Source organism: Cyprinodon tularosa, unplaced genomic scaffold, assembly GCF_016077235.1.
Source record: "Cyprinodon tularosa strain WSP-4 unplaced genomic scaffold, ASM1607723v1 ctg26, whole genome shotgun sequence".
In the NCBI taxonomy this organism is placed as follows: domain Eukaryota; kingdom Metazoa; phylum Chordata; class Actinopteri; order Cyprinodontiformes; family Cyprinodontidae; genus Cyprinodon; species Cyprinodon tularosa.
Window position 1 is genome coordinate 672,217 of NW_024038961.1, and position 144,179 is coordinate 816,395.

The window sequence follows — 144,179 nt, forward strand, 5'->3', positions numbered from 1 at the left end:
CATGTGATTCAAAGTCCCAATGAGTCAGGTGAACATGCAAAAGATACCATTCCAGGAGCGTGTACTTTCTGTATTCTGTACTCTGAGGTAACATATCTACAAAATTTCCCCACTTTCCTAGATGGGCCCTTGACTGGTCCCCTACAATTCCTTTCTAAACATCAGTACTTGTACTAAAATATTCTTTCTGTCATGATTTGTGGATATTAAGACCTAAAGAGAATGGTCATCTCCTGGTCAGACCCTGTGATTCAGTGAAAGGGTGGAGTCAGAGTAAAAAAATATGCAATAGGGTCAATCCAGTGGCTGGAAATTAGAGGGGTTTTGGCTGGGAGTTGGAGGGAAGTAGGCTGCCGTTCAGCTGGGGTTTGACTGGGAAGGGCCATTTTGAATGGCTGCTACTGTACCTTAACTGGTTCAGCTTTATTATCTTTTTCTTTATCTTATTCTCTCTTGTCAACGCTAAACAGCTATTGGTCTGGTCTATTTTGTAGTTTTTTCAACTTATTCCTAGCAAGAAACTCCAAGTCTCATTCTCCATTGGATTAAAACCAGTACTATGGCTGCACCATTCAAAAACATCTTTGTTACATCTAATATATTAATAATCAAAACTTAAATAAACATGTTACTGGCAAACCAAATCTGCCACGTTAATATTTTGTTTAACTAAAGCAGTACTGTAAAAATAATCCCTTAATCAACCGATTTAGGCTACACATAGATGGTCAGAAATCAGGAGGAAAACGTTTCCACTATATTTGTGAAAACACACATAGACACCAGCGGATGACAGTGATCCTAAAACATCACTGACCCTAGATCTAAATACTGAACCTCAGGCAGCATGGGTGTTATTGTTCTCTGCTCTCCCTTCTCACGAACAAACCAAAATTTCTCTTTAATTTGCAAAAAAGATGACTTTGTGCCATTTAACATCTCTCCCGCGGTGTTGTCCCTTAACTTAGGCAGCATCTTTATTAAAAAAAATCTCTCTAACATTTCTCGGTTAGTACTGTCTTAACACAGGGAACACTGGAAAAAAATCGAAATCTAGGTAAGTCATTATTTCTTAAGATAAGTGCATTTGTTCTTGGATTGAGGAGGTAAAAGAAACATTTTGCCAATGGATCAAGACAATTTACACTTTAAATAAGACAATGCAATTGTGTTTTCTTATTGTAAGTGCATACTATCGAATTATATTATTTTAAGAGTAAAAATACTAATTGCATTGGCAAACTATCTCATTTACCTACTCAAACTAAGAGTAGATCGTTGTGAACCTGACAGCTTCAGACTATGTTCTGGTACAGTACCGCCTCATATGCAGCGGTGTCAAAAGTACACATATTTGTTACTTAAGTGGAAGTATAGATACTGCAGTTTAAAAACACGCTGGTAAAGTGGAAGTATCAACTTGACCTCTTTACTCAAGTAAAAGTGAAAAAGTATGTGCTGCAAAAACTACTGAAAGTATGAAAGTATAAAGTAGCCTTTAAAAAAACAGCCAGATGCCTCTGTATGAATTGAAAGCTAAATTTTTTGACTATTTCAAAAAATTCTTGGAGATAGGGCCAAGGATGATCGAGGTCTTGTTGGTCTCCATCTCCAGATACCCTTTCGCCTGTTTCCGACCTTTCAGACATTTTAACATCTTTTTCTGATTCCAACATTATAGCATGGCATCGACAATTTTGCATGTTTGCAGTTTGAAGAACACCTGCTTGCTTCTGATGATTTCCTGTAGCTAACCAATGAATGTTTGCATTGTATGACTCATCCAATCACACTAGTTTTCACTAGATCTGGATGGCGCCAATGATCTGCATTGGATGGTGCACATGACGTGAAATTAATGTTTATAAACGCTAAACCGAAGCCAAGAGTAAGAGGTAACGTTTGTTTTTTATTTAAATGTAAGGAATAGAAAGTACAGATACTTTTGTGAAAATGTAATGAGTAGAAGTCAGAAGTAGGAAGAAAAATATGTAATGGAGTAAAGTATAGATACCTAAAAATTGTACTTAAGTATAGTAATAAAGTATTTATACTCCATTACCTGACACCTCTGCTCTGAATGTCCTTATTTATTATGCAACCACTGTTTTCCTTCCACTAAACTTTCAAAAAATATCCTAGATACAGCACTGTGAACACTCAACTTCTTTAAATCACCAGTTTGTAAAGGGTGTAAATTGTATGCTGGACAGCAGCCTTTCCTCAGACTGCAAAGGACATAACATGATAATAACAAAACAGATCCTTCTTTGAGTCTCGGTTTTCAACAGTTTATATAATATTCTCATCCCTAAATATGTAAAATCAAAACTAATCTCGTTTGGAATACAGCTCTCGGTTTAAAGAAATAAAAATTTCAGCATTTGAAATAACTTGCTGGGATCAATTAACTTTCAGACGACAAACAAATTTACCGATGCACCTGTATTCATACCCGACATCCACAGACTGCAGGCTTCACTTTTTTTTGTTTCTCCAGTGTTTGTTTTAATAGGCTACCGGTGTCCAGAGGAGGGTCCAATCCATGCGCGCAGCTGCTGCGCGTCTCTTCCCTGCGTGTCTCCAACACGCAGACAGAGCAGGAGGAGGTGAGACAAGGAGGAGCTCCAGCTCCACAGGACCGTCCGCGTAAACAGGAGGCAGCTCCTGCGCTTGGATTATACCGGGTAGTGAAGTGTCACCGCTCATGACAGCGGAGGCGCACCTCTCTTTGCTGCTCTCCACCACGCACCACAGCTCATCCTAATATTACTCATCTTACAATAAGAAATATACAGCTAAATCTGGTGCGCAAAACTGCAACAGTAGTGGGGCTTATGTGATTTTTAATTGTTTTTTTTTCTCCCCTGGATAAAATCAAATAAAACTATTTTTTTTCATCACTGCTTAAAATAGTAGCGCAGAATCTGAGAGCCGTCGGTGGAAGGACTTCTCCTTACGCATCTGTGATTCTCTCCCTGGAGCCGCATCCTCTGAAATCTGTAAGTCGTCACCTGATGTATTTTCTTCCCTAACTTTTTTTTTTCTTTGTTGGAAACAGGGCAAAGGTTTATGAGGTAGAATGATAAGAGCAAGTTTAATAACTCAAAAGACAGATACTGAATATTCTTGCACAAGGAGGAGATGCTGAAGGGATTTGCACGAGTAGATTAAAGCTGCTGATGTAAAACTGAAGGCTTTGACATTTGCTGGTAATTATTTTGCAGCTTGCATAGCTTGCAAAGAATACTTATTTAATAAGTATTAGGGTAATAAAGCAATTGTAAGGAACCTTTTCTATAGGAATGCAAACTGACCTGGTGCTTAACTGATATTATTGTTTAGAAATTCACACTATAATTGTATTTTTGAACAATTGATAAACATCTCTGTTGAAGCCTTCAATATAGAGACAGTTTAAAGCTATTAATAGTACTTCTTATGCTTGAAGTCTGAGAAAAAAGTAAAGAAAGTGATTCGATTATGTGCCAGACACAAATGAACATATGGTAAAAACATGTGTAGCGCTGTAATGATCTTCTGGATCTTGTATGTCAAATGAATATAGTCAAAATGAAGCGCCTATGATTAAAGGTTAATTTATGCAACCTGTATGTGCATGCTGTTATTAAAGACAAGAAAATCATACAGACTCTTTGTTTAGAGGAACCATGTTTATTATTTGCAGTCAGAAAGAGTGATATTTATAATCTATTATCACCCAAATCCTCCATTTCCACTACTGCGTGCAGGTTTTTAAACCGCGCTTCATGCCTGCAGCTCTCTATTGATTAACTTAGGAAAGTCACAGAAAAGGGGAAAATAGGCATTCCTTCATGGACCCAACGCCCACAACCCACAACCAAAAAAAAAGACCAAATTCTTCTCGAATGCTGCCTCATTTCAGTCCCCAGTAAGGGCAGAGGATAGTGTTCGAATTCATGAAGATGTCAGCAGCTATATTAGGGAGATTCCTTTGGGTTTATACAGCCATGTTTAGTCCAACAGCCTGTGTCATCATGAGTTGTACTGGAGACTTAATCAACATCAGGGGGCAGAAAATACTGAACTCTGATGTGTACGAGCTGTGCAACACAGAGGAGGACAGGAATAGCAGCAAATACACAATCAGGCTGTCAGAGAAGAAACAGGAGGGAGAGAGGGACAGCCATAAGGGGGAGATCTGTACAGACAGGCATGCTTGGATATGGAAGGTGCCCTGCAGAACTGGAGTTGACTGGCAGTGTGTTCATCTGCTTTGTGGTGGCTCAAAGATTACTGTCATTCAACAAGCTGCAAGTGAACATTTCATCTGAGTGTGGGTCAACCTATCCAAAAAGATCCATGTTTTAATTTCTATTTAATCAATGATTTAAACTTATAAGAAGAACAAGCTTTAAACTGTAGCTCATAATTTTTTTTGCCTTCTTGATCTTTTAATTGTCTGGTATTATAAATCTAGATTGTTTTGTCCAAAGCACTGAAGCTAATTGCTAGCCAGGGAGCTGCCACACCAAACTAGTTTTCTACCATCTTCAAGCAACTCCAGTCTCAAAAATTGAACCCTGGTGGCAAATTCCACTAATAATCCTCCTGTGCGAAACATGTACTGAGAGCAGCGCATGCATAGTGTTCCCAATCAGACTAAATTCAATTTAAAAATCTTTTTTTTTTTTTTTTTACTCCATCTTTCTCTTAAGTAAGGACTCGGGGCAGAGAGGCTTTGGCCGTTCCGTGTTTCGTACATGTTGCACACAGAAGGATCACTTGTGGTTCACTGCCTCCTAAAGTGCCTTTGTTTCAGGTGTAAATAAGTTTAGGCTTCTGTATAAATAATACTAATATTACAAAAAGGTTAAAGGTTTTATTGACATTAAAAGGTTTAAGGTTCATAAAACACATAAATTATTGTGTTTTTTGATACAACAGCCATTTTACAAAAGTAGAAGTCCTATATTTCTTAACCCTTATAGCTGTTGGCCTCAGCATACATGAACTACTATGGATATAAAATATATCACTTTCTCAAGAGCTTTCCTCCAAAATCCTAAACTACCCCTACACTGCAAAAATGAATATGTAACAATTTCTTAAATTAAGTGTATTACAGTAACCCTCAATTTGAGTAGGTAAATAGGATGATTTGCCAATGGAATTAGTATCTTTACTCTTAAAATAATATATCTATATAATAAACACTTGAAATAAGTCAATGCAATTTTTTTTTTCTTATTTTCAATGTAAATTGTCTTGTTACATTAGTAAAGTGTTTCACTTACCTCCTAAATTAAAGAAAATTCAAAGCCAAGAAAAAATTACTTATTTAGATTTCAATTTTTTGCAGTGTAAAAAGATTTCTTCACACATTTTCCTTTTGTAGTGTCTTTTTTTTTGGAAATTGGTTTCTTATATTGTATGCAGAGCAGACTGTCTGAACCGACTACAAGTACACACAGAACTGTGTCCTACCTTTACTTTCTGATACCTTCACATGCACAATGTCATGTAATTGGCTCCTATCCCTCAGGAAAGTTAAGCTGACGCTCACTGTCCGTTGTTAGTCCTTGGTTTTAATAAGGCTAATGGTTCATGTTTTATTCATAGATACATGCAATGACCCTGTACGTCAATCCTATTTTATGTCTTACCCTCGTAATCAGTGATATGATGAAGAAGACAACCCTTAATTGACTATTCAGGGCTGCTGACATTTGGTCGATTACCTGATAATGAAAAGATTATTTGAATGATTTGTCTGATTACAGCCAAAAGTTAATAATGTGGATATGGAAGAAACCAGTCAGATATATATTTTTAACAGAAACTTGCTGTCCTACCAATTTATCATACTCACACATTAAATCCCAAATCAGTTTCTGATTTTTAAGTTTAAATTTTGGGAAAATATGACTATTGTAGAAATAGCTATTCCTGTGTTTTTAGTCACAAAAAGAGTAAAGCTAAATTTAAGTGCATAGATTATACAGTGAATTTTTGACAAATAAAAAACAATTTTTTTTTTTGCTTTTTGTATGTTATTTTTGCTCCTGATTGTTGTATTTCCCTGGTTATTCACCACATTGGCTATGTACTACTGATTCCAGATGAGCATTTTCATTTTGGATAAATATTTAAATAAAAATAATATTAAAGAACTTTCTAGTTTCTACTTCACAATTAATTTAAAAATCTATTCCAGTCAAAATCTGGATTTTCACCATCCTGGATTTCTCACAAGCACAGAATGAGTTTCCTTTCTTGATTTAATTTTTAACTTGTATTACTTAGTTGTATTATTTTATCTAAATTAGTGTTAAGATTAGCTGGATGGACAAAAACACATATAGAGTGAAATATATTGTATTGGAGATGTTTTGTTTAGATTAGGTAATCCTAATAGGTTTGATATTGCTTTAAATATGTTTTTACTATACAGTAGTTCAATGTTGTATTGATATTTGCATTGTGAGAGTATTTATTATTAATATTACATTCATTATTTGACAGTCTACTTTACTTTGCTTTATTGCCTCTTCCTGCCTTTTTCTCTGCAATGTGCTGCTTCTTATTTTTGTGTCATTTATGTTATTTTGCTAAAGAAACCAAACATAAATAATACAAACAAAGATTAGATATTTGCACAGTTGGATTTAAACATTTATCCATTCAGGTCAAATGTTCCAAGACACTGAAAGGTCACGCATCTGATCTAAAGTTCCCCCTGTTTGCAACCCATTCATCAGGCTTTGACGGATCCAAGAGTGGTGTTTAACCTTTTGGATAGTCAGGATGGCATTGGTGTTAGAATCACATAGAGCAATGAGAAGGAACAAATGATTGATCAGTATTTAACGATGTTAAAGGCAGTATTAAAAAAATAATAAAATCAAATAAAAAAAATAAGCAGGGCTTGTATGCTTATGCAATGTTTTGAAAAACCAGCAGGCTAGCCTATGTTAAGACTGAGTTCAGAGCCACTTTGCTGGTGATACACAAAGACAAATTCATACAAGTCAAATAATGAAGGCAATCCATGTCAACTTCTCTTTTGGTTTTGTTTTGTTTTTGTTGTTTTTTGGTTTCACCATAATGGCTATGAAAGTTAACAAATGCTACGTTCACACTGCAGGCCTTAATGCTCAATTGCTATTTTTTGTAAAATCCGATTTTTTTGCATTGCCGTTCACATTTCCAAATATATGCCACTTGTATGTGCTCTCCTGTGTGAACTGCATTCATACGATGCCAGTGTCCCGCATGCGCAGTAATGGATGCAATGATGTCATAAGCAAGCATGCTCTGTGTTTACGGAAGTAAACATGGATGATAGTGTGGGAGCATCTAGTGATCTTTCCCAACCATAAAAACAAAATCCTTTCAAGATGTTTAAAAAAAAGACTACTCTCCACATTATCGTCAGCCTTGGTTGTTTTTCTTCCCGCTTCTGCGTAGCAATACGCAGAATAGTGACCTTTGTTGAGGTCGGATGAATGTGACCTGGCTGTTCAACACAGGTCGCATTTGAAAAGATCAGATTTGTATCTGATCCAGGACCACGTAGCCAAGTGGCGTGGGTCGCACTGGAAATATTGGATCTCTGTTGTTTAGACTGCCATGAAAAGATCAGATACAGGTCGCATATGGGCAAAAAAATCGGATTCACTTCAGGCTACAGTGTAAAACTTAGCCAAAGTCAGCTCACTAAAAGAATCAAAATCTATATTGAGATCTGTCAAAAGTCCCTCAGCTGCCATATTTGTGCCTCTTTTGATCGCATTGACCAGAATAGACATCATCACGAATTAGCAGTTTATTTGTAGGTGCATCTCTTAAAAACTATGTAAATGTATCAAATCCTGCATTAGATATAGTCAAAACATTTATTAACAACCAAAATGGGAGAATTGGATAATATCTTTAAATGCTACAGTTTGTGCAGCAAGAGCTAAAACGCCCAACACTCTTCTCTTGTTTGTCCAGTATGAGTCAGAAAATAACTTTATGCACGCATTCATTTGGACTCTTGTGTATCGTTCCCTGAGCCAAAAACAGGATCGTACGTCGTAAAATGTAATTTCACAGTCATCTGTTTCAGTTATCTCCGCCCTAAAGCTGTTTGCCAAGTCCAGGTGGCTGGATTTAGTGCCGAAGGAGCTTGTAAGCATTTGAATCTGATTTGAGGCTGGAACTGAGAGAAGAGGAGCCCATGATATTAATGAGAAAAGAATGCAATTACCACAGCATCACTGTTGACGTAATCCAAGCAAATCCATGTGTTTCATGCTGTGACACATCCAGTCTGAAAAAGTGCTGAATCCAAAGCTGTTCAGAAATGGAGCAGGTGAAATGTTATCAATAGGTGGTGCTAGAATAGAGCGGATAGCGGATCAGGCCTGTGCAGACAGATGAAGGGGAGAAGGCATCTGAGAAGACAGAAAGACACATCCACAGGATGATTTCTCACAGTTCAATACTATCATTAACATGTCTCTGTGTTTCCTCCAGCTTGTTGTACTTGCTCCTTCCAATAATACCTGAATTCAATTGGCAGCACAGCTACTCAGGACACTGCAGAGCTGCACAGCTGGTGGCAAAACGTGCTTCTCCACTGGCCGGATTTATTGAATGTTCCCTATCTCAAATCATGAAGATTTATTTGCCACACCAGCGGGTGTGCACATTCGCATCACCTATTAATTATTTTATTGTAAACAAGTCATCAAATATATTAAACTCAAGGCAAAATAAAAAAAATACAGGTTAAAAGACTTAAAAATCTGTTCTTCAGATTCAAAGTAAAACCTTATGGTGTGACGAAAGGATACTAGAGCAGCTCATTATTGAATAGCTCAAAGTCTGAGCAAACGATTGATTTATCTCTCCTTTTAGCAAAAGGAAAAATTCACACAAATTCTTTCCAATTTTCTGGTTCTTATTTGGTTTTCAAATTTTCTACAGCATGAAAAGGGTTGTTGACCCTTCTAAACGCACCACAGTTCATGTTCAAGCCCACAGAACAAAGTAAGCAATTAATTATTGGTATACTTAGTTCACCTATAATGGAAATAAATGCAAATTCTAGAATGACTAATAATGGACAGGCATTATCTCTGATTTATAAATGTCTTATCAACATCTGTTTTTCTCATTTTATAAAGTTAATATTTTTATTTCTATATTAAACCTATCAATACTGTTCATTTGTTCCAGGTTTGCTGTTCTACTTGCCTTATTTGTTAGAGTGGGTAGATGATCACATCAAGGGGGGCTTTAGTTCAAAGCTTGTGATGTTTTTTAATGATATAACATTGTTTTGAACTTTCACATTTTAACAATTTTTTTAAAGACATGGGTAAGTTTGTACTGTTCACATTAATCAGTTCAAAATCTGTTGAATTGTGTGGATTCAGACAATTCCATTCAAAATTTAGAAGAAAATGAATATCTGTATCCTCTTATTTTTATTTCCTTTTCCGCTCGTTTATTCATTTCCTTTATTTGTGCTGAGAGATGCTTGTCTTCCTCTGGATACCTCTCTGTCCTTCCTATCTCACCTTGTAGCTCTTATCTGATTGGAAAATACTCCCTTTTTATGTGTCATAATGTCGACCTCTCTAGCAGTCATCTCGCTTCTGCCATGTTAAGTTTGAGTTCATAGCACATTTTATTCTTCCTATTGCAACAAGCTTGTCAAAAACTGAATTTGCTGACTTTTTAAGCAGAATAAAATAGATTAATCCATTCAAATATGTAATTTCTAGTCTCTTTATTTTGTATGTAAACCCGGAAGATATTCAGCTAAATTTTTTATTATGCCTTTTTGGACTCGATTTACAAAAAAAAGAAAAGAGAAACCAAAAAAAATAAGAGCAAACTCCAAAATTATCATTAAACTATTCCTCTGCACACATACTGAAATGAGCACAGAGACCGCATCAAATGCCAAATTCATTTTCTGCCAGGGAGAAATTGTTCTTCACAGAGCTAATTACACTTAGTTAACATATGAATTTTTTTTTAAGGATCCAGCGTATATAAACAAAACCCTAAGAACCAATGGTTTGAACAAAATTAATATGTAACTGCATCAACCGAATGATTCACTAAAAAAAACTTCTAATAAAATCATTTCAATGAACTATTCGAGGGAATCAGTGCACTCAAAAGAAACGCCGTTCCCATCATTATTCTGCATTAGATCCAAATTATTTTTATAGTAATGTAATGACATGGTTACTTTTACCTAAATGCCACATTAAGGCTGTCACAAGTCTGCACCCAAGTCATTTGTACTCTCTAAATTCTACTAACATAAAGGAAAAAAAAGGCAATTTTGCTGGCATGCTTTAGAGGGATGCTGGCTTGAGTCAAACTAGCTGCTCAATTATCAAGTTCAAACACTTATATTTGTCCATCAAAAGCTGAAAGATAAAAAGTGCAAGTTCACTCATTTATATTTTTGCAAGTAATGACCCGGCGGATAAAGGCGGGTCATTATCAACGATACAGACAGGAAGCACAAAGCTTTAAAAAAGCTTTGACGGTGAAAAAAGCAGTCATTGTGAAAAAAAGATAATATAGATGATAAATGATTCAGAAATCATTTCATGGTTCAAACAAATGTCTAACAAGAGGATTAGTGACAAATCAGCCGTCTGGAAGACCCCTGCGGTATAGTATTGAAGTCTTCCTCCCGTGTGAGTTGAAAGAACAGCGCAATATAGTTTGGAGTAATTAATGGATTTGCAGAATGTTTTTCATCCCCTCCAAGGACAACTCCGTGGGCTTTATTGGAGGCTGCTAATGCTGACTTATTAGAATATCTCTAAACTATAAAACCATTCAATGATTTCCTTTATTGTTCTGCTCTTGTTCACTTGGGCTCATACTCATCATGACTTACGGGACCTGCTGTAACAAGGACTGTAATTGCTCCTATTAAGCTTTCAGTGATTGATCGGTGGTGTCTAGAGAAACCTATTATACAGACTATGATCTCACAGCATTCTCTACCTTTTCATGTAAAATGACTCAATCAGGTCTTTGTCAAAATCTAAAGCATGGTTTTAAGTTGAGTGGAATCATGTTTTTGGAAGAAGGAAATAACTGAAGTTTATTTATGGTTTTTGTGATCACTGAAGGGAAGATGGAAAAAACAAATAAACAAAATAGCAACTTTTGTTTGTTTTACCATGTATTTCTGCTGCACACATACAGCAGCAGAGTCATTCTAATCACCTGTTAGGAGGTTAAAAAGGAAACTCTGTCTTTAGGGGGTTTCTTTGTGAAGGGAAATTTAGATTGCGGCATCTGCAAGAGAGCACTGGGAGAGCTTGACATGTTAGGTCAACTAATCTAGAGTTGAAGAATTGATTCCAACAGTTTAAAGAAATACAACACCTGTAACATTTAAAAATGGTCAATTTTAAACTTGTAAATAAAGATTTTTATGCAAAGTTAGATATCAGATGGAACTAAGAACTTTAACAAGCGACTATTTAATAGTAATTTTTTAGTTTGTTGTAAAATGTGATTCACTATCTTAGATTTAAGCCTAAAACATAAAATGTTGATTCATTATATATATATTTGTATTAAACTTTGCTTCGTCTTCAGAGGCAGATCAGACTAAAGCGTTTGAAGTATTTCAGATATAGAACTAGATGATCAAAGTTCCAGATTTTCTGTAAGACTTTGAAAAGTTCTTTTAGATTTAGAATAGATAATAGAATAGAACAGAAAATGCCTTTATTGTCCCACAAAGGGAAAAAAGATTATAGAAAAAATGGTCACATAAATGTAGACCTTAGAAAAATGTATAAGAATAGCATAAAAGTGAAGAGTTCAAAAATAAACAAATTAAGTACTATATTGTAAAGTGTTTTAACAGTATAACAATATGCAGTATAACAATATACAGCAATATATAACAATATACAGCTATACAGCTATGGACATTATTTACAGTAATGGATATGAGAAAAATAGCAGCAACATCAGAGATGTGCAAAATGACAGCAGTGTGTTATTTAACTGAGGTAGAAACTTCAAATTCAGCATGAAAGTAACAACTTATTGAGGTTGTTGGGAACAGTGGTGGTTATAACGTCTTACAGCTGCTGGGAGGGAGGATTTGTGATAACGCTACCTGGTGCATATAGGGTGCAGCAGTCTGTCACTAAAGGAGCTCTCCAGCTCTGTAACAGCTTCATGGGGTGGTAGACATTATCCAACAGAGATGTTAATTTAACTAGGACTCTTTGGTTTCCCAACTCCTGCACTGAGTCCAGAGGGCATCCAATCACAGAGCTGGCCTTCCTGATCAGTTTATCCAGCCGCTTTCTCTCACATTTGTTATGAACTTTACTATCATTCCACCATTTTACACTGTCATATCTTCTTACAATATCTATACTTTTGGTGACTGACAGATAATATTTTTTCAATTATTATTTTTTTTTGTGTGGCATTCCTTTGTTGAATTGGTTGGAGAACAACCTTTAAACACTTTCACAGGCTGTAGCTTCAAGTGGAAAACTTGAGCTTTGATAACAGTTGCAGTCAGTGATCAGGCTTTCAGGGACACAATGATAACATGTATTTCAACCTGGAGAGACTCACACAGAGAAAAGTTGCAGTTAGAAAATATTAAATATTTTTATACAGGCAACACAATCATATTCTTCAAGATATTTCTATCTAAAGAAAACCAGCTGATTGTCTTGACTCAGTGACTTCCTGCAATCCCTCACACCAAGCATGCATGTAACAACAGTGGAGAAGAAAACGCTCTTTTAGCATGAAGAAACCAGCAGAACCAGGCTCAGTGTAAGCGGCCATCTACTGAGGCCGACTGGGGTTCAAGAAGACAGAAGCAGATGAAGACATAAATGAAATAAGTTCTTTGGCACTCAGGCCCTGGCAGAAGACTTTGATGCTGTGAATCAGCATACCCTTGGATGAGTAACCTAGAAAAGGATTAGCGTAGTCTTCCCCCGGGGCCCAAACGCTGGTGATGGAATAAACCGGAGGGTGAGTGGGACTGAGAATGAGGGAGGAGATAGGGTGCAGTAGGGAGAAAGTTTCGCTTGCATGCTGGAGAGAGAGGCTTGGCCAGGAGCTAAATGAAGGGGATCTTGTAAGATGATTGGCTTCAGAGAAGGTGCGGCCCCGGAGTGGATTGGCTGGAGTTGAATGCGGGACATCGCAGGCGGTTCAGGTGAAGCTGATAAGAGTCTTCCAGATTGAATTTACTCTTAAGCTTAATTTCTTTATATTTTCCGTGTTAAATGAACATGCTAATTTTAATCATTATTAGAGCCATCAGGAATGCAAATACATCTCCTATCAAAAAAAAATAAAAAATTCAGGAAATTCTTGTGAGAGCAGCAGCCATCTTGGGTATTAACCTTGGTTAGGCAGGGGGCCCACGTTTTTCCATATGCTAGTTAATGATATTATGTTCAGTATGTTAGACTTCGACCTCATACTGTAGTAAAAAACAAATGGTTATTCTTTCTGTTTCCCACCGAACACTGAATAACTTTGCCTTCAATACTTTAACTTTTTTATTCTGCATTCTTTTAGGGATTTTTTTTTATTTGCACCATAATGGTTTTGTTCTTTAGAGACTCCCTGGTCACAATGCTTTAATCCTTTTTTTTTCTCTGTGGCTTCCCCCCCCCCCCCCGTTGTCGCTTTGTTCTCTAATTTGCGCCACTGCTACTTGTGTTAATTACATTTTGTAATGTAATATTTGGTTATTCTCCCTTCCACGCTCTCCATTATTGGTTCATTTTATGTGTTTCTATTTTCACCTACAGGACAGAATAATAAAGAACTGTTTGAGAACTTTTATTTTTATATATTTATTCTTCTTGCTTCTGCACATGTCGTTGAAAGCACTAGTATCTCTTGCTGTCCCATCTCTTTCAGTGTGTTTAAACTTGCTAGAACCTAAACACAGCCTGACTCCTGCTCTGACACAGTGGTGCATATATAAGACTCTCTCTCCCTGGAGGGAGAACTGTACTTGAAGCCTTTCAAGTGAGGCCCAGCAGCAGAAATACTATTTAATTGCTTTTCTCAAAGCTATCAGCGGAAATTCTGCTTCCACAAGTATAGATGCATGCAGAGAAAAGTCAGTTGTGTATATAAAATGTATATTTAATACATATTAACATAATGATATTTGGGATCCATTCAAAGGTAAAAAGATGTTTGAAGAAATCTTCATTTAAAAGATGTGTTATCTCAGATTCCACTATAACCATTAATTGATGATAATTATTCGTAATATGTATTAGTAAAATATTTCCGGTATAGGATCAGAAAAAAACTTTGCTTTTTGTATATATATTAATATGTTTAAACCAGCTGCCCTTATTTGTGTGTCTCTGTTTTAGAATGCTTGCTGATAAGATTATTATTTTCTTGAGAAACTAACTGAATGTGAGGAAAGGAGAATATGCTGAGCGATATCATACCAAGCTAGAATTATCAGGATAAAAAAAAAAAAAAAAAAAAAAAATCATTATTGCTTCCTTTTTGTGAAACTGAAAGCGGAATGGGAATTTTGAAGAGTTCTGATCCAGAGATTGAGCGAGGGAATAGTGAGTGCTGTTTATTCAGTCACATAGATGACAAGGCCCGGGCTCAGTCCATCTGTCACCATCCTTCCTCTCTCTGAACTGGCTCTAGAGATCTTAGTCTGTTTTCTGTGCCAGTTGCTTTTGCACAGTTGAAATCATGTCCTAGGTGGCAAAGAGAAAATATTAACAAAAGTAAACCCGAGGTAATGGAGGGATTTTTTTTTGTATATCAATTTCTTATATTTTTCTATGATCATGAATGACCAAGTAATCATTTACTTTAAAAAAAAATGCATTTGTCAAGAAATTAATTTAAAGTACGTCACAAAAGCAATTCTATCCCCACTCCATCCGTTTTATTTCACTGAGTGTATATGATAGACAAGTACAAATAGTAAATGTGCAAATAAGAGAAGAAGGAAAACAAATATTTTTAATAAAAAAAAAAACAATCTGAAAATTGAGGACATTATTTAAACATCCCCTTTCCTCCAAAAGTGCTTTACAAAATGATAATATAGATTAAAAAACTCACAGCTGGATTTTATTCACCCTTCATAGGAAGATTGCTTAAAATTGGCTTTTATTTATGGGTGTGTTTGAGAAAAAAAGAAATTGTTAAAATAAAAGTAAACTTTTGCGATATTCTGCATAACCATTTTTGTGAAGTGATCTTTATATATAATCTAGAGGCGACTGATTTAGCTTGTATTTCTCTGTTTTTGAATCTCAGTGATAGGGGTGTGTGAAATAATCGTTTTGGCGATATATCGTGATATTCGGCTGCCCAATATAATATCGATCTTTCACTTCTTAGTATCGATTTTCAAAAAAAAAAAAAGATTACATAAAACTTTGATGGGAAAATGGGCTACCTCTGCACCACCACTCTGGTAGAAAGCGCTGTGGAGCCCTTTAACTGTGCGTGCAGCACCAAATCTGTATTTGAGGCAGTCACAGTGGAAGAAAACCCCAAACAACATGTATAATAATACCTAATCAATATTTTCTGATGAAAATATACAGCGCTTGCTGTTTTATCTCATCATTTGATTTTGATAGCTGGGGAAAATATGGTAATATATGGTGATACTGCAATATCGTGATAATATCGTATCGTGACCCAAGTATCGCGACATGTATCGAATCGCAACACTCATGCCAATACTCACCTCTACTCAGTGATATAAACAATAATACTACAATTGAATATTTACAAAATTAGAGCATATAAAGGTATGGAAATATTTTGCATACACGCTTACCAAAATTAAGATTCTAACTGATATTATGGCCAGAGATGACATCAAACCATGAGAGCAGTCAGAGTAACATAGCACTTCAGTTAACAGGACTTTACTCAGATTATGAAATTATTATGTATTGTGCCATAGGTGTTATCAGTAGTTATAGGAATTGTGCCTCAAATAGCAGATATTTCTTAATAAGATCAAGCTTCTTAAATAGATACTCTTATTTGCTGTTTATCAGTGTTAATATAGTAAAAAATAATTGCTCTAAGATGAGTTGCTGTTTTGCGAAAATGTGTTTGCCTCATTATGTATTGATAAATTATTAGAAAAATTTTTTTTTTTTCATAGATAAAGTTTTCTTGTGTATTGTTGTGGCATTTATGTAGCTTGCTATATATTAGATTTGGACCTTGGTAAAAATCCCAGCTGAGGCTTCCTCCAAATTCCATTGTCTTTCTTAGTCACCGAATACTGTATATCTCTGCTTAGTAAACTGTCTCAGACTTCAACAATCCCATACCTATATAAAAAAAACAACATTAAATAGGCTTTTCATAATGAAATTACATAACAAATACTGTTAAGACTTCATTATGGGGACATTTTTATCAGCTCTCATGCTAAACTAATGAATTCACATTTAGTTTGATCTTATTTACAGTGAAAATTCCAAAGATTAACTTGCTTGGTTTATAAACACAGCTTTTCATGCTGAAACCTAATTCCCACAGTGCTAATGGTTGGCAATGAGGCCGACTGTAATAGTGAAAGTGCACAGCATCAGGCACATCAATTCACATTCATCCACTGATTAGTTAATAGTGACTGCAATTTGCAGTGTACTTTGCTAGCCATACTCTTCCTGGGCTGAAAATGGTGGCCCATCAACATAGCACAGATAATGGTATCTAACATGGGATATGAGAGGAAATGCGAGACGGGGACACTCACCTCTGTGAATGTATGCCATGGTTGGGTGTGTTTCAGGACATGTGTGTGTGTGTTGGTTTGGTAAAGTAGAAAGGTTTGTGGCACATTATTTTACAGAGCTATACTTTCAACCTCCCTCTTTCACCTTCATGTCTATTTCTTAATTTTTAAAGAAGCTGAAATGTTTGGTGCCTTTCTCTATGAATACCTCATAGCAATATTAAAATCACATAAACTGCTGCATCTGAAAGCATTTTTCAAGCGCTTGATTCTGTGGAGACAAAATGCTCTGAGGGCATATCGATTGTAAAGGAAAAGCCTTGCAAAACTCTTGTCTTTAACTTTTCGCATTTTTTCACATCGCGATGTACTTCTAGATATTGTATATTTTACAATCTGATAAGTGTAAAATGAATCTGTACTTAGTGAGATAATTTTTGTTCTTTTTTTGGGCTTAGATTTAGTGGAAAGGGTCTGTTAGCGCTAGGATTCAGAATTAGCCTAAATATTCTCAGTTGAATTGAGGTCTGGACTTTGACTGGGGGGTTTTAATGCACCGATATCAATACTCAATCTAAACCAGTCAACTGTTCTGGTAAAAAAGCATCCACCCCTTAACAAGTAAGCCCAAAATGCAGATTGAAAATAATGATTTTAGTTATTAGTCATGAAAAGCTATTAAACCCAACCTGGCCTGTATGTGAAAACTTTTTGTCTCTTATTTCTAAGGGGTGAGAGAGCGAACGCCATTGGTCCATCGATCAATTGATGATTTGATTTGGTTTTGAAGCAACATGGCAACCCAAAAAATAACTTATCTTTCAGTAATCCACAGAGCGTTTTCCAAAAGTCACAGGGATCATCAAAAAGTTGTTTGGCAAATATAAGGTGGTAGGATTGTCCTTTGTGTATTTTCTGCTAAGCATTGGTTTTATTCTTGGATCTCTTTCATGGATGCTTCAGTCTCTTTCTTATTGTTGAGTCATGAACTTTGACATTAACTGAAGCATCAAAGACCCACATTGCTTTAGATTTTTTTTGTGTTGCTTCCTGGTTGAGTTCTTGATGCGTGCCTGGAGGCTGGCTACTTCTGAAAAGGTTCACCATGATTCCATGTTTTTTTTATTTGAGGATGATGTGGTTCACTGGAGTCCTAAAGCCTAGGAAATGCATTTTCCATTTCCAGATTGATATCTGTCAGTGACTTTGTTTCTCATCTGTATTTTTTTTATATATTTTTTCCAGGAACAACTTTTAGATTTTTCTCTTTTTTTTTTTTTTTTTTTTTTTGTTGAGTAATCTTTACTCAAACTTTGCCTGAAATTTCAATTGATTTCTTTGATTATCTCAACCTAAATAGATTTAGGATATTTTTTTGAAAGGGGCAAGTACATATTTATAGCACTTTCCTTGGCTGAATGTTTAGGATTGTTGTAACGATTAACAATCCAGTTTTATCTATGCAAAATAAAAAATATCGATCTACATCCTCATCTTTAAGATATGCCTTGAAATTCAAAAGGTGCATGACTAGTGAGCAGGGATTTATTATTATTTTTGGTTTAATCTGAAAAACTCACACGAAGAAAAAAGACAATGAGGAGAAATTTATTGATACAATTACTTTGTCGTTGGCGCTCAGACCTCGGCAGGAAACATAGGGCTTAATTTTGATAGATATGCATGAACAGGAGCAAAAAATAGGGCTGTTTCCCCCTCAGGCCTGAAACTGGTGGTGGAGTGGAGATAGATGAAGTTGGTCAGTCTGCAGACTGCTAGTTAGCGAGACGGTATGCTGAGCTTTATGGGGAGATCCAGTGGATTGTGTGAGCTGATACTAGAGCTTCACTCAGGGACCTGGAAGATGGAAGTCCAGTTGGATAACTCAGGTTGGGAGAACATGTCCATGATGAGCAAGCATGAAGCGAGGGTGGGGAGGAAAAACTCCCCATTGGGAAGAAACCTCTGGCAGAATCAGGCTCAACATGGCAGTCTTCTGCCGGACAGGTTGAGATGAGACAGGGTACGCAGTAAGAGTCCAGGAGGAGTGACACTCTGATGAAGCTTTAGCTACGATGGTAGAGGAGGGGCTGGAGGTGGGTTGAAGCGGTGTCATCTAAATGAAGTCACACAGCGCATCCACCGCTTGTGTACAGGAGCAGACAGGTGCTTATCGGAGGCCTTTTAAGATGAGCTTTGGATGCTGATTGGCTTTCGTTGAGGTTTGGTTCAAAGCTTATTGGCTGTGTCGCAGGTGGATGTAGGAAAGCAATGGGTTTCTTCAGTTGAACCTCCGCCTAGGCTCCATATGAATAAAAAATACAGTTTTTGATTTAAATGCCTGAATCACATGAAGCCTAGAGGTAAGATTGAACAAATCATATTTGATACGTTATTAAATTGATATCAGTGTGGAATAATTGTCTTCGATTGCTAGATGATGTTTCATCATATTGATCACAGACCTGTGATTTGAATTAAATGAAAATGGTAATGACAGACTTTATGGTATCAGCAAAGATGGTATCATCATCCAAACAAACTGAAAAAGTGATCTTTTCTAATAAAGCTGGTAATTTTTCACCCCTAAAACTAGGCAGACCTCTTCACTTATCTGTCTTATGTTAAATCTGTTGGAAAACCTACAAATGAAATACTTTCAAACTTGTGGCTAGAAAAAGAAAAGCGTGCCAAAGGTAATGAATGTTTTTGCAATATGTTGGGGTTTGTCATCAATATATGTCTATCAAGCCAGAAGTAATCTGCCATGAAAACTTGGGTAAGCAGAGTTACTGTCATAATAAACTGGTAGTATTTTCTGGATTTCATCTATGAAGAAACGTATTAACAGAAAAAAAAATTCATAATAGTTAATTATCAAAAGAAACCTAACCATCTCCTAGTCGATCGTTAGAGGCTGGTGCCTATCCAGCAGCATTTGGGTGAAAGGTAGAGTGCACTCTGCAGTTTTTTCAACAAATAATAGAAAACTATACACAAGCACACCAATCATCTAAAAGTCATGTTTTTGGACTGTCAAAGGAAGCTGGGGTACTACAAGAGAAAATACAAATTCCATGAAGGAATCCATAGGCAGGGATTCAAACCTGACCTTTTAGCTGTAAAGCAGCAGCGCTACAAAATGCACAACAGTGCTGCTCACCAGAGGGAATACAAAGGAAACAAAATCAGATCACTTCTTTGGTTTTTAATTGGAATTCCCAAATTAAAACCTCTCTGCCGTATCTAGTAAACCAAACCATGGAGATACGTACTGAATCCATATCTAGACAAACTAGACAAACACAATATTATTAGAACTTTAATGACTCTGTCTCTGTGCAAATACTATGCCCTTTAATGAAAACATTTGCAAAGGATAAGATAAGCGTGTCTGGCTGCTTGCACATGAAACACGTTTGATTTTTGCTCTAATCGCTCCTCAGAACTGCAGCTAGAAATCCCTGCTCTTCCCAAGCTGCCTTAATGTGGTGTTACTAGCAGGGCATGACCAATGGGGTGCTGAGGAACTTATCCCCTATTTGACATCACATTTAACAGCAGCCGCTGAGGAATTAGCTTTACAAATGATGTGCGAAGGTATTAATGCACTAGACTGAAAATGAGGCTTATTTTTGGAGGACAGTACACCTTTAACCACTGTAAAGTCAATAAACTGTAGAAAAGATTGCAAGATCTGTTATTGTTGTGTAAACACATCCAACAACACTCGAGCTGTGGGAACCTGTTTTCAGTAAATGCCGACATAAACCGATACCTGATAAGGCAGTGGTGCTTGAAGATGTGCTTTGTTATATTGCAGCCCTTCTATCCTCTGTGATGTTGTTATATCTTTTTTTTTTCTTCTGGAACATTAGAAATCATCCCATGTCTGTAAACTGGAATCTCAGCGTTGGTTTGGTCTTTTTCCAGGTAATTCTGCATATAAGCAGTAGCTCTCTGGTCTGACATCCTCTGCTGCTTTCTACCAAGGTCAGATATTTGGCTAAAAAGTCAAACTTCCAGCTTTTTTTCTTTTTTTCCTTTTTTCCAACTTTGGAAGCATTTTTCTCCCTCGGCATATGCTAGTGAAATGGTTGTAATTATCGTAGGCATTCACATTGAGTGGAACAGCTGCCTGGAGTCAGTGAAGCAGTTGGGTTTGTTCTCTGTTGTTTTATGTGAGGCTGGAGCTGAGGCTGCTCTGCCTGTGCTCAACAATATGCCAAGGGAGATCAGTTTTGAAAAATCCACGTAGATCTTTCTCTGATTGTTTTTCTTTTGTTTAAGAAAGCCAAATTGTGGTTTCAGCTAGGATGAATTCAATTTTCACTTTTTTTTTGTTTCTAATATAATCAGTGCCCAACATCATTTAGTTTTAGTACTCTCTCTGCATAGGTGTTAATATGCCATATACTGTACAGACTTGGTAAAATTAGCTAATTCCACCAACCTGAACTCATTTACTAGCGCAGATTTTTTGTCAGTTTAAGGTCTGAACTCTGGCAAGGCGAGTCCATAAGCTGAACCTCTTTTTGAAGAAGTCATTCTTTTTCCACTTTTTGAAGCTTTAACTCCCAGTGATGCTGTGAGAGCACCAAAATTCCTCTTGCCCAGGGTTGGCATTTTAAATGCTATTCCTGAATTGTTTTAATAACTTAGCTTTTTGGGCACTAAATTTGAAAGTTACAGCTACTGCGCCCAAAATCAGCACCCAGTGTTGCTTTAAAGTAGGGATGCACGATATTGGGGTTTTGGCCGATATCCGATATGCCGATATTTTAAAACTCATGTAGCAGATAACCGATATCGATACTGATGTTAAAGCTGGACAAAAATAAGTAGTCATTGAAAATAGCAGGTTTGTTATCCATTTCTGACACTTTGAAAAATAATATACTCAAATATATTTTCATATGCTGATATCAAATTGATTTTTAAAAACGCGGTATCGATCTATTTTACTTTCAAAATCTTGTGAAATTTCATCGTTCTGTTACAAACTCTCGTGATATTTTGCAAATTCTTGTGAGATTTTGTTAGTAAAATAGATCAATACCGCGTCAATATATCAACATATAAAAATATGGCAAAATTTCGTGAATCTTCGGGGGATTTCGTAGCATAACGATGACATATAGCAAGATTTCATTAGTAAAAGAGATTGATATGGTCTTTTTAAATGGCAATATATCAGCATATGAAGATATTGTGATATTTTAATGTATCAATATTTTTCCCTCGTCTTTAGAAGTTTTTAAGTCTGTAAAAAAGAAGTTTTTGAGGAAGAAGAAGAAGTAGTATTTTTTTTTTTTTTTAGACTTTAGAAACTCAGAAGCTGATCAAATATCGTGTAAAATATCGGTGGGGTGGCCGATGTCCGATATTCAGTTTTAAAACCGATACAGACCGATACCGATAGGGGGCCGATTATATCGTGCATCCCTACTTTAAAGTTTCTTACAGGCATTTCACCCATATTGCTGCGGCCACTGTCACATTTTGACTCTAGTGTCCCATGCAGTTTTGGGAGTAATGGCAGTACATGATAATCACCTTGTTAACAGATTTATTTTTTCAGTAACCGAGTATTCCAAATAATTACCATTTGAATATTTATAAGGCAATTGCATTACTTGCGATCTAATGCAGCACGTTACTTTAACTCGCTCCATCAGAGCAACTCTTTCTATTAGGATGGAGATAGGTCCAGAAAGAGAGCAGCCGCTGAGATTCAGGCATACGATTGTCGGGGGAAAGTTTGCGGGTTTGTATTGTATAGGCTGCTGATATTATGATTTTGTTCACACGGACATACTGGAAGTCCGTTTTTCTGTTCTTTTTGCAATTCACTGGTTAAAATACTTGAAAAGCATTATTCTTTTTAGCCTTTATGTCTGTTTGTTTAGCAAAGTGAGGCCTGGTAATGTGCATAAATATCAGATTCTTAAACATCTGATATGTTTTTTTGTTCTTTTATGAAAATCTATATAAATGTATTGTATTTGAGTGTCTTGGCTCACATGTCCCACCACATACACTAAAATTGTGAAGAACAGTATATGTTTTCAGAAATGTTGTCCTTTTGAACTAATTATATAATTTGTTAAAGAATGTTGAACATTAAGTCAGAGTTGCATTGATAGTTCAGAAAACGGGAATATCAATATCAATACAATCAATCACTAGGAAGAAGTAGCTATTCACTATAACTGGTTAATTTTAAAGTAAAGTTCCCAACACTGTTCCTATGGTAGCTATAGATGGAGTGTGAGAGATATGTTTTAAAACTTGCAGCTGCATATTTGGATTTATAACATTAAGCTTAAACTCCTTCTCCACCCATTGCTAGAAACACCGGTTTTAAGAGCAACAATCATATTATTTTTGCATGAGCTGATACATCCATCCATGGGTTGGGAGAGATGGCTGAGTAAGAAATTGCTTTTAATGTTGTTGACACGTCTATATATATATATAAATATCTGTACATACACGTGCCATAGGTTGACATTTTCATGTTCTTTTTAAGGGATCTGACCCACATGCAGGGAACCACTCAGAGAACCAGAGAAAAGGTTTAACAGGTTTATTGTGAGCATGAAGCGTGGATCCAGAGTTACTCAGAACGCTGGTGAACCAGAACTGGAAGTGAGAAGGGAAGTTCAGGGTTTAGTTCAGGTTCCGTGGGAAAACTCAGAAGACTTGCAAAAACAAAGACTGAAACGGGACTCACGTTTCCAGAAAAATATGTCCTTCCCAGAATCCGGTTGGTGTGGGTTATTCCAGAACTTGGTTGACTCGTTGGAGGGCGGACATGTTTTATTTTGGTTTGGTTGGTTCCCTGAGGAGCAATGGAGCTGACTCCCACTTAGATTTCCAGGAGAACTTGAACGTGTGGAAATTTATCCCCTGCTCAGTGTGAAGCACAAACAATCCTTTTAGGGGGAGTTGGTCCAAACATCCAGTTAGCGTCCCCTGCTCAGTGTGAAGCTGAAACATTTCTTCCAGGCGGGAGAAGGCCAAAACATCCAGTTTCTGCTGAGTGACAAAGACAAAAAACAACAAGGTTAGAACTCAGTTAAACAAAGAGTTAGACTCAGCTTGGCTAGAGTACCCAAAACTGGCAAACACTCTGGCGTCGAGGTAGTGGCAGTCAGCACTTTAAGAGTCCTCAGATAATGAGCCAACCATCCGCAGGTGTGTGGAAGGGCCAACGAGAACCAGGCGCCACCTGGTGGTGGAGGGAGAAAACACAAACAACACACAACCCACACAAACTGGATTCCTAACAGACATAAGTGTCTGCAATTTAAAATATTTTAAGACTGGTATACAAGAGTGTGAACAGAACATGAATTTTTTCTGATGCAAGTTGTAGCATTACCTCTTTTGTAGCTCATTTAAAACAACCTGAACCTTATTTTTGAGGCTGTTCACATGCATAGTCACACCCTACACTTGGATATATGAATAAGGCCAATTTCTATATGAAGAATGGTAATCAGCATCCGATGTTGATGGAGAAACATGCTCCTAGACAAATTCATTTGAAAGCAACAGAAAGGGTAATCCCTGTCACTTCTCGTGTTGAAGAAATGCTCACTAACCCTCGGTCCTCAGCTTTATATGCTGTTCAAAAATATTTGCATTTATCTGATTTTGGTGATAGGGATTTGGCAAAACCTGCTTCTATCCCCTCTGTCTCTTAGACGTGAAGCCATTAGCCAGTATCTGCAGCATCTTAGACTGAATGCACAGTCACTATTTGCATATTTCCTCCACTGTGAGACAATTTTCTATGTGAATTAATTTCATTGTAGACATGTTCCCTGCAAGTATAAAATGTCAGTGATGTTAAGATTGGACAGTGCATGTTGTATGCCTGGAGAAGCTATGTTTGCATGATTGCTTTGTAGTAAAATGCCTTTCTATATCTGCTTAATTTAAGCCTTTTATGAGATTGCTTGATTGAAAAGGAATTAGACGCACCCCATTGAAGATTTTTGTAATAATCAAATAGATGTCTGAATGTGCATAGTTGTTGTTTTGAAGTTGTTGTTTTGGACTGTCAATGCCATCTTAGATTAAATCACTATGCTTTTTTTCTATTGTGCTTTGGCTGCAGCTGCTGTTACAGTGATATTTCTGTCAACCTCCTCTTTTTCTCCCTCCCACCCAGCTGGACTTATTTTTTTATTTTTGTGCAGTGCTTTTTCCACTGTACAAGTGTACATCCAGAAGCTGTTAGTTGTTCCAATAAGCACCTATCATTTTCCATCAGAATAAGCTCTTTGTCACTGATGCTCTTTGAACTGTCTTGTTTGAGTTTGTGATTAAGAAATAGGATTGGATTGATGTCGGCCCTCTGGGCTCCTGATCTCGCCCTTGGAGATCAATTTTCTTTTTGATTGCCTTCCTTGATCTAGAGGTTGAGTTATCTTTTATCCTTGAATTGTAGCACCTCCTCTGTGTTAATGCCTCTCCAAGCCGATCTTTGCAGCCATATTGTGCCTGCGTGTCCAGAATAGTTCACACTTTCATTTCCCTTCCCTTTTGTTTTGTAATGCTTTCAATGTGGTGGGTAAAGATAGCATTGTATCCTCTCCAAGTCATGGTGAAGCATGGAGAGGTAGGCCTCTAATGTCTGTATGGGGAGAAGGATAGTGTGAGAAAGCACAAAACTCTCCAGGTAAGTGACAGATAGAGGATTTTTCTTCAGAAATTTGTAAAACTATCGATCCCTTTTGTGCAGTAGATTTTTGGCTACAGCTATGCTGATGGATGGTGCTGACAGAAACTGCGATCAGCAGAGTAGAACATCCAAAAATAAACTAAACTTAATATTTAACAGTATAATGCATTTTAAAAAGAACACAAAAATACAAGAAGTGTCATTAGGACGTGTAAAGTTAGAAATTATATGTCGTGCGTTCATATGCATTCCCCCTTTATTCATTAAACCCGTTAAGAGTTTAGTTGCCTGTCCTATTTCCACAACTTTAAAACTACAGAGAAATTAGTTTCCAACTAATTTGAGTAGCTCTGTCAAAAGGTCATTAATCATTGAAGTGGCCAAGTTGCCATCAGTAACTCTAAGTGGAGGAGCTGCAGAGATCCAGATTTCATGTAGGGGGAATCTTTCAACACTTTTCACCCTGTGGATCTAGAGTAGGGAAAATAAAGCCATGGTTGAAAGAAGGTCATTAAAAGTTCTGGGTGCAGATTGTAATATTCCTTGCAGGGGGTACAGCGAGCATTTAGATAAAGGTACTTGGATGTGAACATTTTGGCACAACGTGTTTGGCACAAAAACTGCTGCACATCATCAAATCAGCAGGTCTTCAGTTCCAATCAAATAATTCAGTTTCAATTTCAATTCAGTTTATTTATATAGCGCCAAATTCACAACACATGTCATCTCAAGGCACTTTACAGTTCAACCAGATCATACAGTCAAATTGATACAAAGTTTTCTATCTAAGGAAAACCAGTTGATTGCATTGACTCATTGACTCAAATACAATCCCCCACACTAAGCATGCTTGTAGCGACAGTGGAGAGGAAAAACTCCCTTTTAACAGGAAGAAACCTCCAGCAGAACCAGGCTCAGTGTGAGCGGCCATCTGCCGAGGCCGACTGGGGTTCAAGGAGACAGAAGCAGAGATACAAAAAGCAGCTGTAAAAGGCGGCCCCGTCCAGGAAACACGCAGCCAGGCAGACGAGCTCCAAGGCAGCTCCCATGCCAGAGGACGAAGAGAGCACATCCACCCAGTCACGGTCAGAGAAACAGGACCACACTGGAAAACAGGCCGATCTCCAACATCTATAAACAAGGGTGTTGATAGAAGCAGCACAGCTGATGTTTCTTTCCAGGATGACGTCACAGCCAAGCAGGAACAGACGAGGCAAAGCTACTCTGAGGAAAAGCAGAGAGAGCAGAAGGTTAGAGATTGAACTAACAGATTCTGCAGAATAGGAGAACAGAGAGAGAATGAAGCAGAATGATGAAATGGGGGTCCCTATGTCCTCCAAAAGTCTAAGCCTATAGCAGCATAACTATAGAGATAGCTCAGGATAACCTGAGCCACCCTAACTATAAGCTTTATCAAAAAGGAAAGTTTTAAGCCTAGCCTTAAAAGTAGACAGGGTGTCTGCCTCACGGACTAAAACTGGTAGTTGGTTCCACAGGAGAGGAGCCTGATAACTAAAAGATCTGCCTCCCATTCTACTTTTAGAAATTCTAGGAACGATTAGTAAACCTGCAGATTGAGAGCGAAGTGCTCTGTTAGGAACATAAGGAACAATCAGATCTCTGATATAAGATGGAGCTTGGCCATTTAAGGCTTTATATGTGAGAAGGAGGATTTTAAATTCTATTCTTGATTTAACAGGAAGCCAATGAAGAGAAGCCAGGATAGGCGAGATATGATCTCTCTTTTTAATTTTCATTAGAACTCTGGCTGCAGCATTTTGGATCAGCTGAATGCTTTTAACTACAGTTTGTGGACTTCCTGATAGTAAAGAATTACAATAGTCCAGCCTTGAAGTAACAAATGCATGGACTAGTTTCTCAGCATCACCCCTGGACAGGATATTTCTAATTTTTGTAATGTTCCTCAGATGAAAGAAGGAAATTCTAGAAACCTCTTTGATGTGGGATTTAAATGACAGGTCCTGATCAAAAATAACAGCAAGATTTTTTACTTTATTATCTGAAATCAGTTTAATCCCATCCAAATGAAGTGACTGGCTAATCAGTTTCTTTTTCAGAGACTCTGGTCCAAAGACTATAACTTCTGTTTTGTCTGCATTCAGGAGCAGAAAGTTAAGAGTCATCCAGGTTTTTATGTCTTCAAGACATGCCTGTAATCTATGTAATGGGTTAGCTTCATCTGGATTTATAGACAGATATAGCTGGGTATCATCAGCGTAACAGTGGAAATTAATCCCATGCTGTCTAATAATTCTACCAATTGGGAGCATGTATAAAGTAAAGAGAATTGGTCCTAGCACTGATCCCTGTGGTACTCCACAGGTAACCTTTGAGCGTGTTGAAGATCTATCATTAACATGAACAAACTGAATTCGATCAGATAGATAAGATTTAAACCAGTCTAGTGCTGTTCCTTTAATTCCAACAAAATATTCAAGTCTTTCTAAAATTATGGTCAACTGTATCAAATGCAGCACTAAGATCCAACAGGACGAGCACAGATACAAGTCCATTATCTGAGGCCATGAGAATATCATTAGTGACTTTCACCAGAGCTGTTTCAGTGCTATGATGAGCTCTAAAGCGAGACTGAAACTCTTCAAAAAGTTCATTATGGTGGAAGTGATCGCAAACTTGTTTGGCAACTACTTTCTCAAGAATTTTGGATAAGAAAGGAAGATTGGATATAGGTCTATAATTGACCAAGTCATCTGGGTCAAGAGACGGTTTCTTAAGCAGAGGTTTAATTACAGCAACCTTAAAAGCTTTAGGTACATATCCCTGTAACAGAGATAGATTAATCACATCTAAAATGGAGGAGGAGATCAAAGGGAATACCTCCTTAAATAACCTGGTTGGAACTGGATCTAACATACAAGTTGAAGGCTTAGATGAAGACAATAATTTTGCTAATTCAGAGAGTTCAACTGGATCAAAGCAGTCTAAACCCGGTTCAGATTCCATGACTACCTCAGGTACAATCGCGGATAGAGGAGTGCTTATGATCTTATTTTTAATAAGATCAATCTTATTTATAAAGAATCCCATAAAATCATTGCTGCTAAGAGCAGGTGGAATGGACGGTTCAACAGAGCTATGGCTCTGGGTGAGTTTGGCAACTGTATTAAAAAGAAATCTAGGATTATTCTTATTCTCCTCTATTAATGAGGAGAAGTATGCTGCTCTTGCTTTACAAAGAGTCCTCTTATACAGCAGTAAACCATTTTTCCAGACTAAGAAGGACTCTCGCAGGCCTGTGGAGCGATATTTTCTCTCCAGTTTCCTAGCATTTTGCTTCAAAGTACGCAGCTCTGCATTAAACCAAGGAGCAAGCTTTCTATTTTTAACGGTTTTCATTTTCAAAGGAGCTGCGTTGTCTAAGGCAATACGCAGAGAACTAGCAACCCCATCAACAAAATCATCAACCTGTGAAGGGGAATAAGCTAAGCTTTTGCACTCTGCAGCACTGCTCAGTGACACAGAGGAGAGAGAAAGTGAAGCAGATTCTTTAAAATTTATAACTGCACTATCTGATAAAGATCTACTAAAATTGAACCTTCTTTTGGGGGAGGAGAACTCTGTTAAAGTAATCCTGAAGGTTATTGGAAAGTGGTCAGAGAGGACAGGGTTGTGAGGAAATACTGTTATTTCTTCACATTCTATGCCGTATGTCAGCACAAGATCCAAAGTATGAAGATGAGAATGCGTGGGACTATTCACATTTTGAACAAAGCCAATAGTGTCTAAGATAGCATTAAATGCTGCTCTTAAGCTATCGCCTTCAATGTCAGCATGGATGTTAAAATCTCCCACTATGATGACCCTGTCAGTATTTAATACCAAATCAGAAAGGAACTCTGAAAACTCATCTAATCAGGTCATATGCAGGACTCTGGAGAACCTGACTGCATAACGAGGAGGTGATTCAGCCAGTTGATTCAGGTGTGTTGTAGCAGAGACACATCTAAAAGGTGCAGGACATCAGAACTCAAGAGCTCGAATTAAAAGTGATAGAAATATGCACTGAAAGTTCTGCATCTATTCAGTAAAATCAGTGACCCCTAACACCCCCACTCTAGACTGTTCTCCCTGCTGTCCTATGGGAAGGGTAGTAGCATTCTAGCCAGGACAAGCAGGTTCTGCAACAGTTTCTTTGCAATGCCTTAACCTCTTAATATCGTTTAATATAATATATTAATATATTTTGCATACCCAAATTGAAAATTTAGGAACTGTAAGCCCAAATTACATGTGTGATACATTATTTGAAAGCTAACACCTTCTACTTTCTGAATATATACATGCAAATTGGGCGAGTAAAACCAGTGTTGTGCCTGAACGCGTTCATTGAACGAAAGTTCATGAACTCGTTCATGTTTTGGGCGAACGTGAACTGAACGTACTGCATTACTGCCTGATGAACGTTATTGTGAACTCGTTCATTCTGGTGTCTGTGAACGGCACGCTCTCTCAGTTCAGCTCCGTTCAATAGGTTGCCAGATTTCTATAGAGTCCTCCAGGCGAAACCCCGGCTAAATCAAACCGTAAACAGGCCTTAATATGTAGCGGGAAAAACACCCAATGTGGCAACACCAGCTACCAGCGCCGTAGCCTACAGCCGCGTGCGTCATCAAAACAAAATGCAGCGTGGAAGCCACAGCAGCATGGAGGCTACCGTGGAGGCGACAAAGCAGCAGTATGATCACTTAAAACAGTTTTATGACCAGGTGGTCGGTGAGGATGATGGCAACAAGTTTGCCCGCCGGCTTTCAGTAAAAAAATCTTCTTGAGCGGAGGTCTTCAACAGGGGATCCGCGACCCCTAGGGGGTCTACGGAGGTACTGCATGAGGGTCTGCATGGTTAGTTGATATTTTTATATTCCCCCCCTGCAATTTTTCCCCCCACTAATTGAAATGTCTTTAAATACTCATTAACATGAAATCAACACACTGTAGTAAACAGATAAATGGAGACAAAAGAGGTCTTTCAGTCATCAATGCACACATTCAGCGACACACAGGAGCTCTTTCAAGCTGGGCACCGTTTCCTTCACAACAACCAGGAATCAGAATCAGAAAAACTTTAATAATCCCAGGGAGAAATTAATTTCTTTACACTACTCCATCTGTAATAGAGTGACTATAGGACACAATTTCATACAATATATATAGTTAGGGGGTCCCCGCTCCATCTCGCCATCAGTTTGGGGGTCCTTGGTCTGGAAAACATAGAAGACCCCTGTTCTTGAGGGTTTTACTATCCATGTAACTTGTTTGTTAAACCTGCCTGGTATAATTTTCCAGGATTCCAGTATTCCTTTTTAGTATGTATTGAAATGGAATTTCAAATGGAAAAAATTATAAAAAAAAAAAAAAAAACATTTGCACCTTAAAGACTACTTTCCTATTTTTCTTTTAATAATTACTCATAAAAAAGACCATTCAAGCAGCACATTTTTCCTGATGTTTTTGAGAATATACTGTAGCGGTGAAAGCTGCAGCTGCTACTAGTGTGAAGCGAATGGACAGCAACAAAGCGTTAAAGCAACAATGGGGAAATCTGTCCCCTCAATGCTAATGTAAACCCTGGTTGGATAAGGATTCAAAACTGGATATGAAGATGAAATCTGACGCACGGTTTCAGGGTTACAACTGATAAAATAATTGCTGTCTGTGGTTCTACAGTAGGCTATGGTGTAATTGAGCAATATATGAAAAAAAATAAATAACTATGAACTAGTTCATTTTTTGGTTTTGAATTATGAACTATGAACTGAACTAGTTCATTTTAAAATGTGTGAACTGAACTTTGAACTAGTTCACGTAGAAAGAGAACTTTCCCAACACTGAGTAAAACACCCAAGCTGCATCAAGCCCAAGCTGCATCAGTTCAAACAAGAGTCGAAGTTGTTTTTTCTATTCACGAAAATCATAGGTCTTTTTTGAACAGCAGTTATAACGACATGCTTGCTTGTTGTGGCTGCTTTGTCATTGTACATTTTGACATGCTGCTATATCTGTGTTAATTGTGTTTTGGTGCTAGCTATGTCCAAAAATTATTTAAAATTATTTAATTAAATTATTGGTAAACATTTTACCAGTGTAATTTTCATGCATTCTGAGTTATTATTTGTAAACGCTTTAAAACGGGTCACCGGCGACCCAGTGGGTTTTGAGAGGATAAGACTCTTGAACTGTTGAAAACTTTAATCAAATCACAAATCGACTCTGCATCACACTGAAATATCATACTTGCACAACACGGTGAATTTTCAAATCCCTCTAAATACAATTCAACTGAGTGTTCTACTGCATTTTGCACCTTATCTATTTTTGCACTGCTCTGAACCGTCCACATCAAGGCTTTTTCCTCCATGTCTCTCCTACACTGTTTACATTTTGATCACCGCTGCACTTTATACATGGAAATGTTCATTTCACTGCTAAGCTGCTCATTTGCTGTTGAAAAAGCTGTATGCATAGAAATTTTGTTTTGTATACACTTTGTATACAAAATGACAATAAAATATTCTTGGAGCAGGATGTTTTATTAAAGCTAAATACAAATCCTCACACTTTGTATCTAATAATTTCCCAACCTCTATTGTTGTCCTTTCAGTTCCCTGCAAGTCACTGCTTTGTGTTGGTTCACCTAACAAACTGCTGTTGTAAAACACTGGCATATATTACGTCACATAATTAGATACTTTGACAAGGAACTGTTTATGGGGACCAAGTATGATCTAGAGTTATCAATTGTAGATCCAATAATCTTAATTCTATTGGTGTTTTTTCAAGGAATTATCAGATTGGCAACCAACAGCAGAAATCAATGGATGTGATGAGTTTGACCAATACTCAGAAACAGCAACTTTTACCACAGTTATATACCCAAACCAAATTGCATGAAAAGCAACAACTTTTTAACAAGAATAAAAGTCACAGTGTACTTGCAGTTCGTTTTATAGGGTGAGAAGCAATAGGAAGGAGTGTTATCACTGATAAACAGTAAGAAAGTTCGGGGTTAGGTTGGGGCTGCTGTCCAGCCAACCAAATCCGGCAGATGGACAGGAAATATTAACAACTGTGTTCTTCAGCCTAGTCAGATAACAAAAAAGACTTCCTTTTACATGAACTCTGCTATCTGACCAGCTACAGGTGGCGAATACATTTGTATTCACCACTTCAGAATGGCTTTACACTTTTTACCTTATAAAAAATTAAAGGCAAAAAACCAACAAAAAATATTATTATTATAAAATAATAATATTATAGTGTTTTTGAGATCAAACGAGTTCTGTGCCACTCAACCCAAAGCTGGTAAAGGTCATCTTACGTTTGCCGTCTATCCTCCATGGATTCATATTGGGAAATGAGACAAACAAATGTCACTGGGTTAGGAGACAGATGAGATATGCAGTTGGTGAAAGTTGAGAGGAAATGAAAAAGGTGTAGAAAGGATAGGTTGCCAAATAAAAGGTCTTTTATCCCCTGAAAATACTTTCTGTTTACTCCCAGATGTCTGTAAGCACCTGAGTCTACTTGCATTACTGCTGACAGAATCCTGGTGTGATGTGATAGTTAATTGTGTTAGGGAGTAAACAGAAAAACAGAGGAAAGATGCCATTGTCGCAGAGAGACCAGCTTATTTGTCCGAACAGAGCTCGCATTCATACGCAGAGTCTTTTATTTATTGGTATCACCAATAAATGGGTAGATAGTAAAAGGGTAGATTATTACTCAGCAAATTATGTAATATGTTTGAGAGTTCAGTAAACACAGGTGCGTGCTTTTTTTTTTTTTTCTGATGAGAACTGACATTTTAAATGGCAACTTGAAATGACAACACATTCTCACTCCTAATTTGTCAAATATTGACGCTTGGTCAAAGCGCCCTCTCATCATATATTGATGCACAGAGTAGATGACAGATTGTGGACATGCGTGACAGGCATGTGACGTGTGACAAACCTTTTAAAAATCTTGAGCCCACAATTAGTGTTGGTAACTTTAGTAACATGTATATGCTCTTTCTGAGATATATATATATATATATATATATATATATATATATATATATATATATATATATATATATATATATATATATATATATACATATAATTTTATTTTATTTATTTATTATTTGATATATATTTTTGTTGTTTTGAGTATTGGATAAAAAACATAGAATTTAAAAAGTAAGGTAATTTGGGGTATGAGTTATGAGTTTTACTTTTCATACCCCTTTTCAGACAATTTTCATTAATCAATGTCAGTACTGACAAGTTTGTTTGGTGGAAAAGTTTGTTTCTATGAATTTTTGGGTGAATTTTATTTGGTTGGAAATTCAAATTCGGTTTAGTTTGGTGTTGGCCAGTCTTTTTTCTGTGTATTCAGTTATCTGTTTGTTTGAAGTATTTTTTTATTTATTTATTCATTATTATTTGTCAAATTGTCTAAAATAAAATCCTTCTCATCTAATTTTTACTTTAAAGTTCATGTATGAGTTCCTGTCACAACCTGTCACACACTCTGTGTGTCAGTAAATTACGAGAGGGGTATCCCCCCCAAAATCAGTAACTAAGAACAAATTTGTTGAATGGGGAGTGAAACTGTATTGGAAATGAAGGTGGCCCTATAATACACTGTATGTGTGAACCCCTTGGATCTCTGCAGCTCTTCTATTTATATGAGCCTATTGGCTTCTGCTTTTTATAAAGCTGTGATTATCCCCTCCAGTTTGGGCTTTGTTTATTGTACTTACCTGATTTCCATGTAGCCCATCCCATCTCATTGATGTTTAGGTTGCTGCTACCTGTTTGCTCTTTGCTGGATTTTCTGTTATTGTCCTGGTTCCTGTGTTCCGTGCTCATTAATTTGTACATTAAAACACATCCAGTACCACAATGCATTTGCCAATATCCTATTGCCACTTTGGTCCGCTCTTAAATACTGCAACAAACATTTGCCCTGGCAGCCCAGTAATGCTATGCCACCATGCCGTGTGTGCCATCCCATTATTTCATGAGCTTTACATTTTTAGTTAAAATAATGCTTCATGAGAATTTAAATTGTGTTTTTGTAACCTCCTGCTGATCTAGACTTTTTTTTTCCCTTTTGTAAAGTTTAAGAGTTCTACTTTGTTTAATCCTGACTAGGGTTGTCACGATACTAAACTTTTCAACTCGATATCGATACTAAGTAAAATATTCGATACTCGATACCCTTTTCGATACCACAAGAATAAAAACAAAGACTCTAAAATTCAACAGAAATATTTTCATTATTAAAAAAAATACAAGAAATAAATAAAAAAACAATAAGAATAATATTTTGAGGATGCATGCTGTGCACAATATTAAGCAAGCTTGATAAAAAACTTAAAATTAAAATTAAGTGTTCCTTCCTTGGCTATGTTTTGCACACATAACAATGACACTAGCCAAACCGGTTAAACAAAAATAAATCTCAGCAGCTGCACCTCTTACAAAAAAAGTCTGACACTGAAAAATGCACAGAATTATTCAATCACACAGTGTTCAGAAAGTGCATTTTCCACTATTCTGCACTTTAGATGGCTGTATCGATACTTTTGAAAATGAGTATTGTATCCGGATACGTTTCAGTAGCGACACTTTTTTGAGTATCGATACTTTTAACAACTCTAATCCGGACCCATTTTTGGGGTAGAAAGACTTTAGCATCTAGCATTAAAATATATTGTGTATAGAATAGAATAGAATAGAATAGAATAGAATAGAATAGAATAGAATAGAATAGAATAGAATAGACTTTATTGTCCCATAGGGGAAGTTTTTCATGGACCCAAGTTCTCAGTGCATCGTAGTAGCTGCCATTAGAAGCAATAAATACATAGAAAAAATAAATACCAGCTAAAAACGCAAACATAGGCTGTTTTTCAATATGTGTTCTTGGGCGTTCTCAGGTGCTTGTGTACTCGTTATACATCAGGAGCCTCAGCCTTAGTACTGTTTCAATTCACAAGAACACAAGACTGAGAACGAGAAAGGTCCCAGATGTTGTTCTCGCCCCTCCCTCTTTACTGAGTATGCATCAGAGCAGATTTGTCCGTTCTAAACATTGACAGCTGTCCCAGCATGCACTGCAGCAGCAGCAGCTTCCCATGGAGCGTTCACAGACCTCAGAGTATGAAGTTAAAAGATCTCTTTTCTGTTGCTGTTGTTCAATAAAAGTACGTTTTAAGATTTGAGGCGATAACATTATACTTTTGAGTGTCACTATATGGCCCATTTACTGATTTAATGCATAATAAAAAAAAAAAAAAAAAATCCGAAGTTGAGAGGACTCCGGCAACCAGCAGACCTCCGAGGGTAACCGCAGCCTGGGCTAGCAAAAGCCCTTCTGTGGCAGCGGTCTCGGCATAGCCGTGTGTGAAATACCGCTGGCTGTGATGGTGTTTTTGTTTGTTTTATTTGTGTTTATCTGACTGTTCTAATCATTATTCCCCCACTAAATGAAAAAAACAAGAATTTAACCTTGTCTTGAGACTATTGATAACTGGAGGTGAAAAGCAGCTCCAGACGAGCCGATAATGTGGCGACGTCACGAGTACGCTCCTGTTCCAATTGACCTATATTTATGCTACATGCTCCCATTCTCCCTGGGTCTATACTTTCCTGTCTTTTTCTCAAGAACATACTTGGCAAGCCATGGGCTACATTCACACTCACAACAAATCCCCTAAAGCAGAGGTCTTCAACAGGGGGTCCGCGACCCCTAGGGGGTCCGCGGAGGTACTGCATGGGGGTCGTGAAAGTCTTGGTTGATTACTTTTTTTTATATTCCCTCCTGCAATTTTTTGCACTAATTAAAATGTCTTTAAATACACATTAACATGAATTCAACACACTGTAGTAAACAGATAAATGAAAGCAGAAGATGTCTTTCAGTCATCAATGCACACATTCAGCGACACACAGGAGCTCTTTCAAGCTGGACACCGTTTCATTCACAACACCTGTCCCATCAACCAGGAATCAGATTCAGAAATACTTTATTAATCCCAGGGAGAAATTACTTTCGTTACATGACTCCATCTGTAATAGAGTGACTATAGCACCAGTTTGATATAACACAATTTCATACAATATATATAATTAGGGGGTCCCCGCTCTATCTCACAATCAGTTTGGGGGTCCTTGGAATTGAAAACGTTGAAGACCCCTGCCCTAAAGAATAAATAATAAAGAGAAACAACATACTGTACCAAAACAACAAACAGAACACCAAGTTATTGACATCTGAAATAAATGTGGAAAGTTTCTAAGTGTGGAATATATTTTTTCAAGGCTGTAGAAATGTCACTATTGGTGCAGCTTCTCCTGCGGGGTAGAGAGTTGAGGGACAATTTTAGGATCACTCAGCAGCGCTTCTCAAACCAGTGAACCGCAAAAGCAGGCCTTTTGAGAAAGCCTCCTGTCAGCAGGAATCCTCGAGACGCACAGATGTGAGTGTAAATTAATAACCTGCATGCAAATCAGTTGGAGCTTTGTAACCTATAATCATCACCAGTGTTGTTCTTTGGTTAGTCTGAGTGTTTGCATGACTGGCAATGTTTTACATATGATTACTACATTCTTTTGCAATGTTCTCTTTACTGGTGGATTTATCATTGTTATTTTTACAAATTACAGCATTGGCATTTCACCCTGAATTGAGATTAGTATAGCTGTGAATATCATTGGCTTAAATTCTTAGCAGCTTTTTTCTGTGGGCCAGGAACAAGCCATTAATTCTATTTCTTCCTGGTTTCTTTGAATCCCCAACTTTCTAACCCAACATCTTTGATCGGTCACAGCTGGGAACCGTTCCTGGCTTTATCAAGTAGCTTTTGCTGCAGTAAATATAACCTCTACAAAAACAAGAGTTTGTTGCTCTTTTGATCCCTAACAGGAACATAACAGTACACAGCACAGGAAGAAATAGAGTAGAGGAAATCTGGGAAACCTGTCCAATAGACACATTTTCCCTTAGAGATGCTGACTCATGTTTAAAATGCATACCACTCCCAGTGCTGCTCACTACAGCTGTCTTCCAGTGCTTAAGTTGTTGGAGTTGCAGAAAGATTCAAGAGAGCTGCAATTTGTTCCCTGTTGTCATAACTAATCCCAGGGAAGGAAATGGTAAAATGGCTCCGATCAGTCTGCTTGCCTAACACTAAACAACACCAAGTATTACTTGATATATGCTTTTAGTGCTAGCAAGACATTTATGCCAGGTGGGAGAAAAGTGGAAGGGAGGAAACATGCTTTACAGCAGCAAAGTGGGCAGCGGATTAGATTTGTGTCTCTGAAAATCACTGAATAATCAACGAAAACTGTCAGTTCACACGATTTTTGTCTAATTTAAACCATACGGCTTTATTATAATGTGCATATCATCTATTTAAAGAAGTTTGAGATTCTCAAAATATGACCCTGATTATCAAAGGAAAAAACAACAAGCATAGCTTTTATTCAAAAATTTTTTCCCGAATATTATTTAAATCATATAATAAATTGACCCTTGCAGATATAACAAAGCAACATATTACATAAAGCATTGCTTCATTTTTAGGGAATTACATTACATTTTTAGTTTGTATATGGAGCCACACAAATAACATGCTAACTTGACGTCTTAATTCCCTTAATATTTGCCTACAACGATTGCACTTTCTCTTAACAGAAAGTATTTTTGAGCAGCTGTCTTTAAATAGCTTTCTCTGCTGGTCTTTCCAGCACTTTCTTTGGCATCTCATGTAAAGATAATTATATTGGAAATGCACAGATCAGACTTTTTCTGGCTGATATTAATGTCAGGTTTTCCTCTGAGACTGATCTACCCTTTCCAATTTTTAGGAATTCTGCTGCCAAAGGGCCCAAAGTATGCAAAAAAACAAAAAAGCTATACCAATGTATTATATTACCACCACCAACCTGAACAATATATTAAAAAAAGTAAGATTTTTGTTGCTTACACCAAATTCTGCTCCTTCCACCTGAATGTCAACGATTAAATTGTGGCTCATCTGTTATTATTCACTTGGTGTCAAATAAATGCTGATCCTAAATTTGAAAGCCAGATTCAAGCAGCTGTAAAGGCAAGTTTCTTTCAATTAAGGCAGTTGGCCGTAATAAAGCTCATTCTCTCCAGAGAACATTCAGAGACTTCCATGCCTTCCTTAGTACTTGGCTGGATTACTGCAATACGCTTAATGTGGGGGATAGTAGCTCCAACATTACTAGATTCCAATGAGTGCAAAATTCTGTGGCATGTCTTTTAACTGGCACTCGTAAGCATGAACACATTACCCCTGTTTTAGCCTCATTACACTGGCTCCCTGTACATTCCAGGATTCGTTTTAAAGCTCTTTGTTTGTTTTAAGTCCCTCCGTGGTCTCACTCCATCTTATCTTTCTGTGCTCCTTCATCTTCATCCACCCTCCCGTTCACTTAGGTCAGCTGATCAGCTCCTTCTTGAGGCGCCCACACTAAAAGGATCTTGCTTTTTCTGTGGCACCTCCAAAATGTGGAACGACCTTCCATTGTGTGTCAAAGAGTCTACCTCTTTGTCAGATTTAAAACCTCTTCTTAAAACTCTTCTCTTTGCCTTGGCTTATACCACTACATGAGATGTGGATGTACTGTTCTCCATCCATCCATTTTCTCCCACTTAGTCGTTGTGAGGGTCGCATTGGGGCTGGTGCCTATCTCTGGCAGTCTACAGTATGGAGCGAGAGGTGATGTTCGCCCTGGACAGATCGCCAGTCTGTCAAAGGAAAAAACAGAGACACACAACCATGCACACACTCACACCTAAGAACAATTTAGAGAAGCCAATTAACTTTACAGACATGTTTTCGACTGTGGAAGGAAGCCAAAATCCCTGGAGAGAACCTACACATGCACAGGGAGAACACGCAAACTCCATGCAGTAAGACCCTGGACCAGGAATCACTACCAGAACCTTCTTGCTGTAAGGCAACAGTGCTACCCACTGCTCCACCTTGCAGCCTGTGATATCAAGTTATTTTTTTACTACAGAAATGTATAGTTCTTATTTTAATTTTGTTATATGTATTTTACGCTTTTCTTATTTTTATTGAAGTCCTCTTAATCTGTGTGTCATTCTGCTTCTGTTAATGTACAGCGGTTTGGTCCCTGGGCAATTTTAAAATGCTTTATAAATAAAGTTGGATTGGAGTATTGATGACCTTTTCAAAACCTAGTTTGCTGTGGCTGACAGGAGCGGCGTGTGATGTGGGTTTCTGCTGAGCTCATCTACCTTTAGGTTTTATGTGTTGTTCATTCAAAGGTAACATTTCCAATAGCTTTTTTTTTTTTTTTTTTGCATTGAGTGGTTATTTGAGCTTTCACTCTGAACCAACCTGAACATTTTCTTCCTCCCACTGGCATCAACAAGGGATTGCTTTCACTTAACCTGCACTCACTGGATATTTTCTCTTTTTTGACATTTTTCTGTAATTGTATTTTTTATTTTGGAATCCAAACCATTGTCCATGAGAGTCCCAGCAGTTTTTGATCTACTTAGACTAGCCTAACTGGTGCATCTATTCTGATGCTATTACTAAAACATTGTTATCATTCTAATGCTATGTTCACACTGCATGCAATTGAGACAGCAGAAGCAGCTGGTTTACATGCAAAGTCGATGGCAGTCCATCTAGAGTACCAGCGTACCTTGACGCATCTGAGCAGCCGAAGCAGCGCCTCATGAGCTTCTGAGCATCTGAAGCGTGTGACGCGCTTCACAAGCAGCAGATGCTGGAGTTGGAAAAATTAAAATTTTGCTGCTTCTCGTGCCGCCTCAACCAATCAGAGAAGCTGATCTGGGAGCTGGCAGGGAGACAGACACAGCACTGCTGATGCAGAGCACTATGATCACTTCTCTGAAACAGTTTATTAATGGCTAAATTAACTTAAAATGCCAAAGCCTGTCTGCAAAGTAGGTTGGCTTTTATTATTCTGGTGCCTGAAGTTCGTACCTCATACCAGAAAAATGCTAACATTTACTTCCAGCCACCACAAACAGTAGTAGAACCCCCTAGTTGCTGCTGGGGATTCCCAGTGACAGTGCAATGCTGGTATGTGGGAATCTAAGCAAAAACAAAATTATATTTTAAGGCAGGATCATAATCTTGATGAACTGACAATATTTTGAGGTGGACTTTCTCCCTTAAAAATATACTAAAACCTCTTTTCACCCACTTATTACAGCAAATATAGCAAAGCTGCTCTCTGCCATTAAATATAGGAGCAGCAAAAGCATCAGACGCATTTGGACACACTTTACTGGACGCGTTGAAGCTGCTCAAGATGCGAATCTAAACTTATTGTGTTCAAGCTTAAAAAATGAAGCAGGGGGCTTTTTTTTGCTGCCCAAACGCGTGCGGTGTGAAGATAGCCTAACGCATAAATATATTAAGAGGCTGCTGTTTTGTTAATCACGCAATGAAACAGGTGTACCTAATAAAGTGGCCAGGGGAATGTAAGCAGCACTTTCTTTTGCATGGTTACACACCCATAATTATTTTAAGGCCTGAGTGGGAGTTAAGGATCTTACCCAAGCACTCATCTACATGCGGTGGGGCTGAGGATCAAACCACCAATCCTTCGAATGCAAGATAGTCACTTTCCACTGAACCACAGCCGCTGTGTTGGAAAGACACCCGGAGGGACTTTAAGCTTTGCAGTCTATGTTTCCATTATTAATCTGCCTTCATAATCCCTCCTCCCTGTCCGGCCTGCTCATTTAATTTCTTTCTGGCCTTGCAGAGGAAGTGTGTGGGATGTCAAGGCATTAGAGATAGGGTATAAATCAACTGCTTTACATAGAGCTTGGGAGAGTCTGCTTAATAGAAGGAGTATCACCACAATCATCTGGAACAACAGAGTGCAGAAGGTTCCCAAGGATCACTACTGTTAAGACTTTGGTTTAATATGCAAGTAAAATAACACTAGTATAAAGATATGTATGAAAGCAGATCACAACTTTTTGAAAGAAATCACTGATTACAAACTCCTAAAGGCAGATCATATAATGTGGAACACTATGACAGTCTAATCAGTTCAGACAGAGCAATCTCTGTTCAGTATTCAGTTGCATCTTAATTTGTTTACTCATTATGAAGATGAGTTTCACTGTCATAACCTGTTTGGTCTCACACCGTTTATATTTTTCCACATTTTTCAGCCGTCTGACAGGCAGACAAAGATGACTGCTAAGTCCTCCCTCAATAAAACACCACTGTCATCACTAACGATGTGTTCTTTTTACAGTATAAAATGCATTAAGTACACTTGAGTGGAATGATAAATATTTCTTTGTAGTATAAAGGTCGGAAAAAATTTTTTTTTCAAACCTTTACATTCCTAAGGATGTAAAAAAAACAACAACACATGCATGAGAAGGTTAAGGTCTTGAGTAAATCTTAACCAGGGATGACATTGAATGCAGAGGGTGTTATACGATTGAGCAAATAATGATAGCAGCTTTTACTCTTAGTGTCTTAGTATTATTTTTTCATATTACCTTCTAACATTCTGTTATCACTTAAGAAACAGAGAACTGTTCTGCAGTCCATTATATGTAGTTACTTAAATGTACTGGTCGATAGTTTAGTCAGTAGTTATTCGATGTTATAACTGTTATTTGACGTACTGTATATATATATATATATATATATATATATATATATATATATATATATATATATATATATATATATATATATATATATATATATATATATATATATATATATATATATATATATATATATATATATATATATATATATATATATTAGCCCCCTTTTTGGGGAAAACAGGTTACTCTACAAATTATGAAGTGATTAAACTTAGTATCTAAGAGCAACCTTTCTTGATTTAACAAACTAAGTTTGAATAAATAGATTTTGCATATTTCACTGTTGGTATTTCTGAAAAATAGATTTTATGAAGTTAATCTTGTTAATTTGTTTCTGTTTACTTAGAATATTCATGATGGTTTGACTACATGTCAAATCCCAGTTTTAAAAGAATAACAGTGGCTTAATGCATTTTTTATGTAATTATTAATGAAAACTTTATCTAGAAGATGAAAATAAATGCTCCTCAATGTACAATTATTTTTCTTTGGCCTCAGACTGAGAGGTAAAGAGATAGACAGAACTTTTACATCAACATCTACAATTATGCATTTCAGGAAAATGTGAAACACAAAATAGGGAAATATTGTAAGATTCCAAGAAACCTTGGCTATAGATGAAAACCCCCAGCGTTAAATTCTCTGGAAATGTTGTTCCAGGTTTATTTATCATCTTCAAGCTAAGTAACCTACCATCGGTGTGCCACTGCAGCCAAGAGAAATACTATCAATAACTCTGTGACTTGCTCATCCATGTCTGTCTGCTGAACAGTCTGCCCCCCGGGTCGCTGTGAGGGTGTATGGAGCGAGTAGACAGTTCTTAGAGTTTGGAGCGTGCAGTGCTGGGCTTCCAGCAGGTTCTCTGTAAGCCAAAGTAAAAGACCTGAGGTGAATTTTCAGCCCACATGCCTTTACTGTTCTGCAGAAACAGAGACTTTGCTCTGAGTAATGGGCCTTAACTTTTTTAGTCTAACTGTGTCTGTTTTTCTTCATTCCCTGTTAGCACAATTTGCTGTTTCATGCTGTATTATCCACATACAGAGTGAAATATAATAATGCAGAGAAGTGTTAATTGTTCCAAACTGCATTGCTTTTGCTGCAGTGTTTTGCATTTCTGATGACGAATTACTACGGCTGTTTTCTCATGAGGGCCTTAATCCTGTTTTAAAATAAAATTAAAACAAAACAGTAAATGTTTGCTGTGTCAGTCACTTTCATGGTAGACAATTTATTTCTCTAATAGGTTTAACATGTTTCTCTCCTCTCTCCCTCTCCAGAGATTTACCTGTGTGTGGAAGATATGAGGTTTGCAGGCTCCTTGTGGATCGTTTGGTCTCTTCTGGTGGTAAGCTCTCATTTAGATTTCACAGTTTAACTCTGCAGAGTCCTCAAACGGCTTCTTACTCTATATCCTCTGCACATGTGCTGAGGATTCAGTTTCTATTAAAGGAACATAATGTGTTTTGGTCTAGTGGTTTCATTTATCAGCAAGAATCTTAAAATCTCATGATTACTTTCTAGTAACTGTTAAGATTTGGGCTATTTAATTAGCTTAGCTCAGCTAGAGAAAGTAAAAGAGGAATGACTGAGAGTTTCTTTGTTTCTTTGATTAAGTGGTGCCTGAGTGTACTGGGTGCCATACTGAAACAAAATGAAAGAAATTCCTGTGATGTCATTGTGTTGTGTTGTGTTGTTGCACTAAGTTCGTTTCTTTTCATATTGTGAACAGAGATTACATTCATTCATTCAATTAAATTCAATTCAGTTTATTTATTCTATTCGCTACACATGTTATCTCAAAGCAATTTACATAGACAGTTCAACTAGATCATATAGGCAGATTGGTTAAAAGTTTAAAACAGACTCTTACAGTTATCAAAGAGAAAGCAAAGATGTTTCTTTCTTCTGTCCTTGTTTATAAATGCTCACCTTGTGTTTGAAAATGATCTTGTTTTATGCAGATAAATGTATATAAAATAGATAAATTATGTGGTAGAAGAACCCTTACCTACTTACCTAATAGAATAATGTTTATCTATTTTTTTCTTTATTTAACTCAATTCTCATGTAAAAACTTTGATCTGTCTGTTGCAGACTAATTAATCATTGCTTTTATACGATGAAGAGTTTTAAAATTGTGCAGTGCTCTGTTTTCGAGATTTTTTGTACATTTCCATGTTGTGATTTTTTTTTATATATATATATCAAATATAAGGTGTACTAGAGATGGGGACTTGAGTAACATGCCTTAAACTTCAGTCAGACTTAAGTCTTTAATTTTATGACTTGACTTGGTTTAGGAAAAATTACCTTCGACTTAACTTGGAAAAATTACGTTGAAATTTTACACCGATGACTGTGGAACTAAATTTGACTTGAACCATTATATTCGAGCAGTTCTGATATTCTACCAAAAGCCTAACTATTAAAACACATTCTTTTAAAAATGTGTGTCATTACTTCATTTCATCCATAATAACAAACACTGACAAAATTCTCTTTCCACACTCTGGAAATATGCTGATATGAGCTGCAGCAAAGCCAATCAAATTAATCAGATTTAAAAAAAGAAAATTACAAATAAACTCCTTGGAGTTTCTTTTTTCCAATTTAACTTCATGGTACGAAACAAAATGCAATTTCTAAAACATGCAAATAAAAGAATCAAAGATGGAGAACAAGCAACCAACTTTGTCCAACATTTGAATTTCCACAAAGAACAGTAGATGGTACTTTCCTTTTGCTATGCTAAGATAGCATGCTTTGGACAACTTTTTTCTTATGTGCAAATGTTCAGTTGCATTGGTTGTATCATGTTTTGCGATAAATACAGAATTAAAAAGAGAACACATGATGAATTGACATGATGCCTCAATTAATCAATACATGGAAAAAAATAATGCAACTGTTTTTAACTGTGTTAAAGTAACTAAATATGGTTAAGTATACTAGATGCCAAAAACGATTGCATAATTTTTTTTCAGTTCTAGGGGCTCTTTAGGAACTGCATAATCAGCTATCTTGATTTGTCATGAAGTGAAACCAGCTTCCCGTGCAGGAGCACACTCCAACCAGAATTTGCATATGAAGGCACAATGAAAATGGAAGAAAACATGTACTAAAAGGTGGTCATTAAAGTCAGGGACAAAATAACCAAAGTATTTAGAGGGTGAAGCACAGTAAATGCTTTTTCCAAAACTGCAAAGTAGCTTGGAAATGGTAAGATATGAACAGAAGCCATCAGTCGACAGCATAATAGCTCAACACAACAGTTATAAACTAAATCTAAGGTTCTAGTTAATGGTTGTTGGCCTTTATGAAGGTAACAAATACTTTTTTGTTTTATAAAAACATTATCCAATTATGTTTAGCTTGAAAATAAGTTTGTGTTGCTTAATTAATTATGAATGTGTGTGTGATTATAGCCTATATCGAAGGCAACGTGAGGGTATGGGCTTTAAAAACTTTAAACTAAACCGTTTAATCTGTAGCAGATTAAACGGTCCTGAGTTTGATAGAGATTTGTTTTGCTGGCTTACATTTCCACATTGGCAGAATGATCTTGCAGTTGGCATCACGTCAATTAGTATAAATACATCTCTGTGATCTCGGCACTGATGACTGGTTCAATGGTTCATTCCATTCACCTGCCTAGCTCTGCCTTTATTATCCACCTGCTCCTGCCTCTATTTAAGCTGCTTGCTCCCATTCATCAGTGCTAGATTATTCAAGCCTTCGGTGAGAGTTGTCTAGCGTACCTGTTGTTGTTCTGATTGCCTGATTCTGACCAGTTCTGCCCTCCGACCTTTGAGCCTGCTTGTTCCTGTTTTGTTTGCCTGACTGTCTTCGGACTCCTGCTGGTTTCTGCTCGTGGACTGAACCTGGATCTTTCTCTTGACTCGCCTTGGATTTTCCCTTGGTATCTCTTCGGACCTCTGGACTCCTGTTAACCTCTACGACATCGGCTTGGACGTCATCTTCGGGAAATTCCTGCCTTCCTTTTACTACTTGGGTCTGCTTGTCAGCCAGATCAGCAATCTTCAGGATCCAGCTTGTGGAACTCCCTGGGCGGCATTAAACATGTGCTGTTGTTAGGCATCTGGCTGGATTCTACTCCTTCTGGGCACCGACTGAACTCTAAAAAAAGAGATTCCAGTTTTTGATGCCCTTGCTGCTGAATAAGAGATCATAAGAGATAATAAATGCTTTTGTGAATAACACTAATCTGTCTGCTTCGAATTCTGGGTTATCAATTCTGAGCCTTGTCACATTTCAACTTCAATAAAAAAAAGATAACCCACTTCAAAGGACTTAAAATTTGAGGTTATAGACTTGGGACCTGACTTGAGAGATACCTGTCTTGACTTTAAACTCAGCACTGAGGACAAAGATTGAGACTTACTTGAGAAATGCTTGAGAAGACTGGTCCCGCCAGGTCATCTGAAGTACACCAGTGACAATATTCTTTATTTATATATGAATCTCAGACCTGTCATCTTTTGCATTGGAAGAATACATTTTTTATTTCTTAATTTAATTCAAAAAAGCCATTTTTGTAATGACTCAAACAGAGGGACCCAGCATTCAAGACAAGACAGACAGTGGGATAACTCAAAAAGCGTTTATTTAAAAACCGGATCTGCAGGATGATTCCAGCCGGTCGGCTGACAAGACATAACGGACGCTGCCAGATAGTTCCAGACACTAAAGCGTTGAAGGCTGCAGAACTGGCTGGAGGTCAGATCCAAGCAGATGAAGGAAGGCGGGATAACCCAGGTCGAAGTCAAAAGGTAGATCCAGGTTCAGTCCACAAGAAGAATCCGGCAGATGTCTGAGGACAGGTCAGGCAAACAGATCAGAACAGGGACAGGCAGGCTCAAAAGTCCAAAAGCAAAATATATCAGGACCAGGCAATCAGAACACCATAATTTACGCTACAAAACTCTTACACCCAAGGCTCAAGAATAATCTGGCCCTGATAGCTGGGAGAAAAGCCATTTAAATAGAAGCAGGAGCAGGTGGATCAGATGAGCAGTGATGGAGAAATTGGACAGAGTTAGACAGGTGAATAAAATGAGCAATTGATCTAGCTCCTTGATTATGACAATTTTTTTCATTGTTTCACAAATAAACTTAAGTTTTGCTACTAGACCTTAACCAGTTTTTTTCAAAGATTTGGTGTCTTGTGCTAAATTTTACATTTTAAAGTTGAAATAATTTAAATTTTACATGTAGATTTTACACATAGATTAATGAGTTACTTTAACACAATTTAGCAAAAGAGGAAAATAACGATAATACTGTTAATTTTAGTAGGTAATCTTCTAATTAGAAAAATAAGAAGATAACAACAAGGTCCCCCTGACACAAATCTAATTGGGAATCTATGGAGGAAGATACAAATGATATTGATGCTAAGTCAGCCTTCATAAGTCTTTGTCAATATTAGCGCTGGAAACGTGCAAAAAGACTGTCAGCAGTCACAAGAAGCTGAGATCAGCCGAATGAGGGATATCCCTGTAATTTTCGAAGATATATAAATTTTTGTTTTTCGATTTTTGTTCAAATTTTAATGAAATATAATTATTGGGTTACACCATGTTTTTTTATCCAGCTTCAGGCTTTTTTTTTGTAAATGAATATTCAGATCTTGAGATCTATTAGCTAAGACTTCATCACAGCTATAGGGCCGAGTCATAATGTGCTCTCTTTGAGAAATGGCATTAATTAGCTTAATGGACCCTTTTCTAATCATCAGTCAAACATCCCAGCTTAAGAACTGCAAATCACGTAGGGATAACTCCGCTGTGCTTTGTCATTAAAAAATTTAACAATTTACTTGATGGGTTCAGTGCAATCAGACATTGTATTATAGTCCTGATGGGTATCTATACTATTTAAATAATGAGGTGCAAAAGTGTATTGTATATGAATAAACAATGTGTCAGGTTTTATTAAGGAAAAAATATCCAAATTTGATGTTTTTACTTTATTAAAGCATCCCATATATTTTGACTGACATTATAGCTACATCCCAATAATTATAGTGTATGTGAAAAACGTCATACCATAAACAGATTATATCACACAAAGTAACACAAATATTTAAGGTTATTTGTATGGTGCACATTGATATGGATGATGCAAACTGAAGCGCCTCAAAAAGAGGCTTGGCCACAAAAGGTCAATGATAAGAATACAGCTGTGACAGAACTCAATTTGCATGTTTTCTAAGCCGGAACAAGGCTTTGTTGGACCACTCTATAACCCTGGAACTAATTCAGACATTTTGAATTGAGAAAGCCATCTGAATGGGAAGCAAAACATCTTCAATCTCGGAAAACAAAGTCAAGTGGTTTGTTTTTAACTTTTTTGGACTTAATTTTTTTTTTTTTTTATGCTGTTTTCATTGGATCTAGGGGGATTAAGAGAAGAAATAAATGAAGAGGTTTCTGGAAATACATTTTTTTCAAAGAAGACATATTTTTCTGATATTGGTGGTGGCCTGGTGGTCGTATGTATGACGTCATTTACTTCAATGCTTGGAGTGACATCATATGTACGGCTGCTAAACTGCTACATGGGACATCATTCTTTTGACAGTCACTATATTTTTGCCTTTTTTTGTCTTTTGCAAGTTTTATGAGTCAGGAGAGGTAAGAACTTCACTCGGATTTTTCGAAGCCAAGCGGGCAAATTAAGCTATGCTCCTCAGTTGTGATAAGAGCTGGACACAATCCTAGCAAAGTATTTAAATTCTTCAAATAATTCATGATATGCAAATGCATAAGCCTGGCACTCAAAAAGGCTTAGATTTCACCCCTAGAAACATGAGCCTGAGATAAGTCACACCAATATAAGTACTTTATCCTTCAGTGAGCAGCATGATCGAATCAATGTTTCACACAACAAGCCTTTTCATTTTACTGCTACCTCCAAATACAAACAATAGGGCAGAGATATGATTCATCCAGGAGAAAATCAGCTGCTTAACTTCTTTTGTGTGATCCGAAACACATTTTAATGAGTCTCGCTTTTGGAGAGAGACTAGAATTTCAAATCAGATACAAGTTATGTACAGAACAGCTTTGCAGATGTCCAAGAACTTTCATGCTTATTTCTCCACTTTAAAAGGCCATCATATGTAAAGATGTTCATCATTATCTAAGCTTTTTTTCTTCCAAAATGAAATATTTTAAGATGTCAGTGCCATTGAAGATGACATTTACACTCTAGCTTGTCCCTGCCTGTGAAGGGAATGTAAATGAGAAAAGATCTCAATTGTATTTTTGTTTTTTTCCTCTACAGCTCAGGGAGGAGGCAGGCGCTGAAACAATCTCAGGCAAATCACTCAGTTCTGGACCGAGCACTGTGACGGGACAGAGTGAGGAGGCGCTGAGCCAAGGTCAATACAGATGTGTTGAGCCGTCCGAAAGAGGTGCCCAAGAAAACAGAACTGGTGAGAGGCAAAAATCAAACCACTCGGAGACTGTGACAGATATATAGTGCTTTACAACATTATTCCTCGAATTGTTGGGAGATTTTGTCATATGACCGCCAAAAACGTCACTGCATCGACATATACCAGCGTTGACCACCAACAGATAACATGTTATGACATTTTTAGAAGAAGTCTGCCTTTGGAGAGAACCTCCTTAATGCACAATGTACAAGCAATAAAATTGAACCAAGGACATATTTCCTGCAAGACAACAATGAATTCAGCTGCAGCACTATGCAATCGCCTGTGCAGCTAAGCCAAAGTACCTCTACCACTACCATTTTCCACTATAAGTTATAATTTTTTAATTCTTTATTGTTCTGTCTTTTTTGGTATTTTTTGCCACTCCATGCATTTTGAATGTTGCACAACATAGATTAATTGTGATCTCATCTGACCAGAGGGCCTCCTTTAACATGTTGGTTCCCCGCCCCACATGGATTTGGAATGCAGCGAGCAGAGTTTAATGTTTATTTTATATATAAAAAAAGGGATTTCTTTCTTTTTGCAACTTCTCTAATAAGGCAGAGTTTGTGGGGCATACTGTTAATAGCTGTGCTGTCATCAGATTCCACCATCTGAGTTGTGGATCTCTTTAGTGGTTCCTCTAGAGTTACCATGGGCCTCTTGGCTGCTTATTTGATTAATGCTCTCCTTACGTAGCCTGTCAGTTTTGGTGGACAGACATGTCTTAGTAGATTTGTTGTTGTGCCATAGGCTAGTATTTCTATTTTCAAATAATGATTTGAACAGCACCCTGTTAGAAGTCCAAAACATTGGGACATAGTTTTATTACCAATCTCTGCTTTGCTCCAATGCGTTATTGCTGAGTAGTCTGCTGTGTCCCTTTATCTTCATGATGCAGTTTCTCTGCGGATTTTTTCCTTCTTTATCATGGTGTTGCATTACTTGCAGCTGGTCTTTCACATTAAATGCAATAAAGAACATAAACGCATTTGATTTTTGATGTGCAACTGAAATTCTTAATCAAGGCAAAGCGATAGTATGGCATTTTATAAGAATGCTTGTGGTGAGGTCAGCATAAATGCACAAAGCACAAATGATCTGAAAAGTCTTTTTGGGTTTCAAAGTTTTTATTTATTTATTTTTATTTTTTTGCTTTTGTTTAGTACATTTTTTTGTCAGGACAAACAACCCAAAAAGCACAGGCATTGTATGTGATTGTAATTATACTTATTATTCTGCTCTCAAGGTCTATTCTGCAGCCCAATGTGGGATGGTTTTCTTTGCTGGAACGAGACACCAGCTGGGGAATCCGTAACGCAGAAGTGTCCAGATCACCCTGACCTCAGTGCAACCGGTAAGATAGCTTAGCGCTTTTCTCACCAGAGCAAAACAACCAGCTGACTTGAATGACACCAGCTGGATATTAGTATTTTTTGAACTATATATGTATGCTTTTTTAATGTAATGATCCAGTGTGTGTGTATATAAAGCAGTTATAGATAGAACTCATTAGATTTTAAGTTTGCACTGTATTTTTTTTTTTTTACAGTGCTAATTCATTCTATCATATCGAACTTTACATCTACCTTCAATGGTTTTAGACTCGCTAATATTGTAATATTTCATTATTCCTCGAAATAAAATGATGGTTACACCCCATCTGTTCTTCTACACACCAGCAGGTATTTTTTCCACTTTCTGAAAAAGGACAGTTTTAATTCATCATACAAGCAGCTACAGCAAAATGTAATTATTTCAGTGACTCAAATTGGCCTTGAGTCAAAAACACTATTAATGAGTGTTTGTTTAATCATTTTCATACACGTCTAAGTTTATGCCTTTGGCAAATGCTTTTATCTATAGTGACCAACAAATGTGAATATAACCGTTCAGCTCATTTAAGCCACTTGGGTTTTTTCAGAGGTGATGGCAGTGCAGGAATAGAGCAATGATGCTCAATATAACAGATTTCCTTTCTAATGTGATACAAAGTAAAATACAGGCTATTTTGCCCCAATAACCCAAACGCGTCTGGTTCATCTAAACAAAAGTGCTGCTGGCCTTTACAAGGTGTCAATAACTGCATTTTAAAAAAGCGACTAATGACTCCCCCGGAGACATCTGCCTTGTCCTTGGAGCAGCACCTGACATTGTCCTCTGCTCTTCTTTCCTTTTCATCGTAATATCTTGTCTTGGATTCTGTGTTGTCGTTTTCACAACCCCTTACCGTTTTCCACAAATGCTGCAGCTTCGCTGTCTGTGGAGCTGTAAAAGTCCCTCACATTAGACTGTTTATATTCTGCTTTTGTGCATGTGTGGTGCTTCATGCTGCTCTTTTGCATTAAACACTTACCCACGTGGAAGGAAAAATACTTCCCATCAACAGGAGAATTTAGCAAAGGTCTCAGTCTTTAGTTTCTTTTTGGTGTTTTCCTGCTGATGAAAAAACACTACCTAAAATGAGCAAAGCATCAAAAGTATCTAAGTTTTGATGTGAAAATCCATTCTAAAGCATTAAAATCTGATATTGGAGGTACTGACATTTACATTTTAGTACTGTAGTACAACGGGAAGAACAGGGTAAGTCAGGGTAGGGCCGCTATTCTACAGGTTTGTAATATTTCTTGCCTTCTTCACAGCTGATTCTGATTATTGCAGTTCAGTAAAAGCATGCTGATCAGCTACCAAAGGAAATAAGCTGAAGCAGGGAAATGTGCAGTGCAGCGGGGCTTCAGGACTGACCTTGGACAGGCATGGAGGTGGTAGGGTAGGAGATGCTGTCCTCAGAGCTGGCTCTTCTAGAGGGTCTTTAAACTAGAGATGGACACCACTGTTCTGGTATAGCTTGGTAACTCACCGTGTTACTTAAGCTTGATTTGAGAAAATAATTACTCAGATTACTTAATTACATAATGCTGTAATTGGCTATTACCTAATGCAGACTGGTGATTGTTTATGCTGACTTTGGACAACCCTTGTTTGAGAATGCAATCTATGCAAAATACTTCAGGCTGAACTATTGTGTCATTTCTTGCAGCTGTTTTGCCAAAGTCAACATAAAAGTAAACTTGTCCTTTTACTTGTCCTGGGGCGACAGTGGCATCGGTGGCACCAATGTACGGCAGCCCCGCTTCTGTCAGTGAGCCCCAGGGCAGCTGTGGCTTCAATGTAGCTTGCCACCATCAGTGTGTGAGTGTGTTCATGAATGGGTGAATGACTGTATGTAGTGTAAAGCGCTTTGGTCAAGTCTCCTGACTTGGAAAAAAAAAGCGCTATATAAGTACAGGCCATTTACCATTCCTTGGTTGATGGTGGTCTTAGAGTGGATACCTGATTTTAAGCAAATTGGGAAAGCAAAGAACCTTTTGAATAACTTTCATGTCATTGTAATATTTAAGCAATTTATAATTGCTTGAGCCCTAACACAAAGTTGTTTGCATAAAACATTCACACCTGCTGCTTAAACCTTAACACTCAAACCCTTCCTCCAAATCCTTCCTCTTGGTCAGATTCATGAAATAAAGCTATTCATTATTGCACAGCTTCAAACTGACTGTTTTATTTTGAGTATTGTAGATTTAATTAATATTTACAAGTTCTTGAGTTGCTGTTAGGACCTTTGGCATTTTTGACGTAACTTAGTCTTCTCCTTCAACATTGCACAAAGTTGGAGAGAGATGTTTGGCAGGGATGGAATCAGGACTGGTTCATTTCAGACCAAGACCCAGGCCCATTGTTAAGAAATTTGGCAAAATATTTCAGGACAATATTTTTTTGTAGACCACAAAAAATAAATAAATAAAAAATGCAACAATGTTTAACCGATCTAACAAAGTTACTGTTTGTTTTAAAGTAATAATTGGTATAATAAATAAAGTGAATAAATGCAGCCACACATAGATTTATATTCTCTAAACTTAATTAATTTTACAATGTGCAATAGTTATAGGATGGTTTAAGAAAACATTAAGAGTAATCAATCTTTCATACCTTTAGAAATATTAACTCCCATAGAGTGTGTTAAAAAGTGTAATTTTAAAGAAGTGGTTCTATATTTTTGCATGTTCATAAACTCTAAAAGAAATAGTCATTGTCAATATTACTGATAAATTATATCTGATTTACAGGATCTTGATTGAGGGACCATGATCACTTAGAATAGGTTGATAGTATGACTGGTAAAATATGATATGTTCATTTGGCCATATGTTTCAGATCATTTTCAGAAATATCAATTCAAACCCCTTCTAAGTTTAAAAGGAGAGTATAACAGTTTTAAAATGTAATGACGTCTCAAATGAGTCAAAACACCTTGCAAACCTTCTAGTGCCTTTGGAAGCAAAAGATGCCCCTAATAGCGTTGATTGATGATGTACATGAGCTGGTTAAGGATAACTTAATTCTGTTCATGCTGGGGTTCTGGTGAGACAAGGTGACTCCAAAGTTTCTTTTTACCTTTTGCGCCTTATTCTCTAAAGTTTGTTAGGGGAAAAAAGTATTACATTGATCAAGCACTGGTACAAGAAAGTAGGCAGTGTCACAGATTGGTGTTTAAAGCATTTTTCAGCAATTATTATGCTTAAACTAAACTAAAGCTTGGGGAAATACATTAAAGTTCTTAAAAGATTAAAATATGTGAAATTTTTTGTTACAGAAAAGGTGTTTAAACAAAGTTATGTCTAATACTTGTTAATATAATATTATTTGTTTAACGTTTTTAATTATAAAACGTCGTTTTAATCTAACAAAAGAGCCCAACGAGGATGCCTTTCCCATTTTACTGAGACTTGTTTAAACCTTAAAAAGTGAGCCATAGCTTAATAAAAGTGCTGCACAGCACACTAATGCAGCACAGGTGATTTTGTTAAATATCTATTATGTAAAAAAAAAAAAAAAATAGGGTTCTTTTATTATATCATATACAACCAGTTTAAACTATAATTTTTTTTTTTTCATAATATGAGAAGAATGTATGCCTTATAATAAGTTACAGCTTTTTGGAAGTGCAAGCTTGGCTTCAAACATAAAAACAAAACAAAACAAAACAAGGAATTTACAGGCGCTCTCTGTTCTGCACTTTCCCATCAAACTGTTTAAATGTCCAGTATAAAAGATCTGCTCATCAGATAAAAGGTAAATCATTATCAAATCAGTCAGGCTGAATAAAGACGGGCATTTATTTAAAGTGAAATAGACCGTGGAGTTTGATTATGTAAGGAAGGTTAATATTTGATTTGCAGGACAGCCGGTTTCCACAGAATGTGCCATTTATACATTGTGGATAAATCAAGGCTCAGTGGTGTCTAGCTGAAGAGATCCAGAGTCAGGTCATGTCATGATTTAGGAGATGCAATATGACGAGAAGAGGGGAGGTGAGGCAGAGGACAGAGAGATGAATGAGGAGTAGGTGGAGGGAAAAAGAGAAGAGGAATAAAGGCAGGAAAGCTGGAGCCAGAGAGATGGATGGGGAGAGAGAATATGAATGAGGGAGCCGATTGGTTGTTTTTGTACGAGCTGGCTCATGAGGGATCCTCCACAAAATGCCTGCGACTCTAAGAGTCCCCCTATGGCTCTTTGAAAGCTCGTACTACTGAGCTGATGCCTAAGGGGGGGATTGCACAGTTGGATGTATTTTATGAAGAGTTGATGAGCTGTCAGCAAGGAGTAGGCTGTTGTTGCTGCTGCTGTCAGGAACAATGTGATCTCATTCTTGTAGCCCCCGTCACACATTTTGGTACATTTCTTTTTTTTTTTTTTAAGTCTCACATTTGAGAATTTGCCAAAAATAACTCCAAAGGTGGAAAGCATTTTTACTTGATGCTATGTGCCAAGGTGAAGTAATCGTAGTTATTGTGGGGTGCCAAGATTAACTGTTAGAATAATGCCAACATGCTACTGGTGAAAAATAACAGAGTCAGGCATCCAAAGCATACAAAGATTCTCCACTAAATCTCTTAGTAAAACAAAAACAATGTGTCTGCATATGAATCGCTGGAGACAGTCATTGTGATAACTCTTTTTTTTTTTTTCGTCTGCAGAAAAAGTGACCAAATATTGTGACAAATCAGGGAACTGGGTCCAGAATGGCTCCACTTGTCAAACAGCTTTAAATGGGAAAACTGAGGTAATTATTTATTGGATTTGTGCCTAAAGGTAATAGAAAGTTGAGGCAGCTTGTGTCACTTTACATGTAAACAAATCAGCTGGTTGTCGTTTTTGCTTCCAAAAGGAAATTAATTTTTTAAAGGATGCGGCAGGAGAGCAAACCACAGAATCCGTTTGGATCAGAACAGAAAAAATTATTATTGAAAATGAAAAGAAATGCCTAGAGAAAATGAAGAATGATCCGCCTTATAATAAATCAGGTACTGACAGAGTTTATTAATTATTTTCTAATCCTAAAACTTCAAGATTTTTTAACATATATTTATTATTTTTGTGAAGGTGGTGTGACAGGACTGCATTGCGCTAGAAACTGGGATGGTTGGCTGTGCTGGGACGATACTCCAGCAGGAAACTATGCCTCCCAGAACTGTCCTGAGTACTTGGTCAATTTTGACCACACAGGTAAGAGGGAAAGCACATTAAGTTTTTTTTTTTTTTTTTTTTTTTTTTTTTATATAAAACAAAAAACTTTAAATTACTCACATTTGTTCCACAGAAAAGGCAACAAAGTACTGTGGAGCAGATGGACAGTGGTTTCGCCATCCGGCAAACAATCAAATCTGGTCCAACTACACACTCTGTGTGAAAACCAGTGACATTAGTCTGTGGGTAAGGTATAAGACCAAGAGATGCACTGATCACTGCTTTTGTAAAGCATTATCCTGCTGATACTAGATTTAGTTTATTCCAATTTTTCTTTTAGACGTATCATTTTATTTGACATATCCTTCAGAATGTATTTATACAGCCCTCCTTCTATGACCAATCACTATTTGTGTATGTTAATTGGAATACAGCAGTAGTCTCTGTGAAATAAAAACATATAAACAACATATTATAGGGTTGACAGTTCAAACGGTCTTCAGCAACTTAGGTAATTACTGTAATTAGATATGACCAAAGAGCTTTGTGTATTTACATAAACAATTCATTTAAATGAAAAACTTCTAAATACATCATGTTGCACAGCCTATAGAGGATAATAGCTCAAATGAACCTAGCTACTTTCCAGCTTCCCATTAACCAAATGAAAGGCTTGCTTTCTTTTGCTGTCTTTTGCTTTACAGCAAGAATTACTTAGACTTAGACTTCAACAAAAAATATTCTCATTTTCTATATAGAGAGTGTATACAAAACAACATTACGTTGCTTACAACTTACAACAGTGAAATGAGCATAACCATCTGAAGTGCAGCAATGATCGTCATGTAAACATAATAGGAGAAAAGGAAAACCATGGTACAATAATGGTGCAAAAGGGCATTAGTATGCAAAGTTTAAGTGCAATGCAAAATAAATATGGTGCAAAATGCAGGAAAACATTGAGTTAGGTCTTATTTAAAAGTATTATAAAAGTTTCAGCCAAGTTGGGGGTGCAAAATTATGTTGCAAGTGTGATGCATTTAACAGTCTCAGAGTCACTTTTAGGCATGTCTCAATGTGCAGCTCCAAATATTTTCTTTTAAACCAGAATTTTTGTGTCATTTGACTTCACTTTAAGCACTTAACTCATTTAAAAAATAGTAAACCTCCAGCCTTAATCTTTTTAAATCTCTGAGCAGTTGGTTATGGGTCCAGCCACAAATTGGATGAGTTCATTTAGTGGATAATTTCATATTTCATATATTTTTCAACTAATGAAAACAATTATCCATTGATAAAACATGTTACAAAAATCCCTGTTAATCGCATGTAACAACACATCCGGTGTGTCTTGAGTCTTTGATCAGTGCTGAGTCCATATTGCAAATATAGAATAAAAATGTTCTAATGTTGATACAGTTTATGTTTTTAATCTATGTTGTTGTGGAGTGTATTTTTAACAAAAAACAGTGCAGAAACATAAATGGTTTGTATGAAATGCATTCATTGACTCAGATCATGCCTTTAAGGAAACCAGTAAAATTGTGTGTGCCTGCTACTTTTCATGGTCTTAGTTGTATAAACGATGAAGTGTCTCCCAATTTGTCATGCATGGCCACCTTTGAGCACTGAAGAAACTCTTACACTATATGAAAGCCGCACATAAGTAATGTGTTCATAGAATCATTCATTTCCACTCTACACATTTATTATGGATGTAAAAAGGACATGCAATGCACACTAAAAGTCCTGTGTTACATTTTTAGAAAGCTTAGTTTCAGGATGGCTAAGCTCTCAGCAATCATATTGCATTGAAGGTCTACACTTGGTAATTGGAAGGGACATACTCATTAAAGGAAGATTTCCATGGAAATTGCATTGTTTGAAAGTCTTTTAAAAATCTAATTTTTTCACTGACCCAGCACATTTATAAAAAAAAACCCGCAAATCTCCCTTCTATATAAAAACACGTACCAATCAGTAATCTCCAATTACATTAATAATTTGTTTTCTGCCATCAAATCTAAATTAGAAAGTGAAGCAACTCTTGTTGTCTAAGAAACAAACCTTAAAAGAAGCATCAAAGTACGATTTGAGTAAATTTTTCTTCTAAGCATAAAATCTGCATCTTTATGAACAATTTGCATGTTTACTTTATTCAACAAGACTTGTTAGAATCAGAAAAAGCTTCATTGGTTTCATGATAAACATACAGTTGGCATTAGAACAAAGGGAAATGTATAATCTGGAAAAAGAAATGCCTTTAATTCTTTTTTTAATTCTCAAAACTGCAGAAAATGTTGCAACCTTTTGCAGAGGAAGAGCACCATGTCAGAAATTAGAAGCATGAAATAACAACAACATGGAAATATATTTCAATAGTATTAATATGTGCAGAGATATCTATTCTTTATAATGGGAAATGTTCAGTGGTGGACACAGGCCTTATTAATGTTGCTCTAGACAGGAAGAAACTGTTTTTGTGGCGGAAGGTTTTGGCCCCGATGGACCGATATTTTCTGCTAGGTGGCTGAGTCTTAAACCGTTTGTCCATTTTTCTCTGCTCCCCTCTGAGTCCTGGAGGTGTACAGTTCCTTAAGATAAATAAAATTAGAGCCAATCATCCTATCCTACCTGACATTTAAATTTCTTCCAGCCAGAGAATAAAGATTTGTCTGATCACTCAACTAATTTCCTGTAGCAGCATAAACAGAGAAATGATGAAAACAAAAGTTTTTATAATCATAAAATATAAAGAAAATTTAGCAAAATCCCTTTAAAGACTAAGAATCCCATATCGCAGCTTTATTTTTTTTTTGTTTTCATATGTATATTTCACAAATTTGGGCTGAATTTTAAAAACTTAAAATATCTAAAATTTAAACCTAGTTTGATGTGTTTAAATATAGGGATTTTAATGCTTTCTCCCATTCAAAGGTTTACATTGTTTCAAATAAGGCACAAATTCTCCCATTCATTTTACTTACAGCACTACTACAAATTTCATAATGCCAGTGTTTTAAATTGTCTTAATCCAATGCAGGTCAAAGTTATAGGCTATGTTACATTTCTATCTATACATAATCATACATTTTAGAATCTATCTAAAAAAAAAAAAATGGCCCTAAAATTTACACAGCAAACTCCATTACTATAAACTCTGTTAGCCAACTTTAATGTATTCTTCAGTTTTCTTACTATCTGTGAACTGTCCAAACAAAGAACACCAGATCTCTATTGAATGTGCTTCAGATAAATAAGCAAAATTATATTTATTTGAATAGAATAGAATAGAATAGAATAGAATAGAATAGAATAGAATAGAATAGAATAGAATAGAATAGAATAGAATAGAATAGAATAGAATAGAATAGAATAGAATAGGAAATCCCTTCATTTTCCCACTATGGGGAAATTCTGATTCACTGGGGAGAAACTGGCAGAATTCTACCCATTTTATGTCTTTATTTGGAGCGGCAGTTCTGCTCCATGACAAAAACAGCCCCTGGCAGTGGGCTATATTACCCATATCAAAACCATAGTTTAGTCATAACTGGATCGTAAAGCTTGGTACAGTATAGCTTGATAGCTGTAACTGAATCTGATCCTCCTTGAAATGAGTAAAATTTTAGAAGGATATTGTTTTGTTAAATTAACACCATTCTGGTTAATTTAGTTGCTCGTGACCCTGTTTTTTTCCCTTTTGTTGATGATATCTTCCTCAAATTTAGGCAACTGCACAGTTTTCCAGAGACCCTGAGGTGGAGCTCATCACTGAGGCCACCGAAAGCCCAGAGGTCCAGCATAAAGATCGGGAAATTGAGCGCAAAAAGATTCTTGACAATCAATACAAATGCTTTGAGAAAATGAACCGAGATCCCCCTTACAACAAATCAGGTAGAAAATATCCACTGACAGCTAGTTTTTTTAAACTTCTTCTTGTTCTCTGTGAATCTGGAGAGTAATTGTTTGGTCGATGCAACAGGTTTGTACTGTAGTCGGAACTGGGATGGCTGGTTATGCTGGGAGGATACGCCTGCTGGAACGTACACGTCCCAAAACTGTCCCAACTATTTTGATGACTTCGACCCCACAGGTGTGGCACAACACCAGAGTCCATTTCTAAACGTCTGCTTTTTTGATCAAACTGATTTTTTTGCTGAACTTGCTTTCAGAGAAAGCAACAAAGTACTGTGGGGAGGACGGGCAGTGGTTTCGCCACCCAGATACCAACAGGACCTGGTCCAACTACACACTCTGCAATGAAAACACAAAGGCAAAGCTAAAGGTGATTTATGGGATAGCTGTTATAAATCTGCTGTATGGAGTTAACGTTGGGAATTTGTTTTTCGTGTTCTGTGGAGTCAATTTAAGTGCGGGTAGATGGAAAGAAATTACACTTTTTATAGCACACATAGTTGCTAAGATGCATCACTCTGTTAAACTGATGTGACACCATTACAGCGGTGTTTTACTGGAGAACAAAGATTAAAATACAAATTGGTTTAAATCTCCAGATTACCTGTTTGTAATCAGTTGCTTCCTTATCTCATATACAGGGCAGTCAGGCGAGGAAGGTTCTGTTTAACTGGGCAAACAAAGTTTACGTTTATTGAAACTAAACAATCAAAATTTTCACAACTCTCTGTCCTTTGGGCTGTAAAGACAGAAGCTCCTGGCTAGAAGCCCAGTGCAGGCACTGCCGTGATGAAAAAGAGGACAGTTAAGTCTTTTTTATCAGGAGCAGCACCTGGCTGCAGCGACACACTGTAAACAACATATCTCCTATAAAACTGGACTTAGATGATGCCTAGCTCTGTACAATTATTGCACAACGTATTGTACATAGCAATACTTTTAGTGTTTTTCCAAACATGTGCATTTGGAGACAAAGCTCCAACAGACCACATATGCAGATGCACATTTCGAGGATAATATGAAAGATATAAAGTCCACCTTCAATGATTGAGAAAACATTTATTACACAAACTGAAATTCAAAATACTTGTGCAATAACAAATGTGCACATAAGGATTGAGTTAAAAAGTATATTTAGAACAATAGAACTAAAAGAGGAATGTGCGCAGAGGTTATAGGGAATCTAAAAAATAAGGTAAGTCTGACCAATCAAATAGGAGGTACACTCTAAGAATTGATTGGTTGGGGGAAAAAAAACATTCTAGTTTTGGTTAGATTTACCAATATATTTGTAAGAAACTGACCAAGCCATTAATTTTGAATCAACCAATTTATTTGGTTAACTTATGGCTAATTTACTAATCTATAGAACAATTACAGTGTTGTAAACATAGAGCATGCAAATCTTGGCTTTAAAACTGGTTGTGGCATTATTAGTAAGAATTAATAAATGTGTGCCTCACAACCACAGGGTTGGTGGTTCAAGCACTGGTCCTGGCTTTCAATGTTGTTACACTAATTAACCAATATTTTGGTCAAAGTGAACAATTTGTACTGGTTTTCCATTTTACCAATATAAATTGATTAAAAACACTACCTAATTAGATTGGTTGTGTTAACCAAATTGTTGTTTAGACATATAACTACCAACCCGATTGTTAAAATGTAATCATTTTTTTGGGTTGTATTGACCAATCTGTTTTTAGGGTGCAAATTGAATTAAAACATAAAAACATAAAAGATGTTAACTCAGACAATTATATATGTATTTGAAATTTGAAAGTTAAAATGTAAAGGAAAAAAATAAGAGATGTGAGGATAAAAGTGTAATTAGCTTCATCCTGCAAAATTTTTTATATTCCATAAATGGAAAGGCTAATTATTAAAGACAAACTAGTTCAGCTCATATAAAGATTTATTCAATACTAATCTGTCCTTATTCAACTGAAAGCAATGCAATTTTGCAGCCAATTATTTAGCATTCTTATGATCAGATTTTCAAAATATTCTTTTGTGATCCATTCTGATATTGATAAAATTAAAATCAGTTCAAATCCGTCTTCCTCTAATAAAGCCCATTCAATTCAATTTAATTTTGCATACTGACCAAGCATGCGATGACATCAGAGAAGGAGCTCTTTCTTTCAACAGGAAGGAAACACAGGAACCCTGGTTTATCTGGGTTCATCTGCTAAAAGTAGCTGGAAAGGACACATCTAAACACAGAAGCACTGATCCACACAGAACATTTGATTAAAAGATACTAAACAAAGCTCAACAAAGCTAGTAATCTAACTTAATAATGATTGGCATTGTTAACTGTAGCTGTATGTATATGTATATGGAATTACATGCTTATTACTGTCTTTACTGAAAAACCTACAGTACTTAGATGCACTCTATGTTTTGCTTACCGGTAGATGCAATAATTAGTAGAATGCAATAATTAGTAGAATACTGTGAATGCAAATCCTATGTACAGACTTATCTGTGCAAGTTAATTCACAGTGACTCTTAGGCTAAAACTCATAAAAATTGGTGAGGACGTTATGGTTAAAGAAAAGAAAGAAAAATATCATCATAGTAATTATCAACAACTTGTCAACATTCAGTAACAGCTTGTTTTTTTTAATCTATTTAATGCTCTTCCTAATAATTACTTTTATCTGGGTTAAAATTGTTTTTAATTTATGAAAATATTAATAATAACTGAGATTGAATAAAGATTTTTATCCACTGTGTGAATGAAACTCATGTAATTGTTGGACTTTTGTTGGTGTCTTCCTTTAATTGGACCTAATTCATAATGGTTTACAATGAAATAATTTAAAAAAGATTTTTATTCAATCTTTTTGAGGGCGATTAAAAGTGATGCCGGAACATTTCTCACAGGCAAACGTTATAGTGTCTTATACAGACAGCTGACTTTTCTTTTCAGTGCCTAATTGTAAGTAAAGACAGCATTTCAATCTGATAATTGCTTTAATTACTGCTCCAACCTTCAGCTTATCTAACCAATTGTCTGTGTTTTGTTCTTACAGTCAGCTTACATCCTGTTTTACATGGCTATCGTCGGCCATGCTTTATCCATAGCCTCCCTGCTTATCTCTCTGGCCATATTCTTCTACTTCAGGTAATTGATTCAATTTAATATTGTGTTCCTTTCCTGCATATATGAATCAATTAAGATTAGTTTTCCATGGATTTACTCCCTAAAGGTCAATCATTTTCATCATTGAAAGTAGATCTGAGAGATACACAAAGGCTATACAGGTGGTGTTGTTACTTAGTCAGCAAGAGCAATATTCAACTTTATGTTGTCAGCATAATCTCCATGCCTCTGACCAATACAGGAGAGTTAATGGGAGTTTAAATGCTCACCTCAGAGCCATATGCACAATGTTTTGCAGTTCAGCATCTTTTTGATTATGATCAAGACAATTTCAGAAAATGCAATTTTTCAAACTCAGAAAGCATTTCAAATAATGCAAATGAGACTTGTATAGGTGTTGTATTGCTTTAGCTTTAAATTAAAATGGGATCATCGCCCTGAAATTGTTTGATTTGCTCATGCAGCACATCTAATTAGTGCTCCTGCATCAGTCTGCAGTTGTAAATAGTCGGGATGTCTGCTGAATATGTTGGTAGATTGCCTCTTATGTGAAACATATGCACCTGAGCGCATTCCTCATTATAAACGTTCACAGAGATGAACGGCTTTTTTTCCCCACAGGGAGAATTCAGCAATTAATTTAGATTATCCTGCCTAAATCCATATTGGTTACAGTTCAGAATAACACATCTGATTCCTGGAATATGGAGGATGAATAATGTTTAAGAAGGTAGGAAGGTATTATTTTTATCTGCACTTTACTCTTTTAGGAAATTTTCAGCATTCATCCAAAGGCAGAAAATTTAAACTTTTAAGTTTAAAATAGACAATAATGATAAAAGCCTAATTAAGGGAACTGGAAAGTAAAAATTATCTCAGTTTTTGTTTTTTATGATATTTTTTAAGTCCTTTCTAACTTGGTAAATTATGATCTCTCAAGTTATAAATTCTGGGCCACTAAAATACAGCGGTTATTTATGCAGACAATGATTCAGTGATGTACGCACAGCATAAATCTGTACGCCTCTTTTAAGGAAGGTTCTTAATTGCAAAACACATGGTCAAACTCAGTACTAAACATCAAAGTCCTAAAGAGTTTTTTTAAAAACATAGCTGTGCAGTTGATGCCAAAGCCCTTAAAATACAGAAGTCTTCATCTTATATAATACAATCCAGATGTGGTATGTGATGGTGTATCCCTACGCTACTCAGTTATTTATAACTCTTAACTCATGGCTGTCTGATTTCTCATATAATGAAGTTCAGGTTTGCTTTGGAGACACAGGTTAGTTTGGGGTCTGATCCAAACACTTGAAGACGAATGGTAGTCAAACAATATTAAAACCTCTATTTCATTTTATGCACAATAAACTAACAGCCAACATTTTGAATCAGTTTGTTTCCTCTGTCAGGGAACCTGAAGTGCCTTATTTCTGCTTTATAGCGTAGTCCTTGGAATTTGTCTAAAATCACAATCAGACACTCAACAGTGAAAATTCTACGAAAGTCCAATGATAGTAAATTTGGTTTCACCTTGGAAATGTCATTATTAGAGAAAGAGTGACTGTTATAGTATTCATATCTGGGAAATGAAGCGCTTTTATTTATTTTAAGTGCATAACATGGTCATGAAAGGAAAAGGGATTTAAATTTCCAATAAAAAAGGATGTTTTAAAGGACTCTCTACAAGACTTCATATTCTAAAAGCTAAGTTTGTAACTAGAATACCTCTTAGAAGCCAGGATTCAACCAGACACATAGTTTGTTTGAAAGGTTTATTGAAACAGTTTTTAATCAATGTTCTTGTGCAGCCATATAGACTGGTAACAAACTTGATGAGGCAGATGAAGGTAGAACCTGCTGGTGACAGGCTGAATTGGGTATTTGCAGACCTGAAAAAAAGCAGATGAGAACTGAAATGTAGAATCAGGTTTTAGGCCGACTGGATGATGGCAGACAAGCTGGAAGACAGGGCAGGCTGAGCACAGGAACCCAGAAGGGCCAACATATTCTCATTATCAGTTCGTATGAAATCGTACGAAAAGTTATGCACACTATTTCGTACGTTTTAGACGTTATACCTCAAAAAACCAGATCAGTGCGCATGCGCAGGCAGACAGACAAAAAAAGCAGATCCGCGGACGGACGTAAAACTGGGAAAAACAGTGCAATCATCACTTATTCATGTCTCTAACTACGTTGCTTGCTGTTTTATATCTTAGGGTTAGGGTTAGGGTCAGGGTTAGGGCTAATTGTATTTTAAATTCTATGTTCTTGAATGGTGCGTAAGATGCGCATGCGCATACGACGAAATAAACGTCCAAAACGTACGAAATTACGGTGCATAACTTTTCGTACGATTTCATACGAACTCATAATGAGAGTACACTGGAAGGGCAGGGGGTGCATACTGACACTGTAGTGATCTTAATATGAAAAACTAGGAGACATTCTGGCCAGGATTAACTGAGAGGAGCAGGTCTAATTATCCAGATAAACAGCTGGGAGGAATGAGGTTATTTTGGAGATTGGTAGATGCAACTGCTTACTTTAATTTCCAGCGCAGAATAGAGATGCGAGAGGCAAGCAGTCATTCAGCCCAAAAAACAAATCAACTGACAAGATTCATGGCAAACTTCATACATTGAACTTTATTTGGGTGTCGTTAGTCTTTAATTGTCTTTTCTTCAATTTAAATGTATAACCCGTGGCCAGTTAATGTTCAATTGTGTTTTTCATAGATAATCTCACTTGAGAAAATACTTTGCAGGATGGCACTCATGGAGTTTTTCAACTATTGCTAGAAAAAACTTTACCGTTGTCTTGTTTAATTTTGTGTATTTTCTATTATCATAATAACTTTCAAAATATCTGTACGTTGACATCAAATATTTTAATGCATCTCACAGGAGTCTAAGCTGTCAAAGGATCACCCTCCATAAGAACCTATTCTGCTCCTATGTGCTGAACTCTGCCCTCACCATTATCTACCTTGTCACCGTGGTCAACAATCCCAAAGTGGTGGCCAGTAACCCAGTAAGTAGATTTTGTTGTTAGGAAAATACACAGGTTGCATTGTCAAAAATCCTGAATGTTAAGCCATAGCCAGTAAACTAGAGGTGGGCGATACCGGGAATTTTAATCGATACGACACCAAGTAAATACAGGGTCAGTGTCGTCAATATTGATATGATACCGATACTTCTTAACATTTAAGTTTTATGTATTTATTTATTTATTGAGGCAATGAGCGAAATTTTGTCTTCTCTCTCTGTTTCTGTAGCTTGACATTTTCTTGCTTGTGTTGGTTTTTCATGTGCATATATAAACTTGTTGTGTTTCTACTGCATTTAATCACCTTTTTACAAAGCATACAGCTTGCCATTGTTTCATTTACATTATTAAAATATAGAAAAAAACGCTGGTTCTTTCCCTCTTCCTGTTTTTCTGCTCCGCTGCGGAGCTGCAGTGCAGTTGTATGTGTTGAGTGGAGAGAGAGCCGAGTGGGCGGGGCCATGCTGAGCCTGCGTGCTAAGCCGGTGACGAGAGGGGAGGGGGGAGCAGCAAACCGATGTAACACCGGCGAGCAGACTGGTCAATCTGCTGCATGCGGCAGAGAAGAAAAAGTATTGATGTTGTTTAACCAATATTGTTCGATATCAGTACCAAAGTTGGTATCGATTGTATCGATGCTAGGATTGATCCGCCCACCTCGACAGTAAACCAGAACATGTGATTAGATTAGACTTGTTTATATTACAGTACCTTTTGAGGTATTCAACATACTTTTCTGTAGTAAAAAAAACACATATATATTAGGGGTGGAACGGTTCACAAAATCCACGGTTCTGTTGTTATCTCCTTATCTAAATGTCATTGTTCATTTAGAACAAAGGGTATAAAACATTAGTATGTGTGTAATTAATCTTTTGTAACGCTGTGAACTACATGTGCTGGTGAAGATTCTTTGTCATCCGGGTCATAGTCATTCCAAAAAAGTAAAAAAAAAAAAAAAAAACAGTGGACCTTTTCAAATCCAAATGTCTGGATTAATGTTGAGTTTCTGTCATGATGGGTTCACTAGTGAGACCCAGTTATGCAGAACACCATGGAGACGGAAACAGAAGTAAAAGGTTTAACAATGTTTATTGTCACAAGCACTGAATAAATCACTGGTTCTGGTTCAGGCCTGGGGAACTGGTTCACTGGAGTCTGTGTGGGAGACAGTTCAGTTAGCGTTTGCTCAGAGGAGTTTGATTCAGACAGTTTCAGATTTGTACCTTGAGGGTTCTTGGTTAAAGCCTTGAGAGGGAAACTGTTGGGTCCGGAGATAGTTTGTTCAGCAGAGTCCGTTAACTGCTTCAGCGTCTTACTTCTTGAGAGAGAGCTGACCTTGGCTTTGAGTTTCCAGCTCTTTGTCCAGAGCTGCATGGAAATCCAGAGAGAGACTTCAGGTTTGGCTCAGAGGGCAGGTTTGGCAGGTTAAGCTCTTCCAGAGCTTCACAGGAGAAAAACAGGTTTCCTGGAAAACAGAAAGAAAGGTTAGAATCCAGTCTGGATTCAAAAGTCAACGAAGGTTCTCAAAGATACTAGGCTTAGGTGCTAACCAACTGGATAAAACACTGCGGCGTCGAGGCAAGGTCTGAAGACAGCTTAAATACTGTGGATCCTCTGATGATGGAATGAGCCTCAGCTGTGCAGGAGGCTCGGCTCAGGAGGATCCACGGCGGACTCTGCTGGAGGAAGGTGGTACTTCTCCAGCTTCCAACAGTTTCAAGCTTTGTAGAGTAGCCCAGCAAAGCCTTGTTATGGCTTAGAAAACATGCAAATTGAGTGTCATTGCTGGCCTGGTTAGGCCAATGACTCCCTTTTTATATTCCAAACAGGCAGTCCCGTTCCTCTGGTTCAATTTGCATGTTTTCTTGGCCAAAACAAGTTTTTTGGGGTACTCTATAAAGCCTCAAACTCAGCGCTTATTCTAATATTTTGAATTGAAAAAGCATCCTGGATGGGAGGGAAAATGTCTTCAAATTTGGAAACAAAGTCCAGTGGATTGTTTTTTTTTACTTTTTTCGAATCCATTTTCAGAGGCATAGGCCAGTATAGGGTAGTCTAACAATGACCTTAACGAGTCCCCATTACTAAGGGGTGGGTCTGTTCTTTTGGTTCAATTTGCATGTTTTCTAAGCCATAACAAGGCTTTGTTGGGCTATTATATAAAGCTTGGAAGCCAAAACTAATCCAGACATTTGGAATTGAAAAAGCTTCCTGGAAGGGAAACAAATTGTCTTCAAGCTTGGAAAACAAAGTCCAGTGGTTTGGTTTTTAATTTGTTAACTTTTTTGGTTTGAATCACATAGTTCAAAGCGTGGGAAAAAAGTAGCAGCATATAGTCCAGAAAATATGGTAATGTATTTTCGATTAAACAAATAAAATAAGTTACTCTTTATACTCTGTATTTGGTGGTCATGATGTTGTAAGACTGTTTGACTTAAGCGAAAAGATGGCATCATTAGTAAAAAACGAATGTGTAGCAATCTTTTCTAAAGTTTAAAGGATTATGTTAATGTCTCAATTGATAGAAAGTCTAAAAAATCTGTGAAATATATGCCTTATCCCCATTGTGGTGCTTTGCAAACTAAAATCATTTTGTTAACAGGCTAACATAGACTAAATTTAGACGTCTGTTCGATGCATTTCAGAATGCTTCATGAAAGAGTAAAGCATTTAAATTAACATTCAACTTTGGGTATACCATGCAATTTAAAATGCAATTATAAAAAAATTTATTCATAGTAGTATATATTAAAGTATTGTGCCACGTTAGTAAGCGGAATTTAGTCTATCAGCAGTTGTACATGAATAACTAGTAGTTTTTTACATTCCTCTCCTTTCTCTTGGAGTTTTGCAGCTTCACTGAAAGCCATCTTGAAGTCTTACGAACTCTAAAGTCTGCTTAGGCAGTGGCAATAAATCTGTCATGTAGGAATGTCTCGCTATCAGGGTTGAACATAAATTTGTCTGTTCGTCCTTGGAAACCAAAACAACGGAAGCTCCCTCAGCCAAGTGCCTACTGCGTCTGCTTCTCAAAAGGTGTAGAAGAATCTCTAAAAATACAAAAAAAGCCTTATACAGTCCTTGCTTTTATCCTTACTCAAATAAAACTGAATGCACTCAGCCTCTCCAAATTAAAGGTGATGAAATATTTAATAGAATCTTTGGTTAGGACCAAACAAAGATAAAAACTTGTTCCCATCCAGTGTGGATGAAAATATCGAGCTAAATAAATAACAGAAAAATTGTTTTTTTACTGAAGGAAATTATGAATTTCGTTCCCATTATTCCCAATCAAAATAAACAGATTAACTAAAGCATATATTTGAATTAAATGGCAACATTATAGAGTTTACAGCTGGAATAGAGTTTTCTGAATATTGCTGCTGCTGCTTGATTTTAGCAAATCTCCCCAACTCATCCACTTCATAAATGGATTTAAGCAGCAGAAAAACCTGAAAACCCTCATCATCAATGTTTCCACATGTTGGTAATGATAGGTGTAGTGTGTGGTGGCTCTTCTTTTTAAATCCCTCGCTGTCCACATTTGTCAAAAGAGGTTTGCATCGAGTCTGATCCTCCGAAGTGTAGTGTAGTCAGGTTTTGCTTGGTTGCTGCTGCCTGTCAGAAATAAAATTAGTCACTGTGGCTTTGCCTCTCAAAAGCAGGCAGAAAAGAAATCAGGAGCAACAACAGTTTGGAGTCAAATGCGCCAGTTGGGAAACATTTTAAAATTAATTGCTGCCAGTGTGAAACATATGAGCCTTCTTTAGGGGATTGTGATTTAGTAATGGTGGATTGTAGGAAAGATTTGCTCCTACCAAGAAAACATGCTTTTTCTATTCTCTGCGGGTGCTGATACAGGGTCTGGTTTGGCCCCGAGCAGACTTGAGCCCCAAAGCTTCTGTCAAACCAGGGAAGGGATTGAACACATCTAGACATCCAGATAATGGATAGCTTTCTTTGTTTTTATTTTATTTTATTTATTTATTACTTTTTTTTTTAACAGAACCGTTTAGACCTTGGAATATAATGGACATGTAGAAGAGGAAGTTTTAATCTTTAGATAGCCGGGCCAGCCACACTGGTACGACGTGCACATGTTGTATTAGCCTGGTAAAGAGCTGATACACCTGGATTTCAAAGGCAAGATTCACAGGGTCAGCCTCATCAGGTGATTTCTATAGGAGGCACTGATGTGACATCATAAATATCAATTTCTATAGGAGGGGCTGTTTTGACATCACTGCAGTTTGTACAGTGGGGACTTGTGTGACATCATAATGATCAGTTATGACAGGAGAGACTGGTGTGACATCACTGAAACTGGTTGCTACATTACTGATGCATTAAAAAATCTATCACATAAAAGACTAGTGTGACATCATTGAAATCAATTTCTATTGGAGAGACTGGTGTGACATCATTAATATCAGTGCTACAGGAGGGACTGATTTGACATCAGTGAAATCAATTTCTATCCGAGGGACAGGTGTGACATCATTGCTATCAGTTGCTACCGGAGAGACTGATGTGACATCAGTGAAATCAATTTCTTTCAGAGTAACAGGTGTGACATCATTGCTATCAGTTGCTACAGGAGGGACTGATGTGACATCAGTGAAATCAATTTATATCAGGGACTGGTGTGACATCATTGAAATCAGTTGCAATAGGAGGGACTGGTGTTACATTCTTGAAATCAATTTCTATTGGAGGGACTGGTGTGACATAATTGCTATCAGTTGCTACAGGAGGGACAGGTGTTACATTGCTGAAATAAATTTCTATTGGAGGTACTGGTGAGACATCATTGAAATCAGTTGCTATAGGAGGGACTGGTGTGACATTTTTTAAATCAATTTTTATTAAAGGGACTGGTGTAAATTTCTGTTGCTACAGGAGGGACTGGTGTGACATCATAAATTTCTGTTGCTACAGGAGGGACTTGTGTGACATCATTTTTATCAGTTGCTACAGGAGGTACCGCTGTGACCTCATAGATATGAGTTCGTACAGGAGGGACTGGTAGATATCAATAATATCAGTTAAGAAAGGACGGACTCAATACAGACTAGTGTGGCATTATATATTAGCCTGACGTAGTCCTACTCAATTCTAGTCAGAGTATGAGTCTGATACTGCTCCATAGAGCTGTGATTATGGGGCATGTTTTGAACGGACCAGGGAAAAAAATGCCTCTGCACTCAATTAGATAGACCTACAACCAATAAGAGCAACGGAGTGCGTGACGTATGTTAAGCGACGCATAGTTGTTGTCAACAAAAATCAAAGCGTGCAGTTGCACGCCTAGAATAAGAAGATGAGCCTTGATCGCGTTTCTCTGTTCCTCTTTTAAAATTAATTTGCTGTCAATATCTTCTAGAACAGACCTAATAGCAGAATCTACTCACCTCAACTCAAGTTCGGAATGGGACCAGGCTAATTATATATATCTTGTCCCTGCAATAATGACTGGTTTGTATAGTTGTTAAACAGAATAACTGCAGAATAACTGAGTGGAATTATAAAACCATAGCACGGTGCTTTTTTTAAATGAAATGGTAAAATCAAAAGTTTAATTTTTACAGCTGAAGCTGGGTCTTGAAAAACTTGATGATGCTAACGTGGCCTGATATGAAAATTAGCTTAATAACTCGTTCTTAAAACTCCCCTTACTTAACTCATCATGTAATTGTCTTTAATTGTATGTTCTATTGTTTTGTTTTGTTTTTTTGCTGGACAGAGTGGCTTAGAAACATACCAATGCACAGACTGAATTACTAATTATTTACTTAATAATTAATACTTAATTTATTAATAATTATTTACGAATTAAAAAAATCTATCACATAAAAGACCTGGTGGGGGCTAATATTTCTAATTCTGTGTGATAATGCTGCTAAGAGCTGATTCTGTTTCAATATTTCAAATTTTTTTTTTTTTTTGCAAACTTTTACCAAAAATGGCAATAGTTGTGGAGTGATAGTGAATATCAGGGCACAGAAAATACTGTTTGCTTCTAAAAAGAAGAATATAAATGACTCAGTTAAAACAACAAAATGTAACTCACAATTTTAAGATAGAGACTACTGAATTCTGACTCGGTTCACTGAATACCTAAACCTCCACAAACTGCATATATAATATGACACCTTATGTTATTAGCAAGCCTTAAAGATGCATTACAGAGTTTTCCAATGATAGTGCCACCTGTGGCCATTATTCTTGCATTCTTTTGTTTTTTTTACATAATATCACACTGCCATTGGTGTCTGAGTTGCCACAAAAATCATCTTGAAAATAAGGCTTTGGGTTTTTGCAAGGTTGGATCCACTTAACGTAGAGGCGATTGAAGTCACATCCGCAGAACAGTGTGGGAACTCCTCACCCGAAGTACATTCAGTAAAATAGCCTACACTTAGAGATGCATCTTCACTGAACTACTGAGGTGTCATTCTGTTCCTCAAACCATGTTTTAGTTGTAAACGGTAAAATAAAAAAGGCTAATGTAAATTTATTATCGGTAAAAATTACTTACTTGTCTCTTTATGAAAAAAATTAGGAATTAAATTACTTCTCAGATTTTCATATAAGATTTGTCAACAATGAAAGTTCTTTCTGTGAAATGCTCAATGTATGCTAAGGCCCTGGTGACTTAAATGTGTGCATCAAATAATGGAGAGTGTGCATAGTTCCTTTGTGTAAAGGCCGGACTTGGGCTGGCAAGCTGTGTGTTTGCACGCCGCCAGTCTGAAATCAGCTAAGATCAGCTCCAGTCCCCACAACCCTGAGCGGGATTAAGTGATTTCAGAAAATGAGAGTTAGTAAGATTTTCAGCACATTCAGTAATTTTGCTCTTTTCTTTGACAGTCAGTCGAGGAACTATGACTTATAGCACATCCACAAGTGTGTTAATAATTATAACATTAGCAGGCTGTGGTTTGATGAGATTGACATGATAATAATATATCATTAAAGTAATCAGTTCTTATTGTAATGACTTAATCAGGAATCAGAAACCATAATGAGATATGCTGTCATCCTGTTGCATTGCAGCGGTTTCATAAGTATAGAACAACATAGTTCTCCATAAAATACTTTCTCTATACATTTTGTTTTGGTTGACAAAACACAATCACAGAGCTCTCTGATTTTAGAGCAAAAATCACAGTTTTCAACCCAACTCGCCTCCAAAGGGGGTAAATGAACAAATGCCTTTCAGCCTTGGAGACATAATGGTTCCTAATGATTCTATGACAAAAAAAATGAAACATCCCATTATACTGTTTCTTTTTTGGTATCATGCTGAGACAATGTCAGGGGTGCTTAAACTGTGTCATTTTTCTATCTATGGTGGTCTGGGGAAATATTAATGTTTTTTAAACTTCTCACATTTTGTCAAACTGAAATTAAATGTATTATAGTGGGATTTTATATGACAAACCTACACAAAGTATTGCATATTGAAAAATGATACATGTTTTTTTTTCATCTCTGAGTCCTCCCCAAATAAAACATTTGGATAACTGCCTGTTGCAGAAGTTATACAGTAGGTCTGACCAGCTTTACAAAGCAGCTTCTGCTCATTCAAACCAAATGGAACGTTTCTTTAAATATCAGCTATGAGGTTTAACGGCTCCAATCAGATTTATACAGGAAGTATTAGATTGGGCCACTGTAACAAATGGCTATCTATGCTTTGAATGAAAAGCTTTCCCTGTGGCACTGGTTTTATGTTCAACATTACTGTGTTGTTGGTAGATAAGCCTTCACCCACATCTCAGGTTTTTTGCCCTCTTTGATTGGTGCTCTTGCAAAGTTACTGTGAATTTAAGTATAATCAACACTAAAAGGTTAGTTTTTCCATGCAGATAAAAATATCTACAGCATGATAATGTTAGCTTGTTATGTTTCGATCTCAGCTTTTTACCTGTCACTTCACAACAGAGTGGTTTTGAAGAATTAACAACAGCTGGAGCTTCTTTCTCCTTGGATCTGTGTAGCTCTGTCAGTTATAACCTGCCTCTTGCTTTCTTAGCTGAATAAAGCTTTTTGCAATCACCTTAAATTAATTTTAGAACTACCCTTTTAATGCCAAATGGAAAAGAAAGATTTTCAGTTCAGGTTTGTACCCGTCCCATCCTTCTTTTAACCTTGGATAAACCTTTGAGAGCATCATGTGAGATGTTACAGCTGTAAAATGATAAAATGGGAAAATGTTCAGTTATTTTTGCACGGCACAAGTGCAACACAACACAGCAGATAATCAGCTCTCATACGTTTATTCCCTTCCTGCAGGTTAGCTGTAAGGTGTTGCACTTCTTCCACATGTACATGTTGGGCTGCAACTATTTCTGGATGCTCTGCGAGGGAATCTACCTGCACACACTCATCGTGGTTGCTGTGTTTGCAGAGGAACAGCATCTGCACTGGTACTATCTGCTAGGCTGGGGTGAGTTTTTTTTTTTTTTTGTAAGGAGTATTATTTCTTTACATATGTAAGATTTAAAGACGGAAAACTGTGATTGTCTTGTTTAATGAATAAACATAGGATCTACAAATCACTTCAGCTTCTACATTTTCTTACAGAAGGCCAGGTTGGACATTAAGACAGCTTGTCAGTCCTTATATGGGTTATCTGCTATACAACAGTCCATTCTTCATTTAACTCCCAAAGAGTTGATTTTAAGAATTTTATCAGGGTTTATATAGGCTAACACTATTCAGAGTTAAGGTTTTACTTTTGAACAATGTGACAAAGTTCCTTTTTTTAGCTAACAAGACATACTGTAGTTAAATTTAGACTGTTGTGATGCAACGGTTAACAATGATCCAATAACAAAAAGTAACTCCTTTGTTGGAGATAGTTTAGCACTTTCAAATTTTATTTACTAAAAAGGAAGTCATGTTATTACCGGTTAATTACAGGCTCCATATTGTATTTCCAACCTTCCTGTGCTGCAATGGTCAATCATTCTTTAGCAACTCCATATGAGTTCAGAATCGCAAATGACTTATGAAATATAAGCTCTGGGATGTTTACAATATGACTTTCTTCATGATGAACAACCCTGAACACGTGAAAATTAGCCCTTTGAAAATATGCCACCATGAGTTGATTGTTCATATTTGCCAGATTTCACAAATATGGTTCTGCAGCTGATCTCGTTATTCACAACAATTATGTGACTCAGGGTGCCAAAATGTGAAATGTGACCACATAACTGTCATCCAAGTATTAATTAGTACAAAAAGTCACATTGTTCACTCTATAAATTTAACAGTGCTTAATCAAAGATTTTGAAAGTTGCCCTTCCTATTTAAAACAGCAGGAGATGGACAAAAAAAAAAAAAGCTGTGTTCTGTCTGCACTCAAATGAAGAACATGAAGCTTATTTTTCTCCCAGCAGAGTAGATTCAACACTGGCCCAATCAACTTTGGGAAATAACACAACTACTGAGAAACATTTAAATCTCTTTGTGTTAAAACAAATGTTGCTGAGTTAAAAAATCTACTCTGAAACATTAAAAAATAACTCTTTAGTGTTTGCTTTGTAGAAGTCTTTAAGGGGATAACATGTGCAAGTAGGTGTTCTGGTAAGACATAGCTTTGGCAGTATCATTCTGTGGGAAAGTTCTTCTTTAGCATGACACTAGTTATGGTTGATCAGATCATGGATGGAGGCCATAACTGAAATCAGTTGCTACAGGAGTGACTGGTGGGACATCATTAATATCAGTTATTACAGAAGGACTTGTGTGATATAATTGATATCTATTGCCACAGGAGGGACTTATTATGTATGAAATGTGACATAATTTTATATTAGTTGCTACAAGAGGGAATGATGTGACATCATTGATGGTTAACATGTAGGGTGTTAAATCCTCAAAAAATGTGAAAAGAAAACCAATTAAATGCTTCATAAAAAGCAATTCTCAACATTTAGCCAGCAACTGTAGATTCAAAGCAAGAACTAAAATGCAATTTAATAAATTTTTATATATATAAGCTAGATTAGCAGAAAATTGTGTCATTAGACTTGGAAAGGCGGTAGAGAAATTTTTCAGCTACAATTGCAGTAAAAGATGGATCTATTAAGTATCGACTTTGGGGGGTCCAATAAAAATACAAATTTTTATTTCAAAATTTTAATTCTGTGCTTGTTTGGATGTAACATTCACACAGGATTTTCATTAAATTGCATTAAAATCTGTGGTTTCATTGCAACAGAGTGAGAAAGGAAAGGATTTGAATACTTCTGCAAGGCCCTGTCCATGTGTCTTTGTGAGCCGGGGTAAAGAAAAGTCATTTTTCAGGTCCATCTGTAGCTGATCTGTTTCAGAGTGCAGCTGGTGTGTGAAAATACTCAGTGCATGAATTTTTGTGTATGTGCTCTGAAAGAAAGTTTAAAAACAATCTGAGTCCAGTCTGCACTGGAAGAGTTTCAAATTAGAAAGAGAATAGGACATTTGGTTTTGCATTTATTACCAGCAAAACTAAATTATGATAGGAAGACTTGTCAAAAGTTTCATGGATAGTTAGAAAGTTATACCTTGTCTTCTAGGAAGGTCTAACAAAGACAATGGTTGAATGTTGTCTCATATGGTTGTCTTTTCTCCTTCCAGGCTTTCCTCTAGTGCCCGTGTCCATCCACGCCGTGGCGAGGAAAAAGTATTTTGATGACAAGTAAGTAATGTACCATGAAACTTGTGCAAATAAATAAAGAGAGGTTTATACATGTGCAGTGCTGTGCATGGCGGATGGAGAGCGCGCCGATCTGTACACATGTGTGTTTTCATTATGTGTGTGTCCGTGTGTATCTTGGGCAGCGAACGGCACTGACGGAAATGTTTTTCTCTCTGTAGCTGTTGGATGAGCGTTGAGACCCATCTGCTTTACGCAGTCCATGGACCTATAGTGGCGGCCCTTCTTGTAAGCCTGCTGCTTCGATTTATTCTTTATTTACAGCTTTTGAAGCAGAGTGAGACTTTTTGGAAAGATAGAATCATAATTTTTAAAAATTCCCCTAGGTGAACCTCTTCTTCCTGCTGAACATTATAAGGGTGCTGGTAACAAAGTTGAGAGACACTCACCGAGCAGAGTCCAACATGTACATGAAGGCAGTGAGAGCCACTCTGATCTTGGTTCCCCTGCTTGGAATACAGTTTGTCATTTTTCCTTGGAGGCCAGAGAACCGTCTGGCTGGTGAAGTCTATGAGTATGTCATGCACATACTCATGCACTATCAGGTGGGTACTGAGCTACAACATTCATCTAGATTCCCATTAAAGTAGCAGATATAGTAGCATAGCTCACAGGTAATTCCATAGAGCATTACAAATCATGATAGTGCAGGTATTATGCTCGGTGAAACGAGGCCACCTCAGGAAAGGACTCATAAATATCATGGTAGTGATGAGAGAAATATATTCAGTTATGTTTAGTCACTGAACTACTAAATGTGTTTTTTTTTAGGGGTATAGAGATAAATAGCATAATTTGAGTGGTTTAGGTGTCTCTAGGCTACAATTCATCCACAAGAAACACAAAGAAATCCAACTACAAGCTGCAATATCTGCTGGATTTGTTTTTTTCTGAAGAGATTAGAAACCAGCTCTGCTCCCCGGCCCTGGTCTGGAACCCCCTTGGGAGCTATGGAGGGCAGTTTGGTTATTCCTGTGGGAATTTAAAAAAAACTGGTGTCCAGTTTATTTGTCAAGGAGAAATGTATTCTACAGAAGACAGTTATAGCAGTTTCCATTTCATGAGATAGCTAACCATCAAACCATCCATCCCATCATCCATGGATGGATGGATGGATGGATGGATGGATGGATGGATGGATGGATGGATGGATGGATGGATTGATGCATGTACGTTAATTTTGTTTTTCCTTTTTTTTAAGGGATTGCTGGTGTCAACAATATTCTGCTTCTTTAATGGAGAGGTAAGCAATGCTCATACTTTCACACGTGCAATATTAATTATACTTGTATGTATCTAAAATGGAGGAGCCAAATGCAAAACACAAAAAGACACAGAAAGGCAGATGGGATACAAACGGAAGTCTTCATGTGCTTCAATTATAAAGAAATATAGAAATTCATTAAATGTATTTAAATTTGATGAAAGAGTCCCAAAATACCAAAAGAGAAAGGAGATATTTAAAAGGAGAAAGGGATTTATGAACAACTAAAAAGAGACACATAATTGCAAAAATGTAAGATAAAAAAATTAAAAATCCTTTTTATGTATTAAATTTTATTACACAGACCTATGCATATAAAATGATACATTTAATATAAACGTTTTTTTTATTTAATGGTTAATTATTTAAAAAAAAACATTTTGCAAAAGTATACTGCAAAATATGGACTCAGTAGGAATTAACATGGAGCAGAAGTTCTTAAGCAGATCTTACTATAAAAAACACTCCTTTTGTAGTTTTTGCTTATAGACTGCTTAGACACAGACACCAACAAAGTTAAATTAGCTGGCCTATTAGCTGGGCAATTACCTTGTTTCGCTTGTCTGCATTCTGCTGCTTAGCATGGATCTTACCTTGTTTTTTTTAGAGATAATAGGTCTTTACGGTATTAATATACAGAGCACAAATTCACAATAAGCAAAGTTACATAAATCAGAACAAATCCCTTAACATACAGCTGGTGAAAACACAGCTCCCGAAACTGTCTTTGACTTTTTTCTGTAAACTTTGGCTTAATTTCAGATTGGTAACGGCCCCATAGATAAACAGAAATTGCCTCACAGCCACTCATGTTAGGGTGTATACACTGATTTTTAGAACAGAGGCTAGTAAAAACAAATCCATGGCGCAAATGACAGAACAAAAAACTAAACAAATACCTGCCACTAAGCGTCATCAAAAACCTGCTGGTACAAAATTTTGATGAAGTTTGAATAACAAAACTCTGAAGCATTCCTTTACAATTCTTGTAATTTTGGGTCATGTTTGTCATAATATTGCTTTCCTCCTGAATTGAGCAATTGCCCTTTTGCAAAGGTCAGTTTCAAAATAAAGAGACCTGCTCAGTCATTGAGCTATAAAACTTCTCAATGCTTGTGGCATTATTTCAAGATATCTGACTCCATCTGTTAAGACATGTTCAGAATAAATATTTTTAGCTCTTGAACAGATATATAAATATATATGGCCTCTCTTGACAGCATGTCAGAAGGTGACCCATGAACAAAAGATACAAGCTCAATGTTTTGTTTGTTATAGGTGTTAAATCAATTTGGTGCTTGTCCCTTTGTGAGCCAATCTGAAGGCAGTTAACTGAAAGGTCATATCAAGTGACGAGTAAGACGAGCCATATGGCTGTTTGCCCTACCACGCTTTACTGGAAATTAACTTTCCTTACACGTTTCTTTCTAAGCCTTTCTAAATCTGTCTACAACCCACTGCAAACATTTCTTTCTGGCTTTAAACAGTCCACCTACCCAGCGAGTTAAACTCTTATGAAAGTTTGTTTACGATGTTAATGAGCTTGTAAAGACCTTTTGGCTCTTTGGGATCAATGAGTGAATGATGCTTTTACGCTCATGTCTTCAAGAAGCTTGGATTGAAGATTTTTATCACCTTGTTTTCCTCCAATGTCGTTTAAACTGTGCACACGGGCAGGCAGTTAAACTCAACCATCTGCAGTTTCTCTGTCTCTAATGTATTATAGGTGGGGAGAGTTTGGTGGGGAAAAAGCTGTAAAAGCAATAGGTGTAAAACTCTGCTGCTCAACAAGATATTGACATAGAGTACAGCAACTTCCCAAGGAATTTGTACTCCATGTTACAAACATAAGTGTTTAGCACCAAAGTGCTTTGTCTAATTTTCCTCCATTGAGGCTAGTTTTTTTTCAAGCTCACCAAGTCAATAGTTAGGTAGTTATAGAACCACCACAGCTTGTCTCTACCAGCTTCCCACACCTAAAGAATGATTCACCAATGGTTCACCAATTCTTTGCAAATCAGCCCAAGATTGGATAAATGTTTGCATGCAATGTTTACATATTACATATTATGTATTTAAACTAATCTTCAAATTTGGCGCATTTTAATAAAGAAACTAAACTTCTCCATGAAAACGATAATTAAATAACTTAAAAGGTATAGTGGTAATATGTCTACGTAAGGCTGTCCTATGTGCTCGTCCCCATTTTCACTACAAATCTTCTTTTAGAAAGCTTTTATGACTTATGCAAACAGCAACTTTTAAACAGAGCACGCACAAGGAGAAATAGGCTCGTGCACGTGTTTGTTCCCTCTCAAAAGCGGGTACAGGTGTGTGCAGATGTGCAGGTGCATTTTTTTTTTGAAGTGGAGAGGGGGGGTCTTTTAAAAAAATCTTGAAAATCCTCCACTCTACCTTTAAGAAACCAGTCCCCACAGCATTTTGCTGCTAGCACTGTGTTTCATTCTGAGAATGTTATTCTTGCTCTCTGCTAATTAGTTAAGATATATTCAGTGTGAATTTTTTTATTTTGATATACTCTAATAATCCCAGAGGGAAATTACTTCTCTGCATTTAACCCATCCCCTTGGGGAGCAGTGAGCTGCCATTGTGAGGCACCCGGGGAGCAGTGTGAGGTTAAGGGTCGTGCTCAGGGACCCAGAGTGGCAGCCCTATGCCCTAACCACTAGGCTGCCACTCCCCCATTGAAATGCCGCAAGCTACATTTATTCTCTTTTCTGTAATTAAGTATAATTAATCTGCACTTTAAATGTTTATTACAAAAAGTGGTCCTTCACTTTCACTATAGTAATTTTTTTATAAAAATATTTTACCCAAAAATATTTGAAACATCATTCATTAATTGATGTAATAAAAGATAAATGTATAAATACAATTAAACATATAAATAAACTGCTTTGATATGTTAGTATGTTTTGTTAATGTCCTGGAATTAAGATCAATTCCTCCTTTATGAAGAGAAACGACAGGGATTTTTTCTGCCCGTATAAAATAACTAAATTATTTTTACGTAAAGTGAAACTCTAATGAGTTACCTTTAATTCTTATTTGAAAACATGTTGTAATGGTTGCTTTACTTGTATTAAAGTCAATTCTAGCAGTACAAAAGTTGTATTAAAGTCGCCGTTCTTTTGCCCCGTTAAATAGTTTTGTATTCCTTTCGCCTCTGCATATATTCAATAACTGTTTAGGTGATTAAATAAATTAGCCTTTAAATAAGTCTAAATTTTATTTTATACATATGGAAAAAAAACAAAATAATATATTCAAATTCCTTTTCTTTTTCCTTCTCTTTAACAAATACAATAGATCCGTTTTTGGTTATAGCACACACTTAACACTTACTAAAACAGTAGAAATACTAAAGCAAAGCTGAGCTGTCTGTGTTAAATCTTTTTTGACTAAAATATTTTCCTGTTGACAGTCTTTCTCACAGTTGGATGATCAGACGTTTGTAGAGTTTTTGTTGCGTGCGAAGTAGAGGGCAAAAGCGCATACAAAGAAAGGCTAAAGCAGTTGGCACACAACAGGAAGGTGTTGGCACAAACAACAAAACTTTGCAGACTATGGAGTGGGGGGATTTACCATCATACTGTAAAATAGGTCAGCTCTTAGTCCATACGTAAGAGCAGAATTATCTGAAACTATGTTAACAATTCTTGGAGTAAAACAAACTACAGGGGAATATGTTTAAAGGGGCAAGCAGACAACTGTCACAAGGGAACGAGCAGGGTTTGTTTTCCTTCACCCACATAATGACCAATTCATGCCCCCTTAATCAGGACAAGGGTTTCTGGGGCTGGGTTCAATTCAGTTTTTTGATTTCAAGGCCAAACTGCACAGACCTGCCTTGTTTCATCAATGGCTCTATTGTGAAGTGAGGGCAGTGAGACAAACAGCTCCCAAGTTGTGTTTGTGTTATCAACCAAGACGTTCTACATGGAAGCTTTAAGCCTCAGCTACTCTTTTGTCTCACTATGACAATTAGTAGCTTCATTATTATCATTACATCGCTGTCTGGTAATGTACCCACAGTAATCAAGCTAGTATTGGTGTGCAGCTCAGAACAAACTGCAACAGTTAACACTGAGCGTCTGGTGTGATTCTGCTCTGGTATGGAATCTAATGAGTGTGAAGACATCCACACGAAACATGACATAAGCATGCATGATATTTCTGTACCGATGCCTTCCATTATATGCATCTTTAGTGCAGCCCTGCAAACTTTGATCGTGAACTTAGAAATGCGGGAAATGTAGAGGACTTTGGAGGCAGTCTAAAGTTGCTGCAACAGAAAAAAATACGATGAACTAGGAACATTTTTGGTACAACCATACTGTAATTGTTTCACTGGCGTTGTTTGGTTAGGATAAACACCACCAACTGTAACTGTCTCTCTTTCCAAACTGTTACTCAAACTGTTTACAAAGTTGAATAAGAACAATTCTTCTCATGCACGTATTTGTGCTTTTTTCTTAAGCATCTTTTGATTGACAGTTTAAAAGCTTGAAAAATAAAAATAAGGATTTTATGGTTCCATAATGGGCCCCAGTGACGGTTCTAGACCAAATGTTATCAAGCTGGAGCCGCTGTTATTTTATGGGGATACATAACAAAAGAAAAACCCCAAAACGGTAAGCATAATTTAATTCTGTATATCAACGGTTGCATATTATGCATAATTCCCATTATAAATATTTTGTAAAAGTCATATGTGTCCTGAAGGCTGTGTATGAGATTCAATAATGAAAACAACCCTTTCCCCTCTGTCATTGCCTTTCTCCATGTCGCTAATGTTTGCTCAAAATGCTATGTTTGAATAGCTTTCCTCTTATGGAATAAAGGAAAATAAGCTGTACATGGGGGTCTTTAGCAGCCCATCGGTCAAGCTCCAGCCTCCATCTTATGTATTATTTCGCACTTCTAGTCGCTATCTTTGCAAGCTTTAAGGGGTTTTCATGTTTGTTGCTGGTTGGGGTGCAAAGTTAGGGAGGAGAGGTGGATGGAAAGCCAAGACAGCTTGTTCAGAACAGGGCTGAACGAGTAGATTTTTGGTAAAAGCCATCTGCATAATCGGAGACACAAACGGCAAAAACACACTCTGGAGAGCTCATTGTTAATATTCTTTATTTTCAAAAGTAGAAGAATATGAGACCTTGAAGTGAGCCAAAAAAACAAAGATGTGACTCTTGAGATAAACCAGAATATAAAAAAATGTCATCCATTGACAAAAAATAAACAATGCAACAATTTAGAGACCAGAAAAATACAAAAATGTAGAGATCTAAAAATACAAAAAATTACCTTCAATTATTTAATCAAACAATTTTCATTAAAGTATTTTCAGTTATTTACAGTAATTGCAAATTTAACTATTTAATTGTACCCCTTACTATTTAACGGTATATTTAATACTTGAATAATACATTAGAGAGAGAGACACAAATAAATGTTACGGTACATCTGTTTATTTCATGGTACATTTTGTTATTTCATCGGACATTAACATTTATGGATTTCATTATATATTTTGGCTTCCATATGTCTCATCAAACCACAACAAAATAATTATGAAAACCGTTTTGTGGCCTCTTCATGACTGAAGACCCCTGAGGGTTCCAAATGCCCACTGTAGGAACTCCTGAACTAGAAGTTGGAAACTGTGATTCTATTTTAATATGACTGAAGCTTAGGGTGACACACCTTAATTTCTATATAAATGTTATAGTAAACAGTAATCATAAAAGACAAATTTGGTCTAAAAGACTAGATGGTTCAATCCCTTCTGTCAGCTCATATCATAGCAGATCATTATTCTGTTTTCAATACAGGGACCATAAGCAGTTCTATATGGGCTCTGGCCCCTGTTTAGAATGGCCCTTGATGTGCCTTCTCCTCTGTTCATCTGCCCTAATTTGCAAAAAAAAGCCATGAACCATCAACTAAAGTGTAATCATTCTGCTCATGACTTTAACATCACATCCAATCAGTACTCGTCTCCTAAATCCCCTCCATTACTAATTCAGATGTTTAATGTTTCAATCAATTTTGCTGTTGTCCCCAAAAAAGCCTCTCGTCATAAAGACTGCAATGCATTGTAATGCCCCTCTAAGAGTTAGAAAATGTATTTCTACTAATGCAGAAGTTTTTGTTTTTTTTATTATAGGGCTAGCTGTCATTTTATCTTCCATGTCTCTGCTTCTATGCAAGGGTCTGCTTAGGTCAAGTGTCCTAACTTTGTCATCTGTTTAAATTCTCAAGGGCCCACAGGAAGCTCTCTAAGGCTCAGATTTGCTTCAGACAAAACTGAATCTGAACCCTGACATAACATAACTGTGTACGGTCTGACCTGATTTTATGTTCCTCTGAGTAGGAGGAAAAGACTAGCAGCAAAATAAGGAATAATTGAGAGCACAATTTATTCTCTCAATTTTGACACTGTGCTTTATTAAAAAATGGAGAAGTAAAAATCTGTGTTGACTAGACAGTAAATTATATATTTTGAACCAGAAACCCTATAAAAAAACTGTTTTGTTTTTTTGACCTGCTGATTTTTTTTAAATATAGTTGCCCAGCTTTGAAAATATTTTCTTCCAGCTTTCCATCTGATTATTACTTGTTGTTGGAGCAGAGATTATATCTATATATACGGTTGTAATTATAATATGCTACTATTGTAAAATATTCTATTATCAATCTACACAGTTAAAATAGCTAACAAAGCTAAAACGACAGTCTGTTGATGTAAGCCCTCATCCTAAATGGGTGTAAACTTTTCTAAATCCATGTTTTTTCATAGATAGATGATAAAACAATGAATGAATGGATGTTCCAAATATTAAAACAGATAACTTTTCAGCCTTTCTGTTATCTGCTTCAAGTCCTGCTCACTCTCACACACTCATAGTCTTAATAAACTGCCAAAATAGCTTTACATGTCATAGAAATTCTGTTTTTTATCACATAGTTATACTGATTTTGCTGCATGTAAATAACTAAAGATGGATAAGACTTTTAATATTATGAACTTAAGAAATAACATCCCTAATTTTACCATAATAGAACGAGATACTGACCTTGATTTTGCAAAAAGCTTTTGCACTGTATATCTTAAACTCATTATCACCCAGTTTGATGTAAACGTCTTTCTGTATATCTCTGTCACCTTTGCACCTTTATTTGTGTCAGAGGTTCATTTTCAGACTGTAAAGAAGGTAAAGTTTACCTTGAATTTGACAGATATGTTTGTGTGGGTACATCATTAGAGCTGTTTGCTTTATGAATGAGATGCTGTAATAGAGCAGATAGTGGGTGCAAAACATGAAAAAATTTAAGCTCATGATATTGTTTAATGAGTCGGAAGCTGCTCGGTGCACTAATTGGGTTTAAATAACTCGTTGCCTCCTTAGGTGTTTTAATGGCAGCTGTAATTTTCCAACACACTGTCCATGTTTGCTGTTTAGCATATTGAATCCACAGGATTCCTCGCCCTGTCTGTCAGTCTGTCAATGGAACAAAGCCTCTGACCCTTGGTATTTAGCATCCTGCCTGAATTTTTGTGTTTGTAAGATAATTACATTTCTTGAAATAACACTATGATCAACTGATGCAGCAGCAGAAATAGTTTTTAACTGGATACTAACTAAATTACTAAAAGTAAATGTGTGTTCATTTGCTTATTAAAGCATTTTCTATGTCAGGCGCTCATAGAAAGATGACACCCATAAACTAACCTCTAAACTTCCTCTCTTATACTCAAACTGCTGCAAGATATGTTAATGTGTAGTTGATAATCATTTTAGACAATTAGAATCCAATTTACTGATACTTTTTAGCCTTTTCGATAAAATGATTCATAATATTTAAGGTAAAAAGGTATAAACTAATTTTTTCAACTCCTATAACTATGGGCTGTTTGTTTACTAGCAAAACCAGGACACAAATCAAGGAAGGTTCATAACTTAAATATAATAGTTTAGACTTAAGAAATCGATATACTTTATATTGAGCTACCTTCACTCCTATACAATACCTCCAAAAAAATCCAGTACATCAACAGTCAACTACAGAAGTATTAGTACTCTGATACCTTGTCTTCCACTAAAACTGGGTCTGAACTAAAAAATACAATAATCACCTGTGTGTAGTTTCATCTCAGTAGATATCCAGCTGTAATTACAGAAAATTTGTAAAAGATAAATGTCAAAAAGTTCAAGCCACACAGCTTATAGATCAGGGAGAAATTAAGGTCAGGTTATAAAAGATATTCCAAGCTTTTAACATTCCAAACAGCACTAATCAATCCAGCAATAAAAGTCAGAACGGGTATGATACAACTTCAAACTATTATTCCATGGCCATCCACCTAAACTTAAATCCATTGTAGCTCTGGAGGAGCTGCAGGGATCCATAGCTCAGGTGGATTAATATGGTAATAAGAGGACTTCTAGCTCTGAGCTCTGTAAATATGCCTTATGTCTAATCATACTAACACATGTAGTACCTGCTGCAAATACTTTTGTGCAGTTTCAATCTATCACTAGTTAGTGGAGACATACCCAAAGACTGCCAAACCTAAAGATGGTTGTCAAAGCATTGACCAGATAAATACAAATATTTACATACATACATATTTTTATCAGTTAAAGTATCAATATATATCTCAACTAATGTTCTTTTCCATCACACAATCTGTCAGTCACATAAAATCCCAATAAAATACACTGACATCTGTGGTTGTAACGTGGCAAAAGTGTCAAAGTGGTCTGAATCTGTTTGCAAGGCTCTGTATGTGTTGCATCAGTGAGGATCAGTGTCAGTTTAATTCATATTCTCACATAATGTTGGTTATGCGGTGTCTACCCTCCAAACTCACACTGAAACCACTTGATGGTTTTTGTGCAAACCCAAACGTCTGTTGTAATCATTTGTTCCACGCAGAGCAGACAGGAGGGGGAAAAATTATAGATATATATTTGGGCAAATATTTTCTGTTTGATATGCCTTTGGAAGGCCTGAAAATTATGAAAAAATGTTTGTTTCTTTGTTCTTTAGGTACAGGGAGCATTGAAGAGGCAGTGGATGCAGTACAAAACCCAGTGGGGTCAGCGCAGGAAGGATCACTGCTCAATGCGCTCCACGTCTTACACGGCCACCTCCATCACAGAGGTGCCAGCCTTCATGTACCACCACGACTGCAACGCCGAGCACCTGAACGGGTGCCACATGAAAGACTCAGAGCTGGTGGCACTGAAATCTGGAGATACTTACGCTTAGATGACCCTTTATTTGGAGCGTAACAGGAGAACATAAGACAAGTCATAAAAAAGTAAACCTCATCTCAGTGAATAAAGCTCAGTTTGTTCAACATGGGGTGAATATATGGGTTTGGAGACAGAGAGCTCACCAGGAGGGAGGACTAGCTATGAGACTAAAACCTTTTATTTACTCTCTTTTTTTATGTTTCTGCTCCAGCTGCTTTTTTTTTCTTTTCCAAGAACTTTGATGTCGAGAATTTGCGGTATGAGAGGAGAGCTGCTCACGATGCCTGCCCACTTCCTAAAGCTGCTATTCCGTGAAGGAACCGACTCACAGAGACAGAGAGGAAATAAATGACTGCAGCTGTTTTGCTCTCTGTCTGATGATGGTGCAAGATGTGACAGAAACAATCGTAGCTGTTCTAACTCTACATGATGGAACCATGAGTATTATTAATATTATTACAATCAAGCAGAGGACCGCATCATTCCTAACCTCACCTATACCAAAGGGTACTGTTTGTCCGTCTCAGCTATGAGGATCTTCAAGTGTGTCTTTTGGAGCACAGAAGCAGAAATTAATCTCTCCCCAAACACTATAAGTTAACAATTCACGGTAGGGGTCACATTTCTGAGCAGTCTTTTGTGCTTACAACTCTGGAATTATGTACATACGATCTATGTTCAATTCATTTAATTTGACAAGTGTTTAAATGTTTTAAAAGGACTTTATTCTTCAATTTCTGTTTGTGTTTTACTTGTTAATTCCTAACTCTGTGCTACCTGTGTGTCCTGTGATGCTGCATTTCCTGATGGCTTTGTGGTTTCAAAGTTGCTGTTTCTGTACTGAATATCACAGGGCTGAGAGGTAAAGATGCATATTGTAGACAGAAAAATAAAAAGTTATTAAGGTTTTATCAGTCACAAGCGTTCCTTTTGCTGAGTTAAGAAGAGTGCAGCAAAGCCTTGCCAGGGGTCCTGCTACTTTATTGTCAGTCAGCTGAACGGCTCTATCATTCATCCTCGGTCGTCACAGCAGTGATTCTTCATCCTCTGTGTATATATAAAGATTCTTTTCATAACCCTCTCTGTGACTGACCAGAAGAGAAAGAAAGGATAAAATATGGATGCACTTCACAGCATATACACAGGAGAGAATCAGCTGAAATCACATCTTTTTTTTTTATGCAACAGGGCACAGAGATTAATTATTAACTTATTGCAGTGCGCTCCTATTCCTCTGCTTCCAAGTTTTCTCTGCAATCTTAATTTGAGGTTTGATGGACGCAGTCATGCAGGCATCCAGGACATAAATGTTTTAATTTGGGGCTTTTGACGATGCATTTGAACCAATTCAGATTGAAATGATTCACCATTAGTATTAGACTTTTTTTTTTAAACAGGTATTGCGAACAGAAGTTTAAGTTTAGTGTGTTTTTGCTATAACCACAAAGAGGGGGGCAAAAATACACAAAAGATGCTATATTTGGTTTAAATGTCTCTGAGGAAGTTGCACCATGAAAACACTTTTTGCTGGCCTCTGCAATATGGAATAGCTTATTTGACCACTGCTCACTCTAGAAATAGTGTGCCTTATATAAAAGGTCCTGGTATTCAGCTGAATTACAAGCATTTTAAGCAAATCTTTAAAAGCGTAAATGTTTGCAAATGTTACAGAATGAATAAACTGCCACTAAATTGAATGCCTTACACAAGGTCTGAGCAGCTGAAACACCAGTGCGATTTTATTTCGCCATACAAAGAGAAAAAAGTGCCTGCTCCTACAGTAGAACAACATCTTGAAGTTTGACAAACGTGATACTACCTTCATGGACAAATCAAAAGACTTTAGGAAGAAAAATATATAGCTAGACAAGACAAAGATTGAATCAATTTACCAGAGTAGCTAAAAATATGAGGCTTTTGGACCAAGAACAGACAATGAAACATGGTGGTGACTGAATCATGCAGAGGTTCAGTGATACTGCTGCATAATAGCGGGAGGAATATACTGTTTTTATATTTCTCACTTTCACCTCTAAATAACAGTCTAGATATTGAGGCTTGAACATAGTTCCGTGTTAAAACACAACAGAGATATAGCAAAACTGGTTTTGGTCCAGCTGTTGTCACATTTATCTTAACCAATGGACCTAATCTCTGTTCTATTCATGATTAAAGGTCTGTTAGATCAGTGCCAAGAAACCAAAATATAGATGTAGCTTAAAAGTGCAAAGAAGTGTGGTCAGAAATGATGTTGTTGATGGCTACAAAACATATGAAAAGTATATATATATATATATATATATATATATATATATATATATATATATATATATATATATATATATATATATATATATATATATAAATCATGAGAAAATTGCAATCATTTAAAATAATGTCGTATTTCTATTTTTTAATCACAGAAGCTATTTCTTTAATTATTAAAGGTATAATGGAGGATGAACGAATTTTTTTTTTAAATGAGCCACCATCTCCACTTAAAAAAAATGCACATGCACATCCCTGTACCCACTCTCAAGAGGAAACACCAATTAAACGTGTGCTAGAGTGTGCACTAGTCCATTTCTCCTGGTGCGCTCTCTGTTTAAAAGTTGCTGTTTGCGTCGCTCATACAAGCTTAGTTTCCAAAAGAAGATTTGCAATTTTTTCACTATGTCAGACTTACCAGCGGTAACTGATAATGGGGTCGAGCAAGTAGGATGGCCTTACCTAAACATATCACCAGAATGATTGACAATTAGGAGGACCACTTATTTTGATGATCTACCTGGAAAAATAACATCCTCCACTATACCATTAAAGTTATTTGATTATCTTTTACATGTAAAGGTTTAATTTTATTATAAAAAACACTAAATTTGAATATTATGTACGTAAACATTGCAGTGGAAATATATCAACAAAAACCTTTGCTGAGATTGTGTCCTTATAAAAACATTACTTGGAATCCTTACAGTACACCTAAAATGTTAAAACGTTGGACTAATAAAAAGTAAAATTAGGCACTGAGTTTTTCATGCTTTGAATGACAAATAGAAAGTTGTTGCTTAAGATTAGACCTACTGGCTAAAGAGATTCAGGTTAGGATCAAGTCTTTAAAGGCATTTGCTTATAACGCTTTTGTATATTGTTGTTAATTGAAAAATACACATTGTCATTCAGGTTTGTGTTCTTAAAAGATGCTATACCTATTATAGAAAGTTGCTGCTGAGCTTATATGCAGCTGACCTAAACATTAAAAGGTTTTCAGAACATTTTTTTTACCAAAATTACTTCTTCCTATTTCAAAGCTCGATCTTTACTCCTTCTTGTCCATCTCTGTGCTTTAGGGCCCTGTCACACCTTGCCAATTTAGACAGCGTATGCGCGACGTCCCAGAATCTCCTAAAACACTGGCATAAGATGAACTTTCTATATATTTTTTATGTTTTTTTGGGGCATATACATAGCGTATTTATAATGAGTCCAGAACCTCTGTCCAATAACAGCCTAACTTATGTATAACACACCGCAGCGTGCATCAAATGATGCACAAGTATCAGTTAAAGCTGTTCCCTCAGGTGCCTCACTGCTTCCAGTCTGCATTAAAAGATGTCTTTGATCGTGGTATTAACCTGGCTGCTGTTTACTGCCCCCACCCCAGCCCCAGAAAAAGAAAAAGAAGGAAAGAAGGTTTGCAGTCGCAGCAGATTTAGCGTCATGTCTGGTAGGAATTTTTTTGGTCATGGGTGTGAACCCAGGGCAGATCCATCATGCTCACCTTCTTGCTCACCCTAAGTCTGGAGGAGTACTGACAGTTTCCTCCAGTGAACCCCCTTTTATACCAAAAAGCTGCCAATTCGCCATCAAACAGTAGCTGTAAGTTAGAAACACGTTCAGCGGTCGTCTGGAACACTTTATACACATTGGAGATAAGTTACGCATAAGTTATCCAAAAGTTACTCATAGGTTTTGGATAAGCTGGACACCACCACTTATGAGTAACTTTCACTTGCCGTATGTCAATGTGTGCCAGTGTGTTTTAGCGTACTCATAACTTATGCAAAACATACCCATAACTTATCCAACGCATGCCAGATTTTTCGTACATCAGGCATACGCTCATCTAAAGCATCAAGGTGTGACAGGGGCTTTAGTTAGCCATTACCTGTTGGCAAAGCTGGGATTTTCCACCAGATATTAATCCTCTAATTCCTTATCAACCCAGAACATGCCTTTCACCTTGACGATTGGGCTTCTTACCCAAACTAAAAAAAAAAAAATTCCAGCTATTTTAATTTGGTGTATTTCTGCACCCATAGCTGGTTTACAGCTAACAGGGCGCCTGTTGTGTTTGCTGATATGGGCCGGGTCTCATACTAACATTCAGTCTGGTCTTCTCTCCTTATTGGTATTTCTCAGTAAAAGTCAAATGTATTCATAATGTTTTCTTATTTTTCCTTTTCTCTCTTCTGTCATCAGAGGTCTTAACTTAGCAGTCAACAGCCATTTTCCTGATGGCCATCAATATATTAGATGTGCACCAGTATTTTAACCAACCCCTCTCTTGTTGTACAGTCACAAGTGGTAGACGTAAAATGCCCTCTCCTGTTAAATGACTGGCAATGCAGAAAAGTTGATGGCCTAAACCTTAGTCCTGTAGTGTCTCTTTCAATACTTCATGGCTGTATGTTGGTATTTATTTTGGGCTAACAGCTAAGAAGCATTTGGTGGTTATACATCCCCTCACGACAAAATATCCTTTGATTCTCTACAGCCATTGAACAAACTCCCTATAAACTAGGGATCCATGCTTGCTCAGGGTGCATCCATTGTATGTTAATGGTGAGAAAGGACAATAATTACTACAGTACATCCTCTAACCACGAAGCCAACATACCATTTTTAAGGACACATTAACAGAAGGCTATGCTGGAAAAGGATATTTTGTGTCACAATCATGAGTCAACTTCTGGAGGGATCTACTTCTGCTCTAGGAAATCATGGGGGGAAAAAAACCAACAATTCTTAAGTGACAAAAGAACAAACTTTCCCTTAAATAGTTACCAGAACTCGGCCTAAAAAAAAAATTCTCCTGTAAAATTTGAAAACCTTCTGAAATTCCAGGAGGGCTTTTACTAAAGACGATATAGCTTTAACATAGCTTCCAAGGAAACTTTCAGGGAGTATTTTCAAGTAGAAAAGGAGTCTGACAATCATGACAGAGAAGGGTTTTACAATAAATGTCTCACACCCCTAAAAATGTATATGTTCTATATCAATATTAAATTCATTCTCCTTATCACTGTCTGTTATGTCTTTAATCTTGGCATGTTCAGGAAAATAATCCAGAAAAAAGTCTTTAATGAGAGAAATGTGAGAATCAGGATAATTTCAGCCTGCTAACTCAAAAACCCAAATTATTGTTTTTGATCAATAAGCAAATTGTAGATTATTACCGGTTACGGTAATTGGATACTGGTGCAGAGCAAAAAATACTTTGAATAAAGTCAAAGCAAACATAAAGATTACTGAAGCTACTTATAGTGTAAGAAAATAGTTTATTCTGAGACATATTGAGAGATTTATTTAGTTCCTTCAGGCTGAGATGAAGGGAGAGAGAGCAAGGCTACCAGTACATGAGAGGAATTCTGAATGAAGTGCAGAAAAAACATTGTGTAGTCATTTTTTTTTGTTTACCCTCTGCCTGTTATGAAACCTTTGGGAAATCTCAAATTAAGGTGGTAATCTACATGGTCTAGTCTCCTGACCAGGAGCCTGTTAATCTGATACTAGCTGTGCAAATGGGCCAAAGTGATGTGCTTTCATGTGATCTCGTATAGCTGGAGAAATGCAGCTTAAATTAATGTGTGATTTAAGAGGACAGTTAATATTATTTTCTCAAAAGGCTAGTTGGGTTAGAATAGTTCTATTTCCTTTAATGAAATGATTACTTGTATCTACCCAGATTATCCTTGATATGTAGATTGTAATGATATTCTATCGTGATACAGCTCTCTGTTTAATCTCAGCTGGAATGCATGTTATATATCTAAACAAATCTGCTAAAATCGATGTCAGCAGGTCAAACGTTTTCATAAATTGCAGACTGGAAAAGGAAATAGCCACCTGTTTAGTGCCTTTCTCGCTTTAAGATATTTTCAGAAGGGAAAGGAGGAAGTCAGTTAAAAATAAAACATGTAGCACCTCATTAATCCCTAATTAAAAGGTTTGTTCATTTCTGTTTGATCTCAATAATGAAATAAGGCCCAAACTTTGCTCCAGCTCTTCTGCAACATTCTCTGATTATTTAGCTGCCTGTTCCCGGCCAGCACTGTTGTTCATTTTTCAGGGTTGACAGGTTTTGTATAAAGAGTAAGCGGGGAAAACAAAGGCATCCCTACACCATGTGGTGTCTTGTTTTGTGATCCCATGAGCTTGACAGTGATTTACAACCATGGTTTCTATTCAGACGACTCTGCTGGAATCACACCAGCATCAAAATGTGTGTGACAGGACAAAATGGACCGACGCAGATCCTCCTGGAGATGAGATAGATGTATGCTCACTATGTGATGGTTAGAAAGCCATTATTCTGAAAAGGGAAAGTTTTCACTAGACTTTTTCACTCTTTTCACTAGAATATGTCTCAGCCTTTATGTAACCACCTGCTCCACAGTTGATCGTTTCAGGCTCTGATGAATCTGGGACGATGAGAGGAAGACGTACTGTCCTCACTGCGATGAATACTGTTCTCTCATCAGCTCGACACTCACTTCATCAAAAGGACTGAGCGCCTCAGTGTGCTCGATTCCTGAACTTATATGCAAAGTATAGTGAATATATGATCCCAACAAAAACCTGATGAAATGAAGGAGATGAAATTAAACCTTTTGATGTGGATATTTCTGCATAAAACATGAGCAACTAAAGGAGGAAGTTGTAAATCCTGTGGCAAAGTTTTTTCCTTGGAAGCATGTGAGCCTAAGATGTGCTTTAAAGGAAGAAAAAAAAAGATTGGGTGAACTATTTTTGGCATTTCAGAAAGCCCCCTGACAGCAACGATGTCACAGCACGCTGGACCGAACCCAGATCAGTCCTCCCCTTGAGAGCTGAGAGATTGCCTGTGAAGGTGACGCTGTGTGTGGTTTCAAGTGAGCAGCATTAAATAAGGCAGTGTTCTATGCTCAAATGTTTGTCTGTTTTTAGTCCTGTGGACAAAAACTATGATTGTAAAGCATCATTGTATGTTGTTTTGGCGAATAGTTCTTGACGATAAAAGATGCTCAACAGAAAACAGCAACACAAAAAATATACACAACATAACATGCTAAAACAAAGTAAAAACAAATCCTGCACAGTGTGTTTATTTCATATAAAATCCTGGAACTATAGATGCATATTATTAACATTGGTTGTGAGAACATTTTTTAGGGGGGATTTTTGTCAGCTCTCACTTGTGCTGTGAGCACTAACCACGCTTATTTTCACCCTCGATGAGCAGTCATGCCTGGAGCTTCCAAACTCCAAAGACCATTGAAGTGTGGCCGCATATTTTTGTTTGAAAGGAAGAAGACAAAGTATATATATATATATATATATATATATATATATATATATATATATATATATATATATATATATATATATATATATATAAGCCTAGGTTTTCCAAGATGCATTAAAATACCTAATTAAAATTAAGTATACAATATGAAATTCCACTAAACTTATTTCATTTTTTTATTATTCTTGTGTGAGTGGATATTTAGTCATTTGAGGAGCAGAGCAGATACAACAATAAAACATGTTTGAGAGAGCGAAGGAGGTGAGAAATAGGATTTTACTATTGCATTACAAAAAAAGCAAACTACATGGAGAGAGATGCAGTTAGTATCATCTTGTACGTGTTTATTCCCTGGATAATGTAGACCCTTAAATTAATTCTTAGATTTCCAAAGGTTCTGCCAAGCCAGAATTTCTAAATCCAGCATTTTTATTAGCTTAGTTATTTCCTAATGCTCCAAGCGTTCCTGGAGTCCTCAGCTCACCGGGTCTCTGACCCTCACCAGGCAGCATGGGAGTCGTGAAAATTTACCATAAACTTCTGGATCTCTAAAACCAGCATATTGAAAGCTTCAATGGATAAAACAGCTTTGTCTTCATTTTTGAACTCCTCAGTGATGCTGAAAGTTGCCAACTTTCATCCGTCTTACTTCAGCAAAAAGCTCCAGACTAAGGAGTCTAATTGTTAGAACAGCCTGTTAGCGCTAAGGTCACTGACCAATCAGCAGTCTGTGTCACCTAAGCTTATTATCAGTCACTTCCAGTCACGCATTGTTTTAAATTGCATTTCTACATATAAATGGTAAAAGACAGATACTTCTTTGACTTTTACTTTAATGCTATGGATTGATTTGCTTGCAAAGTCTGTTAATAATTTCTATTAGTGAAATGGTGTCTAAGCAATATAAAGAAAATCTGTTTCGCATGTAGTTGTAGTATAAGGACCAAAAGTCAATTTTACTTGGATTTTCTAATTTTTGGACACATAATTATTCTTTTTTTCTTTATTTAGAAGGCATCATTTGTCAGTCTTACCACCTAAATGTCTGAATGTTTTAACTCCAGCAATTTCTCCTGATCCCTCCCTGTTCTCGACCCCCGACCCCTGCTGTTAACTTACCACCAGGCTGTCACCGTTCATTTGTCAGGCAGCCTTTGTGGTATCTGCCTTTGTTTCCAGTGCTCTGTGCAAACAGATAGTTCCTGTCTTTCTGTGCAACCTTGAACTTATTGTTTGAAATGATTGAAGTTTGAGACTTCTAAGTGGCATAGTTGAACCCATAAAGTATCTAAAGAATGTAAGTGATATATTGTTAAGCAGAAAACTTTCCCACAGAGATTATCGTAATCTGTATATTATTCTATTTCATTAAAAACTAGAAATATGAGCATAGGCTCCATTAGTTTAGTTGTAAAATCTGCTAATACAGAGTAAAAGAAATTTATCGGCTGTTTTATTTTGAGGTGTTATTTAAAAGAAAGAAAAAATATATATAGTCATGGTCTCTGCTCAAAAGCTTTATCTGTAGTAGGGGTGTAAATAATAATAGTTTTGTATCGATGCATCGATCCAAAAGCCGACGATCCGATGCATCGACACGTCCGCAAGATAATCGATTCATGTTTGTTTTTTTCCTCCGGTCTATTTTTATCCATTTGCTCCTGGGTGTAATTCTCCCTCCCGTGCTGCGGTGGCGCTAAACCTATTTTGCCCTCCTACCGCGCTTCCTGGTTATACTCTTACAGCAGTTTGTTGCAGCAAGCTTCACACAGACATTTTTAAATTATGCTCAATATTGAAGCGTGGTCTTTGCTGCACGCTGTGGGTCTAGATACGGCCGAGGCAGCAAGGAAGTGGGGGCGAGTTTAGTCCGACGACGGAGAGACATGAGGGCCAAAAAGAGTGGGGATACAGGTTTAAAAAGGGTCCCAGCGTTCTCGCGCACCTCGCTCTTTGAGCTGGTCAAACTTCACGAGTTGTTTTCCGCAATTTCGGTCATAAAAACAAAACAAGCTGGCCTCCTGTCTGCAGCACTGTTTGCGGTCAGCTACAAGGGGGCGGTGACGTCGACACTCTGGAGCCGAGGTATTGAATTGAACTCATTGCAATGATTCTGTGCAGTATTTTTGCAGTATTTTTTGATGCAACTTTTCTACTTCTGTTATTTGCTGTTGTTTCTAAAAAAAAAATGCATAACGATATTACAGCTTTCATTGATTTATTTCAAACTTGAAACTTTGTTTAGTGTAAAAAAAAAAAATCATAATTTTTTAAAAAAATGTAACCGATTAATCGAATCGAATCGTGGTGTATTCTTGAGTATCGAAAATAATCGAATGGTTGGGTCAGGAAATCGATACTGAATCGAATCGCCATGATGGATGTGATTTACACCCCTAATCTGTAGTAGTAAAGAAACATCTAAGATGACCTCTGCCACTATTTGTTTACTAGAAGTAATCAAATATTAAGGCTAAACGATGCCATAAGCCTCATGATGGGTACTGAGCGAGTATGACTAAAAGCAGTGTATGCATAAAGTTGAACTTTATGCATAAAGTTTAACTTCATGCATACTCCCTTTTGGATAAAGCTTATAGTTAGAGTCGGTCAGGTTATCCAGAGCTATCTCTGTAGTTATGCTGCTATAGGCTTAGGTTGCTGGAGGACATAGGAACCCCTTTTTCATCATTGTGCTTTATTCTCTCTCTATTCTGCCTTGAGATGACATATGTTGTGAATTGGCGCTATATAAATAAACTGAATTGTATTAAGTTGAACTTGTATCATTTTATCCAGTTCAAGACAGGAAAAAAAGCCACACAAAAAAAAAATGCACATATGTTTTTTTTTTGTATTAAAAACTCAATGAGTTGCATGTATGCATGAGAAATAAACCCATCAAACAAACAACCAGAGCTTAAAACCAATATGAGATTCACCCCCTGGAGTGACACCGTATGTTGCACTCGCTGAAAAATTCATTCTAATTTCAGGAGGAAGATGATTATTTTAGTAATAGCTGATGATTGACAGATCACTCCAAGAAGCATCATTGAATTTTGCTACTGTTGTTTTCTCCTCAGCATGATGTGTTTACATGATTATCACAAGTTCTTAAAGGGCAACTCAATTTATTCACAAAGCACAAAACAATCAAGATTTTTATTGGATTTCTAAATTCCACTTGATGGAGTTTGCCTTCTTGGGAAATAAGCATCGCTCTGATGTCTTTGGAGAGGGGAGCTGAGATTTGCTAATGAAATAACTCCTCCTTCAAGATAACAGTGCAGCACTTAGAAATTATAATCTCAAATTAGCTCTGTGTTTTCAGGTCCTATGATGCATTGTGGTGAGACAATGCTTGCCGTGTGATACCGTAATTATCTCTCGATTTAAACTCCCGATATTGAGAGCACAAGTGCCAAAGTCTTGCCCTGCAGCTGCTCACTGATCCACTCGTATGCATCCATCTTAGTATATTATTTTTCAGAATGGGAGGCCGCAGGCATTGTGGTGGCTGTAATTTGTAGACTTGCAGGAATGAGAAACAGAGTGTGAAAGAAAGAGAGGGAGATGCAAAAGTATATTTCTCCATTCTTGCAGAGTTGTAGGAGGTTCTGCTGATTCTTGCTCATGGCTGCTGCTCATATTTGCTTCTGACTTCACCCAAGCACTGAATAATGTTGCTCCCAAACAAAGTTAAGAAGGAGCCAGCAGATATGTGTTCTGTCATAGAAACCAAAAACAACATCACCCCGTGGAACTAATATCTCCCCCTGGCTCCATCCGACACGATAAAACAAAGATTTCCGCTCGCATCATGGTTGTCCTAAAACCACGGCCGAGCCTGTCAGTGTGCCTGTGGCTCCCAATGCATCTTCAAAGATAAGAATCTCACTTATATCTTTCTAATAGCACTTGTTCCCTCATTATGCACTGATAAGATTTGTGAGACAAACCATAAATTACCAGGGCACTTGACAGAACATTTTAATGCAACTCTTCTTCAGAGACGGAGTTGTTTTCATCATATCTTTGTGTTTTGGGTAAGTGTTGTTCAAATTGATTTATTCTGTACTGACGTTACAGGGAGTGATTTATAAAAATATTTCCCTTTATCCACAAAAAGTCGGAACATCCAGCATGTGGTTACAAAAACAAGTTTTTTGGATCTTCCTTAAAGAAGAAAACAAAAACCAACAGAGCCCTAAAAAGAGGTTTGATGCAGACTCAAAAACTGGCAGCTGTGGTTGCCAGAATAATCCCGTAGAAAATACAACAAAAATGTTAACAACATTACGGAACAACTTGTACATTTTACTGGGATTTAATGTACAATAAATGATGACTAAATGTACATTTTGCAGTTATTCAATGTACAATAAGCAGTTTTAGGACGTGAAATTTACAAGTTGTTTTGTAATGTTGTTTACATTTGTACTGTATTTTTAACGGGGTTATTCTGGCAACCACAGCTGCCAGTTTTTTTCCGTAAAAACAACAGATTTCTGTTTAAAGATGTTTACATTTGTACTGTATTTTTAACGGGGTTATTCTGGCAACCACAGCTGCCAGTTTTTTTCCGTAAAAACAACAATTTTTGTTTAAAGATTACATTTGTACTCTATTTTTTAACAAAATCATTCTGGAAAAACAACAGGATATATATATATTGTACAGTCTTACTATCTACATTGCTTCAAATTACTTCTAAATTAATTCAGGCTGTAACAAACCACTCGTCAGACAATATACAATTCACAATAATGCAAATTTATTGTTGAAAAAATAATGAGAAAGAGATCATTAAAGTGTGTGTGTGTGTGTGTGTGTGTGTGTGTGTGTGTGGTTGCACTTGTGTTTGTGAGAGAGAGGGATTGTGAGTGAGGTGTGGTAGTGAGCGAGTGAATAAATGTGAACCTTGGTAATATAGAGCCACGAAAAAAGGTGAGATAGGTGTTCATCGGCTCCATCACTTTGAAGGAACACCTAGGGGAATAGAGAAGAGAAACAAACACAATAATCTCCATTAGTTTAATTAGCAAAGTCAGCAATAATCAAAGATAACAGTAGCACTAGCACACACACCTTTTTAAACAGCTCGCCATTCATGGAGAGCTTGTGAATCATGGTAAAGGCTTGATTAACATGCAACTGCATTGCTTCTAGAAGAACATCTAGAGAAACATGGGTGTTTACCGTCGCGGCCACTTGAAGGAACAACTAATGGAATAGAGAAGAGAAAGAAATACATAATCTCCATTAGTTTCATTAGTAAAGTCAGTCAATAATCAAGGACAGCAGTAGCATTAGCACACGTACACTGAACACGTGAGAATTATGTACAGTGCATCCTGAAAGTATTCACACTCCCTCTCAATGTTTCACAATTTGTTGCATTGCAGTCATCTCCTTCAGTCAAATAAATACATTTTTTTCTCCTTGATCTAGACTCAGTGATCCATAATAACATCAAGAGTGTTATAACATAGGGTGTGAATACTTATGCCCATGTGGATATTTCAGTTTTTTAATGATTTGCCAAAACTTCTACAATTCTGTATTTTGCTGTCATTATGGGGCACGGATCCTAGATCAGGGAGAAAAAAATAAACTTATTTGACTGAAGGACATGACTGCAATGCAACAAATGCTGAAACATTGAGAGGGGTGTGAATACTCTCTGGATGCACTGAACATAATTCCCACGTGTTCATTCATAGTTTTGATGCCTTCAACGAGAATCTACAATGGAAATAGACATGGTAATAAAGGAAACATTGATTGAGAAGGTGTGTCCAAACTTTTGGCCTGTACTGTACCTTTTCAAACAGCTCGCCATTCATGGTTGAAAATGTCATGAACCAAGTTACAGAAGCTTAGATTAACATGCAACTGCATTGCTTCTAGAAGAACATCTAGAGAAACATGGGTGTTCACCATCGCGGCCACTTGAAGGAACAACTAATGGAATAGAGAAGAGAAAGAAATACATAATCTCCATTAGTTTCATTAGTAAAGTCAGTCAATAATCAAGGACAGCAGTAGCATTAGCACACGTACCTTTTTAAATAGCTCGCCATTCATGGTCTGAGAGGTCCTGAATCAAAGTAAGGACTCTTGGATTCACATGGAGCCGTTTTGTTTTTGTTTGTTCCACTTTCGTCCCCTTCTCCGGATTAATAGAGAAGAAACATCTAGGTTAACAGAAGAGAGAAGAAATACATATACCACTATAAATGATACAACCATCTCAACCAGTCAAATCAGTACAAAGGAAAAGACAAAAAAGGTGAGAATACGGGTTACAGTTTTCCATTACTTAAAGTTTAACTGGTAGGTGGGGAGCTAAGGGGCCAACCATGAACCCTCCACATAATCCAACTTTTTTTTTTTTTTTTAAAGGTCTCATCATGCTTAACATGAATCCTAATGTTTACATTGAAATTTTTGCACTACATGTTTCAGGCAGTCAGTGTATTTCCAAACATTGCAAATTGCATTGCACCTTCCCCTAGCTCATGGAGAGTCATGTTCCTGTAATGCGTTTCCATTGCATTTTCAATGTATGGACATACATTGACTACCTGAATCATGTAGTGCAACCCAAAATGTTCAGTGTTAACATTCTGATTCATGTTTAGCATGGTCAGACTTTTAAAAGAAAGTTGGTTCCTTTGAAGTATGGGAGGGTGCACCTTAAGGCCTATAGACATTAGACACTACACTCTGCCTATTGACATATCGACATCTTTTATTTTTCCTCTTGATGCCAGACACCTTTGGTATAAAGTATAGATTCCTAAGTTAAAGGACAACTTCGGTCAATTTCAACAAGAGCTCTTATTGCTCATGCTACTTGAGACTTGCCAGGACTGAAGACGTGAGAAATTTTGGTCTAAATCCTATAGGTTTCCTTGAACAGAGAATTAGCACTGACAGCTAACCCATGGGGACATAACTTTAAATTGTGAATTTAACGCTCCAAATATCAACGCCAAAACTACGAAACACCAGCCGCCACAATAAAACAACACTGTAATGTGTATGACTAGAAATGCTTAAAAAGTGGTTAAAACAGTGTGTTTGTGCAAACAGCCATATACAAAATTTAAACAAATGATATGATAAAACACAGTGTAAAGTTCTGCCCCCATGGGTTAGCTATCAGAGCTAATTCTCTGTTCAAATAAACCTATACAAGTTGAACCAAAATTTTTCGCGTCTTCAGTACTGGCAAGTCTCGAGTAGCTTGAGCAATAGAGCTCTTGTTGAAATAGACCGAAGTTGTCCTTTGAGCAGAACATGTCATTTTGCCCATGAAATGAAATTGTTTTTGCTAAAAAGTACTTAGACAATTAGTTTAACAAGGTGTCAACATTATTTGATACATCGTATTTCAGTTAGCAATGCTACAGAGCTGTTATCTTGACTAAGATGGTGGTGGCGATGAGGTAAAGGAACTTGGTTATCATGCCAGTAGCCACCAAAGTCAGGGGTTGAGGCTAGCCCCTAGCAAGGCAATTAACCCCATGTTGCTCTAGGGGAGAATGGCCCTGTAGGTATTTGTATGCACATTGCTTTGGATAAAAGCCTCAGTCAAATGACTAATAAATAGAACAAAACAATTGTAAAAAATAAGATAAAAAACATACCTCTGTAGAAATTCCAGGGTCGATGCAAGCGTGGATGGGTAATGAATGTTAAAGCAGTAATAGCTGCCAAACATCATGCACAAGGCCAAGATGAAGGAAGAGATGTTCTCGTTCACGATGACTTGATCCACACTCAGCATCATCCGTCCGGAGGAATAGCAGGACTGCCCTATTTAAAAAAAAAAAAAAAAAAAAAAAAACACAGCAGCAGTTTAGGTAACATTTCAACATGTCAGTAACTCGTAGTTCAAGTGTAAAAACAAGTGTGTGTACTATATGTATGCGAATGAAAAAAAAAAACACATCTGAGAAAAACTGAAACAAATAAGAGATAGAGGTCAGTGTGTGAATGAGAGAGCATGTGTTCAGTCTTTGGAAGGCAGGTGTGTGTGTGTTTGTGTGAGAGAGAGAGTGTTCATGTGAATGTGTGAGTGAGTGTGTGAGAGAATGAGTGGTGGCATTTGAAATTAACAGCTGAGACAAAAACAATTACAGATGCTGCATGAACATAACTTAAATAAGAAATTAAGACATTTGGGATATATTTGTGAGGTTAACTTACCACATACAACAATCGTGGGAGTCAAGGGAACTCTGCTCATGTCCACTTCCCCAGCCAGGCAAGTGTCCTCCACATAATGGGACATCACATCTTCTTTCTCATCAAAATAAGCCAGGAGGAGCAGCACCATTTCTGTGGCATGTGTGTAGCCTGGGTGTTCTCCCCTCATCATTTGTAGCTTTGTTGCAGCTTGATAGAATCTTTTGGATTTGTTGACAGCAACTGTCTTCATGAAGTGCAGGAGCCTTTCCCCCTTCTGTTCCATATTCTTTAGGAAGGTTTCCTTTAGGTCCACTCCGCTCGTTAAAGTGAACAGCCATGCCAATTTCACAAAACCAATATGGCCAGTTCTCCAGGAGGTACTTCACGTCCTTTCCTTGGTTCACCTCTTGTCGCTGGGTGTAGAATGTGGACTTCATAAGCATCTTTACAGGACCTGGGCTTTGCTCATTCTGACTAAAAAGATTTTTAAGCTCATCTTTCTTTTGCTGCTGGCTTTCAGCTGTTTCTCCAAGGGGCAGAAACTTGACATGCCAACGGATGCACCCATAGGTGTCTTGAATCGCTGCCCGTTTTTCAGGGGGGATTTCGTCAGTGTCAGAGTCATTTGTTCTTCTTTTTATTTTAGGTGTTGTAGGCCTTTTCACATTTTCGATCCGATTTTGAATTTGTTTCACAAGGGAGTAGTACCCTGTGCCAATTATGTCACCCTCAATGACATCTTGCAGTGATTTGGGGTATTTGGCCACCAATTTCCTAGCCACATCAACAGCGTTCCTTTTACATAGTGAAGTGGTTACTTTCATCATTTCACGGACCACAATTCTCACCATCTCTTTCCTCAAACTTGGACTTGGACGTTTTCCTCTCTCCAAAGCCTGCGTCAAAGCCTCGGGGAACTTCCTCCATGGTATCATGAATGAGTCTGGAAAACTGCCCTGTGGGCTTTGACTGCTGCTGGACGGCGGCGTTGAAATTGGCGACTGACTCATCACAGATGAGTCAGTTCCTGGTGAGGCAGTAAGGCTTGAAGAAGCACTTTCTTGGGCCTGGCCTTTAAAAGCACACATAGATATTAGAGAGGGATAATGTCTCATGTAATGGTGCTTTGGTTTTAGAGTACTCTGAGGAAACAAACGCTTCCTTGAATCCAGATACTCTTGGATTATGATTTCAAGATAAGCTACCTGTGATGTTGAAATCTTCTGCGCACAAACCAGATCAACAATATCTTTCAGCTGAAGAGTCAATTGCGAAACATCATCATCAGCATTTTGCACCTTGTCACCAATCAGAACAGGCAGCAACCTCAAAAAGTTCCAATTCTGGACAGCTTGACCAGAGAGTTTGAGTGCACCAGATTTGACAGTGCATGGCTTGGTGAGAGCATCTGAACCTTTGAACTTGAATTGTTTGATTCGTCTGTTCAAAAGGGTACATTTGAACCATTTCATTTCTTTGATGAAATAATTCAAGTACAGACCAAGATCATAGGACAAAACTCCCTCAAAAATGTCAATGGCCTAAACACGGTGGGAGACCAGGTTGGCATACATGAAAGTTTGACAAATCATTGGAAACTGACTTCAGTTTTATTCCTTTGACCTCTCTGCTCTCCTCAGACAGAGAGGTGACAGCAGCGTCATAGGAATCAGCAGTTCGTTGCCGGCCGCAAAGATTGGGTTCTTTCTTAAATTCGTCTCTGGTGACCTCACAGTACCTGCAAAAATAACCTGAGCAACTGAAGTTTTCGGTAAACCCTCCAATGCCATGTGACCCTAAATTATCCCCAGCTATACAGTACAAAGCCCCATGGACTGTTTCCCCTCCTACAATGATTCCATTCTCTTCTAAATCTTTCAAATCCGACATGTCAGCAAATACTTTAGCACATCCAAACTTTTTTAGTTCATTCTCTCCACACAGCAAGACTAGGGACATGTGATCCGTGTTGGACCGCACATGAACAGGCAAATTTGCAACAGAAAGATAAACAGCAAGAACTTTGTGTGCCTTTTTTGCTGACCCAAGAGGGTTGACTACTTCAAATGCATCTTGGTATAAAATAAGTTGCAAGCCTCCTGGGTTTGCAGTGAAGAAAGGGTTGGACTTGAAGGCCTGTCCGTCACAAATGTCACCAAGAACGCATGCATCTTTTTCAGTAGACAGTTGCAACACTGATTTTTTCCAAAATTTGGATTCTAACAAGCTAATCAATGTTTGCTTCACAGGTATGTAATAAGCATTTCTTTGTCTCATATTCTCATCATATCCTAATCTTACTACTTTGGGCTCTACATAATTGAACATGCGTTTGAATGTCTGAGCTCTTGAATAGGTTGTTCTTAGTTGGCCTTTGTGAGATGAAGAGAACAGATCAGAATCCTTAATACAATCAAAGACTTTCCCCATCGCATCATCAGTTAGATTTAATTCATCTTTCAAGAGAGAGTGTAATTTGCTCGAAGTGTAATCAAGGCCTAATTCATGCAGATTTTGCATCTCTTCAACAATTATCTGTATCGTTGAAGCTGGAAGTAGGAGCTGTCCTTGCAGTTTTAGATAGAACAAGCAAACATTCCGAAGAAAGGTTTCATCAAAATTCTGCAGTAGTGTAGTAGCTTCTTCTGTTGCACCATCTAAAGTCTGAGAAGCCTCTTCACAAGCAATGGCAGAGGACTGGGGTTCGATTTCCCGGTAAATATCATTTATGTTATTCGCTGAACATTGTGGATGTTTCCTAGACAAGTGTGCTGTAAATGATGATTTTAAAGTAAATGTGGTTTGACAACCTGCTACAGGACACTTTACAGTTCTTCCCTCCACTAAATGTTTTTTTAAGTGTACAAGAAGTTCCTGCACAGTCTGAAATCGGTCTGAACACAGTGACATGGCGCAAATAAAACTTGATATAATAGCTGTGTTAGCATTAGCAAACGGCGCTGGGACATTGTGCTTGCGATAGAAGTGACACTTAAATGATGCATATGTACAAAATGTCTGCCTGCAGTCAGTACTCTCACACTTGAACACGCAGCGTGGTTCGTTTCTATGAACCCTACAATGCAAGACATAACCCTTTAACGTGTGCAATGTTCTCCCGCAAAAATGACAATGAATCATGGCGTGGGGAGCTTGAAACAGGCAAAATAGCTATTAGCTGCTAGCAGCCAGTAGCAATGTGAAGTTGTTAGTTGTCCGCCTATCAGCCAGAAATATCAATAAAAACGCGCCGTTTTGTTTCACAAAATTGACTTTTGACTTAACCTGATGCTCGAACCAGAGACATCACTTACTCAAACTTGGTGTCTGTTAAGTGCTACTTCCACAGAGCCGAACACGCACGTGTTACCAACCTAGCTAGTAGCCACTGCGTGGGACGCTGACGCTGATGCGCAAATACAGCCTGTGAATGGGCGGAGCTAACATTTGAACCAAAATAATTTGATATTCTCCTGCAAAGAACAAAGTATTTGTAAAATAAACTATCCTACATAGGAGGAATAAACAGAAAATAGAATTGTTTACTTACCAATAGTTGGTTCCATGAAAAATTCCAATATATGTAGAGCAGCGAATCAATTCAATAAGTCCTCTTCCAGATGGCCATGGTTTGATTCAGCTGCGTTTTCCATTCAAATATCATCATGGATATGCATCCTGTGTTAACTAGACCTACATAAAGCTTCCCTTTCCTAATTTATGGAAGAGGATTAGGGCCACTGAAAAAAAACAACTGATTTTTTTAATTTTATTTCAGTTTAACATGGGAAAAAAGTCAGAATTCTGACTTTTTTCTCAGAATTCTGACTTTAATCTCAGAATTCTGACTGAATTCTTACAATAAAAAAAGTCAGAATTCTGAGAAAAAAGTCAGAATTTTTTTCCCATGTTAAACTGAAATAAAATGTAAAAATCAGTTAACTTTTTTTTTTTCAGTGGCCCTAATCCTCTTCCGTACTAATTTATTCTAAAAAATGTATTGTCTTTTAAACACATTAACAGTTTTATTTGGTTTAGAGTTTTTAAAAATGGTAAACGAAATAGGTCAGGCATCAGATGAAGCGCAGCCCAAAGACCCCATGAGTACCATTAATGGACTCAGTGCTCCCTGCCTGTGGGATTCCAGAGGCAGCTGATGGGTATCAGCAGTCCAAGCGACATCTGGCTCGGGCGGTTGCCGAGGCAAAAACTCGTTTTATGAAATGTGCCAAAGAGCCTAGGCTACTGACTTTTTTTTTAACAGGGCAATGATGTAATTTTAACTGTATGACTTTTTTTTGGCATTACAGTTTATTTGTGTTTAAATTACATTAATTTGTAAATTATACAAAAAACTCAGATCTATTCAACATATTCTTACTGTAAAATGAACAGTTTTATTTGGTTAGGAGTTTTACAGTTTATCATTGTAAATTACACAATGCTTCATTGTTTTTGCATCTACAGTTTTTTTATGTCATGATTTTACAGGAAATCACTGTTAATTCTACGGATATTATTTACAGTGTGTGAAGGACATTGCTGGCTTTAATCTTCCCTCCTGCTGGCTTTATCCAGAAAGGTCATTTACTCCTTCAGGGCATGTTGTCATCTAGATTCTGTCATATTACGGCTGAATGAAGCCGCCTTCTACAACAGCCTTGAATTTTTTGCTGGTTTTCATGCAGGTGTGCAGATAAACCCTCCAGATTCTCCCTTTCGGCCCGCCTGATCCCGCTCATAAAAACTAAAGACTGAGACACCAATTTCGACATCTACAGCATGGATATACAGATATGCTCTTTTGTTGTAAATCTCTGACACAAAACCAGCCAGACAAATTGAAGTGCTTAAAGTTAAAGGACCGCAGAGCCTCATTAAATGCACTTTCACCGGCCAATGATCCATTTCCAAGAGCAGGCTACACTTTTGGGTTTTTCACGGTGCTCAATGCATTTTACGAGGATTCCCACCACAGCAGGAGCAGCACTAACTTATTTCTGTTTTAATACCCCTGCAGAGTCTGGTTACTGGAGCGACTTTTACTGCTTTTATAAATGTCCGCAAATAAGTGACAGCTGATTGCCTTTCTCATAAAGGTTGGATGTTGCTTTTTCTGTGACATCTGTTGGCAGTTCGTAAAAAGGGAATTTAAAAAGACATGTCTAAGAACATATTTATAGATGAAATAATGCTGAAACAGGCATATTTTATTTTGACATTATTTTTGTGTGTTTTATCCTTTAAAAACTGGAGATTTCAAACATAAATTTGATATGTAGCTCTGCACAAGTTTTGCTCTGCACCATTTATATAAGTAAATATCATATTATAGTCAAAATACTACCTAATTACTTTTCATTTGGACTTTAAATTTGTATAATCAATTTAACCTTTATTTAACCAGGAAAGTTGTCTAATCTCCCCTTTCAAAGGAGTCCTGGCAAAGACAGCAGCACAGATCACAGCAGTTCAGTACAATACAGGCACATTTATGACAATTTTATAAGACTATTTAAAACCCATGAATTTCATTTTCAAACCTTTGAGCAAGACGTTAAACTGTTCTGTTGAACCAGCTCCTTTAATTTCCATTCTTTTTGTAAATTGCTCCATGTTGTCGGAGCAAAATACTGAAATGCCACTTTACCAGCTGCTGTGGGGACATTTGGTACAGACAGTAGCAGTAATTCTTGTGAACGTATAAAACATAATCCAGCTGCTTCTGATTGGATATATTTACATAGATATGTAGGAAGCCGACGAACATATACCAATGAGTAAGTCTATGATTCTTCAGGGCAATGAGGCACGATGAACTGAATAGTTTCAATGCTTTAGTTGGAGCATTCCTTTTAATGAGTTCACATCATCCAGAATGGGTGTAAATGTTTAATGTATAATGTAACAAGTTCCCTTTTTGCATTAAAAGATAAACATAGCCTATTTCTAAAGTATAAGACAAGTTTCAGCCTCAGTTTCTTTCTTTTAGTAAAATCATTCATGATTTTTCAGAGTTAAACAGCTAAGACAGAAGAAAAAAGATATTGTATGGAGCATTTAAAGTATTGCTGAAGAGACATGGGGAGATTAAGAGAGAATGATCAAATGTTTACGCGGATATAGAAGCTTGCCATAAATGTTACTATTAAATTTAGCAAATGTTAAACATGTCCTTAAAAACTAAGAATGACATCATTTAAAATACCTAGATAATTAGAAGATGTAAGTCTTAAAATGTCTACCCCTTGATAAATGACTTGGGACTGGGAGACCTATTCACAAACTGCTCTTTGTTCTTATTTGCATTTATAGTAAAATACAGTTGTAGAAATGTGTTCTAAACTTTGTTAAAAGCATTTTTTTGCATGTGGTGACACTGGCACTAAGAGTTTTGCTGAAGATGACCATATCATCAGCATAGAAATGATAATGAGTGTCCACAAGACTTTGGCTAACATTGTTTACATAGTAAATAAGAGTGGCCCCAAAACAGAGAGTTAATGAGAGAATAAGAAAACAAACATTATCTGCTTTAACACATTGGAACTTGTTTTTTAGATAGTTACAGGCCCGTCCAACTGAATGTTGCTTCTTGTCAAGAGCTGTCAACATGTTGTTGCTCACCTTCCGTGTTGCTGTTATGGTACCATGGCGTTTCCTACAGCCTGTCTGGAATCTGCATAAAATGTTATGAAAATACAAAAATAATTTCAGCTGTTCATTTTTAAAGGTTCCAACATGTTTTGATAAAATTCTAAGTTTTCAAATTGGCCTATAGTTATCTAAAATTTGTGGTTTGCCACCTTTAAATAGTTGTCAGATAAAAGCTCCCTTCAAAATCTCTCTTGTCCAATTTAGGGATGCACACTTTTAGGCGCCCATGGAGGGGATTCTTTTTCACCCGCCCCCTAAAGAAACAACAACAATTAAATCATGATGAAGGCTGTTTGGTTACCAATAAACAATAATTGTACATCTAACAAATCAGATTAAAATGCCTGAATGTGTAATCTGGTCCATATCTAAGATCTGTATTTTACAGCATTTTGTAGGGTTTTATTGTGTTGTAGCCCCTTTATACAGTAATAAACCCTCACACTTCAGGCACTTCACTTAATCTCGCAGACAGACTCGTAAAAACAGTTTGCCTCTGCATGATGCCTGAGGTTAGGAGGAGCAAACAGGAACCGTGTAGAGCACAAGAGGAGGAAATGTTTTCTGTCAGTCAAATGTTGGTGGCACACAGGATCTGCTATCAGCCTACCAGGCTGGAATTAGGCTCCAGCAGGAACAACCTGTGTCACTACACACACAGACACACACACACACCTGAAGGCTAGCATCAGGGACAATGCAAACAACAACTTATCTATGTCTGGGATGGAGAAGGGTTCATCCTAAAGCTGGATAGAGTTGATGTTATCTTTGTATTCACATGTTCTGTATTTTGCTTGAGTTGTTTTAAAAATGGTTTGCAGACCAACAATATTTTCATGCTGTTAAGAAAAAGACTTATGTGACAAAACAATTTTAAATATATTTTGCTCTTTCTTGACCAGAGAAGAAAAATGGCCCAAGGTTCAGTGGATGCCACCAGCACACCACAGATACGTACTGCAGGACTCTCTACCAAGTCAGTTTTGGGGATAATTAAAATATGGAAATAACACTGGCTCACATCCAAATGGGAGTGCAATGGAGGATTTCTCTGAAACGTGTCTTTTAGTCCTTTGCCTGCAGTTTCCTGACAAAAATCCTGTAAAGAAATGTCAGCTTTATGTAAGAAAAGAGTGGGCTCCTCCAGCAACCAGAATGTAGTCCTGATTCCCAAGGTACACGCCTAAATCCTACTGATTAACAACACCAAGGTCAGAATTGAGCAGAGATTTTTAAAAGGAATGTAATGTATCTTCCTCTAGATGTGCAGCAAGAAGTGAAACCTTTAAATGTGTCAATTTCTGTCAGGAGAATTCAGATTCTTACGTATATATCTTTATATAACAAATTGCTTTACAAGTTTGCCTGTAAAGTAGAAAGCCGCAGTATCTGAAAAGCTTTCTACTTCTGTGTGTAGAAGGTGAAATAAGAATTTCTTGTAAAACAAAGCTAAGAAATGTTGATTTGATTTAAAAAGGAGAAGCTCTGAGATGAAACAGATCACTTAAATCAAGCCCATCAGCACCGATCAATTCCCATTGAGCTCTGAATCAATACAGATTTGCATTTGATGACTCACAGCCATCGTTTTAAGTATCTTGCATCTGACATTTATTCAAATGGAGCTGCTTAGTGAGATGGCATCCATCTACAACAGGGGCCTGTTGCCTGACATGATTTCATCTCTTGTGAGACCAGTAAATCAGAAAGAGGAGTTTTAAAACCAATCATTTTACCTGGGATTTTACTTACGATGCTCAACCTGCATCCAGTGACAGTGCCTTGTAACAGTAATCGTCCCTTTCATTTATTTTTATTAGCTGTATTTAAACATTTTGTGTCGCTTTAAATACATAAACGTCAGTGGAATCTGTGTAGTAAGCAGAAGGTAAAAGATACATTTTGGTTTTCAACAGGAGAAAATAAAAATCTGAAATTATTTGCTGCAAAATGAATCTGGATGTCTTTCATTGGATATTTGTGAATGGTTTGCACATCAAAAAATATGCTTATTGCAAAATCTAACAGCACATCTCTCTCTAAACATCCCTTCATATGTCAAGCTGTATGTTTAGGGTTTTTCTCCTGATGGCAGGTGAATCTCCTCCTTATCCTCAAACACTCTGCATAGTATTTAGCTTTATCTGTGTATTTATAAACCAATAACAGCCTTCTTGCCTCTGCTGAAGCACAGCATCCCCACAGCATAACGGTGCCATCATTGTTTCTGTATGAAGGTGTCTTTAGTTTAATATGCAGCTTCTGTTTTATTCATAAACACATTGTGTTTCTCACACAAACTGAAATGTTTAATGATGCATGGTATGAGATCCACAAACATCTCTCACACAAAGCTACATGGCAAGCAATATTTGGCACATGAACTAACTAAATACATCTGGAAATCAGACTAGATTCTGCTGCAGCCTTGAAAAAAGCTCTAACGTGACTCACAAAGTGTAAAAAAAATGTGTTTGAGTTATTCTAACCATATAACTTCAGTAAAAAGCTACTGCCTATATGGAACCCCTGCAGTTCATGGATGTACGGATACAGTATGAAATCTGTGCACTAAAGCTAACTGGAATGATAAAGCATCTGCAGCATTTTGTTCTTTTTTTCCCCAGTTGCATGCAGGAGATTTTATAGAGGCTTTTCCAATGTTGTAGGGTTGCAATTTAGCTCAAATCACAAAATATCTATATTTACTCGTGTCAAATTGTGATGTGCATTTTTAAAATCTTTTTTTGCTTCTTAACTTCTCAACTACATTTAAGTTGCTGTTTCAAAAGCTTTCTGATAAAGATACCCTCTTAATAAAGAAACTCTGCTTTCCATTGGTAAAACTCATCTATTAAAGCTATTTTATCAAGCTGTGTGGCGAGTAACAAAAGTTGATTAGACTCATGTGCATAAATAAGGCCGTTTCTTTTGCTGGTTTCATGTTTAGGCATGAGATTGAGCTAGATCTCTTGCAACTGAAGTGCATAATTTCCATGCTCCATAAATGTCTAAAAAATCAGTGGGAGATTAATTAAACCACTCAGAGCAAATGAAGGCAGAACTGTTATTAAAATAGATGATATGTTAGTGTTAACCCCTGAATATTAGGTAGGTGGGCCAAGAGATTTGATACATTTCTATTCTTATCACATTCATCTATGTATGACTAAAAAGCTGCACAGTACCTTTACAGTAAATGACACACATGGAAGGATGTCAAGCTGGCAAACTCTAAGGGAAATTGTCACAGTTCATGTTTAGAAAAAAATTATTTTAACTTTAACTTGCTTTATTTATTTATTGTACTTATTTATATTAAAAATTATGAGCTTTGTAAAAAAATAAGTAATTAGTTAAAAAGAATAAAGGCATAAAATGCAATCAAAAATGACTTTTATGACTATTTATAAAAGGGTAAAATGATTAATTTATTTATCTGAAAATAAATACAAGATTAATAAGAAGGGGACCAAAGAGAGGTTGTGACAAACCTGTATTTATGTGTGCACTGATCAGCGTTGTATTTAACCCATAGAACAATCCAAGTCATTCTATAGGTTACATTTGATAACCCAACAGAGTGAAATGGACTCACCTGGACTAATGTGATCCTACGACCACTTAGTAATCTTTACTTTTAGTTCATTTTGTCTCTTCACAAACAGTGGGAGCCCCCACTGACAAAATGCACACTGCAAAAAAATTTCAATGTAAGTCACTTATTTTTCTTCAGTTAAGCAGGTGAGACATTTTTCCACTAGAATAAGATAATTTATATTTAAAATAAGAAATATTTGCATTGTCTTACTTCCAGTGCATAATAACTACTTATCCTGTTTTCCTAGTCAGATTAAGGGTAAAAACACATTTTAAGACATTTTTACTTATCTTTAGCTTTAGCAGTGTAGACATCAGAAAAGCTACAGAAGAAGAGGGATAGAAGAAATAATTATCAAACCTAAATGATATTTCATCTTAACAGGCTGGATTTTGTAAAAAGAAATGTCAATCTTGTTACAGCTGCACCACGGATGGACCTGCAGTTGTACTGCACGCTCATTCTGTGAACTGGAATTCACAGACTTAAGTTTTACTTTCTTCATGTGAAATGAATGCGCTACAGATAATAGAGTGTTATTTATGTCGGAAAACATTCCTTATCATCTGCTGATGGAGGCAGCCAGCTGGCCGAACTGACTGAATGAGGACGGTTTTTGTATGCTTTGCCAAACATGGTTTGGAAGCTATGCACATCAGAAATACATCAAACAACAATGACTTTGACATACATGGCATACTGTTTATAGCAGCAAGCATTAAAACAATATTAACATAATATTTTACTAACCATAAAATATTTACCATGTATTTATTTGAAACAAACTATTAAATATTAACTTAATATTTCTTCTTTATACCTTCTTTAAAATTGGTTTCACTTTTTTAATTGGTTCAAATATTCACAGGATGGTGGCCTGAAAAATATACATCAATTATGGTCAAATGTTTTTAAGACACTGACACTGGTTTTTATGCTTTTAAATTGCTGGGAGCTTAATATTAAATAATAAGAATCAGTCATTTTAAGTAACAGAGTTTAAGCTGCTTTTTAATGCTGTAAGCTTGAGAGAGCAGTCGGGGTTAGAAAGACGAGGTTTTCATTCACACAGTTACAATAAAACAAGGCAAAAAAAAGTCAATGAGCTGTTTTATTTACTGATTTATTTATTGTAAAACCACCAAACAACTGACCTGCTCTCAGCAGTGATGATCATCCCCCTTTTTAAGAGACTGTTCTTCTGTAGTGGTCATTTGCAGCCCAACCATTATCCATAGTAAAGATTTTCTTCTTTGTTTTTGTTTTTTATTGAGGCACTTTAATTTGTCTTTATAATTACTTTTTAAGCGAACATAAAAAATGTATCATTTAGCATTTTTTTTATTTATCATTACTTTTTCAATTATACTTTAGTTTTGTGTTATTTGAATTACTAGTGTGAATTTATTTTTTGTTAAATGAGAGGGTATGTGAACTTTAAAGCATAATTGTATATATATATATTTTTTTTTTTGCATAGAAGTTATTTGTTATATCAATCAATCAATCTCTTTATTTAGACACAATTATGGTACATAAACAGACAAAAACAAGAACAATAATAAAAAGAGAAAAATATAAAAATGTATATATAATAAAATAATCATCACCGACATATAAACTAAAGCGCCAATGATTCCACAAACTGGAGAAGAATCTCACTGAGCTTTGAATAGGGTTGGTCAGAGTCTGAATGAAGCTGTTTGCAGAGTCTGTTAATCTACACATACATCTGTGCATAATGTTTCGAAGCACAGCAGCGCAGGTTGGAACATTGACATTCACAAACATCTGACTGGCACTACACCATCGGGGCCACCTAAGCAGCATCCTCATGCCGTCATCATAAGAGACCTGAAGTTTATTCATACTGCTTTTCTTGTAATGCCTCCACAGGTGGGCTGTATACATTGGAGTACAGTATGCTTTAAAAAGTGCAATTTTGACAGATGCTGAGCACATTGAGAACCTCCGAAGTAGAATATTAGCTTGTACATACTGAGTACAACGCTGCCTGTAAATGTCTTTATCATCAGACAGGTCAGCGGTGATGTAATGTCCCAAATATTTGACCTCATCAGTGACCTGGAGGATGCTGCCAGACAGAGAGAAGTCAGGAAAAGATAATTTAGTGTCTTCTTTGCTCTTAACAATCATGATGTTGCTCTTTTTTGCATTGTATTTAATGTCATGCTGTAACCCATACTGAGAGCAAACCCTTAACAGTTGCTGCAGACCAGCGCTAAATGAACAGAAAATCACAAGATCGTCAGCATACATCAGGTGGTTGATGCTTCGATTACCAACCCGACAGCCAGTCCTACATTGATTCAGCAGGTTAGATAAATCATCCATATACAGGTTAAAAAGGCAAGGAGATAAAATGCTGCCTTGTCGTACACCATTACTCACATCAGGGGCGTTGCTAGGCACAAAGCTTTACTGGGGCACTGGCCCCCTAGTGCATATGCCCCTCCTTCCATACATAAATACAAACAAGCACACTGCCCAACCCTGATACATTCCTACCAAAATTACCAGTTGAGATATTAATGAGTATAAGAGCATATTTGTTTTAACAAACATGAACATTTTCAACATTGCAGCTATAAAAAATAAGACATCAACAACTTTGACAAATAAAAAGTTTCCTTATACACATTCTGAAGTAATCATTAATTCCTAGGTTACAGAGTTTTAGTTCGGGGGAAAGTTTAACTCATCCTGAGCTAAGTTTTTCTTTTATTTTTTGAGCATTAAAGTGTACCTCCTATTTTTCACTTTTGCAAAGCGGTCAATCACTAGACTGTGACTCAGCTTAGAAAGTTCTTCCTTTTCAACTGATAAAATAGCAAGATGATGGAGCCTGTCTTGTCCCATTGTGCACCTCAGCCAAGTGTGGAGCTTTCTCAACACACTGAATGACCTTTCACAACTCCAGCTGTAGACTGGGATGGTGAGGGAGATCTGGATGACCTGCGTTAGTGTTGGGAATATGATGTTATCAAGCAAATTGAAAACACTGCATATCCTTGATGACAAAGCTTTCTTTTTTAACCAGGAAAAGCTCAAACCATTTTGAATTAAATGAACGTTTTTTTACTCCAAATTTGTCCTGGGGATAGTGGGACAACTTTACTTGTTTAGGACCATCATGCTTTCCCCCTAAGTCACTAATGTCCCCTTCTTGTTTGTGGAAGCTGGTTGTTGCTCCCTCATCACCTTCATGGTCCTGTCTCTCCTGTCTCTCACCTGTCTCTTGCCTGTCAGTCTCGCCTCCTCCTCCCTTTCCTACTCCAGCACCCTCATTCTCATTCTCTACAGCAAACATTAAAAAAACGTAAATTTATAATTATGTAAATATCTATCATATTGCTTATAACGTCCCTAATGTAACTGCTTAGCTTAAATCACTAATTCATCACGGGACCTTACCTCCCTTTCTCTCATCTTGTTTTACTGCTTCCCTGTCTCTGCTTCGTTTGAGGAATTTCCTGATATCCATCTACAAACCAATGCAGTCATTTTCAGTTAGTAGCCTATAAATCATGTGGTTTCACTGGGAAAATAATAAAATTGACAGGTAAGAATCGTACCAGAACTAAAAATGCGTCGCGGTCGCACAGTGTCCCATCCAACTCAGTTGAGAGCAGCGTGTTAATTTACCTGCAGTTCATGCAGTGACATGCGCTGACGTGGGGGCGCTAATACATCCTCAATTTACCAACACACTTACTGCGCATTTGAGTAGAAATACACGTCTCCTTCCGTTGGAATTATCTAAATTGATGCATTAAAAAAATGTAATACTGTTGCAAATATTCATGAGATTTATACTGGGGCACAGCTCATTTATACTGGGGCACGTGCCCCAGTAAATGGGGTCTGGCGACGCCGATGACTCACATAAATCCATCAATCCTATATCAGCATCCCCAGAAATATGAGGTCAATCCAACTGGGATAGCAGTTGGTTATCAACCAGACTCACATTAATACTACATCTGTGACGAGTCCACCTGCTGCTTTACCTTCAGGGGATGCCTCCTGTCCCCCCAGAAAATAAATTGATATTTAAATCTAACACCAGATTGTGAAACATTACTGTAAAGGTGCAGAGAAAAAATGAAGCGTTTAGTTTGGAGGGAAGAGTGGAGGAAAACTGGACTGTTGTTCCTTTTGTGAATCGTCATTTAATTGCTTTTACTCAGAGGTTACAGTGAGCTATTAAAAGAGCTGAGGCCTTAAATCAGGGGTCACCGACCTTTTCAAGGCCGAGGGCCACTTAATGGATACTGAGTTATAGGAGAGGCTACAAATACTGACCCATGAACTGGAGGGAGCAGCGTTCAACTTTACTTCATACACAATGAACATATTGGAAGGAAGGAAGGAAGGAAGGAAGGAAGGAAGGAAGGAAGGAAGGAAGGAAGGAAGGAAGGAGGGAAGGAAGGAAGGAAGGAAGGAAGGATATTGTCATTTTGAAATCTGTATAAATACTTAAATACACTGTACCGTGTATGATTAAAATTATGAAATGCTCTATAAATGGTTAAAAAATAAGGGGTACAGAAACAAAATAGAAATATCAATCTTAGCCACTGCATGAAAAGTGAGATTTTCGTCCCCGTAAACCCCCGTAAACTCCCGCAGATCTGCCTGATTTTCGTCAGTTTCCGACAATTTGCAACCCGTGCTTGTCCGCGTTTGTCGTGCCACAAATTGTCGGAAACGTACCGTGACGTATGTGGAGAGCGATCAGCTGTACTAATGGCCTTAATTAGCATATGAATACAGCAAACCCGCGCGGCTGGCCAGGTCTGGCTTGAATAACCTACTCAGTATTGGCTGAAACCACTATTCTCAAACAAATGAAATCGCTCGTGATTGGCAGCAAAACCACACGTGGCCACGCCAGGCTTTAATTTTCTTACTGAGTATTGGACGGAACCGCTTCTTTTTAAACAAGTAAAGTCGCTCGTGATTGGTTGGCATATATATATATTTACATATATATATTTATTCATATATATATATATATTTATTCATTCATTCGTATATTTATTAATTCGTATATTTATTCATTCATATATTTATTCATTCATATGCTGTGTATTTATGTTATCCTACACTACTACACAATTATTATGCTACCATCAAGGACATGAATGAATTTATACAGGAAATGAAGATTTGCCAGGAAGCTGTTTATGCAAAGAAAGAGCTTTATTGAAACACACACAACTATATACAACGCATATCCAAACACATGCGTATCTAAAAATTACAACTCCGTGAACGGTCCGTTTGCTTCCTCGGGGTTGGAGGTAACAGGCAGCATTCCCTCCGAGGCAGGTCCGATGTGCAGACGCCTACTGTGCGTGGCCCTGTACTTCGGCATCGCTTCTAACCGGGACTGCAGCTTAACACAGAGTTCAGTGAGATCCGGCCTACGAAATGGCGGCGACCGTACAATCCATCCAGAGACACCGCCGACGACGCCATCTTCTTCGTCGGACATGAGGTCGACGGTGGCGGACTTCCAGAGTTCCATTTCCTCATCTGCTAGCACACTCTGCCTCGCCTTCAGCGACACAACACATCTATCAATGCACCTGGAAAATAGTCACCAAATAAAGTCTTACCCTCTTTCTTCTGGCCCGACTCCGAGCAGATAGCCTGGCAGCCTCCGCACGCAGCGTGCTGGCTAGCAGCGTGTATCTGAAGCTCCTGCATACCGTCTCATAATACGTCTTACAGGCAGCTGGAAAACAATTAAATGAGAGTGGTATGAATAAAAAAAAAAAAAATCAAACGCAAGTCACAGTAACAAGGAAGGAGAAAACATTAAAACGAGTCACTTACACACAATAAATAATAAATGACCAGAATAAACGTTCAACGTATTTTGGCAGCTAGTTTGTACAGTAGTTCGTTTTCACCTTTCTCTTGACCTGTGCTGTAAAATTCTACAACACTTCCACGTTGGCTCCAGTCTTTTAATTAAATTTGGAGCCTGCAACACATTTTGCTTCACCTAAAGACACTCATTAAAAATATGGGTTATGAATAACCAACAGAATTGATTTATTACAGTCTGTTTCCTGCTACAAAGTCCCCCCTCTATTTGCACCTTTAGTGATGGATAAATATGTGAGGCGAAGCCATGAAATTATTTTGCTTGTAATCAATTCTGTTCACTAGGTAATGAAAGAAGCTGTTATCCTGATTCACATGCTTGTATATGAATGAAAGTGGACCTCATTAATGTCTCAGTTAGATGGTTTTAGTGGAAATAGGTTGTGAGGAGTGTAAAATTGTGTTAGACACACTAATGCGATGGTGCATGGGTGTTAATCTGTCGCATCAGACTGAAAACTGTCAATATCACTGACAGGGGCTCTGATGGCCGTAGTTTCATGTTACAGACGTTTCAACTTGTCCTCAACTTCCTCTATGATGGATGACATTTTTGATTTTGAGTGAAATATCTTGACACTCTCTGAAGTCACAGCCTTAAATGTCGCTAACGATATTTAGCGCCATTCCCTTGTTGGAAACCTCAGAGTTTAGAGAAATGGCCTGTGACATATTCAGTGTTTCTTATTTACATTTTTGCTCAGTTAGATAACTCAAGGGGTTTAAAAAATGCCTTTTTTCCCCACATCTTCAAAAATGTCAATCCTGATCCCTTTAAAATTACAATGGAGGGAACTGAGATGGTCTCCTTGGTGGATGATTTTACTTTGATTTTCTATCCAGGTTTAGTTTTTTTACTCCGTTTAATGCTCATGTTAAAAATGCTTGGCATACAGTATCTATTCAATATTAAATTACAAAATATTGGAATACTTTGTGCAATTAAACTTTTTTATATAAAAACAGTCAATTAACCTATATATCATTTTGATTATTTTCTTTTTTCTTTTTACCTGTTGTACTTTTAAAAAGCCAGGAGCTTTATTCATTTCTGCACTATGACTCATTTTCAATCACAGATAATAAAATTGAGCAAAGGCAAGGGGACATTTCTTTATAAAGTGCTAATTAACTCAGAGTGAGTGTAAATTAATTGTTAGACTAAAATATATTTACATGTATTTACAGACTAGAACAACAGGGAGCAAACCATCGGATTCTACAGACAGAAATAAAAGACAGAGTCTGAATTCCCTGAGGAATATCAATCCTATTAGGAATAATCTGAAGTTTAATTTAAAATGATTAATCGTGCTTTTATCTGAACAAACAAAGGTGCACAGCTCGACGTTGTGTAAATGATGTCCTTGTTTATTGTGCTGAAGATAAAGAGAGTGGATGCAGTTTCTGTAGCGTCGTCCAGAAGGGAGCGGCTCAAAAAGGCGATTGGTAGGATTGCTAAGGTTTGCTTGGAGCTCTGCTGAGGTAGTTTATTATGGGGACATTTTTTCTGCTGTCTTTAATGCCTTATTTACAGCAGTTTTAGGTTAGATAGCACCACAGTTGGGTAGTAATTGGTTACATTTACTCAGTTACATTTACTTGAGTAACATCCATCCATCCATCCATCCATCCATTTTCTGTCACAGTTTATCCCAAGCAGGGTCACGAGGGCTGCTAGTCCCTATCTCCAGCTGCTTATGGGTGAGAGGCGGGGTACACCATGGACAGGTCGCCCGTCCATCGCAGGGCACTTAATAAAACAAAAAGTACTACTGCACCGTACTTCTTACTTGAGTAATATTCTTAGAAAGTATTGCTTCTCCCTCTTGATTAAAATCTGTCTACTCTGTCCTCTGCAATTTGAATTATTCCAAAATCAAGTAAACATACAGTGAACAGTAGTTAGTAACTGGGAAGTTTGTTACTCTGTCCTAACATATATACAGTTCTCATAGTAAGGATTAGTTTTCCAGGCTTTATGTAAAAAAAAAAAAAATTGGTCAAAGTATTTCTTTTGCACAAATTTCTATGAGATTTATTTGTATTCTTTAGGCATTTGAGTCTTTAAGATGTCAGAACTTGCCCATTAAGTCTGTTTGCGGCATCATTTATAAACATAAAATCTGATGTTATTATCCAACAATTACTCAGTACTCAAGTAGCATTTCTACCAAAAACTTTTTTACTTTTACTTGAATCATTTCTTGGATGACTACTTTTTACTTTTACTTGAGTAAAAAACAATGTTAAAGTAGTGCTACTCTTACTTCAAAACAATTTTTGGTAATCTACCTGCCTCTGGATAGCAGCCTACTCTGCACACAGTTCATTCTGTTGATTCTGAGGAAATCCTGTGTATTTCAGACTATTTGATAGCTGCTATATTGTTTGGTGACCAGGAGAGGTCCTGTGATCCATGGATGGTCCACACACACTGTGATCATCCATGCTCTTGGGGGGGGGGGGTACATTCCTCCTGATGTCCGGAGTCATTGGCTTTGTCTTTGTAATACTCATTAGCATACTATTAGCCATATACCACAGTGACAGCTGACCCTCATCTCTGTATGCCATCTCATTGCCTTTGGAGATGAGCCAATGATGGCTGTTTCATCTGCATATTTAATGATGGAGTGGATGAGTGCGCTGGGAGGCAGTCCCGATCTGTGCACAGAGTAGAGATGCTCTGCATCCAACCCTGAGCTGCTGCAAGAGGAACCATGAGGACTAAACTAAAGAAGTGGAAGGCAATCAGTGAGGATTGTATAATCCAGCTGCAGATGAAAGAGAAAGGGACTAAATCCATTTTGCGAACCCACCATGATGTCATTTAATGCTAAGCTTAAGTAAACGGGGCATAAACTCACATAGCCCTTCAGATGCTCCATGTAACTTGTAGGATTTTGACTACATCTTTAGTTGGCTCAACAGGTCAAAGTAAAATTGCCTGCTGGAGATTGGCTTTGATGTCACAGAACATTTCCCACCTCCCAATACCTCCTCATTACAAGTAGAAGTGCAACTAGTATGTAATCCTTCAGATCCAAGGTGACTGATTCTTTGAACCAGGAACAACCTTGTAGAAACCTTTCGGGGGTATTTATTCTTTTTTGAACATTTGCATAAAGTAATTTGGATCAATTCATGATCAAATTCTCTTATGGACTAAAAATATAAAAACCTGAAAAACTTTAATACTTTTAAAAATCACTTCAAACCTGTTCTGCTTGTTGTTTTGGTATTGTATCTTTTTATTTATTTTTTTGCTGTGTACGTGCAGCCGACATCTCTTTGTTTTTTACATGTATTTGTTTCTAATGGCAGCTATGCATTACATACTTCTGAGTCTATGACAAATTTCCCCTAGGGGACCATAAAGAATATTTTATTTTATTAAAATTTTCTGAGAAGTATTTCACTGGGATTGTTGGTGATGCATCTAAACAAAATGGGGTTAAAGTAGAGAAGGTAAAATGTAAAAAAAATAAAAAATAAATATTCGCCTCCATCTGCCACTTAATTAGTTAAGCCCAATTTAGAGTAATTTGATCTCAAAATAAATTGAAGCCGTTCACTTAAGGTGTCTGCATACAATCCCCAAAGAGAAGCATGGTGGGGGTGGCATCATGCTGTGGGGATACTTTTCTCCAGTAGGAACTGGGGAACTGATGGGAAAATATTAGAGACCATACATCAGTTTTGATTCACTTCACAATAATGCCTTATTTTCTGTCACACAAAATACTAATTAAACAGACTGGGCATTTGTGGTTGAGAGAAAAGAACTTAGAAATTATTCTGATTAATATTTAAGACAAAACAAAAGTCAAGATCCTGCTTCAACATCCCTCTACAAATGAAAAAAAAAGCATTTCAAAGATGCATTAAAATGGAAAATTTAGATTTTGGAGGTTAAAAATAAAATAGGCCAGCCAAATTATTCCATGTAACAAGTTAAAGTTTTGCACTCTGGCAGTCAAAAAGAAAGAGACATTAAGATAACACTGACTCTACCTTAAATAAAACTTTAAACTCCAGCACTGAAGCAAGACGCCATAAATTTGCAAATGAAACTATAAAATAAAAATATATGCCTAAAACATAAGTCCAGCTTCTAGCAAAATAATGATTTGAAATGAGAGAGTCCCAAGTGGGCTTTGGAGAAATAAACTCTTGTTATGACTGAAATGTCAATGAAAAACTGTCCCTTTATATCATGCTGCGGGAAAACTCGAAGTTCACACCAAAAACCTAGAGGGAAAAAAATCAATCCACATTCATTAGAGCGAGGAGTATCGACCCAGCAACCCTTCAGATGGAACTGAACTGGAATAAAAAGCTTCATTCCCATGTCTGTAGAAATGATTATATAAACACACATTTTCCATTTTTAACAAATATACACATCAAATATTTATATTCTTAAAAACAAAGACATTCATTTCATCATTTGCCTCCTAATAAAATGTGATTATCTTCCCATTTACACAGCCAAGCAAAACCTCTTTCATTATGTCACAATCAAAAACTTTAATGGATTTTATATGATAGACCAACAAAAAGTAGAGCATGATTGTAAAATGGAAGGCAAAAGGATTCATAAAAAATTATAACCTAAATAGTTGTGGTAAATAAAGTATAAATGCATTTGTTTTTAGCCCTCCCAAGTCCATCAATTTGGGACTATACAGCTTAGCTTAGCATGTATGGAGTGAAAGTTTTTCCTACTCTTCTCTGTAAAACAAGACAAATTCGTAAGTAGGGAGTGTGTTTGCATTAAACCAACGTTATGAGGATAACTCTTAATAAAACCCAGGGCAACCAACTGCCTTCCAAAATGACCTCCTTATAAAACAGGTTCCACTGGTGTGTGATTTAATCTCTGTATGAATGCAGGCGTTCCTTTAAAGGTTTGTTATGAGTGCATCAGTAAACAATCGGGATCATAAGGACCAAAGAATACAGGTGAGAAAGAAAGCTGTGTAGAGGAACCAGCAGGTTTAGAATATAAAAACTCTGACAAAGCTGCCAACCTCAAAGGACACAACTGATCGCATGAACTGCATTAAGGAGAACATGGTCATTCTTGGAGCTGCAGGGATCTATGCCTCCAGTGGTAGAATCTGTTTTAAGGATTAACATGAGCAGTGGCGGCTGGTGGAGTTTTCTCCAGGGGGGGGCTATAAATTCAAAGTAGACATGTACCAAAAACCAATCAAACGTATACTAAGTTATCACACCAGTAGATTTATGTGAATGCCAAGGTTTACTTTTTGTAAAAAAAAAATGTTGCCCTTCTGAGACTTTGTGAAGGCAAATCTGTGTTTTGCATTGTCTATTATTGTGTCACAATAAATAAAAAACATTTATTTTCTGAGAATGTGTTTTTTTAAGAGCAATTAACCGACATCTAGAAAAAGTACACTATATTATGTTATTTTCCATGTAAATCCCAGATTGTTTATGCTTTTTGCCTTTTCTAAAAAGTGCTTTAAATCAGCCATACGTGTCTTAATCCATGCTGGGTCTGACACTGATGTTTGAAAAAGGAGGCAGGGAAAGCAGAATAAAGAGTTAGCCTCGCTGCATGCAGTTAGCCAGGCCTTGTAGCTAAACTGGAAAAAGACAGAGGGTACCGTCTTCATCTGTCTTTGGACTGTTGGTCAATTTTGATGTTAGCTTATCAGGTCCAACAGCTTCACCTCCAGCTTCTCTTTGTAAGTTTGCTTTCCTCCCGCAACTTGGCCAGACAGTTCCTGCCACCTCAGGGCATAGCTTTGGTGCGCCCAGATCTCTCCTAGGATTTTTGCGCCCTAGGGCGGAAATACGTAACCAATCCAAAACAAATCAGCTTTACTTGTAATTAAAGATTGAATATTTATGTTGCATATCTAAAAAAATATATAGCAATATATTTCAAAATATACAAATTTTATAATTTCATTATTATTTATTTTCTTTTTATGTCTTTATCAAGGTCATTGGGTGGGTGGGGCGCCGCCGTAGCACCCTCTATTGGCCAGCCACCGCTGACCATGAGTCATGGCTTTTCCAAAAGACTGGAGAGAAGAAAGCAGCTGTAAAGGAAAGTCATTAGAAGTCCTGTTGGTCAGTCCGAAGCATGTAGAGGGAGAATAAACACCCTGACATTTTGTTTTAATGAGAAAAGCTATGTGTAAAGGAGGTGAGGTGAAAGGATCTGTTGAGCTGTTCTGGACAGTATATGGTGATATATTTTTTTAAATGACCAAAAAACAATTTTATTTCTATTTATGCTACCTGCAGGTTTGCACCCAAACTGGGGCTTCTGCTAATAAACTTCTTCTGGTAATCCACCCAACTTTCCCTCAAAATGAAGATCCCCTCTCATCTTTCTTTTAAGCTGCACACAGGGCAGTGGCATTTCTTAAGAATATTTCCTGCCCTGTTCTTGTTTACAAGCACACTAAACATTTGTTCCCATTCAGGCACAGTTAGCCAAGCAACAAATTAGCAGCAAGTGCTGGAACAAGGTTCTCAGAGGACATTCATTAAAGTGTACAAAGCAGGCTTAGTTGCTTTTATCCCCTTGCCAGTGAGACGGATGATAAAATACTGCCACTGTGTTAGAAATTTGCCCCAATATAAGTCTTAATGGAATTACCAAAGGGTTTTGGAAGAGTAAAAATCGTTTCTTTCATGCTGTTTGAAAATAAATTTTTATCAGCGAGCTTTAAAGGCCTCTTTCATTAAGAAGTCAAAATTGACACACTTACTGTATGAAGAGACATGAACGTTGCTCATTTATTCTCCCACAGGACAATTAGCCGTCTTCAGTTTCATTCAGAAAACAGACGTTTTTCATTCCTCTGCAGGTTTGTTAGGGACCAGGCTAATTCAATAAGCTTGCTTTAATGAAAAGCTCTGTGAAGACATTATCAAAGACTGAATGGGTTTGTCTAAACCGGTTTCCCCGGGTACACTTTTCGATTTTCTGCTCTTACAGAGTGAGACGCCGAGATTAAAAGGTCCTCAAGTGTGTATGAGACTCTCCGTTTGCCTGATGCTCTGAAATTTCTCCCAACCCAAACTCTCTTAAGGTGCCTTTCCATTGTGCTTGTCTCCTCTCTGTTAGATACGCGACTCTAACTGACAGCTGTACTCATGTGGAAGACAAGCTACACAGCTATCTATCAAAAATGCTCTACAGACACTTGGAGAGCTTAGAAAAAGTTCCCACACCACTCAAACTCTTTCGGTTAACTCTTCCTAAGCTTTTTTTATTTGATTTATTTCTATCTTGTGAAAATCTTTATTAAAATATTATATATTAATAAACAAACAGAATATTGAAGACCAAGGGACACAATGAAAAGCAGGGGATGCAGAAAATAGATTAGATCAGCAAAAACATGCTGATGTGTCAGGCTGGCCTAGTCAAAATGTAGGTCATAAATTATTTTCATATGTTCTCCCTCCATCCTGACAGCGTTTGAGTAAAGAAGCGTGTCACTGTAGATGTGCAAAACAGTTGGAGCGACAAAAAGCAATGCTGCCGTAAAAGCAGTAAATGGTTCATACTTAAAGAGGCTATAAATCCACACACCGAACATTTAGGTTGTTTTATTTATTATAGCAACACTTTTTTCTCCCACATTTCTGTCAACTATTACTAAAATCTATTTCTTGTTAGTCTAAAGAAAAAAATCCCATTAAATAAGTTGACTTTTTTTTTTCAGTTGAAAATGGATTCTCATTCTCTCCTTCCAAGTGTCAGAAAATTACCTCTAATACTGTTTTTTTTTTCTTCTTTAATAAATCCACCTCCTACAGCATAGCTTTCAGCCACTGAGAGGAAAACAAACATTTCTTAGCTGAAACACAATAAAAAAAAACCTGGTCGGAGTTTTTATCGTCTCATATTATAAATGGCAACATCAGCAGGAGGCGTTGAAGCATATAAATTAGTAAAGATAGGTTAGCTAATGTGAAGGAATGAAGAGAAAAATAAATGTAAAGAGATGTATAATTCAGGCTGATTTTTTATTTTTAAATTAAAATTCTCTTATGACTGAAATGACAGTTATTTTAGCTATTTTTGACATGGAGCTGAATTTTTTTTTTTTACATGATTACAACTAGCCTGAGCATTTGAGACTTAGACACTTAGATTTTATTTGTCAATTTGTTTACACAAGTATAAACAAAGCAGAACTTCTGTTTTAACAACTGTTTGCAGCCCATTGGGTCAAAACTAATTTACCTGAAAAACAATGATTCAGGAGGATGTAATTCAGGTATTTTTTTTTTCTACCAATACTACAGTAAATACTTTCATTGACCTCTTCATGAGGTGCAGCTGTTCAACCAACCGTTCAATGTGGTAGCAGCTTCAAGCATTATTGGCATCTGGATACGGTGAGGATAATCGCTGAAGTTCAAACATGACATCAGAAGAGAGAAAATTAGGTTTAAGGGAATATCTTTTTAAAACTAATTTAAGAAAAATCTGTTTTTTATCTACCGAGCCAAATGAAGCCCGATCACTGCATCAAATCTCTACCAAACAAAACCTATACTTTAATCTACTATTTAAAAAAATAGAGCATTATCAAAAATGTATTCATCTATGATTTGTTCTTTGTTGTTTTACTAAATGAAATCTATCACTTAGATCAATTATACACAGGCTGGTGTTCTAAAGCCTGTGTTTCTATTAAATTACATGTTTTATGCTCATTGCTAATGAAAAAACAAAACATAAAACATTTAGGATTAGAAAATTACATCAAACCAATTAAACAAATTTGTTTTTAGTACAAAAAATGTGATCCTAATAACCTACATAAAGCCTAGTGGATGCACTAAAAAGGGAGTCATATCAGAATGGATATAAAAATTTGTTGAATACAACTCTGTTATATTTAAAACTTAGCTGCAGTCAGAAACATGAGCTCAGTGTGCCAAAGGTTCTACATAAAGACCACACTATTAAGGCAGTAACACCTGTAAAAATGTTTACAGAGTAGTGAAATGTTTACGCTGTACTTATCCTCACAATTCAGTCTCAGATGTTTTAATAATTTAGGAAATATGTCAGAGTAATTAATATTTATTGGCTCCAGTAAGTTATTACTGTGTTAAGATATAAGTAATTAGATTTTGGTTAAAAAAAAGTTAAGCATGATTTTCTTTTAAAAATTTAGAGGAACTTTGGGGGATTATAGATGCATTGAAATCTTTAAAATGTTTAAAGTAAAGCAAAAAAGTTAAATAGGAGAAGAAATGCTTTTCCAAGAGGAGCATCGACTTTCATTTAAATCGAAGCATCTCTCATAGATGACGGCATGTTGAAGTTAGAGGAACCTGCTATGAGCTACTGTTCTACTCACTATGTATTACGTGGTGAAGTAATTCTGAACTAGAGCAATTAACTGTTGAATTGAAAAGTTTGACTTGCTTGGTATTTGCATTTAAAAGAGCTCTGATGATCAAAGACGTTTGCATGCTTCAGATGACGCACTGATAAAAAGCCTCTTCCACTCATACAAATCCTCTGTGACCTATGATCAACCTGCACTCCGGCTGATCATCTCCATGGTGTTCTCTTTCATGCACGCCCATTAAAATCAACTTCTCCTCAAAAAAACTCACGGTTCAAGTAACGTCCCACTCCCACAGAGTCAGATTTAGCCACTGTGCACAGTAACCAAACCTAAAAAGCCCTGCCATCTATTGTTCTTGACTAAGCAGGTGTGAATAAGCATGAATGAAGTTTATGTGCTCATCAAGACCTAAGGGGCCATTTAGGTCACTGGCGGCGATTTCAACACAATCAGTCCACAGGATTTGAGAGGCTGACACACAGGAGCATGGAGGGCATGGCCTTTTATCTGATGGCGTAAGTGGGGAGCAGCATCAATGAGGGGGAACCTGAATGTTTTACACACGATCAGTTGAAGACGTCGATCAGCAGGTGGAAGGGAAAGGAAAAGTCTGCTAGCATACAAAGCATTGGTGGTTGCATACTGATGAAGGCTTGATGCCAAAAAGAGAGATTATAAGTGTTCTATCAGACGTACAGGGCCTTCAAAGGTTACAATCATGCTTAAACTTTTTAAAACTTTCAAGAGAGTCTGGCTGCAGATCTGCACTGCCAGGACCAAGACCTGCACTGCCAGGACAGGAAGTTTATTCCAGAAGTTGTATTCGAAGCCTCCGGGAATAGTGCACAGCACATGCTTGCTGCCGGAGCAGTTTGAATAATACAGTAAGCCAAAATCCACATAGGACAGGCAACCTCCATTGTCGTTTAGAAAATGTCTTATAGACCAAATGCCCTTTTCAATTGAGCGATCCAAATACAAAAACTTATTTCTATGTGGCACATATCTATTATTCCAGATAGGAGTTTGGTGGGAGTAAAATTGTGCATGTACATAAATTTCCAGCATAAACACACTTATTTGTGAAAGGAAGCTAGCTTCACGGAGAGTTTATCGACGGTAGACTTCGCTTTTACTTTGAATGTTTTTGAATAAACTTCCGTTTCTAACAGTGCAGGAGACCTCACAGTGCGGCCCTGCATCCAGGGTCCTTACAGTGCAGGTCTGCAGCAGTCCCCTCTCAAAACCTTTAATTTACAACCACAGAAAGAGATTTAATATGTGGAAAATTACATTTCACTGATCAGACATTTTAATGTTCTTGGAATAACAGAAAAAAAAAAATGGCACATTTAATCAGACTGAAACATTCACGATGAGTCCACAGTTAAGGATAACCACTACTGCCACTCTATAAATCTGTTCTTTGTGGAAGAGCAGGAAGGAGGCCATGAACTATCCTATTTTAGGCTAATCAGTGGCCTTGAGGACACAGCGAACATGGAGGAAGAGGACGCTCTGGTCAAATGAACCAAAAAAAGGAACATTTGTGTCTGCTTGTAACATGATGCACATTTTTTTCAGTAAATGGTCAGATTGGATAATGCTAAAAAGAGGGAATAATATGCCATTGGGAGGAGGCCTCGTGGAAGGCCCAGGACACGCTGGAGGGTCTATGGCTCTGAGCTGGCCTGGTGTCGCCTCGGGGGCCCCCCAGAGAAGCTGGAGGAAGTGTGTGCATATAGTGAAGTCTGGGCATCTCTGCTTAGAATGCTGTCTCCACGATCCAACCCTGAATAACGCAGAAGAGGATGAATGGACGGGTGGATATCGAGAATATATATTTCACATTGGAGCAGATATCTAGTAAAAACTGGGAATGATTTAGAACAAAGCATATTAACAATAAATCCACCTAAGAATCTGTGGCAATACTTGAAATTTGTGGTTTATAGATGAACACCGTCCTGTCTGACTCATCCTCTGCTATTTTCATATAAAGAAAGAATCCATTCTCTAGATGTGTGAACCTGGTAGTTTATTGCGTGAGAGAGAAAGAATAAACTTTCTTTCATTTATTTATTGCCATAATAGTGATCCCTGTATAGATTTACCTTAAATAATCACATTTATATATAACTAATAATAATAATAATGATCATACTAATAATAGTATTAAAAAAAATGAATTAATGTTAGAACTGTAAATATACGGTCATATGTTTATATAACCATTTTTTTCTGTTTTTATTACTCTTTTCAAAGCTGCACTTCAAAAAAATGAAATTGTCTAGAGCCGTTTTAAACAAAATTTCTTTTAGTATACACTCGTGTTTACAAAATGAATCTGTCAAAGTCTATGATTGAACATTCTGAATTTGTTGTATAAGCAGAATCACTTTATTATTTAAGATAAACATTTAATCTTTTTTTTTCTTTTTTCTACATTGCATCTACATTCCAAAATAGTAATTGCTATTAACATACATCTTCATTATCCATCTAATTTCTTCTCCATAAATTTATGCCATCTTTGTGTGAACGATTTCAAAATACAATAATAGTCCTTTTTTTCCCCTTTCCATATGAAATAAATAATAAAAGACTGTTTAGGGAAGCATTCTGCAAATACACAAGAGTGAGTTAAAGAAGAATGGAGACTAGGGAGGAAATGAGAAATAAGGATACAAAGAAAGAAGGAAGGGTGGAAAAAAGAGGTAGGTGAGATAAATGGAAGAAAAACAATTATGAAAAAAGGGGCAGAAGGAAAAAGCCAAGAATTGAGAAATTGAAGACTAAACCAAAGAGATAAAGATAGAAAATAAAGAATGAATGAAACAAAGGACAGAGGGAACGCTTGAATCCCGCCATCTTCCCTTTAAATGAAAGGTCAACTAAGCAGCAGCTGGATTTTTTTCTTTTTAGAGCAAATCTGCTCAAACACTGAGACACGTAGACCCATCAAAGGCACAGCTTTAGCAAAAACCTCCTGCGTTTGGCCACGAACTGGACTAAAAATACAGTACAAGAAAAATGATCCAAAGCACAAAAACATCTTCAAAAAGACCTTCAGACAGCCTGACAAAATACTGATCAAGAAAAACTTCTGGCTGGTTGAGAGCAAAATCTATAAAAATGAGGGATGACTGAACTTTTCCACAGTACTGTACACATAAACATGTTTTAGTCATCAATCTGTTTTGTGCCCCCCCCCCCCCCCCCCCCCCCCGTGTGGAAAGTCAGTGAAAGCCAAGAGGACTGATATGCCACTTTCAAATCAGCTGCTGGAGGGGGAGCACCATCCTTCATAAATATTTTTGTGAAGAAAGAAATGTTAACTGAAACAAAATAAGAGTAAATAAGAAGTCACCTGTGTGAACCGGACTGCAGAGAACACATAAGTATGAATGTATTCTAGAAGGAGCCATAAGAACATTTATAAACACTGAGATATCGCATTCATGGACCCTTATAGGTCAATGTGGGCAACCCCATCAGGAGTTTCCCTGAAGGCTAGCAGCTACATTGGAAATCACCTTAATTAGTCTGACACAGCCCTGCTGGAGGCTGAGAAAAACATCAGGATCAGTGGAAGTTTATGCTGATAGATGATGATGGGAAGCCTGAGCAGATTTATTTAATCTAATGTGGCAGAGACATTTAAAAGACTGACAGTAATCATCATTCATACACAATACCCACATCCAGTGTTAGTGTATTTATTTGTCCTCTATCCTCCAACAATAACAATCATTACATACATTTTTTAACTATAGTGCACCTCAAGTTTAACATAACTTGATGATCATTAAATGGTTTAGATTTCATACAGTAAAGTCACACGATATGTGGTAACATCACCAACAACGGCCATATAAAGACCGCAAAAAAAAAAAAAAGGATGAAATAAATACAGCAATGTTCAAAACAGTGATATTTACAATAAGTCTTCCTGAAATAGCTGCAAACAAGATACACTGAGGCTACATCAAAACATTTAACTTCTTTCATTTACCTTACAGGTAATGTGGAAAATGGAGAACCCTTCAGCTGGCTGGCTCTTTAGTTCAGGGAATGTTCTGTCCATAATTACTTTCATCACATTTTACTGATTTTGAAGAGTTGAAGATGGATGAATCCCAAATACTGGGAAAACTTGGGATCCATTTATCAACCTAAAGCCATTTTAAACAGAAAGGACCTTCTGTTTTCTAATTTTACCCAAACTATCAAAGCTTTTTAAGTGGTCATAAGGTCTAACTTGTGTAACTTGGAATTTAATTTGCTCATACAGAAAAAACAAAACAAAAACATCTCTCACAGGATTTGGATCATATTAGTACATTCTTTCAACGTAGATGCCCCTAGATAATCAAAAAAGTACGCTTAAAATAAGAAACAGCATCAAGTTTTAAGTAACCACGGAAGTAAGAAGGAATTTAAAGTTGTATTCCTAAAAATTAACCTTTACCAGAATAATCAGTAAATGTTAGAAATAAACATTTGAAAAATCACACATTAAATATGGAAATTAACTGTGTTGTGTGTTTTGAGACTGACTATAATCAGTTATATAATCAAATTAGGTTTCCGACATTTTCCGGGTAAAGCTTTCTTTAAATGTCAGTTTTTGCAAATGCCACAAAGATGGGCAAAACCTCCTTTTGAAAGTAAGCAATGACTTACAGTTGGATACTTCCAACACTAAGCTCTGTACAAACCCTAATTTAGGTCAAGATGGTAACTTTGAAAGTTGGTAGTGACAGTTGCATGATCAATTTAACCTATTATACTCAAGTGTAACAAAATATAATCTGAGGTCAGGAACATTTAGGCTATTATGTCTGCTATAGCTTACAAAAACTACAACAAAACATTTCAGCTGCTCAAAAAGGCAATTATCCAATATTTTTCCTGTTAAACAAATGCACCACACCGCATATAACAATCTTCAGTGTTGATACGGTGACCAAAGGAAGCAGACTCGGAGTAAACCATTTTTCCATTGCAGTCTACAAACGAAGCCAGAGGGGGCATTCAGATGTAGAGGCCTACTGTACATGGATATACTATCCTCTATATGATGACGAGCAATTAATTAAGGCATCAAGAGATTAAAAACTAAATCCTAAATCTTTACCATATTACAAAAAGAAAATGCTCAGATATCTTGGAAGTGAAGGTAAAGAGGATATTCTCTAAGAATATATGCAAACTGCTGTTTTAGTAATGCTAGCTGGACCAACTACTAACATTCCAAAGAGTTTAAAATGTGAGGATTATGACTATTTTGTTTTGGGATATGTGATTCTTCTTCGGCTGGGACTGTTGCTCACATCAAAGAGAAATCTAAGTCAGTCGTACTTTTTATTGGGGAGTGGAAAAAAATCTGCATCTCTACTCTGGAATACTCTGCACCTCTAAATGGAATTACTATTAATTATTAGAAAGCATCAGATCAAACAAACCAAGCGTTACTGCTCAGTACAGAGGCCAAAAATGGATGAAGTCCATGAAGAAAAGGAAAAACATTCCACTCCTCAGAGAGAACAGACCAAAGTACGCAGCTGGTTCAAATACCTCACCCACACTACAGTAATCTATATCATTTTAAGACTCATCATCTTTATATTTGATTGATCTAATTTGTGGACAAAACAAAAGAAAGAAAAAAAACAGTGAATCCAGTAGGGCCAGAGAAACAACGCCCTGAAGCCAAACATTATACAGCGAGCGTAGAGTTCAGGCTGGAAGAGTGAGTCATTAAGGTGAGGGATAATAACGCACTCTCGCTCCAGGAGTGAACACATTCAGACAGAGCGGTGCAACGTTATCGTATCAATGTCTTCTTCCATCATGAAGAAGCTGTAATGTCAGATATTTAGATCTTGGATCTTTTGGAAGTTTATATGAGAAAAAAAACTACAAGAGTGTTATTAAAGTGAGAGCGGATATCTTATAATCGATCTGAACGTAGAAAAACTGCACCAGCTTGTTATGGAGCGCATTCAACAGGAGCGTGTTTATGGACACATAAGGACAACACCAAAGTTTATTATGAACAAGCTGAAAAATGCGTTATAAATACGCATCTTCGGTTGTGACACCACAGCAAAGTAAATCCTTCTTAGCTGAAACTTTAAAGGGAAACATTCAGCTCATATTTATGTCTAGGATACACTGACGAGTCTATCTCTTGGGACGGTCGATGTCATCGATGGCAGCTAGAAGTTTCTGACGAGCCTTTTTGTTTATATGTGAACCCAGACACACATTCACCAGGTTGGCCAGCTGCTTCATGGAGTACTCCTGCATAGGCATGCACACAAAGAGACACTAAGAAAGGGAAGGATTAAGGGGAAAAAATTATTTGTTTACATTATTAAATTGATTTACCCTGTGATTTTTGATAAACTGCTCCATATCGTTCTCAGTCAGGTAATAGGCCTTGATGTAGGTTTCCACAAACTCCTTGTCGGGGATGGGGCGCAGGTCCGTTAGTTTCTCCAGCTTCATCAGGAACTGCTGAAAGTCCAGCTGCATCAAGGCTCGGCCCTCGTTGCTGCACTTCTTCACGTTAGCGTAGCTGCAGTGGAGGGTGACGACAGAACAAATGATACCATTTGATTTACGTAAGTCATCACAGCGATGGGTCATAGGAGTCTGACTGAGAGGCTGTTGTTTCTGCTTTCTATTTTTTATGCCGAGTACGGTCATCTTCAACCAGATGAGTGGACATGCTGATTTTCTGCAGATTGTAGTGGTACTACAAAAAGCTGTTCAATGTCAAAATAAAATACAGTGCAACCCTCTACAGAGTGCTGCTGTGGCTGCATCTCCTGAGAGCTCTGAATCCACCGTGCTGTGCAAATTTAAAGTTTATCATTTTCACAATTAGACTGGCAAAAAGCACCTATACTGTAGAGGCGAAGGCCGGCGTTGCAACCAAGAAGACAATTGGAGAATTGATCAGGCGTTATTTTATACATGAATACATATTCTTTTTCAATATTTAAATAGAAAAAAGAAAACTTAACAAAATGCACTTAAATTCCATTTATATGCGCTTAATGGGCACACATTTAATAAACTCACTATGAAAACAGATAAAGCTGTAAAACATGAAGCCAAATCCCATTTCTCTGCAATCTCCTCTCTATGCAGTAGGACGAGCTTTTCCTCCAAATCGCATTAGTGTTCATACGATAATAAACGTTCATCATATCTGAGGTGCTAGCTTTAGACCTGATCATTTATTTTGATGTTACAGTAAGTGAGCTGAGTGTGTTCGAGGCGCGGGACCCACATGTGTTTCCCTCCCTTGTGTTTGTGTTTCATGGCAGGAGCTGTTCTACAGTACATTAGCGACGATGCAGACATGCCCGGTCGCCGTCTCACCCTTTCCTCCTTTCTTTTCTCATTTTCAGCATTGCCTCGTCCGTTTCATCACCCCTCTCTCTCATCTTCTCCCTCTCTTCCTGCTTTTTTTTCCCTTTTTCTCAGGCTTGCCTAAATTTGCTGTGGAGGACTTGAGCTCCAACACAGAATGCTAACAGAGCCATTTTTTGTGCAGACATGAGCCCTTGACAGAGAAAATTAAATGAGAGAAAGGGAGGCAGAGCACAAACAAACATGACCGCTCTATCTTGACAAGGGTTGGGGTGTGTGTTTTTCTCTGGATTAAGCTGGTCAAAGAGGAGCACAGGGGGAAAAGTAGGAAGGCAGCATAAGTCTCAGTCGTAAAGGCACATTTATTCACCGGAGTGAGTTCAAAAATTCTCACATAAAATGAAAGGAAAAGTGTTTAGCAAATATCCAGGGAGGTAAACATGTTTCCCCTCCTCAGTGAGTAAGGGTATGCCTACCACCTACGCTCAATATTTTGTGTTTGCCCTCTGCTATAGAAAACTTTTGCGGCACTAAACTATTTAGATGATTTTTTTTCCAACCTGAAATAGTCTGAAATTACAATCCCACGCAGACTGTCAGTGTAACATGTTTAAGTAGGAATACCAGGATGCTTTCAGTGACCAACATCCACATCCTTTCTTCTACCCACAAAAAAACAAACAAACGTGTGAAACGTCAAGATTGTTGTTAGCACCTAACTCATCTAATTGTCACCAACCTGGCAGAAATACTCATCACACCTACCATCTAAAAGGGCCCATGCTTCGCATTAACAGCAGGGATGCAAGTGATCTGAAATTTAAAGGTGCAAAAACAACCCTAATGATACGCTCTGTCACCGATCACATTCCGGTTTTCTCACTTCCAGAGGAAAAAAAGGAGTGAAATGCATTACAAACGATGTGTCAAACGCATGATGTTGTTTAGTGAGCGCAGAGCTAAGGTCGCTCTCTGATGGGAGTTTAGTGAGACTCCAGAGAAACAGATATAGAATAGGTAACATTGCTAAGATGGTGTCTTCATTTTGACACTACTCGAGGTTTATAGTTATATGTATGTTAAAGTAGAGGACTGTTATTTCTATTAAAATGACATCACTCCCATTTATTATAGAATAGAACTCTGTGAATATGGCATTACATTTCACTGCAGAATGCTTTGACATATGGAGAAGGTAATAGCTATACATAAAACATACCGTATTTTCACGACCATAAGGAGCACCGTACTAAAAGGCGCACTCTCAGTTATGTGTCCCATTTCTGTATTTAACACACACGTAACACACGCACCGGACTATAGGGCGCGTTTTTTATATACAGGTACATGTCCTCTACTACCTTTAAATACCTCTACTGCGTATTTAAAAATACAGCGGGCCCAAAACTGAGTATGATTGTGCTTTATTCATGTATTTATTACAAAGTATTAATGCTGATGAAGGTTCTCAGTCATCCAGGTCATAGTCATTCCGTAAAAATTCAAAAAATATCCACTGGACTTGGTTTTCAAGATTTGAAGACGTTTCGCCACCTCTCCAGGAAGCTTTCTCAATTCAAATGTCTGGATCCGCAGTGAGTTTGAGTCTTATATAGACAACGCCTTGTATCGCTTGGAAACATGCAATGGAACCGATGAATGGGTCGTTAGTTCCCTCGTTAGCCTGTAATATCTGAACCTGTCTATGATTCTAGGGGTCGGTCGTTAAAGGGGGGATTGCCATTAAGGGGGGGGATTGTCTCCTGTAATACCTGAAACCTGTCTATGATTGTAAAGGGTTGGTCGTTAAGGAGGTATTGTTCACCGGCTGGAGCGGGTAGGTCCCTCGTTCCTCTGTGATGGGGTGGGGGGTTTGGTGATATCTGGAAGGGATCATGTCTATGATTGAATTGTATGTTTTTGGAAGCTGGAATCTGAGTCCACCACCTCTGTTTAAAGTTGGTTTTTCTCTCTTAACATAGATGGCTTCCTTCACGCCCCTCTCAAACCACCTATTTTCTTTATCCAGAATATGGACATTCTGGTCCTCAAAAGAATGTCCTTTGTCCACAAGGTGTAGGTGTACTGCGGAGTCTTGTCCAGAGGCGGCCGCTCTTCTGTGTTGGGCCATGCGTCTGTGGAGAGGTTGTTTTGTTTCGCCAATATAAAGATCAGAGCATTCCTCGCTGCACTGAACAGCATATACCACTCCGCTCATATTCGGTCTGGGGGTTTTATCTTTAGGATGCACTAGCCTCTGTTTAAGGGTTTGGTTTGGCTTGACCAACCCTTAACAATCATAGACAGGTTTCAGGTATTACAGGAGACAATCCCCCCCCTTAATGGCAATCCCCCCTTTAACGACCGACCCCTAGAATCATAGACAGGTTCAGATATTACAGGCTAACGATGGAACTAACGACCCATTCATCGGTTACCATTGAATGTTTTCAAGCGATACAAGGCGTTGTCTATATAAGACTCAAACTCACTGCGGATCCAGACATTTGAATTGAGAAAGCTTCCTGGAGAGGTGGCGAAACGTCTTCAAATCTTGAAAACCAAGTCCAGTGGATATTTTTTGAATTTTTACGGAATGACAAAGTATTAATCAAACCTGGCCGTGAGACAGACACATCGCAGATGACAGAGCGCTGTGATTACTCCTAAATTAACTTAAAATCCTGAAACCCGCCGACAGAATATGTTCGCTTTTATTACCGGTATCCTGGTGCCTGCAGTTTAAATTATTTAGATGAAAAACACCTGCCAGCCACCGCGTGAACCCGGAGGCTGCCCAGCTTAGAGGCTGCTGTTGAAGGGATTTCTACTGTCGGTGCACCGCTGGTAAGTGGGGGTCTGAGCGCCTCCGACAGAAATAGATAATCTGGATGAACTGACTGCAATTATGAAGTTTTCAGGTGGACTTTCTCACTTAAAAACATATTAAAACTACTTTATTCCGACTGATCACAGCAAATATAGCTGCAAGATTTAGATTATTTAGATGAAAAAACACCTGCCAGCCACCGCGGTATACGCGGAGGAGACCCGCCCAGAGGCTGCTGTTGAATTAAGTTTTCAGGTAGAAAAATAGAGCGGGAGCAAAACTGAGTATGATTGTGCTTTATTCATGTATTTATTACAAAGTATTAATCAAACCCATCAAAGTCATCATCCTCTGTTTCTGAATTAAACAGCTGCGCTAAATCAGACATGCCAGTTTCCCCTTCTTCGCTGTCAGAGTCACTTTCCGTGCCGGGCGGCTCCTCAGAAATAATGCCGGCTTTTGCGAAAGCTTGAACAACAGAGCCAGCAGACACGTTAGTCCAAGCATCTACAATCCATCCGCAAACTGTGGCGTTAATTGCCCGGCGCTGCCTTCCACTTATCCTGAAACTGTGGTCTCCGTCGGTCATCCATCGCTCCCACGCCGCTCGCAGCCTTACTTTGAACGGCCGGTTCACACCGATGTCGAGCGGTTGAAGTTCCTTTGTCAGACCCCCCGGGATAACGGCGAGCACAGCGTTCATTTGATTCACCTTTTTTTTTCACATCGGCTGTGAGATGGGCACGCAGCGATGGTGATGCGTGGAAAAAACCACCTGGTCTCCTCACATACACCTGCCTCAGCCACGCTTTCATCATCTCCTCCTCCATCCAGCCTTTCTCATATGCGTTAATATAATATGTCATCAGAGCGCTGTGTCTGTCTCGCTGTCAGCTCCCAGATCAGCTTCTCTGATTGGTTGATGCGGCGCGTCCAGCAGCAAAACTTCAATTTTTCCATCTGAGCAGCAGCAGCGCGTTGGCGGCGCGTCAGATGCTTAAACGCTCCCGACACTTCGCCTGCTGCTCAAAATGCGCTGCGGGACCTTTTGCTGCACCTATACGCGCGTCAACCATTGACTTTGCATGTAAACTCGCTGCTTCTGCTGCACCTGCTGGGTCCGGTTCACACCGATGTCGAGCGGTTGATGAGCGAGCACAGCGTTAATTTGTTTCCCATTGTTTTTCACATCAGCTGTGAGATGGGCACGCATGGAGTTACATATTAACAGCGATGGTGATGAGTGGAAAAAAAACACCTGGTCTCCTTACATTCAGCCACTCTTTCATCAACTCCTCAATGAGGTGGTCTCAAAAGTCGCAGTTACAACACACATAGGGCGCACCGCACCAAAGGGCGCACTGCACATTTTGAGGGAAAAAAAAGACGTTTAAGTGCGCCTTATAGTCGTGAAAATACGGTATCTGGTAGAGTTAAATCAGGCCCATATACTCCTGCCACACTATGCCGGGCAGCATTTATGATATGTCTATGATATGTTTGTTTTCTGCCTCTTTTCCACTTAGGAAACAGTAGAAAGCAGCAATAGTTTCCTCTCTGGAGCCATGCTAATCCCCATTTGTTTGCTTTATTTGCACTTCATTAACATCACCAAGCTGCATCTCTCTATCATAAATTCCAAAAAAAAAACACAACAAAAACAAACAAAAAAACACTAAAATGCCATAATTTAGGCTAATAGGAAAGAGTTCTATATTCATCATTAGTGTTGCGTCAATGCCCGTTTTTGGCCACGATGCAGAAACCCGATACCTGGCTATGCAGTATTGGCCGATACCATCTGTTTGAAATTGATGTGTGTTTCTATATATATATATATATATATATATATATATATATATATATATATATATATATATATATATATATATATATATATATATATATAAAGAACAGCATACTACTTGGAAGCAGTAAACAAAAAAAAAAAAAAAAAGAATGCATGTTTTTTTTAGAACAACATGCATGAGAGGTAAAGCTGTGCATTGTATCAAATCTGACTCTTAATTTTAAAAGTGAAATCCCAAAGAAGTAAAGATCTTCTGGGAAATTCTATTGAGTAAATGATTACAAATAAAATATTAATGCTTTAACAAATATGTCACAAAAAATTGTCCAGACCCCCAGATTTTATCAGAATGAGATCCAAGATTCTTTCAGGTTGTCTTACCCTTCAACCAGAGTCCTGTTTGCTAAGCGAATGCAGTGCTCCCAGAGAACGTTGGACACAGGCAAAGGAATACGCACATGTCTGGAAACATCACCCAGCCGCTTGTTAAATTGCTCAAACTCCTAAGAGGACAGAGAAGACAGCATATGAGAACAGAACATAACAAAAAAAAAAAGAATAAATAAGTAGTATTTTTCATCAGGCAGTCTGGAGTTCCACACAGAGACATAAATTATATTGAAAGATAATAATTTTTTCTGACACATTCCACATCAGGTTAGTAAAATATTATTAAACATTCACTCAAAAAGTGACTTCCTCGCTAACCGCAGAAAGCATTTGGGGTTTTTTAATGGATGGTTCAACTAACGCACAGCATTTATCTGCAAGGCTGCCTTATTTGTACCTTTTGGTTAATAAAATTAACCAAAGCCGGAAGCTTTATCACCTACTAAATGCAAGCTATTAAAAAAAAAAAAATTACCTTATTTTGAGAAATATATTCTGAAAAACTAACTTTTAGAAAGATACTAGAACCGTATTCTAACCAAGCTACTATGCTAATCTGGGCTTTCAGATTAGCAGTCTTAAGGTACAAAGATGTTGGCGTGTCCCACTCCCACATGTTGCTGCACATTTGTAGTCAGCTGGCTGAAAAACTCCTAGCATTTGCCTCAAAATTTGTTACGTTTACGTTTTTTCAGCAATGTCAATCAGTCATTGAGGTTAAAGGAACCCGCCCATCACTCTAATAAAGGCAATGCTATTTTAAAAGCTAACAAGCTACACTTATATCTGTTTGGCAGCTAACTGCAGATTGGCTACCATGATACATACCTCGACTAAAAGATTTCGAAAATAGGGTTGCCATACTTGTTATTTTAATAATTTTTTTGTGTGTAAATGCAATGACAGCACAGTAATCTTACTTGCTCCACAACAATAAATAGAAAGTAGTGAAAAGGTGGGATGTTATAAATCCATTAAAAGAACAAATACATTTATTATCATCATAACGGTGGCCTTTTAAAGTTATCTTAAAGTGTTTTAAATGTACTTCTTAAAAAAAACATTATTTGAGTGAACCTTCATACTCTTATTAGTGCAACACCATATAGACAAGGCCCACTCACCCATAAAAAAGCATGCTGGCTTTTTATGTTTTGGCACAAACTGTCAAGAGAAAGTATCCCAGAGGATGATGCAGATTGCAGAATATAAACATGCAATGTTGTTTTGGTCACAAGAGGCAATAGGCTGCATTATGTGTGTTATGTTTTGATGTTTCTTGGTTTGAAGCCATAAAAAAACCCACCGATGGAGTTTGTCTTATGTACTTGCAGTTCGCTAAAATGTTAAATTATAGATGACAAACACTTGTGACATTACTTTTCTTTTTATAGAAGCAAATGTGGGGGGCATCAAGAAGATGTACAGATAAGATAGATGCTTCTCAGTAAAGGGTGTTTCTACTGGGTGTTTTCTGATGTGTCTTACAGTTTTAATTCAAGTCCTATTTTTCTTAAATAAAACATGAACCAAGAATTTTTAAACAAACATACATTTTTCACCAAAAGAATTGAATGTCATTCATTCACAAATAGTCTCATAACGACTTCTGGTTTAAGCATTTTGCCACAAAAGTCATTCAGAGCCTTCTGCTTTCCTCTTCCACTTTATATGCAAATCATAGTAGAATGACAGCGATCAACCTGAGTTCATGAATAAAATATGCCCATGTGTTTGTATGCGAGTGCAGTGCAACAAAATGGGGCACACTCTTTTTTCAATCAGTGCACCATAACTCAGCCCGTATGCATTAGGGTTGTCTGGCAGGTTGACAGTGCGTGGTATTACCACCTTATGGGGGGAAAACTACATGCTGGATGTAATGTACTTCATGTTGCCCATCAGCTGTACTATCCCAACCTGTTTAGGTACTTAAAACAAACCATATGGCAATGCTTCTTTCAGGGATTTTCAAGGATCCTTTTCAAATAAACTAATTTAGTTAAGATTAAAAAGCACTTTATATAGCTTTACATTGATGGAGGCACAGGGGTTTGGTATCAGTCTTTTATATTATAGGAATGATTAGCATCTGTATAACACAAATAAGCAGCTTCCAGTTTAGTGTATTATTACATCGAAAGCAAAAATGTCTATTTTTAAAAATCATTATGCCTCACTTTAAGGGACCCCTGAACTCCTTTGAAATAAATGCAAATGAGGCATCCTACTCCCTATTTAACACAGGGTTTATACATGAATGAGTAACTCTTATTTAATGCTCTTAGAAATAATCTTAATGCCATCAACAAGTACCCATGACTTAAATATATATATATATATACGTGGCAAAATCCTTCACCATCTTCACCAGGCTGCAGCCGTGTCCCAAGTTCCTAATTTTCCCACCCCTTTGGTTCAAATTTGCATTTTTCCCCATTCTCTAGCCTTTTCTCCGCCTCAAGCTTCTTTTCCGAAGCCATTTTAAAGCCACATTCATCAAATTCAATGAATTTTAATTCTAATTAAGGCTTTAATTTATAAATAATAATAATAAATAATAATTTAATGACCTTTAATGATTTTTGAATGACCCGCGGAAACCCTGTTACGGTACATTTAATTTTTTGGAAAGGTGTTCAGCAATGTGTGTTCAATGACACTTTGTTTCCTTGAAGCTAAAATTCGACAATAGAAGGTGAGAAAGCCCAAAGAGGTCGATTAAGGCAGATGTGAATATCTTAGCTTAAGTTGAACAGTGACAAGCTACCAAAAGGGACAGAGGAGAGGACACCATGGGGCGGCCGTGTCTCACTGAAAAGGATTAGCTGTTGTAAATGTAAAAAGTAGTGGATTTGACTCCAGTTTAGCTCCTCACCACATGTTGATCAGCATGAGCCTTAACCATCGGCAGCCAAT

General features: G+C 37.2%; 2 protein-coding genes across 4 annotated transcripts in view; one reads left to right on the forward strand and one right to left on the reverse strand.

The window, feature by feature from the left end:
- Positions 1–2,590: 2,590 nt before the first annotated feature.
- On the forward strand, positions 2,591–88,442 carry calcr (calcitonin receptor). 2 transcript variants are annotated; one of them, XM_038288646.1, is made up of 20 exons: positions 2,591–2,807; positions 2,917–3,002; positions 43,463–43,530; positions 49,494–49,644; positions 50,900–51,007; positions 55,692–55,777; positions 55,883–56,018; positions 56,098–56,220; positions 56,315–56,427; positions 59,913–60,078; positions 60,167–60,277; positions 60,357–60,469; positions 63,141–63,232; positions 66,121–66,247; positions 74,567–74,720; positions 76,898–76,958; positions 77,138–77,204; positions 77,303–77,521; positions 78,178–78,219; positions 87,316–87,537. In XM_038288646.1, exons 3-20 carry the CDS (start codon positions 43,486–43,488, stop codon positions 87,535–87,537), a joined length of 2,136 nt encoding a protein of 711 aa, XP_038144574.1. In that variant the 5' UTR covers positions 2,591–2,807; positions 2,917–3,002; positions 43,463–43,485. The 2 variants fall into 2 exon arrangements, with proteins under 2 accessions (XP_038144574.1, XP_038144575.1); XM_038288647.1 differs by having other exon boundaries at positions 2,591–3,002; positions 87,316–88,442.
- Positions 88,443–132,546: 44,104 nt separating this feature from the next.
- Positions 132,547–144,179, reverse strand: part of vps50 (VPS50 EARP/GARPII complex subunit) — a 166,270-nt gene continuing 154,637 nt past the window's right edge. For both annotated transcript variants that reach the window (XM_038288768.1, XM_038288767.1), the window contains 3 exons: positions 141,252–141,373; positions 135,238–135,427; positions 132,547–135,150 (listed from right to left, as the gene is read on the reverse strand). In XM_038288768.1, coding sequence (XP_038144696.1) covers positions 135,031–135,150; positions 135,238–135,427; positions 141,252–141,373 — 432 coding nt within the window. In that variant the 3' untranslated portion in view covers positions 132,547–135,030. The remainder of the gene's footprint in view (positions 135,151–135,237; positions 135,428–141,251; positions 141,374–144,179) is intronic.

Coding starts and splice junctions, on each gene's coding strand:
- calcr (XM_038288647.1), top strand. CDS start 43,486: ATGAGGTTTGCAGGCTCCTTGTGGATCGTTTGGTCTCTTCTGGTG. Junction 60,079..60,166: donor TCCCCCTTACAACAAATCAG/GTAGAAAATATC, acceptor TCGATGCAACAG/GTTTGTACTGTAGTCGGAAC. Junction 60,470..63,140: donor ACACAAAGGCAAAGCTAAAG/GTGATTTATGGG, acceptor TTGTTCTTACAG/TCAGCTTACATCCTGTTTTA.